We start from the raw sequence: 144,179 nt of genomic DNA on the forward strand, positions 1-144,179 counted from the left end.
AATTTACATTTGTTTCTTATATCAATCGTGATGCACTTGTATAAAAATTTTAACAATATACTTTTGGCTTGTTAACATATAATGATATTTTAGGACGTCTTATGAATATTATATCTTAAGATGATTTTTAAACTATTTCTAAATTACTATTTCAATCTATTTGTACGATAGGTGTTTCAGATACTATAAAAAACAACATTCATTTATTCAATAACAATACACTACGTTATAAATATAAGAGACATTTATACCATTTTATTCCGTTACATACATATAAACAAAAAAAGTAACAATGTATCCAACTGAAGACAAAAAAAAATGATGCATTACTCGTACTCCTTCAGATAAAGTAATTAGTGACACCCGAATAACATGCCTCAAGTTCAAAAGACATGGAACAATAGTCGTAGAGAGGGTATAATTTTTGGGATCAAGCCAATAAAAAAACTTACATTTAGATTCATGCCAAAAATTAAAAAGAAATATTAGGTTAAGAAGACGATATATGATGATATTTACAAAGAATAGATCTATTTATCCTTTTTGGAAAACATTAGATCATATATGTGTTGTGAGTTGTGCATGTTGTTAACGATGGAAGTGCATGAGAGTGAGTGAGAGAGGGAGTGTGTGTGTGTGTGACAGCCTGGAAAATATGTCATTGACTGCCGTTCGTATTTAATAACAGAACACAAAAATGTAATAAGAACAATCCAATATATTTCAATATATTTGAATTTTTGTCTTTAATTATGTAAACATTTAGGTTCAAAAATAAGTGCACAAAAACATGGTTGTCAAAATCGCGATCCTGATAGTAGGATCGTACGATCCTATGATCCTAGGCATGAAAAACGATCCGGATCGTAAAATGATCGTATTTGGGGTAGGATCGTAAGATCGAGATCCGATCTGATCCGATCATACCTTCCTTTGATTTTTTTTTTTTGCAACTAAATTTTTTTTACCATTTTATGTCTTTACCCTTTACCAATTTACCATTTACCATTTTGTATTGTAGCTTATGACTAATATTTTGAAGTTTTTATAACTTTTGGACAAAAAGTTGAATGTTTGAAATATTTTTCATGATTAAAAATTATAAATTAAAATTATATTTTATTTTGTGGGATCTTAGGATCTTAATCCCGATCTTGCAAACCCTAAAACGATTCTAGGTAGGATTCCGATCTTGACAACTTTGCACAAAAGGTCATGTCACTCTAAGAACAATTAACATTTTTAGATAATATAAACTACTGCGATCTCAAAAATCTAAATTTCGCAAAGATCCGACTAAGTATGGGTGAGATATAATTTTCGTAGTAAATAAATATCTACCATATATAAGAGTCTACAACAACGAAAACTATAAAGAAAAGAGTTGACTTTTGGAAAAAGTCACCAAAATGACAATCGTAGTACTACTCAAAGTATGATTTATAAGACAAACAACGCCTAAAACAAAAACCACATGAGAGAGTTACCATTTTTATAAAATCATAATTGTGATAAAAATAGTCGAAAAACAAAAGTCAAAACTAGCTAAAATGAACAAAAGAAAGTTGTATGGAACATCAAGACCTACACAGATATATAAGAGTCGTTGAAAATGGAGTTCGTATGTGAGACAGGGTGACGTGGCACTAGGAGAGGACGAGATGTGGTAAATAGATAACAAGCTGTACCGCTAAACCTTTTTGTATGGTAAAATTAATTTTTTTTAAAGTCTACACCCATAGATCTATGGGGATATAACATTGTTATGCATGATCCGTTGTACTCTATTAAGAAGCTCTATCGTATCCGGCGTGAGAAAACCAATAATATCAAATGCAAATGGTATGAACACGTGTTGATTTTTCATGCATGAGTTCTCATGTATGGTGACTTTGTTTGTAGCAGCTTTTAAAGCAGTCTGTCCCGCCATGAAACCTCCAGCCCTCAAGCCCACGAGAGGGAATACCCATGTAAGGTCCAAACATACGTGTTTCCCTCCGACCCATCTAAAAATCAAAATGTCAGCCGATTTGAGTTTTGACCTTCTTTCTGCCGGATCAGTCAAGAAATAACAGACGCCTCTTTTTTAACGAAAACTTCAACACGCTTAAATATATCAAACAAAAAGTCATTATTATTTAATCAACCTAACTAAATTAATCAAAAACCAAATACGCCAAAACCAAATAACTCAAACATCATTGTATTTAGTTTAGTTATCCGGTTTGGATTTTTTCTCTAGCGCCCTTAATTACATTTATATTCGCAACAATGACCTGGGCATGTGACATATTATGAGTGGGAATTTTTTCTTTTTTCTTTCTTTTTCTTTTTTTTTTTACTTCTTTTTTTAGAAACTATTTTATAGATAATATGTATACAAAAAATATAAATAATACATCAAAAACTTTTGATCTTTTATTTTCCTATAAATAAAGTATTATAATATTGAAGGAAGTTTTTTTAATCGGTGGATTGAATTTTTTTTTTCATTTCTTTCTAAAAAATTAAAAACTAAAATCTCACAAAAATTTAGAAGTTTCGTTTTTGAGGAATTAAATATACTTTTATATTTTCTTTCTAGTGTATCCCTCTATCTATATGAAATGATGATAAGTGTTATATCATGATAAAATTAATATCATTTTAAGACATTTGTAATTATTTTATATGAATAAGAAGATAAGTAAAAGTAAAAATAGAAAGATATTTAATTTCTTGTTTCGTAAACACATCCAAAGTTTAAAACCAACGTTTTTATTTAAAGTTTTCTAATAAAAAATCAGAGATTGAATGAAAAATTAACTAATTCAAATGAAAATTAAAATAAAGTGAATGTCTCAGAAATGTCTAAAGAGACCAACAAAGAACAAAAAACTAAAAAATTAGAATCAATCATGTCCTAAAATACAATTTTTTATTCATTAGAATCAATCATTTAAGAATTCAAGAGGAGCAACCTACAAAACCGATCTTTATCCATCTATACTCGGTTGGGGATTGATATCGACCTCCTGGATTAATTTAACGATAAAAATGACTTCATAATAGTAAAAAGAAAATGCAAAAAAACTTTTTTGGGTTGCCCCAATAAAGTGTGTAATTTAATTTCTTTTTATGTCTCATCCTACTTATAAAGTCCAAACATGTTGTAAAGTATTTGTAATTCGTAAATTTCTTAATGCAGTATTGATTAAAAATTATTTTAATACTTAACTATAGGATAAAGAAATATAAATATTAAATAGGTCAAGGTACGTTGTATATATATTGATATATTCTTTTTAAATTGACATATAGGGTGTCACTATATTCAATCATTAATTAGATATAGCCTTTTATCAAACTCACTAATCGATTTTTAATTATGTTGTTACAAAGTCGAATCTGATCGTTACAAACTCAACTTATTATAAAGTAAAAATTAATTTAAACAAACCTAAAATTTATATTACTTTTTTATATAAAAAAATATATATATATATATAACTCGTTTATTTATATATTTTTCGAATTTTTAGAAGGTGTCGAATTGATTTTGATGAAGCTACCGAATACCGATTGCTTATGTTTTCTGTGAGCCAGAAAATAAGTAGTCTCTATCTTGAGAGGCCAAGTCACTCCACCCCTTCTTCAACACCATTCCACCTGGCCACTTTACCACCATAAACTCACCGGCTTTCTGCCCTTCGTACAAGTGTTCACCTACTTCGGTTCTTTCCAAACAACAACAGAGACCTTTTAACCTTGAAAATAGCCACCAGTTTCTTACCTGAACTTCTACCCCCTGTATCTGTATCTACCCTCAGGAAACCATAACAAAAGGACCAATTATCACCCATCTCCAAACCATAAATACATGACCAAGCATATCGATCTTGCTTACAGGTTATAACACAATTACATGCATGATCGATAATGGATGCTGTAGTATCATCAAACTCAAAAAGCTTCTCCACAAATTCTTTCTTTACTCCTTTATTCATCTCCATATTGGGAATCGGCGCCACTGCGTTAGCCATACTCATGTATCATCTGCTAGTTGTTAGATACTGCATGAGAAGGCAAGCTGCAAGAATGGCGTCGATACAGACCATGGCCGGAGGAGCCGAAATACCCACCGGCGTCGATGAAAAGACGCTTCTTACAATCCCGATAATCACCTACACGACACCTGATTCGTCCATGGATCCGTATGAATGCGCGGTTTGTTTAGGTGATGTGGATAGTGGCGATAAGGTCCGATTGTTGCCAAATTGCAAGCATATGTTTCATGTCAAGTGTATTGACGAATGGTTCGTGGGTCACACGAGTTGTCCGGTTTGTAGGGTTCCGGTGGTTGCACCAGATGATGAGGCTCGTAGTTGCCCCGTTTGTAGATCGGTGGGAGCGTTAACAGATGATCATCATAATACGACGTCGGTGGGTTCTACACCAGAAGGTCATGATCATCAAACCGATTCTGGGATCGACGTTTTAGATGGTGTTAATGATGGTGAATTGACATCTGGGCCAAGAGTTCGATCGGGTGAAATGCTTCGACATTGTAATTCCTTGGTTTTGCCAAGAGAAACGAAGGAAATGTTGTCAGGAATGGAGTTAAAAAGATCGTTATCAATGGGGCAAACTGCATGTGTTACCATTGATATACAGCTAGACAATGTGGACAAAGATTGTCCGTATTATTCTTCAATTAGGGACCAATCCATCAAGGGGTTTCTACGTGTATCCTCGAAGGTGAGGCAGTCGATTTCTCGGATGTGTGTAGGACAAGAGAGTGGCATTCTTCCATACTGAAACTTTTCTATTCTTTTAGGATTACAAGAAATGTTTTCAATGACATGAGAGAGATTGTTTTTTATAAATAATCTAAAGATCTTGGATCCAATCTATATGTCGCATCTCCTAGTGGATTACTAGGGATGCATAAATAAAAAGACGAGAGTTGATTCATACTCTCGGATACGGTTTCTTTAGTTTTCGAGCTTCAGTAAGTTGTTAATTTCCATGGGAGGGTTACAGAGGCTTGGGCTCTAGCAAATATTTTTGGTACCTTAAACCTTAATATCTGACATTGAAAAGGTCTAACGAGGATTGCTTCTGAGTTCCCAAAACGAAAGTCAAACAGGATGCACCAGATTCAAGATGGTTATAGATCACTTTCGTGTGATTATGGCATAGATTGAGACCTTTGGTGGCTATGTGTACAGACCAAGATAAACCAATATCGGAATGTATACATGTCATCTTTAGGTTGTTTGGTGGATTACGTGGACATTGGATTAATACTTGAAACTTGTAAGTGCAAACAACATTGTAACATTGTCCTTGAAATGAACACAATGCGATTGAATCATATCAATGTCCGTTCCAAAAAGATTTTGACTCTTATGTAATTTGTATTTCTTAGTTCAGGTTCATATTGTTAGCATACCTATATTAATCATAGCTTGAAACTATATTATTAGCACAAGTACATTAATAATAGGTTGAAATTATATTATTGAATCATTTATATTGACCACATGTATTTACCATTAATGTTGCAAAAGTCGTTATGCATTTTCAGATCGGTCGAGCAGTGAGTAGCGACTATTCCTTTAAGACAAGGAGTACTCGACAAGTATTCGTTTTAGCATAAAGTTAAATAAATATCAAACATAAAGTGTAACTATAAATAAACTAAACTTCAATATTAAAATAATATCTTTACTTTTACTTATAAAGTTATGACTTTAATTTTTAACAGATTATATTTAATTTATTAAATTTAATATGTTTTATGTAAACCACTATTAATTTAAATCTACAACTTTTTAACAGTTTAGACAAAATACTTAAATTGTTAATTTAAATATAATATTACAATGTCAATTTAAATATAAATTTCAGTTCCACTTAAAAAAACCAATGAATATTTTGTGAATAGTTAAAAGTGATAAATTATAGTGTTAAATGCAAAAACTAAATTGTAATCTCAATTTCACTAAAATATTTCATAAATATATTTTTATAATCGTTAAAAGTTTTCAAATAAGTAGCTTAAAATAACTTATAATAATAATAATTAAAAATAACTCTATATAAATGATTATATTGATACCTTACAAAATCAAAAAACAATGTTTGATGTCTTAAATAATTATAATGATAGAAATTAAAATGTTAAACTAATAAATTTTAAAAAATTAATTAACAATAACAACAACTATAAATAACATTAAACCATATATTATATCTAATTTTATTCATGAGTAACTCGCAGGTAGAATTCATTCAAACGATTGAAATTATGCAGTTATAATATATATATATATATATATATATATATATATATATATATATATATATATATATATATATATATATATATATTATCATATAATTCAAAATAGTTAATATATTATATCAATTTAGTATACAAATTTAACAACAATGTTATTCTTATATTTAAAAAAACATATATTTGTAAAGATTTCAACTATATAGGTCTTTCTGCGCAACGCGCGGGCATTCGCCTAGTATATATATATATATATATATATATATATATATATATATATATATATATATATATATATATATATATATATATATCATTATATACTTATAAAGGAAGCATTTTTCCTTTCACCACATTCATTTGAAACTCCTATGTATTTTTTTTTTACCACATTCATTTGAAACTCCCATGACTTTTCAATTTCTTTCTAATAAAAATTATAATTTGGTTAATTATGTTAAATAAATATCAAACCTAAAATGTAATCATATATAAACTAAATTTCAATATTAAAATAATATCTTTACTTCTACTTATAAAGTTATTTTTTTAACTTTTAACATATTATAATTAATTTATTAGTTTTAATATATTGTTAGATGTAAACTATTATCATTTTAAAGATACAATTTAGGAACAATTTGTATAAAATACTTACATTATTAATTTAAACATAATATTACAGAGTCAACTTAAATATAAATTTTAGTTTAACTCAAACAACCCAAATAATATTTTATAAATAGTTAAAAGGGATAAATTGTAGCATCTTTCTAATAATGATTATAAGTTAGTTAATAAAGTTAAACAAATATCAAACCTAAAGTGTAATCATAAATAAACTAAATTTCAATTTTAAAATAATATATTTACTTCTACTTATATAGTTCTTTATTTAACTTCTAAAATATTATACTTAGTTTATTAGATTTAATATGTCGTTATATGTAAACCATTGTTAGTTTAAAGCTACAATTTTTGAATAGTTTTGATAAAATACTTAAATTGTTAACTTAAATTTAACATTACAATGTTAACTTAAATATAAATTTCAGTTCCCTTTAAAAACCAAATAATATTTTGTAATAGTTAAAATTGATAAATTGTAATGATAAATGCAAAAAACTAAAATGTAATCTCGATTTAACTAAAATATTTCCTAAAGATATTTTTATAATCGTTAAAAGTTTTTAAACAAGTAGTTTAAAATAACTTACAATAACAATAGTTAAAAATAACTCTATAATAAATGATTATATTGTTACCTTTAAAATTAAAAATTAATGTTTGATGTTTAAATAATTATAGTGTTAGAAATTAAAACATTAAACAAATAAATTTTAAAAAACTAATTAATAATAACAACAATGATAAATAGCATTATATCATATATTATATTTAATTTTATTCATGTGTAGAAGTCATTCAAACGATTGAGATTATGAAATTATAATAGATGAATATGTTATCATATAATTCAAAATAATGAATATATTATATCAATTAGTATAAAAATTATTATATCAAATTTAAAAACTATTGTTATATTTAAAAAAAGCATATATGTGTAAAAATTTCAACTATATAGGTGTTTCTACGCAACGCGCGAACATTCGCCTAGTATACTTATAAACGAAACATTTTTTTTCACCACATTCATTTGAAACCTCCATGTATTTTTCCTTCATCACATTCATTTGAAACTCTCATGACTTTTCAATTTCTTTCTAATAATTATTATAAGTTTGTTAAAATAGTATTTTTACTTATATTTATAAAGTTATGTCTTTAACTATTAACATATTATACATAATTTATTAGTTTTAATATGTTATATGTAAATCATTATCATTTTAAAGCTACAACTTTTAATTAGTTTGGATAGATACTTAAATTGTTAATTTAAATATAAGGTGAACTTAAATATAAATTTTAATTCGACTTAAACAACCTAAATAATAGTTTGTAAATAGTTAAAAATGATAAATTGTAATATTTTTCTAATAATGATTATAAATTGGTTAATAAGGTTAAATAAATATTAAACCTAAAATGTAATCATAAATAAACTAAATTTCAGTATTAAAATAATATATCAACTTCTATTTACAAAGCTATGTTTTTAACTTTTAACATATTATATTTATTTATTAGATTTAATATGTTGTTGTATATTAAACATTATCAGTTTAAAGCTACAACTTTTGAATAGTTTTGATAAAATACTTAAATTGTTAATTTAAAACATTACATGATCAACTTAAATATAAATTTCAGTGCTACTTAAAAAACCCAAAGAATGTTTTGTGAATAATTAAAAGTGATAAACTGTATTGCTAAATACAAAAACTAAATTGTAATCTAAATGTAACTATAATATTTCCTGAGATATTTGTATAATCATTAAAGTTTTCCAAATAAGTAGCTTAAAATAACTTACAATAATAATAGTGAAAAATAACTCTATATAAATGATTATATTGTTACCCTTAAAAAACGAAAAACAATATTTGATGTTTTAAATAATTTCAATGATTGAAATTAAAACACTAAGAAATAAAATTTAGAAAAATTAATTAACAATAACAACTATAAATAACATTAAACGATATACTATATTTAATTTTTTTCATAAGTAACCCACAGGTAATAGTCACTTAAACGATTGAGATTATGCATTTTTAATAGATGTATATATTATTATATAATTCAAAATAATAAATATATTATATCAACTTAGTATACGAATTATTATATAAAATTTAACAACAATGTTATTGTTATATTACAGAAAACACATATTTGTAAACATTTCAACTATATAGGTGTTTCTACGCATCGAGCGGGAATTTGCCTATTATATATATATATATATATATATATATATATATATATATATATATATATATATATATATATATATATATATATATATAGGAGTAGAATCAAATGAGATCACCAAAAACGTTGAGAACGCGAGAACAAAGTATATTCATTTGTGATTCCATGTATTCATTAGTGGAGAAATGATAAATTTTTACCCCTTTAATTTCAATTGAAGAGAAAAAGCATATTCATGTTGATTGTGCGTCAAAATTTATCATTTCTCCACAAATGAATACATGGAATCACAAATGAATATACTTGTTCTCGCGTTCTCAACCTTTTAGGTGTTCTCATTTGATCATTTCCCTATATATATATATATATATATATATATATATATATATATATATATATATATATATATATATATATATATATATATATATATATATATATATATAACTACGACGTTTTATCAACAAATAATTTCACAATCTTTCTGACTTTGCCTCTATGATTGCCATGTGTACGGTCGTCCCACATCCCTTGATTTTAATTGGATTTTGTCATTCTCCTTGACCTCTACCTCAATTTCCTGAAAACCTAATCAGTCCGGATAATATTCATCCAAAACAAATTGATTACACATAGTTCTTTGGTTAGAGTTTTAAGAGTTTTGATGCTCATGTCGATGATGGGTTTTGAGCATTCTAACACTCTTATGGTGTACATGCAACCCTAGAAACATTAGATCTATGTTTTCTCTATTATACATGTAAATTTGGTTTTTCAAGGTTCTCAACCTAACTAGGATGTTATGGGGTACTTGTAATATAAAACCTTAGTAGAATAACATACCTTTTCTTGTGGTTGATTGCTTGGAGTCTTGAGAGCCTAGCACCAATAATGTGGATGCCTCAAGTGGAATCACAAATCAGCAAATCAACTTGGAAAGCTTGAGAGAATAGTATGCACTTGTAGAAATCGACATAACCTTTGCTCTCACACACACACTAGTCCCATTTCATGTGCCAAAGACCTCTTTATATAGTATGGAGGATTAGGGTTACATCCATGTAAACCCTAATACTCATGACCTTTCATTTCCATAGGATCAATTGGTTAAAAACTCCATGGACTATCCATGCAAGCTTAGCCCATCCTAAATGAACTTGACCTCGTTATATATATATATATATATATATATATATATATATATATATATATATATATAAGAGTCCATATTTAATTAGTTCATTTTGATCACTAAATTAATTCTAAATTAATTATTGATCAATACTAATTATATAATATGATTTCATATTAATATATTATAACTAATAATATATTAATAAATCATAAATATACTATTCTGAAAAGATTATCCATATAAATTGTTTCGATGAAGTGCAACCCAAATGGACTATGCCGGGTCGGGTCAAGTACATACCAAATATAATTATGGACTTAAACACCTTATCCGACAGTCGACCATGACCCAATGATAGTCAACAATTTCAGCAAGACCGAAGGAGAGAACGACCAACACTTAGAACATGTTTGTTGTTTTATTTCTCAGGTTTACCATCCTAGTTCGTCAATTCAATCGCTTTCTATAAAGTTCCACCATTTTTAAGTTTCTCGGATTGATGTCTAAATCCCAGCAACAATCAAAGATATTTTTTCATATCTTACTAAAGTTTATTGGATTGGTATCCAAATTCGATTCAGATTTTTGGGTTTTCTAGGTCGCGTGCTTTCGATTTACATTTTGGGGTTTCAATTTCACTAACAATTGTAGTATATGCAGCCCACCCACCACGTGTTTGACATAATTCCTAGATAGAGTGGTCTGAAAAAAGGCTGAAAATGATATTTCAGTTAAAGTGGCGGTTGATTTATTTATACGGCAGACACATACAACACCTTGGGAGTGTAATAGATCATTTTTTATCATTAATTATGATCAGAAACTTATTCATCATTTTGATCATCAAAATTAAAAAAATAAATAAATAAATAAAAATAAAAAAAAAAAACTATCGTAATTGGAAAAAAAATTGCTACAAGGAAGATTTCTATCAAAATTGCTAACATATTATGCATATTAAAGTATGTTTTGATGTTCAACACTTCCTATGAAATTAATTTCCTGTAATATAAGAGGTCTCACCAAGACACTTTGCTTCGTCAAAATTGTTAGACAGAAGTACATGTCTAGATTGTTACTTAATTGCATTTAAATTGAACAAATTCCGAATTCCAATCAATCATGTACGGTGACTTGCTCATGTGTCTTTTCTTGGGGATTAGTTGCAAAGCAATGACATAGATTTTGATTAAAAAACACACATATTATTTAGCCAAAATGATTTTATGCCTTACTGGGTATGCATTTTAGAGACCTTATAGGGGTATTTCTATCTTTTGAAGATACGAGATTAAGATTGAGGATCCCAAAAGCAATGTAAGTGATAAAACTTGGTCCAATTATTATGAATTCTTTGATTGCATGGGTTGTCATCTTGTTATTATTTTTTAATTTTATTTGTATTCTTTTGATCTATCTTCGGGACAAAGTTAAAGAAATTTTCTTGTTATATCCCCTCCATCGGTTGCTATTCTACAATTGGGAGTGGGGGTGGATGCCACTGGGAAGGTGGTTTGAGACCAATAGAATTTTCAATATGATGTAATTTTTCTGTAAATGAATTTTTGTAGACATTTTATTTAATATTGGGATGTTATCAATACCAAAGTGAATATATGAGATCGTAAGACAATTGCTTTTGTGATAATAAAGTGTTATCAACTATTGAATAACCAAAAACAAAATCCGAGTGTTATGTTGCATAATAGCATTATGTGAAAATAAGACAATCGTTTTTTCTTATTCTCTTGTTGCAGCAAGAAAGAATGGAGAAGGAAGTAGAGATCAGGACAGTGAGGGAACTGTTGCTACAAGAGAACAAGGAAAAAACGTATGATGCTATTATGTGAAATAAATAATAGTGTGATGTTATTTCAGATAGAAAATGAAAAGCGGGTTGCTATTTATGCTCATATATGTAACTTGTTGGTTATGCTACAAATGAAAAGTACGGTCATACAACTGTTAAAAGTATAAGTGCATTGCTAATTTTGATTAAAAAATGATAAGTATATTGCTATTTCAGATAAATATGAATAATGGGTTGGTATTTCAGCTCAATCCACAAAACAATGCATGGTTTATACGCTTTTTGTCAGCATATACATCGTTTAGTTACTATACAACACCCCAATATTTTCTAGTGTTTCTATAAGTCTTTCAATTCTTCAAGTATTCCCACCGAATCTCGAGCAAAGAAATCCAATTCAAGATGTTGCAGCGAGATGAAGTGTTAAACCATGTTAAACTGCAATTTGTAACGTTCTGGTTACTGTTAGTTTATCTATTTTATGGTTTGTCCGCTTTCAGGTTAGATGATGAAAATCATGATGAATTTCAACAACCTCGCCCCTCCGATGACTTCATAATGGTTCTTGACGACGAGGAATCCAACAACTTACATCATTCTACCTCCAAGCCCAAGCAAAAGAAAAAGAAGAAGTTGGTTGTGTCAAGAAAATAATTCCTTGATCTTCAATCTAAGGTTGATCAAATACTGGTTGCAGTCACGTTAGCCACCCCAAAGACAACCGAAGACTCAACTTAAAAATCACTGGTCGATCGAGTTCAAGCCTTGGAAACAAGAGAGAAATTCTCTGATGATAGAATTCTTTAACGGTTGGAAATGGTCATTCATCAGCTTGACAATCAAAGAACTATTGATCATAGAGAATTCATCTCGAAATCTACAACTCTCATCAAGGAGGTGAAGGATCTTAAGAACAAGCTTTAGAAAACCATGCTTGAACAAGAAAACAAGTCTCAACAACTCATCAGTGAGACTCATACGGCTTATGAAACAGGTTTTTCAGTTCTTCAAGACACTATCAAAGGGTTGAGGCGATCTCTTACAACAAAAGAAAGTGTTGATGAAATCCTTCATTTTACCAAGGGAATTTATCAAACACTTTTCAATCCTGACATGCCGACCAAAAAGGAAGTGAGTGCTAAAATGGCAACCCAGTTCAATACCATCTTTCAAAAGCTTGATGATTTAAAAAACTTGATTTAAGGAGCAGATGGAGCCTACTTCCTCAAAAGGGGGAAGTGATCCAAATCAGGGAATAAGGATTGTAACTATTTCATCCTCAAAATCTTCAAAGTCGAAAACCCCCTCGGTAAACCAATCCAACACTCCTCCTCGACATTAATCTTCTTCAAAGCACATCAAAGACCCAACTCCTCACAATTCTCTTCGGCATTAACACCATATCCTCGGCCTCAAACTCCTCCTTACTTGCAAAATTTACAGGAAGATGTTTCATCAATTCACTCTGATGACTCCCCAGCCACGGCTAAAAGGAAACAAGATTGGAGAGCTGCCGAAATTTACAGATGAGAAATGGAGAGCCCAAGGTTTCGACGCCACTTTTAATGAAACCCTTATCAACTCTTGGGTGAATTCTACCCAAAGACGTTTGGATTTAGACTACATTCCATGTCTCACATATGCAGAACCTCCTCATCATGGGTATTAAGATATTCATATCTTACCCAACTCCAAGTACTTCCCTGTTTTTCAATCCTTTGAACTTATCATTTATGTAGATCGAAGACTTCCCATGGAATTTGAAAGGTTGAATCTTTTTCATGCCAGGCATGATGATAAGTTTGAAAACATTTGGTCAAATGACAAACCATAAGGAGTGAAGACCTACAGGGCCAGAAAGTTCATGAAAAGTGAATTCTTCCAATACACCCTTTCCCACAGAGGGTATGATTACATAAGAACACATGCAAACTTTGTGTTCATGAATTTGGAGGAAATTTTCTTGATTGTCCGAGTATTCCAAGAAAGCTGAGAAGTTCCCTGTGACATCCCCATTTTCACAGCCAGAAAAGACCGATTTTGTTTATCCTTTATAAAAATCAGAGTACCTCTTTTAATAAAAATGTTGCGGAATTTGTTCCCAGTAAAACATGATAAATACGTTATCAAAGCATTTCTGAAGAAAAATATTTTTATTCATTTTAAAACATTTGGGATGTCATCGTCAATACAGAAACATAAGCATAAACATAACTTACATTCATTTACACTAGTGATCTATATCTCTTTTAAATCTCTCAGTGTAATGTGACTTCATATCAACACCTGTAATATAAATAAACTGAGTGGATCAGGTCGGGAAACCTGATGAGTACATAGGGATTTCAATCCCACAATTTTATATCATATATATAATTTAGAACCCATAAAATATACAATTTCACTTTATATGTATAAGCAACTCTTATCCCACCCCGTCGATCCTCACAATGAGACTATCCATACTCTCAAACCTAAGATTAACCATTTTAACTAATCCATACTCCCGGAGCAGAAATGAACGGCTTTACCTAATCCATACTCTCAAATTAATGACGAATGGTTATGCCTAATCCATACTCTCAGACTAGGGACGAATGACTAATCCATATTCTCAGACTAGGGACGAATGGCTATGTCTTAATCCATACTCCCGGACTAAAGACAACTGGCTATGTCTTAATCCATACCCCCGGATTAGTGACAGTTGACAATTTCCAATCCATACTCTCGGACTAGGGACAATGACTGTGTCTAATCCATGCTCCTGGATAGATGACATATTCTAAAGTTCTATTCTCTGAGTATAACTCACTTGTACTCGTAAGAAAATACTACCCAATATTCCTCATAATTAATTTAGGTCTACTCTTTATCCTAAATTATCATATATAATCAGGTATGTTCTTTAACACGTATTTCACGCAACATCAATTAACTCGCACATAAACATATAATTAATACTTCAATCGATACTTGTATTAAAATCATGTTCATGAAAGGGGCTATTCACTCACTTGAAAGGCGGTGACTCAGCACTCGGACAGCGCTTCGATACTCTCAAAACAATTTTCCTTCGATAAAACCTAGTAACATTACCACTAGTGTTTAGTCTAACGATAACCACGACAAGTTAATAGTCTGACTATTATTACTATTATATAAGCATTAAATAACACTCAATATAACTCATAATAATAGCCCAAATAATTATTTTAAGGACCTAATAACATAACTACAATTATTCGAAAGCTATATTAAAAATTGCGTAAGCGTAGCTCACTTACAACAGATTTTAAAGAAAACCGGGCTTTGCTCGGAGCAGCGTTTCGAAACCGAAAAACTCTTTTTCTCGGGACTCTAGGAGACTCGGGGCTTCCTTCGGGTGTTAGGGGGTTTACCTAGGGTTTAGGAGGGGTTTGGAACCCTAGAGAGAGAAAGAAGTTAGAGAGAGAAGTGAAATGGTGTGGAAAGCCAACTGCCTTCGCTGCCTTTTTATAGCCTGCGAGGCCTCGGTATGCTAGGTGTACCTCGAACCTACGTTGGGCGTATTTCTTCGTTCGTATAACACATGTTGCGGCTTCGGTGGGGTGACGTGGCTTCTTCTGGACCGAGGGATACAGCTGTACGCGGGGCGCAACTCCTTCCGACGCGGGGCGTACTTCGCATTCTCAAGGCACCCTTCGAACTATGCGGGCCGTTCTTGGATTACGTTGGGCTAGTCCTCGCACCAGCTGTCACCATCCGAAGCGAGGCGTGGGCAACAAGGAACATACGAGATTTGGCCACGTCATCAATCTCGTATCAGATTTCGCAAATTCACTTTTAGGCTTCTAAAAATCATAACTTTCGCATACAAGCTCCGTTTTTGACGTTCTTTATATCCACGCGTAGGCGGGAACGTACTCTACAACTTTCATTTAGACTCCGTTGGCTAATTTTGACTTTATTTTAAAAGTTATATTATTAACAGGCTGGGACAGGATTGGTCCGTTAAAAATTCATAACTTCTTCATCCGACGTCCGTTTTCGTCTGTCTTTTTATCGTTACGCTACTATTAATGAGATCTTCGATCCTCTTTTAGGTTGTGTCGGCTAAAACTGCTCGATCTAATATTTGAATTCTAGGCTGTACATTGCTAAGCCGAAACTTCGAAAAATCATAACTTCCTCATACGAAGTCAGATTTGGGTGTTCTTTTTATGGACTCTTCGGTTTAACGTATTCTATGACTTTTGTTTAGATCACTAAGGCTGAAAGGCGCTCTATCGTAAATTCACTATTTACGTTTCCCGGTGTCGTGCCGGTTCTGTCCCGAAACTTCAACGAGTCATAACTTCTTCGTTATAACTCGGATTTCGGCATTCTTTATATGTACAGAAACCTTGTGACATATTATACAACTTGATTAAGATTATTTATTCTAAATAGTATTTTGTCGAAAAGTCATTTTTGACACTTATTGCCTCTAAATTTACTAGCCCGGATATGCGGGCGTTACATACCCGAAGATGAAGATTGCATTTGGAAAGGCATGTGAGTTTTTTAAAGCCCTGGTATGCGACTTCGGGAAAATAGATGTTGAAATCCACCCGATACTTGCTCAGAAATTCGACTTCCCTCCATTCGAACCAGTTCCAACAATCACTGAGGGATATCAAGATATGAATCTCGGGGCAACATATTTTCCAGAGCTTGGGATTGTTTACAAGAAGTCCCAGTCTAGTTTAAATTTCTTCATCCCAGTCACGACCATTCATAGCCTTACTAAGAAACAACTGCAGATCACAATGACTGCGGTACAGAGATCCAAACACACCACAGAAGAGGTGATGTTTGAAATAACCAAAAGAATCAAATGGCTCTTTGAAGTTAGGAAATTTTGGTGGATCCTTATCAAATTTCTCAAACTTAACCAAGGAAGAAATTAGTTGCGAGGTCACTTTGGGGGAAATTGTTGATACAAGAAAGTGACCCTCTGCAGCTAAGAAGGACCCGAAGACCCAAATGCTCTTGTGAACCGGAGAGGTGGATGCTGAAGATTGTTTGTCATCTTTTGGAACCCAAAGACATGAAGAAGACCTGAAGACATCTGAGAACATGAAAATCGTGACAAGTTATCTTTACTGACTATGCGTATAAACTTAGTATTATCCGGGGTACCTTACAGAGTCATCGAAGTTAGTCGCTTTGTAATTGTTTATTATTTCCTCATAACTTTTAGACCTCTATAAATAGAGGGTTCCACCTCATGTTTATGTACTAATTATGAACTTATCAATATACGACTTCTTCATCACTATACTATCGAAGGTTATCTGATTGACACTTTATCTGAGTCCCTCTTCACTTATGTTGATCATCATTTACTAACATGGTTTAAGTGCAAACCATGTTACGATTCAACTAAGTGTCTACTTGTTTATGCTTATTGATATAACTTGTTGCTATTTACATTCCTTACGTTTTCGCAATCTAACTTTTATTGTTGAGCTAACAAAGATCCATTGAGATTAGCTTACTATTCTGCAATATATTATCTTGTTATTAAGTTCTTCTCTCAACACTTGTTCCTTTGTATCCCAACACCATCACTTGATCAAATTTCAGTCCGACATCTCAAAATTATAACATTACTAAAACTAGGTGTTACAAATATGATCCATTTTGCTGAAGAGAACAAACATAAAGATGATGTGGTGAAGTCATCTAATATGTTCTTGCAAGCTCTCACAATCAAATGAAGCAACATAAGCTTTATTTTGATATTTTAAAGAATAGTTAATGTTTTTATTGCTAATAGTACACATCTTATCCATAATACAAACGTATTTAAATGTTTGAACACAAAGAGATAGAGAAAGTCCAACTCACCAACTAAGTTTAATGGACAAAGTACAAAAAAAGGTGTACAATTTATTATGTTTAATGATATTTTTGTGCAAGGAAAAAACTATTGCAATTATTAGCCATTGTATTAATTCTACATGAAAGATATTTAATAAGAATAATAATTTTTGTTCTTTTGTATGAAAATATCATTAAACTTAATAATTTTTAATAATATACTTTGTATTTATTGATTGATGATTATGGCTTCGTAACAATTATTGTTTATTTAAGATATAATGTTAAGGTATTTTGAAAAGAAGAGTGAAAACAATAAGAGGTTATGGGCTCAAGTTTCATTAGGAAACATAGGTGGTGTTTAGGATTAGATTAGGACTAGAATAGTTTGTCATTTCAAAAACAAATAAAGTGAAACAAGTTTTGTATTTTATGATTTCGTGAAATATCAAATGAAAACAATGAATAACAAACATATATATATATATATATATATATATATATATATATATATATATATATATATATATATGGGAAAATGAATATACCCTTGAGGGTATATAAGCTTAGGTACCCAATCCACCATAATACGTTGTTTTGTTTAATATATTCATTATAATGCTCTTAAACTTCAACCTCTAACTTGATTTACTTTCAATATTTTTGAAATTTCACTATTATCTTGCTCTTAAATCACATCTTTTTTGCTGAACAACTCTTAGGCTATATATATTATAGTTGAAAATGAAAACTATGTAAGATGAAGATAAATGTGAAATTTATAAAAATCTTAGAAATACTCTAGTTAGAAGTTGAATTATAAGAACATTAAACAATTACAATGTATATATATATGAGACAAAACCATGTAGTATGGTGAGTTTGGGTACCTAATCTTATCCCCTATATATATATATATATATATATATATATATATATATATATATATATATAAAGTTGATTAAATACACATTTAAAAAAAGGCATGGAAGTTTATCATAAAATCAATAAGATGAAATTGAAAGAGTACTTGCAAAAACTAGATTATCAAACTCAAAAAATATTTGTAAGGCATTTAAGAAATTTACTAATTTTTAATAGTATTTGATATTAAATTTTGTATTTTATTTGACATTCTGACTAGGCCTGACAATTAGGTTGGGTTCGGGTTGATGGATCACGGGTTGACGGTTTGACATGTCAGAACACCCATATAATATATGGGTTGACGGGTTGAAAACCTCAACCCAACCCAACCCATATAACCCGTTAAAGTATATGGTTTCATGGGTTTACATGTTAATGGGTCAAACCCAACTCGTATAACCCATTTAATAAATAAGCAACACATTTTCAAAAAATGAGGTTTTTTCAACATAAAATCATAAAGTGATTAAAGTCATTAAAATCAAAAAAGTGGTTTCCAACATAAAGTCATAAAGTCATTAACATCCAAATAAAATAGAAAAATAAGCAACTCAACCCATATAACCCGTTAAAGTATATGGGTTCATGAGTTTACATGTTAATGGGTCAAACCCAACTCGTATAACCCATTTAATAAATAAGCAACACATTTTAAAAAAATGAGGTTTTTTCAACATAAAATCATAAAGTGATTAAAGCCATTAAAATCAAAAAAGTGGTTTCCAACATAAAGTCATAAAGTCATTAACATCCAAATAAAATAGAAAAATAAGCAAGTGAGCGAGAGTGGTCAATTTGTGTGTTTTTCAACTTTTCTCCTATCGGTTGGTGTTGTGTGAGTTGAGTAGTCGACGAGTAGACGACATGTAGTCGAGGGATAGTAGTCAATCAGAGAATCGGCCATGAGTGGTGGTCTGGTGGATGCGTTCTTCGTTTGTGACTCGTGAGTATCTCAAATGATGACATGTGTGTTTTCTTTTTTGATTAGGGCACCGCAAACGCAAACTAGTCACATACGAATACGGAAGAAATACAATGATACATAATATTACAAATACGGAAGGAAATCAGATTTCATTGATAATTAAATATATCTATAGTCTTCTTCACAATCTACATACTTTGGCTAGGAATGTGATACAAGAATTCCCGGCATCTCGTAGAAAAAGAGTTTTTTAAATGTAATATATATATATATATATATATATATATATATATATATATATATATATATATATATATATATATATATATATATATATATATATATATATATATATATATATATATATATATATATATATATATATTGGGTTGGTGGGTTGACCCGCGAACCTAAACAGGTAACTCAACCCAACCCATGAAATAACCAGGTTGGCGGATTACCGGGTTAGTGGGTTGGCGAGTCAAAAATCTCAACCCAAACTTATTTATATTCGGGTTGGATCAGTGTCGGGTTCCGATTGGGTCGAGAATTGTCATCCCTGATTATGACTCTATAACTAAAGCTTTTCACCTATTTATTTTATAACATCGTTCAACTTGGACACCCGTAAATTTTAATTCTAGATTCGGTTACTCTGTAGTATTCACAATAATTTTTTTTTTATTGTTTGCAATATTAGCGTTTAAATCTCATATTGCCAATAATACTAGTGTTTTTCTAATAGTTTAGTAAAATATAACAGTAATATATATAAAATATAAAGTTTAACAATATTTTTTTTATTAAAAACAAAAAAGAGTTGTAACTTGATTTTCGGTTATTAAAATTGTGGAAAAGAAAAGAAATGCAAGTACAAGAAAGGGGCCAGAATTATTTTCAACATAAATGGGCAAAGAGCGAACATGACCGATAGACGGACCACTATCATCCTCACAACATCAACATGGCTTCCGTACATGCACTCTCTCCGCTCGCAGCCACCACAAACCACCACCGTCTCTCCTCCGTAGCACCCAAATTCCCTTTCCGAGTTACAAAGCGCCGATCGCTAACAATCAAATCCTCAATTGAAAACAAACCCAAACCCAAACCCAAACCCGCCTCCACCGCCATAAACGGGTCATGGGTTGGTCCAGGTTGGCTCACCGCCTTGACTCGCTCTCTTTCCCTTATCCAATCCGACGATTCAAACATACCCATTGCAAATGCGAAGCTGGATGACGTATCAGAGCTTCTGGGAGGAGCCCTCTTTCTCCCGTTGTTTAAGTGGATGAACGAGTATGGTCCTATCTATAGACTCGCAGCTGGGCCAAAGAATTTCGTTATTGTTAGCGATCCAGACATTGCTAGACACGTTTTGAGGAATTATGGAACTAAGTATGCTAAAGGTCTTGTTGCTGAAGTCTCTGAGTTCTTGTTTGGTTCTGGTTTCGCCATCGCTGAAGGTTCACTGTGGACGGTAATTCGCTTTCTGATTTGCTGTAAATTCTGTTCATTTGATGCTCATACTAGCCTTGGATGTTGGTTTTTGGATGTGATTTGAACAGATTAGTGAAATTTGAAGGAGCAATAGTTAGGTTTGAGTATTTCCTGAATCTTTTAGATTATTTAGGGTCAAAACAATCACAAGAGATGAATGAAAAAGATTTTCACACTATCCCTTTCTTTAAGCATTTGATTATGGGATTATGATTCTTCAAATCACAATTCACAATAACCTAGTTTGAGCAATTGAAGAATGTCTGTTACTTTATATATGTTTTTATAGGCAAGGCGTAGGGCAGTAGTTCCATCACTTCACAAGAAATACTTATCAGTAATAGTCGATCGTGTATTCTGCAAATGCTCTGATAGATTCGTGGAGAAGCTCAAATCGTATGCACTCAATGACACCAATGTTAACATGGAGGAGCAGTTTTCTCAATTAACCCTTGATGTTATTGGTCTTGCATTATTTAACTATAATTTCGATTCACTCAAAGCTGATAGTCCTGTCATTGAATCCGTTTACACTGCATTAAAAGAAGCTGAAGCTCGTTCAACTGACATTTTACCATATTGGAAGGTAAAAAGAAGAAAAAGACGAAAATACCCTTTTAGTTGTCATCTTTTTTGCTTTGATATTGTTGTCATTCTTGACCTTTTTTCGTGCAGAGTAAAACATTATGTAAGATCATTCCAAGACAAATAAAAGCTGAAAAAGCGGTTACTATAATTAGAGAAACTGTTGAAGAGCTTATTTTAAAATGTAAAGAAATGGTTGAAAAAGAAGGCGAAAAAATCAACGATGAAGATTATGTCAATGATGCAGATCCATCCATCCTTCGATTCTTGCTTGCTAGCAGGGAAGAGGTTTGTAATTGGTAATTACAATTTTAATATTTAAAAAAAAAAAAAAACAATTTTTTATTTCTTATAAATTATAACATTTTTTTTGTAGGTTTCAAGTGAACAATTACGTGACGACCTTTTGTCAATGTTGGTTGCTGGACATGAGACGACTGGTTCAGTGTTGACTTGGACTGTGTATCTTTTAAGCAAGGTACAAGGGCATTATTGTCATTTTAAGATTTTTATGTCTTTTTATAAAGCTAACGTGTTATGTTATGTTAAATTATACAGGATCCATCTTCTTTAAAAAAGGCACAAGAAGAAGTTGATAGAGTTTTACAAGGGAGAAATCCAAGTTATGAAGATATAAAAAACCTTAAATTTATAACAAGATGCATAAATGAATCTATGCGACTCTACCCCCATCCTCCCGTATTGATTTTCATTTTCTTTTTAATTTTATTTACTATAAAAATAATAATATAAATTTTACCTAATTGTAAAGATTCTATAGGTCTTGATTAGAAGAGCTATAGTTACGGATGAGCTTCCAGGAAATTACAAGGTTACCCCTGGTCAAGATATTATGATATCAGTATATAACATCCATCATTCATCTCAGGTATGATTACATCATATATTACAAATAATTTATAATTCTTTTTTTAATTAAATGAAAAAATAATTTAAGACTTTTTCTTTAAAGGTTTGGGAAAGAGCAGAAGAATTCATACCCGAAAGATTCGGCTTGGATGGACCTGTCCCAAATGAAACCAACACCGATTACAAGTAATCTCTTTGACTTTTGTCTTGGTCAAACATTTGACTTTTCAAATTCAAATTTCTTTCGTACTTTTTGGTAAATTTGACATCAACTTCTTTGAATATCGCATTGTTTGGTATAATGTTAAACTTAGATGTCAAACTTGTGTATAAAAATTGAGGAAATTTTGAAGTCAAAATTTAGTTTGTCTGACCTTAAAAGTCAAAATTGTAGGTACATCCCATTCAGTGGGGGCCCACGTAAATGTGTAGGAGATCAATTTGCTATGATGGAAGCAATTGTTGCTCTTTCAATTTTCTTGAAGCATATGGAATTTGAATTGGTTCCTAATCAAAAGATTAACATGACAACGGGTGCCACTATACACACAACAAGCGTAATTTCCTCACAATAATTATTTTATCTCATAAAAAAATATTGGCTAAATGCAAGAAATAAATGTTTTTACATGTTAAAATAAATGTTTATTGGTTTTGCAGGGTTTGTTTATGAAAGTTAGAGAGCGAAAAGTTAACTATATGGCAGTGTCTTCAACATAGATCGAATGCTTCTACAATATCGGAAATTTAAATGTATATCCATTTTTTTGGAATTTTTTTTTCCTTTACATGCAATTTAAATTTTATAGTGAGTAAAATATAAATGTAACATACTACTATATTTTAACCGTTTGTGTTTATTGATACCGAGCTCAAGATATAGTTTACTGAAAAATGTCAATTAAATGAGTGAATATGGGATGATGACTTAGGAGGGTAACACAACTTTTTTTTTTTTTTTTAATATTTAGTCATTTTGCAGTGAACTTGTTTTTTTTTGTTTAAAAAAATATCATTGCGGGTAATAATTGGTTATAAGTGTATTCTTTGAACACCAAAGTCAAATTCACTGATAAATGGTGTAAAAAATATTAAATGTGAACAAAAATTGAAGTTTGTTACCCTTTTTTTTTGGAAGAGACTAGAGTCTCGGCAAAACTAAAGTTTGTTACCCTTATAATTCACTATCCATCTTAATATATGAAATATTTTTATTTTGTTCTTATTAAAAAAAACTCTACAAATTTATACAATAGTAATATTAATATACTTTTATTTCGTGATTTCATTTTAAATCTGCTTCTTATATTAATCAAAAGTAATTAAGGATTAAAATGAATATAATAACCACAATAGTATAAAGTAAAAATTACTATGGTTGGCATTTAAACTTCTAAGGGGTTGTTTGGCAGGATCTGAATTTTTAAAAGGGTATGAATTTTTAAGATCTGAATTTTAACATGCTATTTGGTTGAAACATTAGAATTTTACTGTTGAATGATAAAAATGACAATTTTACCCTTGTATACTAACTTTTGTTGAATTCAACATTTTTGTTTTATAAAATAATTGAACCAACAATTGAATCAATAACTTTTTTTAGATGTAAACAAAGATATAATAATAAAAATAGCAACCATTATTTGTAAATCATCAATACCCACATAAATAGGAAACAATGAACATAAACCAAGATTGCATCTGCATTTGGTCGTTTCAAATAAAACATCTATTGTTGTTTCCCTATGAAGGCAGATCAATCTGGGATCTTTGTGCCATTTCTAGCCGTTATTATTTCCCTGTGAAGATGAGCTTCAAGTTGGGTGAATAGCACCACCCCAGCCTGCAGAAGAGGATTCAACACCTTTCACCTACAAATCCATTCACATTCTATAAGAACTTCATACAACCTTATTAACAACAAAAATAAACAGACTTCATATAAACTTCATACAGATTACAATTTGAACCAAATATTAAAGATGTAAAAATCTACCATGAATTTTAATTTTTTCAAAATTAAATCAGGTATTGTCAAAGAAAGTGAAGATAGTTTGAACAAAATATTGGTTTTGACAGAAAATCAAAGGATTCATCTTACTAACTGAAAACCGAACTGAAGCAAAAATCATCAAATTAAAACTAAACACATACATGAAACCAAGCAGAATATACCTGATGTGATTTGGAGATGGGAAATCGAACTGAAGCCCCGTTTCACTATGGGAAGACGATGGGAAAATCCACAACTTCGCAATCGTTGCTAGAGAAGAATGATATGGGATAGGGAGATTCATGATTTGGATGGAGCCGCCACTAACGGACGGAAGGAGCGACGACACCAGCGGAGGATGGAATCAATTGAAGGAACCTTAATGTTAGAGCAAATATTCGGAGAGAGAGTTGCTGATCAGAAAGGGAGTGAGCGGGAGAAGGGGGCGTACGACGATGTTGTGTGCGATGAGGGGTTGCAGAAGTTCGACATTTGTTAATGAAAGTGAAAAGGGAAAGGAGGTGTACCAGGGCAAATGTGGAATGTGCGTCCCTTTTTTATTTCAGACGCGTCCCAAGATCTGAAAAATTAAGAGGCGTTTTACAAATTAAGAGTGATAAATTCAGATTACCAAACAGTCTGAATCTTAAAAATTAAGAGACTGCCTCTTAATTTTACTTCACTTCAAAACTATAATATATTTTAAGTTTTTACATACGAGAATGTCGAGTGGATAAGAACATTAAACATTTGGACTAGACTAACATTTGAGTGATAAGCATAGTTCTAAGAGAGAAAATGATTTGTTCTTAAAGTATTGAGATTTTAGACAAATTATTAGCATATGGTTTGAGTTTTGGATCTCGTTTGTGTGTGGATACCGTTAGATGATGTTTGAATGCTAATCATAACATTTTTTACTTACTATAATTATCAAGGTTGGTAATTCATTTTAACGCTTAATTACTTTTGATCAAGATAAGAAGGAGATTTAAATTGAATAACGAAATAAAAGTTAAGAATATGTATATTTTATAAATTAGTAGAGTTTTTTTATAAGAACAAAATGAAAACATTTCATATATATTAAAATGAATAATGATTTATGAGGATAACGAACTTTAACTTTTATTCAAATTGATCATTTTCTTTTTTTTGAACATTATTTATAAGTGAACTTGATTTTGGTGTTTAAAAAATTTTCTTATGACCGGTAATAAGCAGTCACAATGATATTTTTTTAGCATAAAAACAATTTAACTGGTAATAATTTATAAAAAGAATATGAAATTCGAGTGAATATTGATATAGTTATAATACTTTTTCCATTTAACATAACCAATTTTTTTATTTGTAGTATATTTAATCATAAATGCAAAAAAACAAGACAAAACACTACATACGGTTTGGATCATTTTTAAGGGTAAACATGAACCCAAACCTACAAGTTTTGTTTTTGACTTTTGAAATCAATTGGGTTCGGTTTTAACCCATGGGTTGATGGGTTTCAGAGTATCGGTTTCAAACACATGAGTTTTTTGGTTTCAACTTAGTAAGATAGTATAGAATAATTGTTAATAATATATTGAATGTACTAAGTCATGCTTAAACACTAACTTATGCTTCTAATTCAAATCACATAATACAATAATTATTAACAATATATTAATGTATTGAACAAATTATATAATGTATGGTCGCCGGTCGGTTTCAGTTTTTGGGTCAGTTTATGGTTCAATTTTACATATTGGATCGACTTTGGTTTTGTGGGTCGGTTACAAACATTCAAACATAACCCACGCGAATCTTTCGGTTTTAAAAAATCCAAATCCAAAACTACGGTTTGAATTTCGTTTCGGTTTTGGTTTTATCGGTTTTTCAGTTTTCGGTTTCAATTTTGTTCGTCCTACTAAATACAAATGTGAAAAATACTAATTATCTTCAGTATTTTATTAATTTAGATTCAGATTTAGTTGGCGTTAAATACATAAATCAAATACAAAATTATCCAAAACTTTATGTATCCCATTTTGAACAATCGGTGACACACTTCCGCTCACTTTTATAAAGCCATTGGATCACTTATTGCGTTATTGGATAGATGCTTTTAAACGAAATGTTCAAGCCTCTATTTGATGCCCCATAAAGCATTTATCCTTTATCGTCCTTTAACGCTGTAGTGTAATTTAGGAATTTTGTGGTATACGTCTACTAGTCAAACACAAAGTAGAAGAAGATGAACTTTTACTTTAAACCATCACAATCATACATTCCAAGTACTTTTGCATGATTACCATACAATCATTTTGCTTTTTGAAACTTATTTAAGATATAACTCATTTTGCTTTTTGAAACTTATTTAAGATATAACTCAATCATTTATTTTGTAAGTATTCTCAATAGTAATGGATATAATAAAGAAGATACCAAGTAATTAAAACAAAAAAAAAAAAAAAACAAGACATACATTCAAAACCATAAGAAACTCATATTAAAAAAGAGTTCGTAGGCCATGTTTGAGAATAATTTAAAAGTTAGTTTATATTTAAAAATATAGTTAATAGCTAAAAATTATGTTTGACGGAATAATTTAAAAATTAGTTGATATTTAGAAATATAGTTAATAACCGAAAAACTAACTGGTAGTTGAAAAAATACATAAATCAATGAAAAATAATTGTTAATTTGGAAAATAAATGTAAAATAACATAAAAAAATACAAAAAAAAAGTTATATATTTTGTCATCTCATATTTTGCCATTGCATCATATTTGTTCTTTAAGCTTTTAAAATGAATATTTTATCAATACATATTGTAAACTGTAAATTAACAGTATTGCATCTATAAAATAAATTATGAAACAATATTTAATAATTTTATACCAAATGATCTTTTAATAGATGGTGTTTATTATAGTTATGATCTAGCATCATACAAATTTATTATGTCTCTTGATAAATAAATAAATAAGTTTGTGAGCATACGTACTTATCGATGAATCTTTTATATTTTTATAAAACATCGAAGTAAAAACAATTATATCTATAACTAAGAATGGGTTTGGCATGGAACTTTTGAAAGTGTTCAAGGCCTTCTAACTTTTAGCGTTTAACAAAATACTCCGTTTCGAACAAAAAACTTTGTTTGTCACTACAAGTTTTTAATGTTTAATTTAAACAAAACGTTTAAAATCTAAAAGTTAACTTTTAACAAAACGCTACCAGCTATCAACTATCAGCTTTCCGCTACCCATTACCCGCTAGTTTTGCCAAATACGCACTAAATAATATAATCACTAACAACGTTAATAATAATAAAAAAAAAATAATAATAATAAAAAAAAAAAAAAACAAAGGGCCTAAAAAGCGGTATCCGGATTTGGCGGAAGGGTGCCCCTCATCCAAATGTTGAGGGTTTAAGTATCGTTGAAGACAAAAATATAGATTTAAAAGTAGACTAATGAGTGTGCGTTAGCCTTTCTAAAAAAAAAATAACCGACATTAAATATTTTATATGTCCAATAATATAATTTTCAATAAATATACAACATAGGGAATGTATTTTATTTATAATCAATAAATGACGTATTTAAGAAATTTTCAAAAAAAAAAACTCCATAAGCTAGTTGAAAAGGTATTTTAAAAGTAGCTTGATAAAAGACTAGTTTATTAAGTATTTATTTGCTTGAAAAACATGACAATTTTTTTTAATTTGCTATTTTTGCATGTTTACTCGTTAAAATCCAACATTTTGTCAAATTTAATGACTTTAACTGTAACATTCCAATTTTCAAGACCAAAAATTTTGTTTTTAATTATGTTACTTATAAAACAGTTTGCTGAAAAATATCATCAATATCATATTAATCCATAAAACCATAATCATATGTCTCAAAAATCATATCATCAATAGTAATAATGTCAGAGTACAATCCCATAGATATTAAAATGCAGAAATCATGTGTGTGTGTGATGCGCTGCTACCGTGTTAGCTCTTTCCCCTTCCACAAAGAGGTACCTGAAACCAAAACTGAAAACCGTAAGCACAAAGCTTAGTGAGTTCCCCCATCATACCACATACCATATACCATATAACAAACATACCTTCAGGCAATTATGTGGTGCCTGACCTACCCATGTCAAGCCGTTATGGGGTGCTTGGATTATCCTGGTCAAGCCATTGTGGGGTGCTTGACTTACCCATGTCAAGCCATTCTGGGGTTTTTGACTTACCCGTCGGTTTATCTTAACCGACTACTGGGGACTATTTCACCCCTACCACTACCACATAATAACATAACATAAATATATTGTTAGGCATGCGTGGGTACTTACTACCCCTTTGGTATCTTTCAACCGGTATCCGGGGACTATTTCACCCCTACTACTACTAACACATATAACAGAGCATCCTAGCACATAAAGCATAACAAATAGTTGCAAACCAGACGATTATCACAAAGACAATCATCTTATACATAATCACCTACTAGTGGACCGACATTGGTGCCTTAGACCCACCTCTACTGGAAGGTAACTCAACTCGTAAAACTGAGTGTCGAATCTCACAGAAAGTGATCTCTAACAGTTGCTTCGATGATCCCGGCTATCATAATCATAATGACACTTAATCAGAATCTATAACACTATTTAGGGTAAAATGACCATTTTACCCCCTTGGCCTAAATTGAACCATTCATAAGGCGCAATGCTAACTTATTAAATCCAATGCACCCATGGCTCATCAAAGGCTCCCTAAGGGCCCACTAATGGCCCAATTTTCTAAATTGGCCCAACCCTTCAAATGGCCTTTTCACAATTCTAATAAGTCCTTAGCCTAAAATGAAATAATCTCGAGTGGCCCAATGTGGCCTAAAAGGCCCAATACTTCAAATTCCAAATTCCCAGGCCCATAACTATACTCCACAGTGGGGCACGAGGCCCAATAGTCCAATAGTCCAGGTCCAGTCCCTTAAGACCCCAAAAGCCCAATATAGCTACTCTGCATGCGCACGCACGGCGTACCTGGCATGTACGCCCAACGTACGTTAGCCTTGACCAAAATGGAGAGTTGACCCAATACGCGCAACGTATTGGCCAGCTTTCTTGGGACTTCATTTGTGACTTAATCCATTAATTCTTTATGCCAAAACGTAGATCCATGTCCTTTAAGACCTCCTAATCCATAAAGTCACAAACTTTATGTGCTTGCAGGAGTGGTTGGGGTCAAAACATGATTTTGGTCCTTTTAACAAGCTTTATGACCATCAAACACTTGCATGGTTGTGGCTTAACCATCAAGGTCCGATTTTTATAACTCTTAGTGCCTCTAAGAGCCTAAAAGGACAGCTCTTATGGTCTGAATTCATTAAGATGCAAGAAGCCTCAACAATGGAGTCCAAAAGTGACCTTAAACACTCCTATAAACACATCTAAGCATGCAATGGTCAAGTTTGGAACTTGATACCTCAAAAGAGTCAGAAATGATGTCAATCTCCTGGATTTACAAGCTCTTTGTGAATCCTCGCTCCGTCTTCAAGCTCCTTTCTCTTCAAAAGCACCAAAACTACACCAAGATACTCTCAAATGGCTTCCAAATCACAACACAAATATATGTTAGGGTTTTTGTGGTGGCTGCATAGAAGTGAGAAGGAGGTTGGACCAAAGGCATAAGGTCCTTTATATAAGGATCAAACCCTAAAAGTTAGGGTTTTAGACTATGCACGTGTACGCTGCACATACCCTTTGGTATGCTGGGCGTATGTGCATGGCCTCCCCACCCTAACCTCTTGAGTACGTTGCGCGTACCTGACATGGTACGACCCACGTAATGCCTTTCTTAGCCCAAATCTTAAAGCCCAACTATCCTGGCCCAAACCAAAAACAGCCCATTGTTCAATAAAATAAATAATATTAATACTGCAAATTCTGACTGTTACATTAATGAACCAGAAATAAAAGACGATAAAACCGAACAATTGTGTCAACCTTAAGGGCATTAATGAACCAAAAATACATAAAAGGGTAAAATTGAAATAAAAGTTGCAAACTTTTAGCTTTAATTGGTTGATGGCCATGAATAGATATGTGGGATGTGTGGATTTTAGTGACCTTGACTCTATTGCTTTTGATTTAGCAACCAGAGAAGACATTCACACCGAGGAGCCTAGTAATGAAGCAACAAATTGGTTGATGACCATGAATAAAGAAATGCAATCATTAGAGAAGAATGAAACATGGGATCTAGTTCCATTACCAAAGGGAGCAAAACCAGTGGGGTGCAAACATATCTTTAAGAAGAAGGAAGGGATACCAGGAGTTGAACCAACTAGGTTCAAAGCAAGGTTGATGACGAAAGGGTTTTCTCAGAAAGAAGGAATTGATTACCACGAGGTGTTTTCACTGGCTTGAAGCATAAGACAATTTGGGTTCTTTTGGCCATGGTGAGTGCATTTGATCTAGAGCTTGAACAACTTGATATGACAATTCATGGGAACTTAGAAGAGAAGATTTATATGTCCCAACCAAAAGGGTTCCTTGATTCTAAGAAGGATTATGTATGTTTTCTAAAAAAATCTCTGCATGGTTTGAAGCAATCTCCAAGATAATGGTACAAGAGATTTGATTCACTCATGATCTCGCATGGCTACACTCGGAACCGGTTTGATAATTATGTATACTCAAAGGAATTGTCACGAGATTCCTACGTATATTTGTTGTTATATGTTGATGATATGCTCATGGTAGCCAAGGACATGGTTGGAATAAATGACTTGAAGGTGATCCTGAAGAATGAGTTTGAGATGAAGGATTTGGAAGCAACAACGAAGATACTGAGGATGGAGATTAAAAGGGATAGAAGAGCAGGGCGATTGTGTATTTCTCAACAAAAGTACATTGAGAAAGTTTTGCAGTCTTTCAACTGTGATTAGTCCAAACCAGTTGGAACTCCTTTGACATCTTACTTTAAACTTGGTCCAAATACTATACCCATAACTAATGAAGAAATGAAGTGCTTGAGTAGGGTTCCTTAATCTAGTGCTATTGGAAGTCTTATGTATACAATGGTCTGTACCATACCTGATTTGGCTCATTCAGTTAGTGTGGTAAACAGGTTTATAAGTAATCCAAGGAAGGCTCATTGAGAAGCTGTCAAGCGGATCATGCAATACTTGAAGGATCGACGGATGTTTGCTTGGTGTATGGAGCTAATACAAAAACTGACTTGGTTGGATATGCTGACTCTAATCATGGAGATGATTTGTTGAATCACAGGTCACGAACATGTTATAGTTTCAATTTGTTCGGATGTGCCATCATTTGGAAGTCAACGTTACAAGATACTATTGCTTTGTCTACAACTGAGTCTGAGCACATGTCTATGATGGAAGGAATAAAGGATGAGATATCGTTATATGAGATTATTCAAAGTCTTGGTCTGAAGGTTGAGAAAATGGTATTGTACTGTGATAGTCAGAGCGCGTTGAAAAACAACTGAATATATATGAATATAAAGTGAACCTAAATGAACATTCATGGAAATAATTGAACAAATGAGACCAATGTTCACGTTCGTTCATTTAACTAAACAAACGAGAATTTGTGGTAATGTTCGTTCATCTATTAATTAAACGAACTTACCATTGAACGGTTCATGAACAGTTCGCTGAACGTTTGGTTCGTTTACAACCATAATTTTTTTTAGAACGACAAATCTACTCTACTCCTAAACTACTCTTAATTCCATCTATGTCTCCAATGAGACTTGGACCCTCAACCTGTAGGAGAAAAGACAACACCCGATACCGTTGGGCATGAAACCTTTTGATTCATTAAAACCTTAATATTTATGGTTCATTAAAGACTTTATGTTCAATATAAATGTTCGATTTTATCTTTTTTTTTGGTTCCTTAAAGTATTTAAATTTGACAGAAATGTTACCATGTAAATCTGTAAAATAATAAATGTGTTTTGTTTTTTTTTTTTTCAAATATCAAACTTTAATGAACTAAAATACACAAAAAGAATAAATGCATAAAACTTAAGACTTTTATGTCGTCTGTCCTGTGTAATTAACTGTATGAAAGAAAAAGAGAAAATTTACATATATTATGAAAAGTCAACGGATCACTTGTTGCTTGACTGCCTAAAATAGAAAGAAAAGTTATAAACGTAATTATTTTATTTTACATTTTGCGATTTAGTTCCGAGATATATAGTGCCCCTGTTTCTGTTTATCGAGAAAATCTAGGGTTCTTTTTGTTCTTAAAATTGCAAGTCATGTAGAGAGCACCGGATCAGATAAACTCAGATACATACCGATGATTTTGTAGCGAAAAAGTCTTCGGTCTTTCAATTGGGTTTCCAACATCCTACATTCTTACAGATTCACCGCTGAATTTCTGTTCATCCCCTTTTTTTGAAACCTAAACTTTGATCATCAGTCGCCATTAAAATCAAGAATGAAGAGAGAACTAGCCTTCGCATTGGAAGCTCGATCTCAGTTCTCTGGCTTCATTGGTCGGACTAGATCTTCGAAAAGTCCACCCCCTCAGTTCACTAAAAGGAAAAGCAAAGAGCGATTGTCCAATGATCGTTCAAAGATTTCGATTGATGAAGTGAATATGAGTAGACGGAGCAAACGGGTTAAAACTTCGATTCCAGATGGCGATTCGATGAATGTCGATAGATCCACAGGCGACGAAGAATCGCTCAAAATGAAAGCAGGTAAGAGCGAAGAAGAATCGGTCGCGGCGGAAGTAGCTATGGTCGAAGAAGCGGCCGATGCTTTAGTAGCCATGGGCGAAAAAGAATCGGCCGCTCCGGAAGTAGTCATGGGCGAAGAAGAATCTGCCGCGCCGGAAGTAGCCATGCGCGAAGAAGAATCTACTGCTGCTGCAGCAGCCAAGGGAGAAGAAGAATCGGCAGCGGTGGAAGCAGACAAGGGTGAAGAACAATCTGCGGCCGTGGAAGCAGATAAGGGTGAAGAAGATGGGACTAGAACAACGAAGAAGGTGTACGTGAAGCGTAAACATAGAAAAGATAAAGTGAATAGCAGTACTCCAAAGAGATTTACGAGATCAGCATTGAAGGAGACGGAGGATAATGTGGAAAAATTGGGGACTCCAACCAGAAAGAATCTAGAATTAAAAATGTCTAAGAAGATTGGATTGAGTAGAGTACCAATTAATATGAGGGAACTTCTTGAGACTGGTCTGCTTGAGGGTTTTCAAGTTTCCTACAATTTCGAGGTATCCTTGCCTACCAATCTATCATAGTTCGTCTTTTGTAGTTTCACTTGTATCTCTTATATGTCTGCATGTGAATTAGAACAAAGTTTTTATATTTCTGTATCTGTTTTGAGCAAATTAAGGTACAAAGGTAGAATATTCAATGAGATTTGATAATCATGCTTTACGAAAGGAATTCATATTAGATTCAGTATAGTTATTTAGGCAGTTAGGGGTCATCCCATCTGTGTAAGTGACCTTTTGGCTTTCTTTAGGAAAGGAATTCATATTAGATTCAGTATAATTATTGGTCCTTACTCCCTCTTTCCAGATATACATGTATACATAGTAGAAATCTGTAAGCTTTAAGCTTAGGGAGTAGTTATGGGTTCATGATTTAGCATCTTTCATAAACATTTAACCAAATTTAATGCAATAATAACATTTAAAACTTTCTTCCTTGTGAAAATCTTTCATGCATAAAAACATTCTTTTGCGAACTCATAGCTACGTGTAAGTAAGCCAAACTACTCAGATATTTGCTAATATGAGGGTCCATGTAAGATTGCCCCATAAGGTCTGATTGCAAGATGTCTTTTTCATTCTGTATCCTTTACTTTATGCTGTGATTCAAAACTTCTAAGCTTCTACTTGTAACTCTTGAGCTATTTCAACTTCTTTAAGAGTATTTATTACTTTGATTTTGTCATATTAATCCTCGTTCGATCAAGCAGTCCATGTATAAATTAATGTGCTTTTCATATTGATAATCTCATAAAAGTTGTCAAGTTTTTAGGTGTGGAAATGATAAATGATTGAACTTTGTCTTTGTTACAGGGAAGTAATCTACAAGGAGTTATCAAAGGTACTGGCATACTGTGTTCTTGCAAGTCATGTAAGGGTACCAAAGTAAGTAATCTTACTTCTAACATAACATGATCATATAAAAGATATAATTTTTTGTAATGGGTTGAAGTTTGACTTTTATTTACTTGTCAAATGGTAGGTTATTGCACCTTCTAAATTTGAGTTTCATGCATGTGACCAATATAGACACGCGATTAAATATATTTGTCTTGAAAACGGGAAAAGCCTCCTTGAACTTCTTGAAATATGTAAATCATCAGCTTTGGAATCTCTAGAAGTAGCTTTTGAGAATGTAATTACTTCATTACCTGTGAAGAAAGTCAAGGAACCTTCCATATGTACAGATTGCAACGGTAAACACTGCCCTAATTGACCTTACTCTCTATACTTTTTTGTGTATTTTTTTTTTCTGAATTTTGGCATTCTTTTTATGATTTACAGGCCCAATTGAATCATCTTCTACTGAAAATATATTAAAATGTGACACTTGCTTAAATCAGAAGATTCAAAATCAGAATCAGAAACAGGAACAAGTGGTGGCCCTTGCTGCAACCAATGTGGAAGTGGAAGATAGGTGTGTATTATTTTGACACGTGTATCTTTACAACATTTTGCTTATACATGCATGTTACTTTTAGTATTTATTGATCTATCTTAATTTTTGACAACTCTAATGTTCATATTTGGACATGTTACTTGGTTTTTAGGAAAATATTAATGTCTAATCTATTTACTTTTAGGCCATCAAGTCCAGTACTGAAGGCCATTACAAATACCGAGTTGCCAGTTTTATCAGAAAAAAAGAGAGGAAGAGGGAGACCAAGGAAGTAAGTATTTGTTTTCTGAATATAACGTTTAACTTGTAGCTATTTATGACAGATATATGATGCGACTTATTTCAGGTCAGATTCAGTTCTCAATTCACCTAAAAGTGCTAAAAGTGGTAAATTATCACGAAGTAAGATAAAAGACAAGATACTAAAAAAGTTCAGGTCACCAAGGTCAACTTCTGTACAAAAGCCACCCGGGAGTGCTTTCTCTTCACAACAGAAGAGTGGAAAAAAGCTAACAATAAAGTTAGATTCTAATCCCAATAAAATTAATTCCTTCCAATTGTTTGTAGTAAAAATGTAAAATAACTTTTGTTGATATGCAGGAATCAGCAGTTGCATTGGCCTGTTTTTGAGGAAGGAGGTTTACCTGATGGAACTGAACTAACTTATGTTTCTCATGGAAAGGTGATAGTTTTCTTTTTTTTTTTTTATATTTGTTAACATCATATCATTTTCTTGAAAAAAAAATCTGACATTCTTTTGTTAACAGAAACTTCTAGATGGTTATAAGTTAGGCCATGGAATATTCTGTTCATGCTGCAAGACTGAGGTATATATATGTATTTTCCATTTTGACCCTGTATGTTTTTTTTTTAAATTTTAAAAATTCAATAACATTTTTACATCCATGAACAGATCAGCGCCTCACAATTTGAAGCCCATGCTGGTTGGCCTACACGCAAAAAACCGTGAGTTTTTTTTTTTTTTTTTTTTTTTACATATGTTTCCTTCTATTTTTGTTGTTAAGAGAGTAAATTACCTTTTTGGATCCATGAATAAGTTTTTTATATAAATGTTGACAGATATGAAAACATTTACATCTCAAATGGAGTATCTCTCCATGAATATGCTGTTTCTTTAAAGAGAGCCGAAAACAAAAAATGTCCTGTGAAGTTTAATGATGACTTGTGTAGAATTTGTTGGGATGGTGGAAATCTGTTGCTTTGTGATGGATGCCCTAGGTCCTTCCATAAAGGTCAGTTTTTAATTTTTATAGAAAAAACAAAGATCAAATATTTACAATGAATTAATCAAATATGTTTTTTTTTGGTTGATACATACAGAATGTACTGATGAAAAGGAGATCCCACAAGGAAAATGGTATTGCAGATTTTGTAAACAGGCAATGAAAGTTGGTGAAGATAGTGAAAATGCTACAGTAGCTGGAAGAGTTGAAGGGATTGATCTTATTGAACAGATAACAAAACGTTGCATTCGTATAGTCAAAACCCCAGAAAACATTGATCTTGTTGCATGTGTTTTATGCAGGTAACATTAACATTTAACAAACACTCTTTGCAAAATAGAAAAAAAATGATTATTCATTTGAGGGACTGTTTTTGTAATTTACTCTTCTCATTATAATGTTATGATGTTATTGTTTGCAGAGGACATGATTTCAGCAAAAACGTATTCAATGAACGAACTGTTATAGTTTGTGATCAGGTAACTAAGTTTGAATTTATGTGTAAATTAGGGTAGGTTTAGGTTTATGATCCACTAATTATTATACATTGTTTTAATGACATTGTCAGTGCGAAAGAGAATACCATATCGGGTGTCTAAGGGAACAAAAAATGGCTGATTTGGAGGTGTGTATATTAATTTTATATATACTTATTTCATTGTAAAAGAAATGGGTTGATATTTTATTATTGTTTATAGGCATTGCCAAAAGGGAAGTGGTTTTGCAGGACAGATTGTGAGAGAATTCATTCTGTTTTGCAAAATTTGTTGACTAAAGAAGCAGAGATTGTTGATGATGACCTGTTGACTTTTGTGAGGGAAAAGCAAAAGGAGAAGGAGGAGAAGGAGAAGGCCGAGAAGGAGAAGGAAAAGGAAAAGGAGGAGGGGGACAAGGATAATAATGTAATTTCTGACGAGGACAAGGAGAAGGACAAGAATGTAATTTTGGACAAGGAGAAGGAGAAGGAGAAGAATGTAATTTCTGGTGAGGACAAGGATGTAATTTCTGAAATGAAATTTGTGCTTTTAAGTGGGAAGAATGCGACCCGTGAAAACAGACCGATGCTTACGCAAACAATAAATATTTTTCATGTGAGTTTGTTACTACTTTGCTATAATCATAACTGCTTACATCTTTTCTTTTTATGATTTACCATTTTTTTATTATATTTATATAATAGGAAGGGTTTGACCCTATTATTGATGCAACAAGTGGGCGGGATTTTATTCCATCGATGGTGTATGGGTAAGCAGTAATCGAACATTTATTAATAAATTTCTCCCTTTTTTATTTAATAATCTAATACACACACTCTCTCTCATCTTAACAGAAGGAAAATTTGGAGTCAAGATTTTGCAGGGATGCTTTGTGCCATATTGACTATAGAGTAAGGCCATTCTTTCTTTTTGTGCTTTTGAATCATTAAAAACGTAGTAATTTACAACAAGTGTACCTAATTTTTGTAATTTTGTTTTTTAATTTTAATTTTGGGATCTAGTTGTATAGTTTCATTTCCGATTTTGGGACTTTTCTCAGACAGTGTTTAAGTTCGGTTAAGCTATCTATACATACGAGGGTAGTTTGGTCATTTGTGTTTATGTTTTTAATTTTATTAAAGAGGTGTTCCCACCACCATGGATCTCCACCTCAATTAATAATATACTATAAAGAGAAATGACCAAGCTTCCCTCTTGTGTGAAGTTGAGAACACGTTCCAAAATTGACTCAGGGACCAATGCAATGCAATGTTAGAATTTACTGAAAGCATAATGGTATGTATGTATAAAAAAAAATATAATTTGATGTTTTAAATGTGCAAACAGCTCAAATGTAGTAAGTGCGGGGACTCTACGAGTTTTTGGACAAGACATTGCTGAACTTCCAATAGTTGCTACAAGTAAATGCAACCAGGGGAAGGTACCCTATCTAAATATAAATATAATTTCACATCACTTGTTACTTACTACTGCTGACGTGGCATTTGATTTTTATTTATTTTGTGTTTTTTGATTGGCAGGGATACTTTCATGTATTGTTTAGCTGCATTGAGAGATTACTTTCATCTTTAAATATAAAGAAGCTTGTGCTTCCAGCTGCAGACGAAGCTAAATCCATATGGACCAAATTAGGCTTCCAAACAATAGAACCAGAAGAGGTAGATTTTATCATAAAAGTCTATTAGTATTTTATTTGGATTAATTTTAAAATATAAATACTTATTTTTTGGGGTGGGGGGTCAACAGCTTGGTGACTTGAGGAGAAGATGCTCGGCTATGATGACATTCAAAGGCACATCCATGCTACAAAAGGATCTTACTGCCAAACCTCAAAATGGTGGCCAGGATAATAAGGTTGATGGTGATGTTCAAAAAGTGGATAATATAGGTGATGTTGATATTCAAAAAGTCGGTGGGGAATAGTGGGGGGAGAAAGGAGGAAACTTTTTTTTTTTTTTTTTTTTTTTTTTTTTTGGTGGAGAAGGAAGGTTGTTGTTGATGATTATAGTTGGTTTTAGACAGAGACTACATATAGAGTAATCTATGGAAGAAGTTATGTGTTTTTTTTTTTTTTTTTGTGTGGGCAAATTGTTCAAAGTGATAAATATATATATTGGCTCATGGTTTATGATGTTTTTAGTGGTTGGTCTTTGTACATTTCCCGTATGTATGTGTGTGTTGTGTTCTTTTGGTACATATGTATTATTTGTTTTGCTTTATTGTCTTATTAGTTTGTTTTGTGTAATCTTTACTTCAAGGAAAGTTGAAAGGTAATTGCTATCAGCGTTTCAAAAGATAACTTCATTTTTTATACTGACGAATCTGAAATATAGACTATATCTAGAATAAACTATGGAAATGGTCCTTATGATATGTCAAAAGGTTTATATTTAGTCAAGCTGTTTCATTTGTTACAAGAATTGTCTGTAAGTTATAGTCTTGTTGCATGTTTGGTCCCTTAACCGTTTAAATTAACATGACATCCGTTAAGTCCATTGCTAAGTGTTCAGTCGTTCCAAAAAGAGTATATCTGCATTTAGTATTTACCCTTGTCTACTCCAATTCCTTATCTCATTCAGCGGTTTATCTTAAGGTTTGGGTAGAGATGGATGCAAACAAGGTCAATATGGTCATTTATAGTAAAATGAATTAACGGGTGTATCCTTAAGTTAGATAGCCAAGTGAACAAACACGCAAAAAAAAAAAAAAAAAAAACCTTTTAAGGACCATCTATGCAACAAATGAAACATTCAGACTACATCCATAACTTTTGAGGAACATTAATGCAAAACATTTAGACGAAATCCATAACTTTTGAGGACCATTTACGCAACAAATGAGAAACGTAGGGTTAATTTAATAAAGAATCAAACACTACGATCTAACCACATAACCATACATGCATGTTCATGTCTAAATATAGGATTGTACATAAACTGAAAATAAATGTTCATGTCTAAACATATATATGTTCATGTAGGTTCAGTTATAAATAATACCCATATTTAGACATAAACATGTGTGATTAGGTCGTATAATTTAGTATATATGTGTTGACCGAACTCTATTACATACGCCATTTCAATAATTTGCTCTTAAATCTATAATACACAAAGGTTTTTGCTATATTTTTTTGTAATTTGCCAAATAGACAAAACTTTCACCCACTCGCTCACCTTTCATCATGGTCTTATAAAACCTCTGGTCTCTTATCTTGGCGTGTGGACCATTCTTCCTCCATTTGCCGCCCTTGTTCCAATTCTTTTTCCATCCCTTAACTCCCAAGCGAATCCTCACTCTTTAAATTAACAAATCATTAATTTAATCGAGACCACTTTTCCATTATGGGCAAAAACATATCCCAATCGAAAATAGTGTTAAAAAGTAACATGTAAATACAATAAATAGTGCATAAAAGATAACACGTAAAATCTTTCACATGATAAGTGGCTACTAATTGGCCGATATATATCTTTTCTTAAACACTATTCACAACCTCTAAACGCTTTCACTTCAATCACATCCATGGTAGATCTTATCTGTCTTGTAATAATTTGAAGGTCATAAGTTCATTTCTTCTAAGGTAATCATATGCTGAATAATGTTTAAGTAACATGCTTTAAACGAGACATAAGTGCTTGAGTGCTGGAAAAAACAAGTCCTCATTAAGCACAACACATTGTAAAGGCATATATGTATAATATCTTAAACAATGCTTTTTCCTCTATGTATATATAACAATACGTACCTTGTATATACCCCCACAACAATTCTTAATCTCACAATCCTTTAATCCAAAAAAATGAACACCAATTCAAGAACCATATTCTTTTGGATATCTGTCACTACCATTGCTCTTCTTTCCATCATACTTTCTTTCTACAACACTAACTCAACCATAACTACTGCCATCTCTTTACCTGGCTTTCAAGTCACTTTTATCAAAAGGGTCGTTGAGAATAGTGGAATTTATGAGTTATTCTCTTTCATAACCCAAATCTCCGGTCATCACCATCATCACCACCACCACCATCATCACCACCATCATCACCAGAAGGCCACCTGTGTCAACAAGTGGAACTCTTGTCTTGTATCAGAATACCGGGTGTCACTTGTTTTGACCGTTGACCAAGAGGGTTGTGGGAACTTCAGCAGTTTACAACAGGCAGTTGATGCTGTTCCTGATTCTAGCGTTGGTGCGACTCTTATCATTCTTGATTCAGGAACATACAGGTAATTAATGTTTATGTTTTCATGATCATGAGATCTTTTGTGAAGTTGTGTACAATCTAAAAAGAAAGAAAATGTACATGTTATTGTTATCGAAGGGAGAAAGTGACAGTGAACCAGAGTAAAAGCAATTTGATAATTCAAGGCCAGGGTTATCTCAACACAGAGATCACATGGAACGACACTGCAAATTCAACTGGAGGCACTGTTTACAGCTCGACAGTTTCCATTTTTGCTCAAAAGTTCACTGCTTACAACATCAGCTTCAAGGTAATTCATGCAAATAAATCATTTTTTTTTTTTTAAATCTTTTTGGAAATCGATCACGTGGTTGAATTGTTATTCGATCATTGGAAAATAAGAACACAGCTCCTCCCCCAAACCAAGGCGCAGTTGGAGGACAAGCATTGGCACTAAGAATTGCAGGTGATCAAGCAGCTTTTTATGGGTGTGGGTTTTATGGAGCTCAAGATACTCTTCATGATGATCGAGGAAGACATTACTTCAAAGAGTGTTTCATTGAAGGATCGATAGATTTTATTTTCGGAAATGGTAGATCACTTTATGAGGTAAGTAATCGTTTCTTCAAGAAAACATAATTAATGAACTTAAATTATGGGTTTTGACGTTTAATAATCGATCGATATATACCTTCTTCTTTCAGGATTCTACACTGAACTCCATAGCCAGTGATGCCACGAATGATGGTGGGATTACCGGAGCAATAACAGCACAAGGGAGGAGCTCCGAGAATGAAAAAACCGGGTTTTCGTTTGTGTCTTGTAGAATAGGAGGAAGTGGTAGGGTTTGGCTTGGAAGGGCGTGGGGTCCTTATGCAACTGTGGTGTTCTTGAAAACCTACATGTCTCAAGTTGTTTCTTCTGATGGATGGAATGACTGGAGAGATTCCTCTAGAGACCAGTTATGTCTAATTTAGTCTTTTCACCCATATACTAAAATGATATGAATTATATAGAGTTAGTCGTAACGTTTAAATGCATTTTCAGGACTGTTTTTTATGGAGAATATGGGTGCTCGGGTCCTGGAGCAAATAGCACATCTAGGGTCTCATATGCAAAACAACTAAGTGCAGAAGAAGCGAATCCATTCATGGATATCTCCTTCATTGATGGAAAGGAATGGTTATCAGAGTCAAAGTTGGTCAACACCATTTAAGACAAGTCGTAAACGTTATTAATATAGTGGTGTTAATACGACATGCAGTAATAAGCGATCGAGGATTACAGAACAAGTGAGAGACATCCATCAATTTATTAATAAAGTAGTTTCATATCATATTGTTCATATCACGTCAGCGTTTTTTTTTTGTTGGGTGAAACAAAATCATTACTTAGATATTGTTGATAATGATATTGCATACCCAAAGATCAGTAACGAATTTGATACATTAACATAATTTATAAAATAATTTCTGCTACTCTCGTTTTTGTCATGACTTAAATTGCATCGGTCAATCTGCCCAGTAACAAAAGTAAAACATTAGGTATCCATAGTATATTAAATTTTATAAAGTTTAATACATTTCTACATTATTATTTTATCTTTTATACAACTATACTATTTTTTCCACCGCAATGCATTTGAATTTTATAAAAATTCAATGGAATATATTTTAAACATAAAAAAGTAATATTTTTCAATTCAAATTCAGTAACCATTAAACTCTTTATGTATTGAATGCAAATATGACATCTCGTTATAATTAAGTTTAATCCATTTAAATAAATAGTCTTTCTTTCTCATTCAACTCTTCCATTTGTGCATCCTTTATAAATAGTCTTTCTTTCTTATTATATAAAAGTTCATAACATGTATTTTATATAGACCAAGATTGTATTCATAAGTAGAAACATTAACCATAATTAATTTTTGTTGATGCAAACCATATAAATTAAGACGAAAATATCTCAATTACAAAAGAAGAAAAAAAAACATTATTATGATTTACGACTAAAGGCTTAAGATCACAAATGGAATATCATAAGGGTAACATGTCTAATTGATGATGAATAGATGAAGTGATGATGCTTTATGAGGCTTTGTACAACTTGCAATACTTGATTTCATATTGAATAGACAAATTTTTCATTTTCGAAACGAGCTTGATGTACCATATTAAATTGGGAAGCACAAATTATCGTATATGAAGAAAAATTGTTGTGTACGGATCAACTCCTATTAAATTAGATAGAGACTAATTAATCACATAAAAAAATAGAGGTGAATTTGATACCGGAACCGGATTGAACCTATTGGTAGCAAAACCGATTGGGGTCAAATGTAAGAAACAAATACCAAACCGATTAAGGGTATACAATACCAAGTTCAAGTTTTCGTTACCAATCCCATGTTATATTCGAATATGCATAATACAACTTTCAAAACAATAAGTACAAACTGGAACATGTTTTCTGAAGCGAACCGGTACGTCATTAACACATGCAAAATTCGTATAACTTCTGGTGAAGTGTTATCTAGTTTCATATAGTTGAGGTTTTGTATATCTAGACTTAAATTTTCTCGCTTTTACATTTCTACCAATAGTTTGGAATACCTTGAAAACCTCTATTCTTCCTCTTTCATCTACACCTCCACACTAAATGCTACACCAAAGGTAACTTTTTGTTATATATTTAAGTATTGATTCTTGTTTCTTGAGCATTGCTTTTGTTTTAATTTTGAATTTTGGGGTTTTTATAATGCCATTGAAGGAGACAAACAAAATGGAGAAGCTACGAAGGAACGTAATGGTCATTTTTATAAATTTAACAACCCCATATTCATAGAAACTCATCAACTAAACGGATTGTCTGTAACTTATAAAATAAAGCAAAAAAGTTTGAAATCAAGAAATTGAAGGATTATTTTGTAAATGTGAAAATATCAACATAGCAAGTATTAACATTAACATTAAAATGATACAGTCTATTAATGCATATGCTGTAAATGTCTTCTAATGTGTTGATAGATTAATTGGTCTGTTGAATTATTGTCAGTGTTTTAAACCCCCCAATTTGAATGGTAATTTGTTTACTTTTCAAGAATCTACATTTTTCCAAATTTTTACATCCGTATGAGACCAAAAGTCTCTTTTCAAAACTGGAAATTTCTTAGAAAACCACTAACAGCAAAGATGCATCAATCAAAACCCAGATCAAGAACCAAGATTCTCCTCTATAAAAATGAAAGAATTTATCACTTCAAACCAATACTTCATCAATCCTCCATCTTCATGAGAATTGGACAATGGCTTCGGAATCCATCAACCAGCTTCACTTCCTCTTGATTCCCTTACTAGCCCCTGGCCACACCATCCCCATGATCGACATCGCCAAACTGCTTGCACAGCGATCCAATGTCAAGGTCACCATTGTCACCACACCCATCAACGCCATTCGATACAGCCCTACCCTTCAAGACCACATCAACTCCGGACTCCCCGTGCGTTTCCTTGAACTCCCATTTCCGGCGGCTGAGGCTGGACTACCGGAGGGATGCGAAAGCGCCGATGCTTTACCTGGTCTACATCTACTCCCAAACTTTTCCGTTGCAGTTGACATGTTACAAGAAAGACTCGAACAACGTTTTGATTCTCTGGAGCCTCGGCCTAGCTGTATTATATCCGATAAATACATGCTCTGGACTGCGGATACCGCGATCAAATATCAAATACCCAGAATCATATTTGATGGTATGAGTTGCTTCAAACAGGTGTGTACTCATTATCTTTACGCCTCCAAGGTGCTCGATGATTTGCCTGACTCAGAACCTTTCGTTCTCCCTGGATTACCTGATCGTATTGAGATAACCAGAGCACAACTCCCGCCCGAATTCAACCCTAGTCCTTTCGCTTCACCTGAGCATCTTGAAAAAGTAAGAGAAATCGAGTCAAAAGCTTCCCTTAATTACGGGATAGTAATCAATAGCTTTGAGGAGTTAGAGCAAGAATACGTCAACGAACTCAAGAAGCTAAAAGGAGGTAAAGTCTGGTGTCTAGGACCTTTATCACTATCAAACAATAACGATTTGAGTAAAACCCTAAGAGGAAATAGCACCTCATCAATCGATGATCATCATTGCTTGAAGTTTCTCGATTCCAAAAAACCCAAATCTGTAATCTACGCCTGCTTCGGTAGCAGCAGTCAGGTTATCCCTGCACAACTGATCGAGCTAGGTTTAGGGCTAGAAGGATCTAATCACCCATTCATATGGGTGATTAGAGCAGGTGATAGAGCTAAAGAACTCGAAGAATGGATGACACAAAATGGATTTGAAGAAAGAATAAAAAACAGGGGGTTAATAATCAGAGACTGGGCTCCACAACTCCTAATCTTATCACACCCTTCAATTGGAGGGTTCTTGACTCACTGTGGATGGAATTCGATTCTTGAAGGAGTTTCTGCTGGAATCCCATTGATAACTTGGCCTCAGTTTGCTGAGCAGTTTCTGAACGAGAAGTTAGTGGTTGAAGTGTTGCGAATTGGTGTGAGTGTTGGAGCTAAAGTTATGGTGCATTGGGGTGAGGAAGATCGGTTTGGGGTTACAGTGAAGAGTGAGGAGGTGAAGAAGGCGATAGAGAAAGTAATGGTTGATGGGATTGAAGGAAATGAGAGAAGAAAGAGAGTTAAAAAACTTGGAATGAAGGCAAATAAAGCAATAGAAGATGGAAGCTCTTCTTACCTCAACTTGTCACTACTTATACATGATGTTACACAACTTGCAAAAATTAAATTGAACTTTTAAATATTTATGGTGCTTTATTTGTCGTGTATTCGATTGTAGCGTACAAAATATCTTAAATAACTTTAGTATTCTTTGCTAATAATTGATGAATAACATCTTGAATCATCAAAGTCATGTTGACATGAGAAGACCCACCTTCTTCCATAGCTCTCTTCGCCATTTCTCCAAATTCTCTAGCTCTCTTTCTTCTTACTTCTCCTTCTCTTTCTTTCTCCATTACCATTTCAACACACAACTTTATGTTTTCCTTCTTCACCAACTTATCTTTCTCTCCAACCTCAATGTTTACACTCACTCCAACTTTCAACACATCTACAATAAATCTTTCATTCAAAAACTGATCCGCAAATTGTGGCCACGTAATCATCGGAATCCCAGCAGAAACACCTTCAAGAGTCGAGTTCCAACCACAATGTGTTACAAAACCACCAACGGCTATATGGGACAATATCAACACTTGTGGGGCCCAACCACGGATAATTAAACCTCTACCTTTTACTCTCTCTTCATATCCTTCTGATAACCATCTTTCCGATTCCTCTGTTGTGTTTCTTATACACCAAATAAAGCTTACTTTTGATAACTCCAATCCTAACCCAATCTCAAACATTTGCTCTGTGGTAATGCTTGACATACTTCCTAAACAAACAAAGATTACAGATCCTTGTTCTTTCGTGTCAAGCCACTTTAAGCAATCGTGTTCATCGATTCCAGCTTTGTTTCCTCTCTCAGCTAAATCAAGGAAGCTTCTGTTATGTAAAGAAACAGGGCCTATACACCATACTTTTTTCTTTTTTGCCTTTGAGAGTTCTTCAACGTAGTTAGGCTCCAACTCCTCGAAACTGTTAACCACAATTCCATCTGCAGCTTCTTCTGCAACTTCCATTCGTTGAAAGAAATCCACCATCTCCTTCGTCTCTCTTTTCCCCCAACTTGAAGCCTGTGCTTTTGTAACTTGAATCCGGTCGGTGATTCCGGGTATGATGAAGTAATCGGAGTCGGATTCGACTTCGTTTAGTATATTGGTATTCATTACAATGTGTAAGCATAAGAACGTGAAGCATCCAGGTCCATGGAAAACGAGTCTTGGAATACCTAACCTTTGAGCTAAATCGGTTGTCCATGGGAATTGGTTGTCGGAGATGATGCAGCTTGGAGCGGGAGTTAGTCGTCGGAGAAGGTTTTCCGTCGGTTGTTCTAGCATGTCCATGGCGGCGTACATTTTGACAAAGAGATCGAATGAAGGAATCATGTCGAAATTTTCGCATCCTTCTGGCAATCCAACTTCAGATAATGAGAGTTGGAGCTCGAGCACTTGGATCTTGAGATTAGCTTCGATTGCCCGGGCGATGGCTGACCGGAAACGATTGGCGTTGACTGGAGTTGTGATAATAGTGACGGTGGCGTGGCGGTGGGCTAGGATTCGAGCAATGTCCACCATGGGTATCATGTGGCCTTGCTGCATTAGAGGAATCAAGACGAAGTGAAGATCTTTGGAAGCCATTGGAGTTGCAGAAGATGAGGAAATGAGTTTCCTGAATCATTGAAGATGGTCTGGATACTTGTAGGAAGTGGTAATGACGTTAGCATTGACATCATATATTTGCGCAACACTGCTTTATGCTTGATCAATACGTTTGGACATTTTAACCCAAGAGTATATATTCAATGTATACAAATATTTAAAATATTTTATTAAAAAACATAAATTATTATTATTATAATGAGCGGCTGATATGCATATGAAACCCAAGTACACGAATTTTGACTCCTGTTAAATTGCAAGAGCATAGATATTTGTATTTTTTTTAAGAAAACATTATATAAAGCCTAGCAAAGTATAACTTCAACAAACTCTTCAAAAACGTGTATACTACATATATATATAAAAAAATAATTTTGTAGAAATTGACTCTTAATTAACTGTATGTTCTATATAACATGGTTATCTATATGAAGAGTCTAATTGTCTAAAAAGATTAATTTGTTAAAAAAATATTTTTACTTAATAATTAGCCTTTTGGAGAATAATATTATATAATGGATATCATTGTCGATTTTTGGAATTATATGTAAGGAGATACCATCCACATGCATAGCAGTGGATCCTGGAAAACATCGCCCACGAAAATCAACTTCCTCGCAATACTTTCACAAAGAACCAGCCAAACTATCTTCCGAAACACCAATGGCTGACCTTCATTTTGTCCTGTTTCCTTTAATGGCTCAAGGCCATATGATACCCATGGTGGATATTGCCCGATTACTAGCCCAACAAGGTGCTACAGTTACCATAATCACTACTCCTGTTAACGCCAACCGTTTCAAACAGGTCGTTGCTCGGGCAATCCAAGATAAACTCAAGATTCAAGTTCATGAATTCCCACTCCCATTAGCTGAAGTTGGATTGCCGGAGGGATGTGAGAGCTTTGACATGATTCCATCTGCTGCCCTCTATGTCAAATTGTTTCAGGCGGCTGATTTTTTAGAGGAACCGGTAGATAATATGCTCCGGCGACTAACTCCGGCTCCAAGTTGCATCATTTCTGATAATCTTTTTCCTTGGACTAATGATATAGCTCGGAGGCTGGGTATTCCCAGGCTTATTTTCCATGGACCTGGATGCTTCACCTTCGTGTGCTTACATATTCTGATGAATACTAATATACTACATGAAATGGACGTCTCCGATTCAGAGTACTTTGTGCTTCCTGGTATATCCGACCGGATTGAGCTTACTAAAGCTCAAGGGTTGAGTTGGGGAAGGAAAGACAACGAACAAAAGGCGAAAATGTTAGAACGAGTACGTGTAGCAGAAGAAGCTGCAAACGGGATTGTTGTTAATAGTTTCCAGGAGTTAGAGCGTCACTATGTTGAAGAACTTGCGAAGGTGAAAGATAAGAAGGTCTGGTGTATTGGCCCGGTTTCACTATGCAACAAAAGTTTCCAAGATATATCTGAGAGAGGAAGTAAGTCTGGAATCAACGAACATGAGTGCTTGAAATGGCTAGATTCGAGGGAGAAAATTTCTGTAATCTTTGTTTGTTTGGGAAGTCTATCACGTACTTGTACTGAACAGAACATTGAGCTTGCTTTAGGATTGGAGTCATCGAACATACCCTTTGTTTGGTGTGTGAGACATGCAACAGAAGAACTCGAGAAATGGTTCTTAGAAGAAGGATATGAAGAAAGAGTGAAAGATAGAGGCCTTATCTTTCGTGGATGGGCTCCACAGGTCTTGATTCTATCACATGGAGCAGTTGGAGGTTTTTTAACACATTGCGGATGGAACTCGACTCTTGAAGGTGTTACTGCGGGGCTTCCTATGGTTACATGGCCTCATTTTGCTGACCAGTTTCTCAATGAAAGATTTATGGTAGATGTCTTGAAGATTGGTGTGAAAATTGGCATGGAGTTTCCGGTTGTAGTTGGAGAGCAAGACAAGTTTGGAGTTTTAATTAATAAAGAAGACATCAAGACAGCAGTAGAAAGTCTAATGGACACAGAAGAGGATGGCGAAGGAAGACGAAAGAGAGCTAGAGAGCTTGGGGAAATGGCGAAGAGAGCGATGGAGGAAGGGGGTTCGTCTCACATCAACATGACGTTGATGATTCAAGATATTATCAAAGAAGTAGTCAATAACACTATGCCGATTCAAGATATCGGGAATGCATTGTAAGGACATCTTTGAGTTGTCACATTATTATTATTTCTTTTTCATACTACTTTGAGACGTTATAAAAAGTTGAAAAGGTTTTATTTTTTTCCCTGAACGTATATTGTTGAACATTACCGTCCAAACCTATCATAAACTCGTTTTTTCATGAACTATGGAAATATATTACCACTAAAAAAAACTAAATTTTAGCGGCGACAACATTCGTTGCAAAAAAGTCTCAAAATGGGGACCATCCGAAATTAATTTCTAATTAAATTCCGGACAGGTATTTATAGGATTTTGATGATTTAAAAATGAAAAGTCTTAAACTAAAAAAATTATTTTTTTATCATAATACTTTAAACGATAGTATATATATATTTGTTACTTATATCATCTATTTTTTTTTTCATATTTTGATTTATCAACTTATTTTTGTATTTATTTTTCTATTTTGAGTAATTATAACTTAGTAGATTTAGCGTTTTAATTTTTAATTTTTTTTTATAATATTTTATTTTAAACGATATTATATATTTGTTATTTATTTAATTAGTTTATTATTATTCTTTTTAAAACATTTTTGACCAATTTTGATTTATGAACTTATTTTTGTTTTTATTTTTCTATTTTGAGTAATTATAACTTAAGAGATTTAGCGTTTTAATTTTTAATTTTTTTTATTATAACATTGTACTTTAAACAATTTTATATATTTGTTATTTATTTAATTAGTTTATTATGATTTATTCTTCTTATTCTTCTTTTTTTTTTCTTTTAAAAACCTTTTTGACCAATGCTTCTTTATTAGCTTATAAAAAAAAATTATCTATTATGATGTATTTATTTTATTTTTTTAATATAGAATAAAATATATTTCTAATAATCATATGAATATTCTTAAATTTTACATACAAATTCATGATAAACATACAATAGTTTCATATATATATATATATATATATATATATATATATATATATATATATATATATATATATATATATATACACACACACACACATCAATTTCACATATAAATTCATCAACTCATACATGATCAACAAGTGAAACATATCAATTTGCATATAAACTCATCAATTCATACATGATCAACAAGTGAAACATAACAATTTACATATAAATTCATCAATTCTTACATGATCAACAAATGAAACACGTCAAACTAATAAAACTTCCATGTTCTTGCATACAATAGTTTCCATAATTTTACAGTTAATAGTTTCAATCAATTTTACATATACATTCACACAAAGTTAACAGTTTCAAACAAGTGAAACAAATCAAAATAATCAATTTCACAATTTCATGAATTTCACAGTCAAAATCAAGTGAAACATACATTCAAACAATTGAAAGAAATAAAAAAATAAAAAAATAGTTTCACAGTGTCCATCAATTGAAAGAAATCAAAATAATCAATTTCACAATTTCACAGTTCACACTTAAAATCAATTTCACAGCTTCATAAACAATTTCACAGTTTCAAAATAATCAATTTCACATCTTCATAAACAATTTCACAGCTTCATAAACAATTTCACAGCTTCAAAATAATCAATTTCATAATTTCACAGTTCACATAAAAAAAAACAATTTCACTGTTTCCATCAAGTGAAACAGATCAAACTAACATGTTCTTGCCCGGAAAACGAAAGCTAGACGGTTGTGAAGATGCAGTCGTGGTGAAGGTGCTGGAACGAAAAAAAACAAACAAATCACTTCAAATAGGAATCGGTGGTGTTAATGTGTGTTAACAGAAGAATGCAAACAAAATTGGGTCCTGAAAACTAACCTCGCCGGAGATATGAGCACGAAATCGAAGGTCCCGTCGGAATTGGAGGCGGCAGGCGCTGTGGACGTTATACCGCCGGTGGGACTCGGTTTTAGAGGCCAATCAGCGATGGGAGAAGAGTTTGGAGCCCAATAAGCGGTGGAGAGCAGTCGGAGTCGCCGGAGAAATTGCAGATCGCCTTGGAGCTGTGTAAAAAAGAAACGGGAGTAAATGGAGTCTGGGGGAGTCGAGCTGGAGCAAAAAGGGCGAACTAATAGCGGCAACAAGGGGCTATTAGCGGCGACAAACTGGAGGGAATCATACGTGCACTTTCTGGCGATTACCAACCGTTGGATTGGGTAGGAATCATAGGGCCAGAATTTGGTCTAAGGTTGATCAACGGATCGACACCTTTAGCAGCGACATGTCGCCGCGAACGCGTCGTCTCTAATGCCTTATTGCAGGAACAAACCCTATCCGTTGTATTATTTGTAGAACCAAGGGTCACGATTGAAAGTAGCGTGTCTCCGACAGATCTCCAATAGTTATCTTTAGCGATGATGCTATTAGCGACGACAATGATGTTTTAGCGGCGACACCAAGTGCGTCTACTTTGGTGTCGCCGCTATTGCTCATGTCGTCGCAAAAAGCGACGTCCCTAATATTCCGAATTCTTGTTGTGTATGTAAGCATGTTTTTTTTAATATTTTTTATATATAATAATCCAAACATTTTTATTTTTTTTCTTTTATCACAACATAAGCTAAGCACTTTTATTGAAAAATATTTATTTGATTAAATAAAGTAATAAATACTTATATAAAAAAAAATATATTTGGTTAAATAAGGAATTCCAAACACCTTTTAGGTGACTTAAAAAAGGAAAAGCAATACGAGCTTTGATATCATAAATAAGAAATAAGAAAATAATAATATATTACTTTATTTAATAGGTTTTATTTAAGGAAAAAAAAAGCCAATCACACACTTCTTCCGTTTTCTTTCTCTTTCTTTTTCCTCAGGCTACCCTGATGGCGAGCCTTGTAGCTTTGATGGGGTGGTCTTGGCGAGCTGCTGGGGAGGGCTACTCCGTCGGGCCTTAGTACAGAGGATCTTTGGTATATTCTTGTTAGGTAGTCAAAGTCAAAACTATCATTGACTTTTGGATTAAAAAGAACACTTACGCACAGTAGCAAAATTCATATTCTTCTTGTTTTGTTGCACATAAAAACAACACAACAAATTGGTATCACGTTCGGGAGAGGAGCTTTTATTGATCGATAGTGGCTGTTTGGGGATATTCCTTGGCTTTTTTATTTAAGGGTTTATTAAAGGTGCGATGCTTTGAAGAAAATTTTGGAGAGATTTATCAATTTCGAATCTAGATAATTACTACAATCAAATTCGTTTTTGTTTTAGTGAATTGTATTGAAAACTTGGTTCACCCATACGGAAATCTTGTGTTTTTGTGGAGTTTGAAAGATTGCACACAAGGCGTTCGATAAAAGTACTCAGTAAGATTACATTATTCTTGAAGTTCAAGAACGTAGATGCATTTTCTGAATTGGGTGTGTAAGAGAAATCGTTTGGTGAAAGTCACCAAGGTTTCAAGAGGTAAAAGGAGAAAACAAAGCATTCAAGTTGCACACTAGCTACACAATATCCTGAATCGGTATAGTCTTCTTAGCTACTTCTTCTGTAATAGCTTGAATCATCGATGTCATGTTGAGATGAGACGAACCCCCTTCTTCCATTGCCCTCTTCGCCATTTCCCCAAGCTTTCTCGCTCTCTTTCTTCTCGCTTCTCCTTCCTCTCCACCATCCATTAAACCTTCAACAGCTGCCCTAATCTCTTCCCTTGTCAACAACAATTTCTCCGCCTTATCTTGCTCATAGAACACAACAGGAACCTCCACACCAATCCTCACACCAATTCTCAACACGTCTATCACAAATCGTTCATTCAAAAACTGTTCTCCAAAATGTGGCCATGTAACCATTGGAACCCCAGCAGAAATCCCTTCAAGAGTCGAATTCCACCCACAATGCGTCACAAAACCCCCAATCGCTGCATGCGACAATATCAACATTTGTGGGGCCCAACCATGAACCATCAATCCTCTATCTTTAACCCTTTCTTTGAATCCTTCTTCTGAAATCCATTTCTTAAGTTCTTCACTTGCGTTCCTAACAAACCAAATAAAAGGCTTATTCGATAACTCCAATGCTAACCCTAGCTCAATCGCTTGTTCTGTAGAAGCATACGATAGACTTCCCAAGCATACGTACACTACAGACTGTGGGTCCCGCAAATCCAACCATTTCAAACAATCCTGTTCGTGAATCGCGGATTTGTTTCCTCTCTCTGATATATCTTGTAAACTTTTGTTACATAATGAAACCGGACCTATACACCAAACTTTCTTACCTTTCACTTTCGCAAACTCTTCAACGTACTTGGGCTCCAATTCCTCAAAAGTATTAACCACAATCCCACTTGAACTTTTCTCAGCTTCCATCAGTCTTTCAAAGTTATCGGTTGTTTCTTTACAATCTCCTTTTCCCCACGTTGAAGCCTGAGGTTTAGTAACTTCAATCCTATCAGGAAGCCCAGGCATTACAAAGTACTCCGAGTTGGAGTCAATTTCGTTTAGTATATTAGTATTTGTCACAATGTGGATACACAAAAACGCGAAACATCCGGGCCCATAGAATACAAACCTAGGAATATTTAACCTTTTTGCAATATCCATAGTCCATGGAAAACCACCATCTGAGATGATGCAATTTGGAGGCGGGTATAACCCACGGAGCATCTTTTCCGCGGGTTGTTCTAGCAACGTCATTGCTGTGAACATGTTGATCGCTTGTGCTGCTGTTGGGAGCAAGTCAAAATTCTCACATCCTTCGGGTAAACCGACTTCCGATAATGGTAGTTGGAGTTCAAGAACTTGGATGTTGAGTTTAGCTTTGATTGCACGATTTGTGATGGATTTAAAACGGTTTGCATTGATTGGAGTTGTGATTATGGTGACCATAGCACCATGTTGGGCTAGTAACCTTGCTATGTCTACCATTGGTATGAGATGACCTTGAGCCATTAACGGAAATAAGACTATGTGAAGGGAAGCCATTGGAGTTTTGGAATTTGATAGATGTAAGTGGCTATATGTGAAACTACTCTAGCTTCATGAACTCTACGAATTAAATAGCATGCGAACATGAACAAGTGGTTACAAATGTGTCTTTTTGTTTTGTAGTTTTCGAAAACCAACATTGAGATGATAAATGAAATTAGATGATAACTATGGTAGCATGAGAGCCAAAAAAACATTGGATTTTACAATATCACATCTTATGTTCGGCAGAATCTACCTCTATTGATGTGACTGAATTAACTTACGTAAGCATCTTTATGTGTTCGGCAGCATCTATATCTATAATTCTATATACCACTTTAGATTTGGTCCATTTGGATGCTATTAATGCATCTTTTTGAGGAATCTTGAAACTAAAACTTTTATCACTTGTTATAGTGATACATTTTTGGGTAGTCGGTTGAATAATAAAATAAAAATAGCATTATAACTCTAGGCATCCAGATCATCAAAGTAATATTTCATTTAATCACTCAAATAAAACACACTTGCACAATGTTTAGTGTTGAAAAATCATGTATGGTGTAGTGCTTAAAATGGCCACACAATATCTTGAATTGGTTTATTGTTCTTTGCTACTTCTTCGGAAATAGCTTGAATCATCAACTTTATGTTAAGGTAAGAAGAACCTCCTTCCTCCATTGCTTTCTTTGCCATTTCCCCGAGCTCTTTAGCTCTCCTTCTTCTTGCTTCTCCTTCCTCTTGTTCATTCATCAAAACTTCCACAGCAGTCTTGATGTCTTCCTTCTTTACCACTTCAAACTTATCTTTCTCTCTATACATAAGTGGAAACTCTGCACCAATTTTGACTCCAATTTTTACAACATCTACAATAAACCTTTCATTTAGAAATTGCTCTGCGAAATGTGGCCATGTAACCATTGGAATCCCAGCACAAATCCCTTCTAGAGTCGAGTTCCAACCACAATGTGTTATGAAACCCCCAATCGCTTGATGTGACAATATCAAGATTTGAGGTGCCCAACCACGAACCATTAAGCCTCTATCTTTTATCCTTTCTTCATATCGTTCTTCTGAAACCCATTTCTCAAACTCTTCACGTGTTTGCCTAATGAACCAAATAAAGGGTATGCCAGATAACTCCAATCCCAAAGCAAGCTCAATGGCTTGTTCTGTGGTAGCATACGATAGACTTCCCAAGCAAACGTAAACCACAGACTGTGGCTCTTGTAAATCCAACCATTTCATGCAATCATGCTCGTTTTTAACTCCTTTGTTTCCTCTTTCGGCTATATCTTGGAAACTTTTGTTGCATACAGAGACAGGGCCTATACACCACACTTTTTTACCTTTTGCCTTTGCGAACTCTTCAACATACTTTGGCTCCAACTCCTCAAAGCTATTAACCACAATCCCATATGCATCTTTCTCGGCTTCTTGTGTTTGTTCAAACGACTCCTTGGTTTCTTTTGTGTTTCCCTTTCCCCAACCTGAAGCCTGAGGTTTGGTAATTTCAATCCGATCAGGAAGCCCGGGTATTTCAAAGTACTCTGAGTTGGAGTCGATTTCGTTTAGTATATTAGTATTGTTCACTATGTGAATGCACAAGAAAGCAAAGCATCCAGGTCCATAGAAAACAAGTCTTGGGATATTCAATCTCTTTGCAAGATTAGTAGACCAAGGAAAACCACCATCTGAGATGATGCAACTTGGAGATGGATATAAAACCTGAAGCATCTTCTCCACTGGTTCTTCTAGCTTCTTCATAGCTGTGAACATGTTGACTATATACGCAGCTGATGGAATTAAGTCAAAACTCTCGCATCCTTCAGGCAAACCGGATTCAACGAATGGGAATTGTACTTTAAGGATTTTGATGTTGAGTTGACCTTCGATTGCTCGATCAATGACTGAATTAAAACGGTTTGCGTTTACAGGAGTTGTGATTATGGTAACAGTTACGCCGGTTTGGGCTAGTATCCTGGCGATGTCCACCATGGGTATCATATGGCCCTGAGCCATCAATGGAAGCAAGACGAAGTGAAGGTCGGTGGAAGGGGAAGCCATTGCTGTTTCGGATGTTGTCTTTGGTGATTCTTTCTGAAATTACTGAAGCATGTGCACCCACTTCTACGAATACCATGACAACATTGGTAATTAAGTGCGTACCATGTGTCGCTTTGTAATATTAAAAAACAAAAAAGAAAAAAAAATCGACTTACGTAAATTAACGAAAACATTACAATATTAGATGATAACTATGGTAGCATGATCTCGTGTGATCAGCCACAGCCTAAAGCTGATAGTTCTAGAAGGTGTGGTCACTACAAATTGCATTTTATGTTTGGCATCATCTAACTACATTGATGCGATTCGAAATTTTGGTTTAAAAAAAGACGCTAGCCAATGTATCAGCATTAGAAAATATATCTTAGCATTAAATATAAAATCATATCTTTTCAATTTTATTGTACCATGTAATCTATATATTTTAACAAACTGCTTTTGTTAATCTCTTCTTTCCTTTATAGACCAGGAAAGACCAAATAATCTAACCTTTTTAAATGTGTATTTGAAAAAAAAACTTAGGTTTTATTTATTTATTTTGCAAAAATAACCATTTTGTCTGGAATGGGTATTTCGAACTAAGATTTTTTAGACTAATTCTAAATTGACATTCTTGATTTTGAACCAACATTCCGGATTCCGGACTAAAATTTTAGATTTCGAAAAAAAAATAAAACTCTGGAATTTCAAGAACAAGTTTCAAATCCAAAAATAATTCCAAAATTTCGAGATAAAAAATTTGTTTTTTTACTTAAATTTAATGAAAAGTTCAAAAAAATATATATATTAGACATGAAATCGAATAACTTTATACGATATTAGTGCATGAAATTAGATATTTTATTTTTAAAAACGATAATATTAAACATTTGGAAATGTAATATTTGGAATCCCAAAATAAATTAAACATTTTTTTTTGAATATATATATATATATATATATATATATATATATATATATATATATATATATATATATATATATATATATAGTACAATTGATAAAAAAAAAGTTGAGATCGAGAGAATGAACCTGGACCACTCATTTTGAATCTACCGTTTAAACGCTCCAGCGTACCGAGCCGATGGAACATATCATATTCATTTTTAAATACATATGAATATGTATATTCATATATGAATAAGTATAGCGGAAGTGATTCATATATGAATATGGCGGCGGCGGGTGGTGGTGGAGGTGGTGGTTGTTGTTGGTGGCGACAGTGGTGGTGGTTGGTGGCGGAGGGGAGGTGGTGTATTCGTTGATGTGAAAAATAAAGAATACATTGAGAACAATTGTGTATTCTAACAAAATGTGGAATGTATTCTAGCAGAATGTGTTCTTCCCGAATATATAAAGCATAAAACGATTCTTAACAATAATATTCTTTTAGAATATATAACTGTTAACCATTTTAAATTTTAAACTTTAAAAATAAATGTAATTGTTAACCATTATTGATTATAATCAGATTCTTTAAAAATTAATGTAATTCGTTTCATATAACATTCGTATTATATCTTGAATATAACCATATTCTGTAAGAATATAATTGAATATATATTTACTAGTCTATGGTTGATCTTTGTGTCATTTTGCCAGAATAAACTCGGATATAATTAAAAATTATGTTAGAATTAAAATTGAATTAATTAAAAAAAATCAGAATTTTTAAATCAAGAGAATTGATTATCACAAAAATTTGGAATTTTCTTTTGAGTAAATTACACAAATGGTCCCTATGGTTTGGTCTAATTTATGTGTTTGTTCCCAAACTTATTTTTTTAATTTGGAAGGTCCATACTATTTGATTTTGTTATGCGTTTGGTCTCTAACGTTTGTTTCCGTTACGCGTTTACTCACCGTTTTATCTAAAAAGACTATTATTTAAATAGGAAAAAATGATGGTGTAGGTACGGTAAGGTGAGGGAGGTGGGATTGGGGGTATGTTTATTTAAATAAATTAAAAAATCAAGGAAAAAAATCTTTTTATGTAAGACACAAACCAAACATGTAACACAAACAAAAAGTAGGAACATTCCGAGTTAAAAAAAAATAGGTTAGGGATCAAATGCACAAATTACCCTAAACCATAGGGACCATTCGTGCAATTTACTCTTTTCTGTTTTTAAATTTATCTCAGATGACTAAAATACTTTTATCGTGAAATTAGATGATATTTTTTAATTATTTTTAATTCAATAATATTTATTATTATCATTTTAAAATAATTAAATTGATTGGTACACAATCAACATTACATCCACACAAAGATCGTTAGAATATAATAATATCGGCATATATATATATATATATATATATATATATATATATATATATATATATATATATATATATATATATATATTATGATGTTCATGTTCAAATGAGAACATTTTTTAGATTGAGAATTTGAGAACATTTTTTTAGCTTATTTGTTAAAAAAGCATGCGTTTTTGTTTTCCTCATTCGGAAATTACATCTTTCTACTTTCTTCTTTGACCAACTTCCTTTTCCTCTCATCTTCCTCCGCCATAAAACCACCTCGTCGGAAACTACTTGTTCAGAAATTACATCTTTCTACTCTCTTTTCTGATCTTTTTTCATCATCGGATCTAACATTTTTGATTTCCTTATCACACACCGACATCTGACGTTTCAAATAACAGTCAATAATGGTGATTTGGAGCCGGCGGTCCCTTTTTCAGACAAACGTCGACGAGTTTTTGATACGGCATGCGCTTCAACGACTACTGTCACCACTGTGAATTTTAAGCTATGTAATCTATACATTCAAGTTAATGTGAATCAAAAACTTTAACCAAATACAAGATACAAGTACTATAGATAGTCATCAAACAATTGGAGACCCTAGAAGTTTTGGTTAAGTCCATTTTGGACTAAGACTTCCTTATTGGATCCAAATGGACCAATAAGCTTCCAATTGGACTATCATGGGTTTAGGACCCTAATTGGGCTCTAATTGGACCCACATTCGTTTATTTCAATATTTTGGGCTAGGTAGAACCTAGAAGGAAATAAAACACAAGTTTTGATCCATAATTAAACCTAACCTAGCTTAATAAAGCACAAAAATCACAATTTTATTTTATAAGTCCAATAAATACCCTAAACTACCTCTAATGTTGGGCTTGGGGGCAAAAGCCCAAATTTTTCCTCTTTCCCTTCATATTCTCGGCCCAAGGCCCAAATCCAAGGGGAATTGACTAGTGTTGCCACCTCACTATTACCTAATGGATTTCTAGGCATATATCACATACCTCCATGCATGTATCACTTCAAGAGTCACTTCTTTCTCTCTTCTCTTCTTGCTCTCGGCCAAGCATCATCACACACACCAAAATATCTCAACTTTCTCTCTAGAACACTCAAAGAACTCTCCTTCCCTCCCCTCTCCAAAAATCTCGAAATTTAGGGACTTTCCAAGAGGATTTTGCAAGTAAATCATCATCTAAGGTAAGATTATGCATAGATCTATGGTTTAAATTCTTTTGTTATCAAAATCTCTTCCTAATCCATGTAAAAACCGTGATCTTGCACTCTAGAAACCCCATAATCTCGAAAAGTTCATCAAGGAGTGCAAGGGCCAAAAATCACTTCATTTCTTCCAATTTTTCTTCAAGAACCGAAACTACCCACTCAAGGTGAGATTCATACCCCTATTTTCTGTTTTTAAGAGTTTTTGTGGGGGGGAATACAAGTGAAAGTGTAGATCTATATGTATTTGTATGCCTTGTATGATTTCCATGCTTATATGTATGCTTATATGTGTTTTAATGTTGGATCTAGCCATTAAACCCCTCAAAACCGAGATATAACTCATGTTTTATGATGTTAGCTTCAAATATGTTCCTACATAGTAAGTGATACTAGATAAATAGCCAAGTGGTTAGCAACAATTTTCTTTAAGCTAAAAACACACATTTTGGGCCAAAAATGTGAAAAATACAAAATTAAGGGCCCCAAATTGACATTTTACAGATTCTGATGGTTGGAATGTGCCAAAACAGTTTTCATAAAACTATTTCTGGAATTCTATTCAATTAATGGATTAAAAACATAAATTTCAAGCCTATTGGGCTAAAAATGAAAATTTCGGCCCAATAAGGCCCATTATGCGAATTTTTCTGTTTTGAAGGGCCAAAACTGTGAAATTCTGTAAAACAGTGGACTATAAGTGTCCCAAACCCTTTTCAAAGGTTTAAAATGCTTTTTAAATTTAAAAAGGACCAAAGTTGCAAAAATTTTCCATTTTGGGCCAAAATTGTCAAAATTGCGAAAAGATGGGCTAAAACCGAGAAAAACTGCATTTTCAGGGACTTAAACTGTTTCTTTGAAAAATATGCTGGAAAATATTAATTTCAATAATTTTTGGTGTTAAAATGTCAAGAAAAATAGTTTAAGGACCAAACCGGGAAATATTTAAATAAAAGGGTTGAAAATGTAAATTTTACAAATAATGAGGGGCTGAAAACAGAAATATTTCAAGGCTGATCCAATGTGTACAATTTGATCAAATAATGACACCTCGACTATCAACGAAATACAACTCATTACAATACCAAAAGTCGTTGCTAAACGAATTGGCTCGGTCTCGAGCCAATGGAAATCTACAACTACTAACTCTTTGATACATACAAATAACGATTGGTAATGCATATACATACGAGTGTGCACAGACGTCTACGCACCATCTTCGGGCCCCAAAAGTGTAAAATCTTGTTTGTTGGGCCTAGCTAGCCCAATGACCTGATCTTAAGGCCCGAAGACATTTTTTTTCTACGAAGTGTTGAGTTTTACCGACTTGGCACAACGTAGGGTGACTTTCAATGGCTTGTACCACTGGTCCCCAAGGGTCCATGGTATTGCTAGAAAAGTCTACACATTTTACGAGGCGGGTCGGGGACCCCTCGCACGCATATTTTCCCCAGCCGGTTAATAGAGTTACCGGGGTCTTCGTGACCTCTTTCTCTTCGGATGTGGGACTACACATAGTCCGGGCGATTGGATAACGTGATTAGTACGGACGACGCCTTCGGGTTCGTTAGTATAACTACAAACTGGGCGTTTGTGTAATGCGGGTTTGTAGTAAATAATCAATGCTCGAGAACCTTCCAACGTCGCTTGGGACCGATACTGCTATTTTCATAATGTTTTCAACGCAACTCAAGGGATTTCAAAAGAACTAGGGGAACATCGGGTTTCCCTAGGGTTTTCATTACATACAGATTTGAAACGCATACATCTTCAACGAACATTTTTTTTACAAGTATAGAAACAAACAAGCATACCTATGGATCTTCACAAACGTTTTTGAAAGCTTTTCTTTTCAGAAAATATCGGATTTTCTGGTGGTTTTTCAAACAATATAAACATTCGATTTCAAACACTACTTATGAACTCACCAACATTTCATATGTTGACGTTTTTTCAAAATACTTGTATTCTCAGGGAACCAGTGAATCAAGGGAAATCATGCTCAGTAACGGTTGCAGTTTATTTTTGAATGAACCAAACAATATTAATTTTTGGAAATGTAATATCTTAAGCAATGTATGTCATGTAAACACTACTGGTTGTACTATGTTGATGAATGGTGACGAATATTGTTTTGTTTCATATATATACAATGTTGTGGTATTCAATTGAGTCACGACAGCCCCCGGACGATTCCGCCGTCTGGTTCGGGGGTGTGACAACTACCGTCGTCTCTCCTACCTCATCTGCTGACGTGACAAATCCCGTATCTAGCAACTTGGGGAATAGAGGAGCTCCACTGTGGTCGGCGAGCATGCGTCGGATTGCGTCGATGTGGTAGTGGAAGACGTGATCAAATCTAGGTCGGTTTATTGCGATCATTGTAGAGTTAAGTGTTGGTGAGTTATCTCAACTCGACTATATCGATTCAATATGATTAGGTCTATATTTAGCATGCTTTTTTCTTTTGGTTGGTGGTTGATAGCTTATTTTATTTCCTTATTTTTATTAGTTTATTTTAGATTTTTAGCTCTTTTTATTAGTATTGCATTGTATATTCTTTATTTTCTTTATTATGGATCGTACCGGGTGCTTTTTATTTTGCATAAGGTATTTTGCAGGTTTTCAGTGTTCGTTGCGGTTGCGGGTTGATTGGAGACGGTTTTAGTGGGCTCTCGAGGCATTGTTGGGCTTGGCGGATCCATAAAAGAAGATTCGGGCCTTAAGAGTTAAGGACTTGGATATTTTGGGCTTGTGAAGATGGGTCATAAACTTCTATTTTTGGGCTTGGAGCATCCATATTTGAAGCTAAATGATGATTGGTTGGTTTAAATCACATGGATATGGAGGGACCAAAGGAATCTTTGGTAGTGGAAGGGTGGAGTGGAGGAATGAAGGACCAATAACATTACAACAACATTTGCGCGGGTGGAATTTTCGTCGCGCGGGTACTCATGCAACTGCCTAGTTTGGGCATTTTGGTCATTTGGCTTGCCATAACCTTGGGGGATCAGATCCATCAGCTACATTCTCGATTTTTCACCATTGGAGACCTGGGGGAGGCGATTTTGAAGCTCAAGACTCATTTCTTTTCATCTTTCCAAGAGATTGGTAGTTTTTTTTATGCAATTAGACTTTTGTGATTGTTTTTCTATTGCCATGAGTGGCTAAACTCTCTATATTGGTTAACTTTGGTTAAAACCTTTGAATGTTTGTGGGTTTTTGAAGGATTCATGCTAGATTATCAATTATCTTATGTTTATGGTTCTAGATCATATTTCTTATGCTTGTTTAATGCTTTGATCATGAGCTTGGCACTTGAATGAGCTATTGTTAATATATTTCTTTGGTTTTGCATTGAATCATTGAATTAACTTAGAACAAAGGTTTTATGATGGTAAAAATCATCTCTAGTTTATGAATCATAGCTCCTTTATGGATGTGTAAGCATTGGCATCCTCTAGGAATTAGGGATTCCTTCTTTCTTAAGGCTAATTAACTTCTTGGGTTCAATTGCTTCAATTAAACCCTTGATCTTGATTAAGAAGGTGTGTTGTGGGCTTCCCCAACCTCCATACTACCTAAGAGGAATCTTGACATATCATGCTTCATGATTGTTATAACCAATTTGGGATGAATGATAAGCTTCATGTTGAATCCTAATGATAAACACACAAATGTTCATTGTGTTGAATTGCCTTAGTTAACCAACTCTCTCCAATATTTGAGCATATCACTATCTTGCTTAATTGCAAGTTTTTAGTTATTCAAGTCTTTTAGTTTTCAAGTAATCAAACACCACCCCTTTTTAGTTTAATTGTAGTTAATTAGTTTATTTACAATAGTTCTTTTAGATTGCATTGGTGATTGAATACAATCGTTTCCCCGAGGATCGATATCCCTTTTTACCATTATATTACGTTTTATTTGCAAACAAAGGGTGTAATTTGCTTGGTGGACTTGACATCCCACCAGTGGTTGCGGTCTCGATATATTCAAAATGAAATTAGATCTTAAACTCTTATATTCTCGACGCATAGTTAATATTAGATATTCAAAATGAAATTAGATCTGATGCATATTTAATATTGACAATAATAATTCATAGCCGAATTGGGGACTAATTAATGATAATAATTTTTATTTCTATGGCTGTTAAAAGTTAATTTGTGTTAATCTTTAATTTGCCAAAGATAAATTGATAAAAAAAAAACAAAGATAATAATTTGGAAGTTATGGGTCATGTGGGGGCTTGTCCTATGTAAAGATTCATTTTAATTATTTAATAAGAATTGTTGAATGTAAAAAAGAGTATAATTTAAAAAAATAAATAAATAATAATTTCATTAGTATTCTTATGTGAATAAGATAATTGGATTAATAAATTACACGAAAATAACTATTTAATCGAAATTATATATTTTACCCTTCATCTTGAGTTATATCTTTGTATAGATTTTTTATGAACACCAAGTGCTCGATGAAATGCCTTAATGAAAAGGTAGCATTTTATGTGAAAATCCTTTACTTTGAACCCTCATTAAGCCAAACATTAAGGCCCTTAGGTTATATTGAATTTCACATTTTAATAGCCTGATAAGTAACCGACAATCATATAAAAAGTGATAAACTTAAGGCTTAACCATTAAGTCCTTAATAGAACACCAAAAGTGATTTAAAAGCTATTATGATCAACTTTCCCAAATCTGTCCTCCAACTTCTAAAATTCTTGCAGGTCAATAAGAACATCTAAAAATCATGAGACTTAGTTTTCTGGAAATCTTAGTTTGTCTAGTTTCTTCAAACTTTGAATCACATTTCGAAATTCCAACTCCTTGAGGGGTAAAATTGGCAATCTTCCCAGGCTGGTCCATGCTCTCACAAATTTCATGCATTGTCTTCAAAAAATCATAATAAATTCATTAGAACTCTAAATGCCAAAATTCAAAATCCTATAATTAGATACGGATGTATAGATTCCCACATATAAAGGGACTGATGTAATTCTTAGTAGATCTGTACAGTTTATTCCAAGAGTGTTGAGTGGTCCAGAAAGTGACAGCCTAAAGTTACTAACTTGTAAATTTAATATAAAATCAACCAAAAATCATTAGAATAAGATCTTTATATTTCTGAAAAGATAAAATGAGGAACTTTACCAATATTATTTTATCGAATTTTAAGAATGTGCTGAAAGGTAGGAAAACAGATCCCCAAAAGTGCACTACAATCAAAGAGAAAATAAGAAAATATATAGTAAACCAAAGCACAAGATAAATAATGTTATAACTGTTGTGTAGGTTCCCGGAAAGAAAATGATCCATCTTATTCATGCTAGCTGATTTTCAAGTTCAAGGAGGTGAGTTACATTAACTCTCATATTAAGGAGGTGAGTTACATTAGATACGTGTAATCACATGTGATTAAATACACGATAACAACTATTGAATCGAGAACGGGAAAATGATTATTGTCCACATAAATCATATGTGATTAGATACATATAATAACATGTGGTTATGTGTATCTAATGACATATGATTTATGTGGCTAAGATTCATTTTCGCATTATCGATTCAATAATTGTTATTTTTCCACTCAAATGATATGTGATTAAATACATTTAATCACATGTGATTATATGTATCTAATCACATATGATTTATTTGGACAATAAACATTTTTGCTTTTTTGATTCAATAATTTTTCTCTTGGGTTTATTCATATGTGAATGTATTTAATCATAAACAAATTTTGTCTATAGATTATATGTGATTATATATATATATATATATATATATATATATATATATATATATATATATATAATCACATATAATCACATATGATTAGATACACGAGACCAACTATTGAATCGAAAATGAGTAATAAATATTATCCACATAAATCATATGTGATTAAATAGATATAATCACATGTGATTATATATATTTAATCACATATGATTTATATAAACAAGATTCATTAAAAACAAATATTTTCCAAATAAATCACATATGATTGTATACATATAATCATATGCGATTAAATTATTTGTGATTAGATACATATAATCACACGTGATTATATGTATTTAATCACATATAAAAAAGTATATATAATCACACATGATTTATGCCATTATATGTATTCAATCACATACAATGTTAGTGGCTATAGGTAATGGGTGGTGTGGGTTGTGGTGGCGAGTGGTAGTGGTGGTGGTTTTGGTGGGTGATGGGTGGTGGTCGTGGTGACGAGCAGTGGTAATGAGTGGTGGAGATGGGTGGTGGTGATGGATGGTGGTGGTATTGATGGGTGGTGGTTGGTGGTAGTGTTGCGTGTTGGTAATGGTGGTGGGTACATATAATCAAATAAATGTTGTCCACATAAATCATATTTTATTAAATACATATAATCACATGTGATTAAATATATTAAAATAATTATTGAATCGACGGAAGAATAAATATTTTCCATACGAATCATATGTGATTAAATATATATAATCACATGTGATTAAATACACAAGAACAACTATTGAATCAACACGTGATAACAAATATTGTCCATGTAAATCATATGTGATTAAATACATATAATCACATATGATTTAATACATGATGCCAATTATTAAATCGAAAACACAAAAATAAATACAGCTCATGTAAATAATATTTTATTAAATACATATAAGCACATGTAGTTATATGTATCTAATCACATATGTTTTACGTGGACAATAATCATTTTTGCATTCTCGATTCACTAGTTTTTCACGTGTATTTAATCACATGTGATTATATGTATTTAATAACATATAAATCATATATGATTTGATATATATATATATATATATATATATATATATATATATATATAATCACATGTGACTCGATACATATAATCACATGTGATTATATACAAGAGGAAACCTAATGAATTAAAAACACAAAAACAAATCTTTATAGGTTGGGGTGGTGTTGGTTGGTGGTGGTGATGGTTGTGGTGGGTGGGTGTTGGGTGGTGGTGGTGATGGGTGGTAGTGGGTGGTGGATAGTGATGGGTGGTGGTGGCGGGTGGTGGTAGGGGTTATGGTGGCGGTGGCGGGTGGTGGTGAGTGGTGATGGGTGGTGGGTAGTGATGAGTGGTGGTGGTGGTTGGGTAGTGATGGTGGTTAGGTGGTGATGGTGGTTGGTGGTGATGGTGGTGGCGAGTGGTGGTTGGTAGTGGTGGGTAGTGATGGATAGTGGGTCTTGGTTGGTGGTGGCGGTTAGTGATGGGTGGTAGGTAGTGGTTGTGGGTGGTGGTGGCACGCGATGGTGATGGGTGATGGAGGTTAGTAGTGTTGGCAGGTGGTGGTGGCGAGTGGTGGTTACTGGTAGTAGTGGTGCATAGTGATGGGTGGTGGTTGGTGGTGATGGTGGTGGTGGGTGGTGGTGGGTGGTAGGTGGTGGTGGGTGATGGTGGCAGGTGATGGGAGATGGTGACAGGTGGTCGGTAGTGATGGGTGGTGGGTGGTGATTGGTGGCGGTGGGTAGTGATGGGTGGTGGTGGCGGGTGCTGGTTGGTGGTGGTGGTGATGGTTGTGGTGGGTGGGTGGTGGTGATGGGTGGTAGGTAGTGGTTGTTGGTGGTGGTGGTGATGAGTGGTGGAGGTGGGTGGTGGTAGCGGAGGTGGTTGGTGGTTGTGGTGGTGGTGGGTGGGTAGTGATGGGTGGTGAGTGGTGGTTGGTGGTGGTTAGTGATGGGTGGTGGTGGCGGGTGGTGGTGATGGGTGGTAGGTAGTGGTTCTTGGTGGTGGTGGCAGGCGGTGGTGATGGGTGGTGGAGGTGGGTGGTGGTGGCAAGTGGTGATGGTTGGGTGGTGATGGTGGTGGTGGGTGGTTGTGGTGGTGAGTGGTGGGTAGTGATGGGTGGTGGGTGGTAGTTGGTGGTGGTGGTTAGTGATGGGTGTTGGTGGCGCGTGGTGGTGGTGGGTGGTGTTGGTTGGGTGGTTAGTGCTATGAGTTAGTTAGTGGGTTTTTAATTGTTTGTACTTATTTTTTGATTTATATGAATATTATTTTTAAATTTTAATTAAAAAAAATTATGTTTTCCAAATTTGTTCTCAAATGTTATCGATTGAACGCTCCCATATATATATATATATATATATATATATATATATATATATATATATATAAACTCCCGGATATGAACAATATTCTAGAGTTAGGCATTCAAGAGAAAATGATTATTTTTCAAAAACTATTTTTTTTCTTTTGAAAACCTTATTTATAACGGTTAGTTTACTCAAGTTCCCTTGAATCTCCCCTCCCACTTTCCAACATTATCTCTGAACGAATCAAAACGAACACGAACAAATGCTTGTTTATGTTCATTTGTTTAAGTTAGCCGGAAAAACGAACAAACATGAACAGATAAATGAATGATTTTTTTTTTTTTTATGTTCGTTCGTTTAACAATTACATTGTTCATGTTTTTTTGTTTATGTTCGTGAACATGCTAAACGAACATAAACAAACAAACAAAGATAAACAAACATAATTGAACATATATGAACATGAATAAATATATTATATAACAATTTAATAAAAAATTAAACATATTTGAACATAAATAAACTTAAACGAACGAATATAAACAAACAACATAAACGAAAATTCATGAATATAAATGAACGAACGAAATCATTGTTCATGTTTGTTCGTTAACTAATCGAACGATAATTTATATTCATGTTTACTCATTTATTAAATAAACGACTATAAACGAATTTTCCGCCGAACAGTTCACAAACGGTTCACGGAACGTTCCGTTCATTTACAACATTAAACTTTACTCCTCAAACTATGTACCGTTGAAAGGCCACCCTAGTCTCCTTGTAACTTACGACTTCAACTTCACTCACGACGTATAAATGATAATTTAGTCATTTAAATTTGGAAAGGGACCAAATTTACACTCAAACATGGTAAAAAGATCACAAAGCCAAAAAAAATGAAGGTTTTTATTAAACCTCGGAAATAATATATACCATACGAACTATTTTTGCAATTTTGTAAAAAAAAAACTACTACACTCTCATTTATCTCATTTAAATGCATAAAGTCAAAGATCTTTTTGACTTTTATTTATTTCTTATTTGGCTCTTTGACTTAGCTGCAAGTGACACAAAAATACGGCACAACAATTTATATAAATAGTCCTAATTGCGACATAACATTAAATCAAATACCCTATCTTGAATTCTATGTAATTTAAAACATTACACACAAAATAAAGCATACCTGCACACTAACGTGAAAGGAAAGTTTTGTATGTTTTGTCTTTAAAAATCATGCATGATGTACAAGTTACAATGGCTACACAATATCTTCAATAGGTTTATTTTTCTTGGCTACTTCTTCGGCAATAGCTTGAATCATCAACTTTATGTTAAGGTAAGAAGAACCCCCTTCCTCCATTGCTTTCTTTGCCATTTCCCCTACCTCTCTAGCTCTCATTCTTCTTGCTTCTCCTTCCTCTTGCTCGTTCATCAAAACTTCCACAGCAGTCCTGATGTCTTTCCTCTTCACCATCACTTCAAGTGTATCTTTCTCTATGAATGTGATTGGAACCTCTGCACCAATTTTGACTCCAATTTTCAATACATCTATGATAAATCGTTCATTTAGAAATTGCTCTGCGAAATGTGGCCATGTGACCATTGGAATCCCAGCACAAATCCCTTCTAGAGTCGAGTTCCAACCACAATGTGTTATGAAACCCCCAATCGCTTGATGTGACAATATCAAGATTTGAGGTGCCCAACCACGAACCATTAAGCCTCTATCTTTTATCCTTTCTTCATATCGTTCTTCTAAGAGCCACTTCTCAAAGTCTTCACGTGTTTGCCTAATGAACCAAATAAAGGGTATGCCAGATAACTCCAATCCCAAAGCGAGCTCAATGGCTTGTTCTGTTGATGCATGCGATAGACTTCCCAAGCAAACATAGACTACCGACTTTACTTCCCTTGAATCCAACCATTTCATGCAATCATGCTCAGCCTTGTTTCCTCTCTCCGCTAGATCTTGAAAACTTTTGTTGCATAAAGAAACCGGGCCTATACACCACACCTTTGTATCTTTTGCCTTTGCAAACGCTTCAACATATATTGGCTCCAACTCCTCAAAGCTATTAACCACAATTCCGAATGTAGCTTTCTCAGCTTCTTGTGTTTGTTCAAACACCTCTTTGGTTTCTTTTCTGTTTCCCTTTCCCCAGCCCGAAGCCTGAGGTTTGGTAACTTCAATATGGTCGGGCAGGTCGGGCAGCGCAAAGTACTCTGAGTTGGATTTAATTTCGTCTAGTATATTAGTTTTGTTCAATATGTGAATGCACAGGAAGGGAAAGCATCCGGGCCCATAGAACACAAGTCTCGGGATATTTAGTCTCTTTGCCACATCGGCAGTCCAAGGAAAAGCACCATCGGAGATGATGCAACTTGGGGGAGGACATAGAACCTGAAGCATCCTCTCAAATGGTTCTTCGAACATCTTCATAGCTTTCAACATATTGACTACATGCGCAGCTGATGGAAGCAAGTCAAAAGTCTCGCATCCTTCGGGCAAACCAGATTCAGCGAATGGGAATTGGAGTTCAAGCATTTGGATATTGAGCTCAGCTTCGATTGCCCGATCAATGACTGATTTGAAACGGTTTGCGTTTACAGGAGTTGTGATTATGGTAACAGTTGTTCCGGTTTGGGCTAGAATCCTGGCGATGTCCACCATGGGTATCATATGGCCTTGAGCCATCAGTGGAAGCAAGACGAAGTGAAGGTCGGTGGAAGGGGAAGCCATTGCTGTTTCGGATGTTGCCTTTGGTGATTCTTTCTGAAACTACTGAAGCATGCATATGCACCACTTCTACGACAAATACGTACCATGAGAACATCGGTAAGTGCGTACGCCATATGTCTTTTTGCTTTGAAGTTTTCGAAAAAGAAAATAGAAAAAAGACAAGTTACGTAAAACAAAAACGTATGAAAACATTAGATGATAACTATGGTAGCATGATCTCATGTGGCCCAGCCGCCCAGCCTAAAGCTGATAGTTCTAGAATGTGTGGTCACTACGAAGTGTATTTTATGTTTGGCATCATCTAATTTATAACTACATTGATGTTACTGGAAAATTTGGTTTGAAAAAGACGGTAACCAAAGTATTAGACTATTATATTTTTAGCATTAGCTATAAAATCATACTAATTATTATTGTAATTATCGTTTTCGATTTTATTGTACAATGTAATCAATATTATGTCGATGCAATATTATTCATCGGGGTGTTTTTTTCTCTTGAAAAAAAGATTGAAGTACAACAAAAATTATTAATATAAAGAATAAGAAAATACAAGGTCCCAATGCGTGATCCAACTAAAGCTAAGGGAGAGACTATAGAGAAACAAAGCAAATACAAGATATTAAATCTAAACTAGATCCAAGTAGAGGCGTATTGATCATCCCTAGCCTACCAGAGTAATCCGGTTCCGAAATTGATGCTAAAAGAAACTTCCTCAGTTTTAAGACTTTAAAGGAAAAGAGGATAACATTTTATTCAATTGTATCAACGTTTCTTTTAGTTGGATTTCAAATAGGTGTAGAAGTCAGAACAAAAAAAAAGGTGGAATTCTTAGATTTCTAGTCTTTCATGGATGCTATTAATGCATCTTTTTGAGGAATCTTCAAACTAAAACTTTTATCACTTGTTAGGTGATACATTTTTTGAATAGTCGGTTGAATGATAAATAAATAAATAAAGCATTATAACTATACGCATCCAAATCATCAAAGTAATTTTCAACTTAATCACAAAAATGATAAAATAAATAGATATGGTGGACATAAATGCTTAAGCATATTCACCGTCGGTTCTTCTAAAATCTTCATAGCTTTGAACATATTGGCTATGGAAACGCATCTGATTGAAGCAAGTCAAAACTCTTGCATCCTTCGGGCTACTCAAATTCAGCAAATAGGAATTGGAGTTCAAGAATTTGAATTTTGAGCTTAGCTTCGATTTCCCAATAGATAACTGATGTAAAACATTTTTAGTTCACAAGAGTTGTCATTAGTAACAGTTACACACTTTCATCTCCACAATATTTACAAAATTTTGAATCTATGGTCACTCCACGATTGGATAGCGCCTCCGCCGAAGGGATGCTACCCATTTTCGCTTGCCAGATGAAACAGACAAATTTAATGGGGAAATCTTTAACCCAAGTAAACTTGCTTGAGTCAACAGGTTGATGGTTCGTTAATTTGTTCCTGAGAGCACATGTTGCATAACGCCCGTCTGAAGTTAGTTCACATATCCATGAAGACCCGTAGGGTGTCGATTTTCTGGTGGGGACTTGATTTAGTGAAATGTTGTGCTTTATTAACTCTTTACTCACGTTTGCAATGTTGTTCCAAACCCCGGGTAATGCTTTATTAGAAAGACAATTTTCAGCTCTCGCACTTAACTTGTGAATTCCAGTAATCGTTTTAACCCAATATGAGGTAGGGCTCTGCCTTAAACGCCACCACCATTTCACTATTAGAGAGATGTTGAACGATTTGAGAGTGATCACTCCCAGTCCACCTAATTCTTTAGGTGTTGTAACTTTCTCCCATAAAGTCCAATGGATTTTCCTGTTCGATTCCTCCCATCCTCCCCACAAGAAGTGTCTTCTAATTTTTTCCATTGCTTCTATGACGCTCAAAGGTGCCACAAATAAACAGAGATAGTAAGTGGGGAGATTCTCTAAAACCGATTTCAGCAATGTTAGCCTCCTGCCAAACGAGAGAGATTTGGACTTCCATTCTGTGAGTTTGGATATGAATTTATCTATAACAGGCTTCCAGTTCTTCACTAGTTTCATATTAGCACCAATGAGGACGCCAATATAGTTAAACGAAAGGGAAGAAGGTTCACATCCAAAAGGTTCGGCCCATCTGGAAATCTCTCGTTGAGTTACTCCCACACCGATTACTTTAGATTTTAATAAAATTAACTTTAAGGCCCGATGAGACGTAAAAACATCGAAGAATTCTTGCTAAATTTTAAATATTCCGTTTTGATCATTCTTCAACGAACAAAGCATCATTTGCATATAGTTGATGCGAGATCAAAGGGCCTCAGCGTGGTAATTGAAGACCATGGAATAATCCTATTTCACATAGCTACACTTATTCCATAGCGATAATGAATAAAAACGGGGAAAGAAGGTCACCATATCGTACACCTTTGGATATTGGAAACTCTTTCGTGGGATTCCCGTTAACAAGGACTAAAGCTTTTGAGGACTCGAGACAACGTTTGATCCGTATGCACCATTTTTCACCAAAACTCATCTGCGTAAGGTTTAATTCAAAAAATTCCCAGTTTACGAAGTCAGAGGCTTTGTCAAAGTTAGATTTAAACAACAAAACTTTTTTTTTTTTGACTTTTTTGCCCATGAATAGATTTCATTTATCATTAAGGGGTCGTCCAAAATGTTCCCCCCCTCCACATACGCGGATTACGCTTCATCAATTAGGGATGAGCATGGTGCAGTTTGGTGTGGTTTTTTGCCAAAACCGAACCGAAAACCGCAACTTCGGTTTTTTGAAATTTAGAAACCGCACCGTTCGGTTTTATGTGGTTCATTTTGTTTGTGGTTCATTTTTTTTTTGTGGTTTTTTTTTCCTTTTTACTAAAACTCAAGTAACTCAGCGAGTTACTTTGACTCAAATGAGGAGCGCTAATCATTTATTGGAGATAAACCGATACCACCACCTCTAGGTTTGAAATCAAATTACATAACCACTCATCCAACATGTTTCTAATGCTTGATATAATAAAAAATTAATATAATATTGGTTTCACAAGTACATACGATAATATAAATTAATGTATTTAGAAAAAATGATATTATATCACTAATATTCTTCATATTTAAATGTTAAAAAATGTCATAAACATTATTTGTTATTATAAATACCACTGAATGTATGCTTAAAAATAAATAGATAAGATAGATATTTATATTTATAGAAATTTTAATTGTCATAAGTTCTTGATTTTTACGAATATCAACATTTAATATATATATATATATATATATATATATATATATATATATACACACACACACACACACATATATATATATATATATATATATATATATATATATATATATATATATATATATTAAACTTGTAAAAAATTCAAAATTATTAATCATTTATTTATATAAAATTTTAAATAAGTTATTAATTAAAATATATTTTTATTAATTATATAGAATTATAATCATTGATTCAAATAAATATGTGGAGTTAATTTTACATATATATTAAACAAATATAATCATATTAATTAGGAGGTTTAATCAATTTAAAATAGAGAATCATATCATACATACTTATAAAGCTAGCATTTTTTCTTGAATCTTATGCATTTGAAACCCTCATTCTTTTTTCCTTTCACCACATTCATTTGAAACTCCCATGACTTTTCAATTTCTTTATAATAATAATAATTATAATTTGGTAATTAGGTTAAATAAATATCAAATCTAAAGTGTATTCATATATAAACTAAATTTCAATATTAAAATAATATCTTTAATCTACTTATAAAATTATGCTTTTTAACTTTTAACATGTTATACTTAATTTATTAGTTTTAATATATTGTTGGATGTAAACCTTTATCATTTTAAAGGTATAATTTTTGAACAATTTGTATAAAATACTTAAATTATTAATTAAAATATAACATTATAGGCTCAACTTAAATATAAATTTTATTTAACTTAAACAACTCAAAGATTATTTTATAAATAGTTAAAAGTGATAAATTGTAGTGTCTTTCTAATAATGATTGTAAGTTGGTTAATAAGGTTAAATAAATATCAAACCTAAAGTGTAATCATAAATATACTAAATTTCAATTTTAAAATAATATCTTTACTTCTATTTATAAAGTTATGTCTTTAAATTTTAACATATTATACTTAATTTATTAGATTTAAAATGTTGTTGCATTTAAACCGTTATCAGTTTAAAACTACAATTTTTGAACAGTTTAGACAAAATACTTAAATTGTTAATTTAAATATAACATTACAGTGTTAACTTAAATATAAATTTTAGTTCCACCAAAAAAACCAAATAATATTGTGTAAATAGTTAAAAGTGACAAATTATAGTGATAAATGCAAAAAAATAAATTGTAATATTAGTTTAACTAAAATATTTCCTAAATATATTCATATAATCATTAAAAAAATTTCAAATAAGTAGCTTAAAATAACTTATAATAACACAGTTAAAAATAACTCTATATAAATGATTATATTGTTACCTTTAAAATCAAAAAATAATGTTTGATGTTTTAAATAATTATAATAATAGAAATTAAAACATTAAAAAATTAGTTAAAAATAACAACTATAAATAATATTAAACCATATATAATATTTAATTTTATTAATATGTAACTCGCGAGTAGAACTCATTCAAACGATTGAGATTATGAAGTTATAATATATTTATATATTATCATATAATTCAAAATAATCAATATATTATATCAAATTAATATACGAATTATTATATCAAATTTAACAACAACGTTAGTGTTATATTTTTAAAAATATATATTTGTAAAGATTTCAACTATATAGGTGTTTCTGCGCATTACAATGTCAACTCAAATATAAATTTCAGTTCCAATTAAAAAAACTAAAGAATATTTTGTAAATAGTTAAAAGTGATAAATTGTAGTGATAAAAGAAAAAACTAAATTGTAATTTTAATTTAACTAAAGTATTTCTTAAATATATTTTTATAATCGTTAAAAGTTTCCAAATAAGTAGCTTAAAATAACTTACAATAACAATAGTAAAAAAAACAACTCTATATAAATGATTATATTGTTAGCTTTAAAATAAAAAAAAAACAATGTTTGATGTTTTAAATAATTATAATGATAGAAATTAAAACATTAAGCAAATAAGTTTTAAAAAATTAATTAACAATAAAAACAACTATAAATAACATCAAATCATATATTATATTTAATTTTATTCATGTGTAATTCGCGAGTAGAAGTCATTCAAACGATTGAGATTATGAAGTTATAATAAATGTATATATTATCATATAATTCAAAATAATCAATATATTATAACAATTTCATATATACAAATTATTATATCAAATTTAACAACAATGTTATTGTTATATTTAAAAAATCATATATTTGTAAAGACTTCAACTATATAGGTGTTTTTGCGCAACGCGCGTGCATTCGTCTAGTTAATACAATGACAAGTGACATCATATTAATTAGGAGGTCTAATATTATGACACTTGACAAAAGAACTATTCTTTTATTAGCATAAGATATATATATATATATATATATATATATATATATATATATATATATATATATATATATATATATATATATATATATATATATATATATATATATATATATATATATATATATGCGCGGTGCGGTTCGGTTTTTTGCGGTTTTTGCGAGACTAGAAACCGCACCGCACCGAGTATTTTTGGTTTTTGCAAAACTAAACACCGCACCATCGGTTTTCATTTCGGTTTCGGTTTATGCAGTTTTTTCGGTTTTTTTTGTTTGCGGTTCGATTTTTTCTCACCCCTATCATCAATGCAGTAACCCATAACTTTTTTGATTCTCAGGGCAAGGATCTTGGCAATGAACTTATAGATGCACCCAATCATACTAATTTGGCAATAATCACCTAACTTTAAGGGATCTTTGAACTTGAATGTGAACACATCTGGTCCATGGGTCTTTTCATTCCCGCAAGCCCAAATTGTTGTTTTGATTTCTTCAAGAGAGATGGGAGATTCTAATATGCGAGCGTCATTTGGGTGGATTTTTTTTTTAAAATGTGGGTTACATAATTTTGGACGGTCGTCCATTAGAGGAAAACATCGGTGGCGGAAAAGGGTAAATCCAATTCTAAGGGTAAGTTGCAAAAATCTTGAAAAATGATTACAAAATGATCATATCTCAAACATCAATAGTGATGATTTAGTTGTCGACCAATTGAACATAATACAACTAATTGAATATTGTATTTATTAAAAAGGATATGGTTATCCAATTTTTTGTCGAGCATACATAATATTGTTGACTGTTCACATTACATTACAGTTGCGTCGGTAAGTAGAAAAAAAATAGGGATGAATATTTGACTCGGTGAAACAAGACCAGATAGGAAAAAAACAGGAACTGGAATCGTACCAGGATATTCAGTGTGATTCCCGATTCTTCAGTGTTCACAAAATCACTTCCTTGTTCTTCGGTTCTTTGTCTAGTTTCGAAATCAAACACATTCCTAAAGAGCACACTAGCTTCTTTGTACAACCAAACCGAACTGGAATCGGGGTATTCAGGTTCCCAATTCTATATTTTCCACTAAATCGGTCATCGGTTCTTAGTCAGAAAAAAAGTTTTTCAAAACTAAAACCGTTGATAATCTTTTCTACAATCTATCATGTCTCACAAAAGATTAAATATTTTTTCTCTAATTGCCATTGAGAATTATTTTTTGAAAATATAATAAGTCGATCTTTATAACATAATAATTAATTAGTACTTTACACTTTCTAAATATAATAAGTCGATCTTTATGAATTTGCTTTTTTTTTTTATGCTTTCTAAATATAATAAGTCGATTTTTATAAAATAAAAATTCATTAGTTGTTTATGTAACTTTAAAAAAAATTGTAACAATTTCAATTTAGTAACCATCTACAACCAAGACCATATACGATGTTTAAGAATCTACAAAATGCATGGTCTCAATTTTACCTTTGCAATATAATAATACGAGATTTAGTTAATGATATTTTTATGATACGAGATTTAGTTAATGATATTTTTATAAGACCATACCTACTAGGTATGTATGAAAAAAATTATTTACTTTTTGAATGTTTTATTTCTCTTATCCAAAAGACAAGAAATTATATATTTCACAATCTTTCGCTACATTTATTTTATTTTTTTTTAAAATATATTTTATATTAATATTATACTTATTTTATAGAGAATTAAAAACCATAAAGTTTAATATATTTTTTTAATAGATATACAATTTAAGATATATTAAAAACAACTGACCAATCACATAAATATAGAAAATATGGGATAGGCTCCCTTCATTTTTTTTTTACAGAAAATATCTTCATTTTTTTTTAGAAAAAATATGGGATAGGCTCCCTTCATTTTTTTATGCACTCATTTTCCCTCAGCCTCTATATGATCTTATGAGATAAGGGAAATCTTCCCTCTTCTTTCCTCCTCGTTATCCACTGATCTAAAAGAATAGTTTTTCATGGGCCTAGATTTCCGTTAAGATCCGGCTGTTATTATGATTTTAAAATGAAAAACATTAATTAATAAAGTCGTTGCACAATCAATGAGTGATCGATTGTGACAGCAAATATCCGTCGCTAACTTGACTATGAGAAAGTGGTTTAAAAAAAAACATTTACCAATATCATTTTAAAAATATTTATCAAATAGATATCGTTATAAATTTTAATATTTTTAAAAAGAGGAAGTTGTTTATGGTTTTTGTTCTCTCTTAACGTCAAAAGTAAAGAAAAAATATATATGTTTTTTTGATTCCTTCACATCAAACGGAAGAAGAGAAAAACAAACAAAAAAAACATTTTGGTTTGTACAAAAACAAATAAGTTGTTTTTTTAATGTTAGATTGAAAATTAATCTAGGAGGGCGTGCACCCCTCAAATAATCAAGTAAGGGACAGCCACGATTAATTAAAAATATTATATAAATAATAAATCCGTGAGCTTCTACAATTTTTTATATTTTTATATTTTTGATTTTATTTATGAAATGTATTATAAAAGAACTTTATGTATATAATTATTTTAGTAATGATGTGAAAATACCGATATAATAAATCTTTGCTACTTTTTTTTCCAGAAAATACAAACGGATAAAACGTCCATAAACGAAGATGTAAACTTGCACCTAGTGACCTAACATCAGTCTAGATCTTCAAATGCCAATAAATTCATAACCATAGTGTTCCTCCCCTTGAATCAACAGGTAGTAATTTATTTTATTACCCATTAAATAATTAAATAATAACCCAAAAAAAACATGGTGTAAAAGCTATTATGGCTACATAATACCTTGAACCGGTTTATTGTTCTTGGCTACTTCTTCAGTAATTGCTTGAATCATCGACGTCATGTTGTTGTGAGACGAACCCCCTTCCTCCATTGCTCTCTTCGCCATTTCCCCAAGCTCTTTAGCTCTCTTTCTTCTTGCCATTCCTTCATCATCATCATTCATTAAACCTTCCACAGCTATCTTCACATCTTCCCTCTTAACCATCACTTTCAAGTTATCTCTCTCCCCAAAAGAAACAGGAACCTCCGCACCAATTCTCACTCCAATCTTCAACACATCTGTGATAAATCGTTCATTTAGGAATTGGTCAGCAAAATGAGGCCATGTAACCATTGGAATCCCAGCAGAAATCCCTTCTAGAGTCGAGTTCCACCCACAATGCGTTATGAAACCCCCAACCGCTGCATGTGAGAGTATCAAGATTTGTGGTGCCCAACCAAACACCATTAAACCTCTATCTTTGATCCTTTCTTCATATGCTTCTTCCAAGAGCCATCTCTTTAGTTCCTCGTTTGTCTCTCTAATGAACCAAATAAACGGTTTGTTCGATAACTCCAATCCCAATCCAAGCTCAATGACTTGTTCTGTGCAAGCATACGATAGACTCCCTAAGCAAACGTAGACTACAGAACCTGGTTCTCTTAAATCCAGCCACTTCAAGCAATCATGTTCGTTAATGGAAGCCTTGCTACCTCTTTCGGCTACATCTAGGAAACTTCTGTTACATAATGAAACCGGTCCAATACACCACACCTTTTTATCTTTAGCCTTTGCGAATTCTTCAACATACTTGGGCTCTAACTCATCGAAGCTATTCACGACAATCCCATATGCAGCTTTTCCAGCTTCTTCTATACGTTCAAACATCTCCAATCTATCTTTTGAGTCTCTTTTTGGCCAATCAGAAGCCTGGGGTTTGGTGACTTCGATCCGGTCAGGCAAACCGGGCAGCACAAAGTACTCAGAGTCGGATTTGATTTCGTCAAGTATTCTAGTATTCGCTACTATGTGTATGCATAGATACGTGTAGCATCCTGGTCCATAGAAAACAAGCCTAGGAATATTTAACCTCTTAGCGAGACCTGTCGTCCATGGTAAACCACTATCTGAGATGATGCAACTTGGAGCAGGAGTTAAACGGCGGAGCATGCTTTCAGTTGGTTCTTCTAACATGGCAATGGCGTCAAAAAACTTGACCACTAGTGCAGTTGATGGAATCAAGTCAAAACTCTCGCATCCTTCAGGCAACCCAACTTCAGCTAAAGGGAGTTTGAGTTCAAGAACTTGAATCTTGAGGTTAGATTTGATTGCACGATCTGTGACTGATTTATAACGGTTGGCGTTAAGTGGAGTTGTGATTATAGTGACATGAACATCGCGTTGGGCTAGCATTCGGGCAATGTCCACCATGGGTATCATATGGCCTTGGGCCATTAGAGGGAACAAGATAAAGTGAAGGTCGGAAGAAGGGGAAGCCATTGGAGTACAAGAATGTGGTTTTGGATGGTTGTTTGTAGAACTACTTGAGGGATCTATTCACTTGGCTCAAATAACATGTGAAGTGCTGTAAGTGTTTGCCACGTGTCTTAATCTGTGTGATTTGCAAAAACCAAGACCCTTCAAGATTGACGTTATGTTCTAGATTGCAACTAGCAAATAACTTCATGTAAAGAAAATTATGTTAAAAATTGGGTATGAAAACAATCATCTGGGTTTTTGGTTTTTTGATGGATTGTGTAACTTTAGTATTCCCCGTGATTGATATTTCTATCATATGTTTGAGGTGTAGGAAATCCAATCATCTGTTAAAGTCACTTTCTGGAGAGAAGTATTCTCCGTGATTGATATTTCTATTCTGAGTAAATTGCACCATCTAACTTATATTAAATCACAATTTAAATGTAATTAAATAATAAATACTCATATTAATTCCACTTATAGTAATTATACATGTGATACTATTATCACCAACAAAATTTGTGGGAAAAAAATCTAATTTCTAAGAAACCTAACCTTTAATCTGTACCAAGTCATGTTTGTGGATAGACATCGAAAACGTCTTGGCTAGTTAGTATGAAAAACGGAAGTGAGTTAACAAGTATTTTGTTAGAAAGAAAATAGGGAGATGTTGATGATCATACATTTCATAGTTGTAGGATTGTAATTACTTTGCCTGAAATCTATTTGATTCATATCTCTAGGCACAAGAAATTAAACGTGTACTAGATTAGTATGTTAATTGTTCGTACTCTTAGGAATGTCAAAAAATATACTAGTACTACAGAACCTACTTTTTGGAGCAATTTTTATTTATTTATTAATTTATTTATTTATTTTGTGTGTGTGGTGTGTGGTAGCCTATAAAAATCATACCTTTAAAGCAATTTCTATCAATAAGCCAATAAATCGCACCATTTAAAACATTTGTTGGTACAATTTCCCTATAACCACATTAAATACATTAAAAACGCATTTATTGGTGCGTTGGTTCAAAACCGCACTTAAATCAATAAACTACATCAAAAAATCATGTGGAATCGAATCATTTAATCTTCCTTCAAAAAAAAATTCAAAATTTTAGGACATGTTCCGCAAAAACTAGCCGGTAGCGAGTAGCAGTTAGCGGGTAACTTTTGATTTTGGAGCGTTTTGTTGAAAGCTACTTCATATAGCTTTTGATTTTGGAGCCTTTTGTTTAGGCTAAAAGCTAAATGCTCCCATTGCCGAATGAAACTTTTTCTTTTTATTAGTTTTTTCTTAAAAGCTAGAAGCCAGAAGCTCCCAAAAGCTACGTGTGACTCCAAATTTACAAATATCTCTCCCAAATCTTCCTTCTTCCTTCTAATTTTTCATTCACGTTTACACAGAGAAACCCAAAGTTACCAGGACCTCTTGTTTATCACTATTTGAAGCATCATCACTAAGACCCTCATCACCATCTTCTGTCTAGTTCCTATTGTTAGTTAATCAATCGGTTCTTACTCTTTGGTTAAATGCAAGCAGGAACTATTTTAGCATCTTTCGAGTTCTTTGGAAACCCAACATTAATGTTAATGATAAATGATTCATAAGAGGAGGAACCAGGTGAAAGGCTTTATTATGTCTATCTTTTAATTACTAGTTTTTTTTTTTTTTTTTTTTTTTTTTTTTTTTTTTTTTTTTTTTTTTTTTTTTCTGTTTTGTGGCTAAAATCTTATAATTAATATATATGAATTGAAGTTGTGTAGGTGAAAACGATGGATCTGAGTGTAGGAACATATTCAAAGAGAAAAGATTCACTGCGCCTATTAGTAATGTACATCCTTTTTCATTTGAGTGGTAAAAATAAAACACCAATAAAACTTGAAACATATTCAAGTAGATAGCTAAAGAAAAGAAAGTATATTGCAAAACAATTTAATCAAAATAGCTCTTTGATTAATGAGAAACTTGCTCAAAACTCAATTGTTTACAATTACTATCTCATACCCTAACACGGCTAAGACAATGTTTATATAGGATCTAATAACCGACTTGCTATTACATTGGAATTAGGAAACATGACCAACTTGCCATATTATGATTGCTTGGTCTCCAAGGTCCTACGTGACTTAGGATTTCAACAATCACCCCCGAATCTCTAAGTCCTTCTAGAGAATTCTTCAACCCCGATCAAGCTCCGCATTTCCTTGAACTTGGTTCGAGCTAGAGGTTTTGTAAGAATATCTGCCCTTTGTTCTTCACCGGGAATATACTCCACCTCCACTTGTTCCTTTTAAACACAATTACGAATGAAGTGAAACCTCGTGTGAATGTGTTTACTTCTTCCATGAAAGACGAGATTCTTTGTTAGTTCGATAACCGATTTGTTATCAACTTTAAGAATCACTTTCTCTTGCGCTTTCTTCATGATTTCTCCAAGAAAATCTTGAAGCCATATTGCTTTACATGTGGTCGTTGTGGCTGCCATGAACTCCGCCTCGCAAGATGATAAAGCAACGGTATCTTGCTTTTGCGAACACCATGTAATTGGAGATGACCCATAGTAGAAAATGTGACCGGTTGTGCTTCTTCCGTCATCCGGGTCAACATTGTGACTACTATCACTATAACCAATAAGTTGCCTTTGTCCTATCCTCTCATACTTGATTCTGTATCCAGTTGTTCCTCGTAAGTACCTTAGAATGTGTTTGATTGCACCACCATGTGATTCTCTTGGACTTTGCATGTATCGGCTAACAACTCCAACCGCATATGTCATATCGGGTCTTGTTTGCAAGAGATATCTAAGACATCCTACCACCTTTCGATATTGTGTTGGGTCGATTTCGGGTTCATCTTCGGCCTTTGACAATTTATTTCCTGGTTCCATTGGTATATGGGTCGGATTGTAATCATGTAAACCGGCTTCTTTTAAAATGCGTTAAGCATATGCTTCTTGGTTTATAGTAATCCCCGATTCTTCTTGCTTAACTTCAATACCAAGGTAATAAGTCAATCTTCCAAGATCCGACATCTCAAAGTTTTTGGACATCTCTAATTTGAACCTCTTGATCATGATCAAATTTGTACCTGTGACAAATAAATCATCAACATAAATTGCTAAAATTAGCAAGTTAGATCCTTCACTTTTTCGGTACACCGATGGTTCTTTTATGCACTTTTGAAATTTCATACTTTTCAAAATCCCATCAAGCTTCGTGTTCCATGCTCGAGGTGCTTGTCTTAGACCATATGGTGCTTTTGTAAGGCGATATACTTTATTCTTGTTGCCTTTCTTTATATAGTCTTCCGGTTGTGACACGTAAACAGTTTCTTTTAATTCTTCATGTAAGAATGTGATTTTAACATCTAAGTGGTGAAGCTCCCACCCATGAGTAGCTGCTAAGGCTATAAGAAATCGAATGGTTTCAATTCGAGCTACTGGGGCAAATACTTCTTGAAAATCAATACTGGGTTATTGCACGTAACCTTTAGCAGCCAACCTTGCCTTTATTTAATAATGGTACCATCTGCATTTTTCTTCAATTTGAACACCCACTTGAGTCCAATTGGCTTCACCCCCATAGGTTTGGTCACAAGTGTCCAAGTATTATTTTTGTTTATCGACTTGATTTCCGCATCCATGGCCTTGACCCACTCTAGTTCTTTCTTCGCTTCTTCAACCGATATCGGCTCGTCATTGGTTGTTAGAAGGAGCTATTCTAGATTATCAAGATCAAGCTCATAATCTTGAAATCGTCTTGGAGGTACTCTTGTTCTTGAGAGTCTTTTATTTGCAGCTCCTTGTTGAACATTATTATTTACCAGACTTGGTTGTTCATTATCTTGTACTTCTGCTCCGTCTCCAATCTCATGATCCGATTCAATTGGTTCAATTGGATCATTGTTTATATCGTTTCCTTGGTTGTTGTTCACATCGTCTCTTGGATAGTCTCATGGTATTATGAATGAGCCCGGTTCTTCATTGTTGGTTCCTGCTTCTTTAGCCCAATCTCACCCTTTGGTTTCATCAAAAATAACATCTCGACTCACAATTAATTTTTGTGTTACCGGGTTAAACAACCGATAAGCTTTCGTACCCGGTTCGGAACCAACATGCACTAGTGATCTTGATCTTGCATCCAACTTCTTTAGATTAACCGGTTCAACTTTTGCATGTGCTAGACACCCAAATATACGAACATTTTCTAAATTCGGTTTTCTTTAATACAACTTTTCGTATGGAGTTGTATCACCAAGGACTCTTGTGTAAACGCGATTAATTAGATTTGTAGAGTGATTTACCGCTTCTCCGCATAAGTAGTTTGGAACATGCATTGCCTTCATTATACTTCATGTCATGTCTATTAGTGTTCGGTTTATTCGTTCCACAATTCCGTTTTGTTGTGGAGAGTATGGGGCAATAAGGTGGCGTTTGACTCCGTTTTGTTCACAAAAAGAATTAAACTCGAGAGAAGTAAACTCACCTCCTCGATCACTTCTAAACACTTTCAAAGGCTTTCCAATTTCATTCTCCACCAAAGCTTTGAATTTTTTGAAGTGTGTAAACGCCTCACTCTTTTCTTTCATAAGATAAATCATGAAAAATCATCGATAAGTGTAAAAATATACCGATTTTGACCCTTGGTTGCCGGCATGATCAGACCGCATAAATCACCGTGAACTAGCTCTAATGGTTGTTTTGCTTTGTATGTCGTCATAGTCAGGAATGACTTTCTTGTTTGCTTGCCGACCAAGCACGATTCACATAATTGATTCTCATGATCAAATTGAGGTAACCCTTTGACTAAACCCTTCTTGGACATCTTTTTCATTGACTCGAAATTGATGTGCCCAAGTCTTGCATGCCATCACCACACATCTTCACTTAGTCTCGAATGAAGGCAAATAGGAACTCCAATTTGTAATGTTATTTTATAAAGGCGGTTTGGAGTTCTTTGTACTTTCATTAATAAGCAATTATCGGCATCATGCATGGTCAAATAGTTATCTTTCATTCGGATATCACACCCGACTTTGGTTGCTTGTCCGAGACTTATAATGTTGTTCTTGAGATTTGGTATGTAATAAATCTCCGTCATCAGCCTATGTTTACCCTTCTTGCCTTGGAAAAGTATAGCACCTTTTCCCTTGATTTTTACACACGAATTATCTCCGAATTTAACCCTCCCGGTTATACCTTCATCAAGCTTGGAGAAAAATGACCGGTTTCCCGTCATGTGATTACTCGCCCCATTATCCAAATACCACACATCGTTGTCTTGTGATTCGTATCGAGAGGGTATCACCTTCTCTTCATTCAAAAACACGGTCTCATGTAAAAATACGGACTCGTCGGTATCGTCATATTCGGCAAAATTACTTTCTTGTAATTTTTTGATTCGGTGCGGACATTGAGACGCAAAGTGGCCCGGATTATCACACCGGTAACAAATAATTTTGGATTGGTCCTTTTTCGATTTATGATTCGGATCTGAATTTGAATTGGGTCTGCTGTTGGACTGGTTATTATTGGATCGAGTGTTATTAGGCCTTCCACCTTGGGCCTATTTTGGTTTAAACCTGTTTGGACCTGATCCACTTGACCCACCATTCGACCCGGTTCCTTGGTTAAACCCACTTGACCCATCATTCCCTTTCCAGTTCCCTTTTCTTTTTCCATCTTGCTGATGCCCCGATGATCCACCATAGCCAGACGACGCTGATTTCATGAACATCACTCTCGCCTGACCTCCTCCGTCGTCCTCTTCTTCTTTTATTCTTTCTTCGTACGCCTTGAGTCGTCCCACTACATCTTCAAAGCCAACAGATTTCAAATCCAACACCTGTTCTAATGAGGCGACAATATGGATGAATTTTTCCTTGGGTAGCGATTTCAAGAATTTCTTCACCATCCTTGGTTTATCGATCGATTCACCGAGTGCGGCCGCCTTGGATGCGATTCCTGATAGTTTTCCCGTGAAAAGTCGATCGACTCCGACTCAGTCATCTTCAATCGATCAAAATCATACATTAAAGTCTGCAATCGTGCCTCCTTCACACGGTTAGCCCCCGTATGTCTTGATTTGATTGCTTCCCAAAGTCTCTTGGAAGATTCTTGTTCACCAATTTGGATTATGAGTTCTTCAGGTATCGAATGATAAATTAAACCTATTGCTAAATCATCTTTGTCTTGATTTTTTGTAGTTCCAGGTTCAGTTATCTCCCAAGCCTTATGAATCTTTAATACCACTTTCATTCTCATTGACCACACCGTGTAATTCGTTGATGTGAGCATAGGACATTGCACTGAAGTTGCTCCAGTCTCCTTCTCCCTCCCGGAGCACCGCCTGAAGTCCCTTCATCTCTTGCCATGTCGACCTCTTTCTTCAACAGGTTAAGAAATGGATCTCAAAGCCTTCTCTTCTTGGCTCTGATACCAATTAAAGAAACTAAAGTAAATTGCAAAACAGTGATAGATTATTTTATTTCCTTATTTTATTAGTTTATTTTAGATTTTTATATTTTTTTAATTATTATTGCATTGTATTTTCTTTATTTTCTTTATTATGGATCATATCGGGTGCTTGTTATGTTGCATGAGATATTTTATAGGTTTTTCGGTGCTTGTTGCGGTTGTGGGTTGATTGGAGACGGGTTAGTGGGCTCCCGAGGCATTATTGGGCTTGGCGGAATCAAAGAAGAAGAATTGGGCTTTGAAAGTTATTAGCTTGGATTATTTGGGCTTGTGAAGATGGATCATAAATTTCTAATTTTGGGCTTGGAGCATCCATTTGGTGGCTAAATGATGATTGGTGGATTCAAATTACATGGACAAGGGGGGGGGGACCAAAGGAATCTTTGGTAGTGGAAGGGTGAAGTGGTGGAATGAAGGACCAATATCATTACAGCAACATTTGCGCGGGTGGAATTTTCGTTGCACGGGTACCCGCGCAACTACCCAGTTTGGGCATTTTGGTCATTTGGCACACCATAATCTTTAGGGATCAGATCTAGAGGCTTATTCACAATTTTCCACCATTGAAGACCTGCAAGAGGCGATTTTGGGAGCTAGAAACCATTTCCTTTCATCTTTCCAAATCTTAGGTAGTTTCTTTATGCAATTAGATTATTGTTCTTGTTACTTTGTTGCCATGAGTGGCTAATACTCTTATTTGGTTGACTTTGGCTGAAAACCAATGAATGTTTGTGGGTTTTGAAGGATTTATGTTGATTATCAATTTATTCCATGTTTATGATTCTAGTTTACAATTCTTATGCTTATTTGATGCTTTGATCATGAGCTTAGTATTTGATTGAGCAATGGTTGATTTGTTTCATTGATTTTGCATTGGATTATTGAATTTATCTAGAACAAAGGCTTTATGATGGTAGAAATCATCTCTAGCTTATGAATCATATCTCCTTTATGGATGTGTAAGCATTTGACATCCTCTAGGAATTGGGGATTCCTTCATTCTTAAGGCTAATTGATTTCTTGGAATTAATTGCTTCAATTGACCCTTGATCTTAATTAAGAAGGTGTGTTGTGGGCTTCCCCAACCTCCATACTACCTATGAGGAATCTTAGCATATCATGCTTCATGATTGCTATAACCAATTTGGGATGAAGGATAAACTTTGTATTAGATCCTAATGATAAACACACAAATGTTCATTGTGTTGAATTGCCTTAGTTAACCAATTATTCCCAACCTTTGAGCATCTCATCAACTTGCTTAATTGCAAGGTTTTTAGTTATTCAAGTAATCAACCCCCCCCCCCCCCCCCATTTTAGTTTAATTGTAGTTAGTTAGTTTAATTTCACTAGTTCTATTGAATTGCATTGGTGATTGAATACAACCATTTCCCCGAGGATCGATACCCCTTTTTACCATTATATTACGTTTATTTAGCAATCAAATGGTGTAATTTGCTTGGTGGACTTGACATCCCATCAAACATTTTAATCAAAATAGCTCTTTGATTAATGAGAAACTTGCTCAAAACTCAATTGTTTACAATTACTATCTCATACCCTAACACGGCTAAGACAATGTTTATATAGGATCTAATAACCGACTTGCTATTACATTGGAATTAGGAAACATGACCAACTTGCCATATTATGATTGCTTGGTCTCCAAGGTCCTACGTGACTTAGGATTTCAACAATCACCCCCGAATCTCTAAGTCCTTCTAGAGAATTCTTCAACCCCGATCAAGCTCCGCATTTCCTTGAACTTGGTTCGAGCTAGAGGTTTTGTAAGAATATCTGCCCTTTGTTCTTCACCGGGAATATACTCCACCTCCACTTGTTCCTTTTAAACACAATTACGAATGAAGTGAAACCTCGTGTGAATGTGTTTACTTCTTCCATGAAAGACGAGATTCTTTGTTAGTTCGATAACCGATTTGTTATCAACTTTAAGAATCACTTTCTCTTGCGCTTTCTTCATGATTTCTCCAAGAAAATCTTGAAGCCATATTGCTTTACATGTGGTCGTTGTGGCTGCCATGAACTCCGCCTCGCAAGATGATAAAGCAACGGTATCTTGCTTTTGCGAACACCATGTAATTGGAGATGACCCATAGTAGAAAATGTGACCGGTTGTGCTTCTTCCGTCATCCGGGTCAACATTGTGACTACTATCACTATAACCAATAAGTTGCCTTTGTCCTATCCTCTCATACTTGATTCTGTATCCAGTTGTTCCTCGTAAGTACCTTAGAATGTGTTTGATTGCACCACCATGTGATTCTCTTGGACTTTGCATGTATCGGCTAACAACTCCAACCGCATATGTCATATCGGGTCTTGTTTGCAAGAGATATCTAAGACATCCTACCACCTTTCGATATTGTGTCGGGTCGATTTCGGGTTCATCTTCGGCCTTTGACAATTTATTTCCTGGTTCCATTGGTATATGGTTCGGATTGTAATCATGTAAACCGGCTTCTTTTAAAATGCGTTAAGCATATGCTTCTTGGTTTATAGTAATCCCCGATTCTTCTTGCTTAACTTCAATACCAAGGTAATAAGTCAATCTTCCAAGATCCGACATCTCAAAGTTTTTGGACATCTCTAATTTGAACCTCTTGATCATGATCAAATTTGTACCTGTGACAAATAAATCATCAACATAAATTGCTAAAATTAGCAAGTTAGATCCTTCACTTTTTCGGTACACCGATGGTTCTTTTATGCACTTTTGAAATTTCATACTTTTCAAAATCCCATCAAGCTTCGTGTTCCATGCTCGAGGTGCTTGTCTTAGACCATATGGTGCTTTTGTAAGGCGATATACTTTATGCTTGTCGCCTTTCTTTATATAGTCTTCCGGTTGTGACACGTAAACAGTTTCTTTTAATTCTTCATGTAAGAATGTGATTTTAACATCTAAGTGGTGAAGCTCCCACCCATGAGTAGCTGCTAAGGCTATAAGAAATCGAATGGTTTCAATTCGAGCTACTGGGGCAAATACTTCTTGAAAATCAATACTGGGTTATTGCACGTAACCTTTAGCAGCCAACCTTGCCTTTATTTAATAATGGTACCATCTGCATTTTTCTTCAATTTGAACACCCACTTGAGTCCAATTGGCTTCACCCCCATAGGTTTGGTCACAAGTGTCCAAGTATTATTTTTGTTTATCGACTTGATTTCCGCATCCATGGCCTTGACCCACTCTAGTTCTTTCTTCGCTTCTTCAACCGATATCGGCTCGTCATTGGTTGTTAGAAGGAGCTATTCTAGATTATCAAGATCAAGCTCATAATCTTGAAATCGTCTTGGAGGTACTCTTGTTCTTGAGAGTCTTTTATTTGCAGCTCCTTGTTGAACATTATTATTTACCAGACTTGGTTGTTCATTATCTTGTACTTCTGCTCCGTCTCCAATCTCATGATCCGATTCAATTGGTTCAATTGGATCATTGTTTATATCGTTTCCTTGGTTGTTGTTCACATCGTCTCTTGGATAGTCCCATGGTATTATGAATGAGCCCGGTTCTTCATTGTTGGTTCCTGCTTCTTTAGCCCAATCTCACCCTTTGGTTTCATCAAAAATAACATCTCGACTCACAATTAATTTTTGTGTTACCGGGTTAAACAACCGATAAGCTTTCGTACCCGGTTCGGAACCAACATGCACTAGTGATCTTGATCTTGCATCCAACTTCTTTAGATTAACCGGTTCAACTTTTGCATGTGCTAGACACCCAAATATACGAACATTTTCTAAATTCGGTTTTCTTTAATACAACTTTTCGTATGGAGTTGTATCACCAAGGACTCTTGTGTAAACGCGATTAATTAGATTTGTAGAGTGATTTACCGCTTCTCCGCATAAGTAGTTTGGAACATGCATTGCCTTCATTATACTTCATGTCATGTCTATTAGTGTTCGGTTTATTCGTTCCACAATTCCGTTTTGTTGTGGAGAGTATGGGGCAATAAGGTGGCGTTTGACTCCGTTTTGTTCACAAAAAGAATTAAACTCGAGAGAAGTAAACTCACCTCCTCGATCACTTCTAAACACTTTCAAAGGCTTTCCAATTTCATTCTCCACCAAAGCTTTGAATTTTTTGAAGTGTGTAAACGCCTCACTCTTTTCTTTCATAAGATAAATCATGAAAAATCATCGATAAGTGTAAAAATATACCGATTTTGACCCTTGGTTGCCGGCATGATCGGACCGCATAAATCACCGTGAACTAGCTCTAATGGTTGTTTTGCTTTGTATGTCGTCATAGTCAGGAATGACTTTCTTGTTTGCTTGCCGACCAAGCACGATTCACATAATTGATTCTCATGATCAAATTGAGGTAACCCTTTGACTAAACCGTTCTTGGACATCTTTTTCATTGACTCGAAATTGATGTGCCCAAGTCTTGCATGCCATCACCACACATCTTCACTTAGTCTCGAATGAAGGCAAATAGGAACTCCAATTTGTAATGTTATTTTATAAAGGCGGTTTGGAGTTCTTTGTACTTTCATTAATAAGCAATTATCGGCATCATGCATGGTCAAATAGTTATCTTTCATTCGGATATCACACCCGACTTTGGTTGCTTGTCCGAGACTTATAATGTTGTTCTTGAGATTTGGTATGTAATAAATCTCCGTCATCAGCCTATGTTTACCCTTCTTGCCTTGGAAAAGTATAACACCTTTTCCCTTGATTTTTACACACGAATTATCTCCGAATTTAACCCTCCCGGTTATACCTTCATCAAGCTTGGAGAAAAATGACCGGTTTCCCGTCATGTGATTACTCGCCCCATTATCCAAATACCACACATCGTTGTCTTGTGATTCGTATCGAGAGGGTATCACCTTCTCTTCATTCAAAAACACGGTCTCATGTAAAAATACGGACTCGTCGGTATCGTCATATTCGGCAAAATTACTTTCTTGTAATTTTTTGATTCGGTGCGGACATTGAGACGCAAAGTGGCCCGGATTATCACACCGGTAACAAATAATTTTGGATTGGTCCTTTTTCGATTTATGATTCGGATCTGAATTTGAATTGGGTCTGCTGTTGGACTGGTTATTATTGGATCGAGTGTTATTAGGCCTTCCACCTTGGGCCTATTTTGGTTTAAACCTGTTTGGACCTGATCCACTTGACCCACCATTCGACCCGGTTCCTTGGTTAAACCCACTTGACCCATCATTCCCTTTCCAGTTCCCTTTTCTTTTTCCATCTTGCTGATGCCCCGATGATCCACCATAGCCAGACGACGCTGATTTCATGAACATCACTCTCGCCTGACCTCCTCCGTCGTCCTCTTCTTCTTTTATTCTTTCTTCGTACGCCTTGAGTCGTCCCACTACATCTTCAAAGCCAACAGATTTCAAATCCAACACCTGTTCTAATGAGGCGACAATATGGATGAATTTTTCCTTGGGTAGCGATTTCAAGAATTTCTTCACCATCCTTGGTTTATCGATCGATTCACCGAGTGCGGCCGCCTTGGATGCGATTCCTGATAGTTTTCCCGTGAAAAGTCGATCGACTCCGACTCAGTCATCTTCAATCGATCAAAATCATACATTAAAGTCTGCAATCGTGCCTCCTTCACACGGTTAGCCCCCGTATGTCTTGATTTGATTGCTTCCCAAAGTCTCTTGGAAGATTCTTGTTCACCAATTTGGATTATGAGTTCTTCAGGTATCGACTGATAAATTAAACCTATTGCTAAATCATCTTTGTCTTGATTTTTTGTAGTTCCAGGTTCAGTTATCTCCCAAGCCTTATGAATCTTTAATACCACTTTCATTCTCATTGACCACACCGTGTAATTCGTTGATGTGAGCATAGGACATTGCACTGAAGTTGCTCCAGTCTCCTTCTCCCTCCCGGAGCACCGCCTGAAGTCCCTTCATCTCTTGCCATGTCGACCTCTTTCTTCAACAGGTTAAGAAATGGATCTCAAAGCCTTCTCTTCTTGGCTCTGATACCAATTAAAGAAACTAAAGTAAATTGCAAAACAGTGATAGATTATTTTATTTCCTTATTTTATTAGTTTATTTTAGATTTTTATATTTTTTTAATTATTATTGCATTGTATTTTCTTTATTTTCTTTATTATGGATCATATCGGGTGCTTGTTATGTTGCATGAGATATTTTATAGGTTTTTCAGTGCTTGTTGCGGTTGTGGGTTGATTGGAGACGGGCTTAGTGGGCTCCCGAGGTATTATTGGGCTTGGCGGAATCAAAGAAGAAGAATTGGGCTTTGAAAGTTATTAGCTTGGATTATTTGGGCTTGTGAAGATGGATCATAAATTTCTAATTTTGGGCTTGGAGCATCCATTTGGTGGCTAAATGATGATTGGTGGATTCAAATTACATGGACAAGGGGGGGGGGGACCAAAGGAATCTTTGGTAGTGGAAGGGTGAAGTGGTGGAATGAAGGACCAATATCATTACAGCAACATTTGCGCGGGTGGAATTTTCGTTGCACGGGTACCCGCGGAACTACCCAGTTTGGGCATTTTGGTCATTTGGCACACCATAATCTTTGGGGATCAGATCTAGAGGCTTATTCACAATTTTCCACCATTGAAGACCTGCAAGAGGCGATTTTGGGAGCTAGAAACCATTTCCTTTCATCTTTCCAAATCTTAGGTAGTTTCTTTATGCAATTAGATTATTGTTCTTGTTACTTTGTTGCCATGAGTGGCTAATACTCTTATTTGGTTGACTTTGGCTGAAAACCAATGAATGTTTGTGGGTTTTGAAGGATTTATGTTGATTATCAATTTATTCCATGTTTATGATTCTAGTTTACAATTCTTATGCTTATTTGATGCTTTGATCATGAGCTTAGTATTTGATTGAGCAATGGTTGATTTGTTTCATTGATTTTGCATTGGATTATTGAATTTATCTAGAACAAAGGCTTTATGATGGTAGAAATCATCTCTAGCTTATGAATCATATCTCCTTTATGGATGTGTAAGCATTTGACATCCTCTAGGAATTGGGGATTCCTTCATTCTTAAGGCTAATTGATTTCTTGGAATTAATTGCTTCAATTGACCCTTGATCTTAATTAAGAAGGTGTGTTGTGGGCTTCCCCAACCTCCATACTACCTATGAGGAATCTTAGCATATCATGCTTCATGATTGCTATAACCAATTTGGGATGAAGGATAAACTTTGTATTAGATCCTAATGATAAACACACAAATGTTCATTGTATTGAATTGCCTTAGTTAACCAATTATTCCCAACCTTTGAGCATCTCATCAACTTGCTTAATTGCAAGGTTTTTAGTTATTCAAGTAATCAACCCCCCCCCCCCCCCCATTTTAGTTTAATTGTAGTTAGTTAGTTTAATTTCACTAGTTCTATTGAATTGCATTGGTGATTGAATACAACCATTTCCCCGAGGATCGATACCCCTTTTTACCATTATATTACGTTTATTTAGCAATCAAATGGTGTAATTTGCTTGGTGGACTTGACATCCCATCAAACATTTTAATCAAAATAGCTCTTTGATTAATGAGAAACTTGCTCAAAACTCAATTGTTTACAATTACTATCTCATACCCTAACACGGATAAGACAATGTTTATATAGGATCTAATAACCGACTTGCTATTAGATTGGAATTAGGAAACATGACCAACTTGCCATATTATGATTGTTTGGTCTCCAAGGTCCTACGTGGCTTAGGATTCCAACAATAGCCACCTCTCCTGCATTAATCTGAGGTGATCAAACACAAAAACAAAGTTCAAAATCTTTTGAGATCCTGAAGAGCATCGTCTATGGAGGTTTAATGGAGGTGGTTGCAAGTTTAATTGGTGTTGTTATAATCATTTTTTTGGTACGGTTCTAAGATATTTTTTGGTGCGGTTCTTGTAACAACACCATTAAATAGGGATATTTTTTGATGTGGTTTCATATACATACCAATAATCATTTTAATCGCATCAGAGAATGATTTCTATACCAACGTATAATCTGATTTTATATTCACATTTACTCGACGTCATCAAACTTGCATTAGATTACAATGTTGGTCTATCTAAAGTTTTATACACTATCCAACCTCGATATCTAAGTTATCTATTATCACTACTATGTTATGCGGATGATTCCCCAATAATCTTTTTAAAAGACGATCCTACAATACATATATTTTAAAATATTTTATACCGTCATAAGTAAGAATGTGAAAATCAAGAAAATTATAATTATTTTAGTGCATACCTAAAAAGGATTTGTGGTGACAGTGCATAATTGGATAAGAAATCTTTAATCCTCAACCAACCTTGGGAATAAATGATATTAGAAACATAGGAGCAACTACAATTGCAATATAATCTTGACAAAACTTCAAAAATGGTCCCTATGGTTTCCGAAAATATCAAGTTTAGTCCCTAAGTTCAAAAAACCTCACATATGGTCCCTGTGGTTTCAAAACTTTTAACAAATGGTCCTTTTCGTTAACTCCGTTAGCTTTTGGCCGTTAAGAGATATTTTTGTCATTTCACTACCCAGGGACCATTTATGAGGTTTTATATTAATTTTTTTTAAAATAAATAAATAATAAATAAAATTTAATATGGGTCCCACCTCCTTCTCTCTCTCTCTCTCTCTCTCTCTCTGCTCTTCAAAACTCAAGAACACACATAGTTATGAAAAAAAACACACACTTTAACAAAAATCGAAATCATTCAATTCATTCTTAGAGAACTGTATGCGTGTTGAAGAACAAAATATGTTTGAATCAATGATTATATCCAAAAACACACTCAAATCGGTGCAATCAACTTTCCTTCTCAAATGGACCATGGGCGGATCTCAAGTCCGGTTTACCCACACAAATGGAGCAGCGAATCTACCAACACCCCCAACACCATCACTACTTCTTCATTTCCGGTCATGTCTCAGCTTCAAGCTCAGGTCATGACTTCTCGAGCAACTAACATTGACGCCGACAACAGCTTCAAGCTCAGGTCATGAATTCTCGAGCAACTGACATTGAAGCCGACAATGATGACCTTGACTTCCGATTTGCTCATCCCTCTATAAACAGGAGGCCTCCTGTTAATGTTTACATCATCGCAGATAAACAACCTTATCCTTCAAAATAAGAACCGATGCTTGAACCTCTCTTTCCCTTTCACACAATTTCAAGAACAAAAGTACTTCTCCAACCGCCACCGCCTAGCAATCAACCGTCGTCTTCATTCCGATGAATGCTAGGGTTTTAAACGATAAGGTCGTCGGAGAGTGAGAGAGACGAATTGATTGGTTTCTTGTTCGTCGAGGTGTGGTTTGCAGAGGCGAAGTGGGGTGATTTCTGATCTTTGGTTGAAGTTCGCTTAGGGGTTTGTTTCTTTGAGCTCTATGGTTGAGGTAACAGTGCAGTTGATTTTAGGAGGGTGGAAGCGTTGGATCGATAATACAAGAAAGATCAAATATAAATACACACATTAAATCACACACATAAACCTAGAAAAGACATTCCTCACTTGAATGGGTATTCACATCTCTTTCTGATTCTCAAATAGAGTTGAGTTTACTCAATGTTTACAGGAGCTCTTTCTGATTCTCAAATGGAGTTTAGTTTACTTGATGTTTACAGGAGAGAGAGAGAGAGAGAGAGAGAGAGAGAGAGAGAGAGAGAGAGAAGGAGGTGGGACCCATATTAAATTTTATTATTTATTTATTTATTTTAAAAAAATTAATATAAAACCTCATAAATGGTCCCTGGGTAGTGAAATGACAAAAATACTCATTACTTAACGGCCAAAAGCTAACGGAGTTAGCGAAAAGGACCATTTGTTAAAAGTTTTGAAACCACAGGGACCATCTGTGAGGTTTTTTGAACTTAGGGACTAAACTTGATATTTTCGGAAACCACATGGACCATTTTTGAAGTTTTGTCTATAATCTTTGTATGTATGGTCCTTGTTTATATATACCTAGCTCATTATTATCAATCCTTACTACATCCAAAATGCATGAAAGTTGAATTAATTTAACCACGTGAATGTCCATGTCAGCAATACATTCAAACGAAAAAGAAATTTAACCACGTGAATGTCCATGTCAGCAATAAAATGAACCTGTCACATATCAACAGCAGTACAGAAAGGAGGACACTCATTTCAATTATGGTTGCTTTTAGCCTAATCAAAGATTTAATTCAGACATAATTACAAAAATCATTTTTCTTGTTTACAAAAAAGACCACAAACATTTTTTATGGGAATTTTGTTAGAAGATGATGGTCCTTACATTTGAAAAAACTTATATGGATGGTCCTTATGGCTCATACCAATTGATTTGCACCGTTAAGCTTTGAATATTAACCACTCCTATAAAAAACAAAAATAAAGTACATAGTTGTGAATTATAATATCTAAAACTTCTAAGAAAAATATATTAAAATTTAATAGTTTATAAATAAAAAACTATTTAGAATTTTTCTTAATTCCATGGTATGTTGATTTTGACCATTTTTTTTGCAAATAGTTTTTTTATTCTTTACAAGTTGACACCAAATTTGGAAGATGAGTTTGCAGTTATTAAAGAGGAGGTTTCATGTCATTGCGTGTAACACAAAAGGACTCTGTTATTATTATTAGTAGTAGTAGTATAACCAACTGTTATAAATATGGACACTATTTCCAACAATTAAAATCATTATGATTTATGTATTTTCCTCACCTGATATAATGTAGTTGATATTGTTATTGAATAAAATTTGCATCGGTATTAAAAGTTAGTTGGTATTGTACGATCATAGTTACTAAACAAAGACAAGTAACCCATGATTTCAGTGTTCAGACGAGCCACATATGAAAACACATCATTAATTATTGTCACGTGTAAGATGTCACGTGAGCAAAACCTGAAGAAACTCATCACAAAGACTAAATAGATACAAAAACAATGACTTATTTTGTAATTTAAAAAAAAAAGTACTAAATGTCTACAAACTGAAAACTTAACATTTAATAGTCGGTCATAAATACTAAATGTGAACCAAAACAATAAGTTTAAGGGTTTAATTTACACACACAAAAAAATGAGGACTAAACGTATACAAAATGAGAACTGTTACCTTTTTTATGAGTTGGACCTTTTTTTTTCTTTATACATATAGTACAAATTTTGATCAAAAGTAATATTTTGTAATTGATCAAGTAGGCCCATTTTAGTGATGACATTTTGTAAAACAATTTGGTTTTAATGTAAGTTTGGTAATGATTAATTTATCTTTCGATTATTAATTGTTACTTTGAAAAATACAGTCATAGCTTTTGACCAATTATATAGTGTAGTTGTTTTAAGGACCATATATAATGATAAAGTCATAAAACTCGAACCAAGTTCTCTATAAATAGACCAAATTTATAGTCTTTAATGACAAAATTCAAACTACTTTGACATTTCAAACCAACTACCCTTTGCATAATATCACAATCCTTACTCCCTAATATACTCTACACATGTTATGACATGCTTAGCATCTATTAGTTTGGATTTAAGGACCACACATGTTGTTTAACAAAGTATCTGAATATGCTGGGTGTTGTTTTGATACAGTGTAAATTTGATTATTCCTTTTCACTTTTATATAGTTTGATAAAATCTAATTCTAGTTCTTATTTCTTGATCTTTTAAGGAGAAATATAACCAAATTTAACTTTTTCAACTACTCAGGACACAATCCAGTGCATATGATCGAACAAAAAAAAAATCCTTTGTTTTTTTGTTTCCTAAATACAATATAGCAACCAAATAACAAAAACCATGGTGGGATGCATAAAGTATGTGATTACTAATATTCTCAAAATCATGACCATATTAGTCATTTCACAGACCGCTCATTGAGGTGGTGGTGGTGGTGGATGCCCTTGAAAACCTTGTGGTGGTGGCGGCGGCATCCCCGGCCTACCACCAGGTGTGAAGTTTTGCATACCACCACCGCCATAAGATGGAGGAGGTGGTGCAGGGAGGTTGCCACCAGGCGGCATAGGCCGTGGTCCATTTCCCATTGGAGGAGGCGGAGGTGGTGGCAAAGATCCTTGTGATGAAGGCGGTGGCGGTGGTGGAGCTTGTGGTGGTGGAGCTAGAGGCCGAGGTGGTGGGACTCCAGGAGCTGATGTTCCATTCGTTGTTCCACCTGATTGAGGCTTATTTGTCTCCGGTGGCTTTGTTTTGAAATATAACTGCAACTGTATAATAATAATAATCAATAAAAAAAAATGTCACAACTCATAACACTATTGATTGATAAATTGTATTCAAGGGTAAAAATATTACAGTAAACATTTTGGAATCTGGGTCCCAATGAGAGAAGAACTTAGGGGTAGATTTGTCAATTTCTGTACTGGGAACCTACAACAGAAAATGCCATGTCAGCAGTAGTAGAGTTGAAAGTAATAAAAAAAGATCGAATATAAATACCTTAAATCCGATGATTTCATATGGTTCAGCAGCAAATAAAAGAAACTGATAATTCTTGTCAAAAGATTGCACTCTCTGCATATATATATATATATACATATATGGTAATGTTATATGCAAGATTTAAAAAAAAAATGATTTTAAGAAATTGAGGAATAATAAAAACACAGAATACCTGCTCAAATGATGACATAAACCGATGTCTTGGTTTTGTAAGATCTTCAATTTCAGGATATTCAATCTGCATTAGCAGAAAATGAAATAAGAAAAATGCATATAACTTGTTATAATCACCAAAGATTAAATAACTACATTGAAAGGTGTTAAAAAAGTCCATAGATATTGATGATAAACAATTCAAATCATTTAAAGACAGGAACTCTATATTTCTAATTGATATGTGTTTAACAAAATTCCCATTCCCACATGGCCACATCTGTTCATTCTTGTTGAATACCATGATCTAAGTTCTTGATACAGTTTCACAATTATCTAAATCTGTAATGTTTTTTGTTAATAGAGCACAGAGAAGAAAAAAAGGCATACCTGGAAGAGCAAAGACCTTTGCTTTGTTTCTGGATCAAACTGTTTTGTCACTCTGTAACCAGGGCGTCCAATTTTAACTACAGAACCATTAAAACGAGTTTAAAACATGAATCACAAGAAATGTGAAGGAAATTATTGAAGGTGTAAAACTGGAAAGTTATTCGACTGAAAAAAACTATGTTCCTCTTCAAGGAATTAGCAAAAGTGAGGTTGAATTGAGCTCAAAACATCTATGGTGTTGTTCATCACCTGTCTTTCGGAGATTAACTGCACGCTTATGAGGCTGAGGCTGTGCAGGAGCATCTTTCGCCTCGCGAGCAGCTCTCTTCGCCAAATTGGTCTGATGCCTTTTCCCCTGTGTGTGCGCCAAGTAATTCCCCTCATTGTTATGCAGTGTTAAGCATAGCTTGCACTCGTAACTACGAAGGATTGAATTTAAAGACACAAGTACAAATTAGCTTCGTTCGTCATTATCAGTTGATCACAAATGTCGCCATGTTTCAAGAGAGATTAGGGTTTACCTTCCAAGGTGATTGCGCATGAAATATGGATCTTTGGCAAGATCGATGGTCTCAAGGGCGAGCCTCCGCAGCCTCTCACGGCGGTCGATGGCTTCGTTTTGGGCTGAGGCGGCGCCACCGCTCCCAGGCTTCGAACCCCATTCTCTATCCATCTTCCTTTGTTTCCGCCTTTGCTTCGTCTACTGTCTGTCTATACTTCTCCTAACGGACGGTAGGAATGTAAATTATATATGGTCAAATTTATGAATGTTATGAATTTTGAAATCTTATAATAGTTTTGTGACAAAATGCAATATGGAATTAAGTGAATTTAATAATGAAATTTTATATTTAGAGTAAAAGGTAAAATGAGAAATTTTATATTTAAATGCCAACTTCATTACTTAATAGATTAAGACCCATAAATATATAGTCAAAAGTGTCTTAATGAAATTGTTAAGCACGTTTCCATCTTCGTGTGTCTTTAAAGTACATGAATTTGGAAGTAAGAACAAAAAAAATATGATAATGAAAATTGCGAAGATAGAAGAAAATAGTGAAAACTTGGAGTTTGAAACAAGAATGGAAATCAATTGAAATGCAGGTTATACGATGCAAACTAATGGATGTATGTGAATAGGGCCGGCCTAAGGAGTGTTCAAGACGTGCTTATGAATAGCCCCCCTTGGAATCTAGGGCTCAAAATATTATTCAGATTTTGTATTAGGTTTTGTTCATTAGGTTAAAGAACATATGATGGGGAGAAAGTAAACGGCGTACAACGGGAAACAAAAATCAAATGAGCGGGAATCAAAAATTCCTTGGGAAAAGGAATCATCACTTCGGTTCTTGCTGATAGTTATTATGATTTTGGCATGGGAAACAAATCATAATTCTCCAAAATCATAAGGTAATCACCCAATCAGAAGGTTCAATTCATACTTCTTTCTTCTTACTTCTTACTTCATGAATCTTAAAAATCATTAGATCATAAAACAGTGACTGAGGCTTCAAAATTCTGAAGAAAATTGAAATTAGAAGTGAGGTTTCGAAAATCAGATGCCGGGATGGGGTATAGGGACGAAAATCAGAAGGTATTATTCATTTTTTTAATCTATATGATATATTTCTGATGTTGTTTAGAAGTAATCCGTTTTTTTCATTCTTTTTGGTTTGTATCTTCTCGAATTCTGAAGCATTGAAGCACAAATTTGTCGACTTCCAATCCAGATTATCTTGAATTGGCGAAAATTAAAAGGTATTATACATATGATATATTCATGATATTATTTAGAAGTAAATCCGTTTTTTTCATTCTTTTTGATTTATATTTTCTTGAATTCAGAAATGTTGAAGCAACAATCTGTTGACTTTTCATCCAGCTTTGAGGTTTAGAAGTTTTTGACTTTCAAATTTTTTTGAATTGTCAAAAACTAAAAGGTATCTTTTTGATTTTTGATTTTTATTTAGAAGCAAATTAGAGTTTTTACATCTATTTTATATAGAGTAATGTTGATTGTTCCTATTAGTTTTGTATTTGAGGTAGGGATGAGCATGGGACGGAACCGGTACCGACACGTACCGTTCCCGATTTCCCGAAAACCGAATTTTATTGAAAGTCAATCCCGAGTACCGAACCAAATTAACATCACCGGTACTGGTACCGGTACCGGGAATGGTACAGGTTTTCGGTACTAGTACCGGTACCAATGGTACTGAATCCCGAATTTCATATATTTGGAGTATCGAGTATTGTCCCATATTTTTAAATTCGGTATGGTTCGGTACCGTTTCCGGTACGGTACCAGTACGGGATCGGGATTTGGGACAAACTGCTCATCCCTAATTTGAGGATAGAAAGTGAGAAGAGTTATATGTGTTGATTGTTTTTACATTTATTACATATAGAGTAACGTTGACTATTCCTATTATTTTTGTATTTGTAGAAAGGAGGTTTTCCAATTAGAAGATATTGAAGTCTATTTAGGGCCTAATTTTTATTAAATTGCACAGGGTCTTCCAAATCTTGCGGCCGGCCCCGTATGCGACATGTGGAGCCAATTTTGACGTAGAATGGTGATGTACATTGCCATTTTTGATTTCGGCAACGTATACTGAGAACATGTCACGTATGAGTAGGTAATACGTGAGACAATGAAAGTAAGATGTTGGAATAGCCTATGTATGAACATGACACGTAAGGTAGGTAGTAAATGGCTTGTAAGACTAATTTCACATAACACGGTGAAGTATATTGCTATTGTTGGAGTAGGTAATATATTATGCTTACACGATGCGTACCAAAGTGGGTTGCCTAGTTGGTAACAAGTTAAACGCAATGTATGCACATTTAATGACGGACGTGACACATACAAGTCATGTAGGCGACATGTAACATGCAATTCAAATAACAAGAAATGAGGTAAGGGTCTGTCTTTTAACACTTAATCACACTCCAGCGATTTGGAAGAAGAGAAAGGTGACATCTGGAAGAGAATCCATGGTTAAAGATTCCTTTAAAGGGTTTTGAAAGGGATCAATCCACTTATCTTCAACAAGTGGAATCAAGGTATACTCCTTATCCTTCTCAAGCTCATGTGTTCTTCGATGGTGAACTTGGAAGGAGTTTTGATAGAACTTGTGATGAATGTCTTGAAATGTTATTATAGAGTAATATTAAGTGTTTTAATCACAATTTCAAGCTTATTCTAAAAATCTATGGTGGAATTCATTAATTTCAAGATGGTGAGCTCAAAACCTAATTAGGTGATTTTAGATGTAGCACCTGGTTCCTGGTACGTAAAATTTATCCTAGTAATTGTCATTTTAGCCTTGGACTCGGCGAGTTGTAGGTCCGACTCGCCGAGTAGGGACGCGGTCCGGGGGCACGTTTAAGTTGGGGACTCGGCGAGTCACCGCTGTCTGTTGAAACCCTAAATTTCAAGGGTTTGCACCCTATTTAAACACTCATTTCCGCCCCAACCTCGCCCCCATTCACCCTCAGAGCTCCCAACATCGTCTTTGCCCTTTTCCTTGTGAGATTGAAGTGTTTTGGGTGTGTTCTTGAAGTTTTTTTTAGGAGAAAGAGGAGTAGATCAAGAAGAGGAGAAGGAGGCCAAGCATTTTTGTGACATCTCAACGTTTTCCTTGAGGTATAGCTCGTTTCCCCTCTGTTTTCAAGCTTGTAGTCCCTAATAGCTTCATGAAAGTCCTTTTTGAGCCATTCTTCAAGCTTGTTTGTGCTTGGTGGGTTGTAATAAGTTGTTAGCCTTTAGATCTAGGCATGATTTAGTCCATGGAGCTTGGATCTACTGCCTTTATGGAGTCATATTGCATGAAAGTCCTAGATCTACCCCTTTTGGTGCACTTTGAGCCCTAAAACCTTCATTGGTGATTATCTACACGTAAAGTTGGAAACTTTACGTGTAAACCAGGCCCTAGGAACCCAGATCTACTAATGGCATGGAGTGGATTCAAGCAAAATCGCGTGTATAGTTTTTGCATGAGGCAGACTCGGCGAGTCGGGTCGCGAGTCCCCAGGTTGTTCCCCTTTTTGTGTTGCGAGTTGGAGTGGTGAGTCATAGGGAATGACTCAGTGGGTTGGAAGCCAGACTCACTCATGAAGTCACTCGGCGAGTCATTGCAACGACTCGGCGAGTTCACGACAATCTCCTTGTCTCAAGAACAACTCGGCGAGTTGTTCATACAACTCGGCAAGTCACAGCTTAGAGTGTTCTTCGGATGAAGATGAACTCGGCGAGTTGTTCATACAACTCGGCGAGTAGGATGAAGGACTATTTGCCTTGGGTATAGAAGGAAGACTCGTCGTGTAACGACCCGTTCCCGGTATGTTAATTTATTGGTAATTGTTGTGAGTTTTGCAAGAGGAACTCGGCGAGTTCATAGCCTGACTCGCCGAGTAGGGTTGCGGCTGCGAGCACGCGTGAGCCGGGGACTCGGCGAGTCCATATTCTGGACTCGGCGAGTCCATCCGTCTGGGTGAAACCCTAAATCCCCGGGTTGCCCACTATTTAAACCACCTTATAGCCCCATTCTTGCCTCCCTCACCCTGAGAACTCAGTGAGAAAACCCTAATCCTCCCTTGAGAGCTTATAAGTGATTTGGTGCCATTTTGTGAAGGTGTGAAGAAGGAGAAGAAGAAAGAAGCAAGGAAACGAGTTGTATTGCAAAGATCCAAGGGCAAATCTGAGTTTATTGAGGTATTTTCGGAGTTCCCTTCTTGTTTTATGCTTTAAACTTCCATTAGAGCTCTTCTAAGAGCTATTTGATGTTTGTTCCAAGTCTTATGTTTGCATGAATGTCTTAATAAGTCGAAATACCTTTGGATCTGAATGTTGGGGTGTTGTAGAGCCCATATCTTCTGTCTTTTTGGAGTTACTTTGCATATTAATCATAGATCTACCCATTTTATGCATCTTTTAGCCTTATTTCCCTTATTCATGAGGTTGTGCACGTAAAGTTGGAAACTTTACGTGGTAAATCAGCTTATTGGACTCAGATCTATCAATTGTATGCGTTGGATTCAAACAAAATCGAGTAAAAATCAGTTGCATGGCGGCAACTCGGCGAGTCGGGAAGAACGACTCGGCGAGTTGGGTCGCGAGTTCCCGAGTCCTTCATTTTGATCAGTGTCGAGTGAATCCAGTGAGTTAGAGAGTGGACTCAGCGAGTTGAGGGTAGACTCAGTGATGGAGGGACTCGGCGAGTTGTTCATACAACTCGGCGAGTCCAAGACAATCTTCTTAGGATCATGAACAACTCGTCGAGTTTGTTCATACGGCTCGGCGAGTCGGATGAAGATTGTCTGAGTTCTTGGATCAAGAGGGTACTCGTCGAGTCGATGCCACACTCGACGAGTAGCAGCGGGTAGAACTGAGAAGTGAGAGTAGGACTCGGCGAGTTGGGTGACCCAACTCGGCGAGTCAGCCCCAAAAGTAAGTTGACTTTGACCAAGGGTAAAAGAGTCATTTTACCCCAAGTGCAGTGTTTAGTATTTGATTGAGTGTGTTCATGGGCTTGTAGCCGAGGAGATTCAGGAGCAGCAGCCGGTAGCTTTCAGAGACACACACTCAGCCGCCAGTTTACGATGTGAGTTTCCTTCAAGTAGGGACGGGTCTAAGGCCGCAATGCCGGCCCGTCCAGTTAGCAGTAGTTTCCGGACTTCGGTCCGATGTAGCAGCTAGAATGTTTGATGCCTTCGTGGCTCAGACAGGATTTATGTGCTATGTTTTATGTGTTACGTGTTATGTGTTCCGGGCTACGGCTCGATATAGTATGCAGTATATGGGTTCATGCTAGTTGATATGCTATGATATGTTCAGTCAGTTAGTTCCGGACTCCGGTCCGATGCAGGGGACAAGGTCCCAGTTAGTTCCGGACTTCGGTCCGATGCAGTTAGTTCCGGACTTTGGTCCGATGCAGGGGACAAGGTCCCAGTCAGTTCCGGATTTCGGTCCGATGCAGTTTCCGGGTTTCGGCCCGATGCAGTGGGCAAGGCCCAATATGTGTTATATGCTATTGTATGGTATGTGGTATTTTGGGGGAGCTCACTAAGCTTCGTGCTTACAGTTTCAGTTTTGGTTTCAGGTACTTCCGCAAGCAAAGGGAAGAGCTCGGGATGATGGCATCGCACACACCACCGCCTCAGCTTTAGCCTGGGATTGATTTAGATGTTTTGATCTGATGTAGTATGATATAGTTTTCCGCACAGTATTTTATTATGTTTTGGAATACATCACGCATGGTTTTATTATATGATGCTCTGATTACAGTTTTGATCATATTAAAAACAAAATTTTTGGGTCGTATTTTTGGGTCGTTTCACGTCGAGTCTACGCTTAACTCGACGAGTAGAGACGGACTTATGGTCAGACTAAAGGAAAGGGACTCGGAGAGTTGGCTAGCCAACTCGGCGAGTCTAGTCAACTGGCAGTTGACTGTGACTTGACTCATGACTTGTTAAGGGTAAATGGACAATTTACCCTGAGGGCGGTTAGCAGTAATTGATTAAGTGTTTAGTGGGAATTACAGTCGGAGGATTTCCGAAGCAGCAGCAGACAGACCTTTCCCACACAGATCATCAGCTACTTCGAGGTGAGTTACCTTCCAGTAGCGGTGGGTCTAAGGCCACAATGCCGGCCCACCAATAGGAAATGTATGATAGATGATTGTCTTTGTGATATCATCCAGGTTTGCTACTACCTGATATGTTATATGCTAGCATGATATGTTACATGTGATAGTAATAGAGTTCGGTTGTTAGGACCGAAGGGTAGTCAGACACCCCATATACGTCTGACAGTATATGATGATATGTTTGCATGCTGGCTTTTTACGTTATATGCGATAGAGGTAGTAGGAGGGGACTAGTCCCCGAGTTCGGTCGTTAGGACCGAAGGGTAGTTCAGGCACCCCGGATATGTCTGATAATATGTTATGTTATGATATATGTGATAGTAGCAGTAGGGGGTGAAATAGTCCCCGAGGTTCGGTCGTCAGGACCGAAGGGTAGTCAGCACCCCAGAACGGCGTGACATGGGTAGTCAACACCCCAAAATGGCTTGACACGGGTAGGTCGGCACCCCAGAATGGTCGTACCGGGTAGGTCGGGCACTCCAGAAATGCCCGACAATATGTATTATATGTGATTGTATGATATGCGGTACGATGGGGGAACTCACTAAGCTTTGTGCTTAAAGTTTTTAGTTTTGGGTTCAGGTACCTCTTCTTCGAAGGGGAAGGAGCTGGCGCGGTAGCAGCCCATCACACACATGTTTCGTATTCCGCATCATGAGACCTTCCTGGGGATTTGTACTCTGACATTTTCATGTTATTGAAATGTTTTTCCAGACATGCGATATCTTTATAAAATGTTATGACCAATAAACGTTTTATTCGAATGTTTTGCTAAATATATGTTTTCAAAAATGAAATTTTTGGCTCGTATTTTGGGGTGTTACAAGTTGGTATCAGAGCCCTGGTTTGACGGATTCGGACACACCTTCGGGGGTGTTTGAACTCAAATCGAGGGATTAAAAGATTTTGGAAAGAGAAAATGTTTTCTAAAAAGGCTAAGTAAAAGGGTTTTAAGAAAGAACAAAGTGTGTGATGTGCGCGACCGGTCGAGCTCAAGTAAGTATTCCCCAATGTACCCATACGAGTTTATATATGTTTATCAGTTTCTGTAGAACAACATGCTAGAATAGGACTAAGGATCTAGGAGTGATGCCTTATGTGCCTGCTTTCTGTGCTTCAGTATATGAAAAGTTGCATGCTAGAATTGAGTAGACAACAGTAGGGTAGCCTGTTTAGGTTATTCCTGATAGTACGAGTTTATCATTGTATGCTAGTCCAGTTTTTCTCTACAAGGATAGAGCTGCTTGAAATTGTTTCCTTTATGTCCAAATGTTGTTGCTTTGTGCCATGTGGGCTTTGAAGTGATGGGAGTTAACTGTTAGGTGAATACGTTAAAGTCACATGTGACCAGGGTTGAATAATCTCAGAGTGTTGGATTTGCCCCTATTGCGTAGCTCTTGTTTGAGTCCTAACCGTGGTAAGGATGAGTCCCTCACTCGACGGATTATCCGAGCCTCGTCACATGTGATTGTATTCAGGTGGTAGCTAATTGGCATCACCAAGAGGCCTTCAGCAGTTGAGGACTGGTTTGGGTGGAGTTAGAGGTTTCCTAGGGTAAGCCTAGGATAAGAGTAGCAGAGATCAGCGGTAGTGAAAGGGACCTGGTGGAGTCACGGCAGTCCTTGGAGAAGGTACAGATAGATGTGGAAGGTAGTATGGGCCCGTACTACTAAAAGCAGAGAATCCGTACCCGAATCGAGGAATGCCAAGATAAGACCAGGGAACTTGTAGTAGGTGTGATCCCTCCAGAGGTAGCAGTATCACTAACAGTTGTTATTTCTTTTGTATTTCAGAATGGTGGTACTACGTTTGAGGCCAACAGTTGGCAGTGCAGGAGAGGGATCGGGTTCGGGATCAGGTTCCGAGCCAGTAGATGAGGGGCTACGCGAGTTCATCGCGTCAGAGATCACCAGAGGCATCCTTGAGTCGACCCCCATTATCTTCGGGTCGATCAAGGAAGGGATATTGGAGATGATGAAGGATCGCCTCTGGGCATTTAGGAGTGACATGGCATCTGGCCAGTCAGGATCCCGCACACTGTCCTTCAAGGACTTTCGGGGCAGTGGTGCGCCGGATTTTCATGGGGCGAAGGACCCCATAGCTGCCAGACGATGGATTGCAGACATTGAGTCTGCACAGACGATTAGCTTCTGCCCTGAGGGGTCGAAGGTGAGATTTGCAACAGGATGTTTGAGAGATCGAGCTAGGGATTGGTGGGAGTCCGTCGGTGACTCGTTGGGAGCCTCGGATGTCGAGGCTATGACCAGGTTCAGGACAGAGTTTGCGCCGGCTGTCGAGCTTCAGCAGCTGGCCAGGGAGTTCCTGGATATGAGACAGACGACGGAGACTGTGGCGGAGATCACCGCCAAGTTCCGGGAGAGGGCATTATTAGTGCCCCAGTATGCGGGTGATGAGGACATGAGGAGGACCCGCTACCATGACATGCTCCGAGCTGATATTCGAGAGCATGTCAGTTTTTCAGCTTGCCCTACCTTAGACTCTATGATTGCCAGGGCGAGGGAGAGAGAGATAGATCTGGAGCACGTCTGGAAGAGGAAGACTGAGGAGGGACAGACAGGAGGGGCTTTGGGGAAGAAGCCCAAGGGATCGGATGGTAGGCCGAAAGGCCAGTCAGGACCGAACTGCTGCAGAAAATGCGGCAGGCCTCATGAGGGGGCATGTAGATTGGGATCGTCGGGCTACTATAAGTGCGGCAAGACGGGGCATTTCAGCAGGGATTGTACCGCCCCTGCACCTGTGATTCAAACATCAGAGTTGCTGTGTTTTCATTGCAACCAGAGGGGCCACAAGAAGGCCAATTGCCCCCATTTGACATCATCAACGCCGGTTAAGGCGCCGGCTCCAGCTACCCTGCAGATTACGGATGGCCGGCAGGGCAAGGCAGAGGCTCCAGTGGTGAGGAGTCGGGCGTTTCAGCTGACAGCAGAAGAGGCACGCGCCGCACCCGATGTGGTGACGGGTATGATTCTTTCTCTCTATTTTATTTTATGATGTCATGTTATTAATTTGTGCTCTGTGTATATGCATTAGGATCGTTTCACGTGAACGATATTCCAGTTCAGGTGTTGTTCGACTCGGGTGCCACCCGATCATTTGTTTCCCTTGCGCTTAGCAAGAGGTTTACTGAGTCCTCGGGCATGTTGGATTGCCCTTTAGAGGTAGAGATTGCCGATGATCGATCAGTGCAAGCATCAATAGTGTTCAGGGATAGGTTATTTGAGGAGCGTTATTTGGTGGATTTGGTTCCCATACCGTTGCGGGGGAACAAGGTGATTATAGGCATGGATTGGTTGAGCCCTAATTAATGGGGCGGTGATAGATTGCACACAGCAGCTAGTGCAGGTCAGGACCCCAAGCGGGGGAGAGTTGGTGATCCACGGCGAGAGGCCACAGCGTGGACCTATAGTATGTTCAACAGCGAGAGCTAGGTGCTACCTTCAGCAGGGATGCGTAGGGTATGTCGCATATGTTATGGATACCCGGGAGACGGGTAAGGAGACGGTGAGCGAGATTCCAGTGGTACGAGACTACGATGATGTGTTCCCGGAGGAGCTTCCTGGAATACCTCCGGAGCGCCAGGTAGAGTTCAGGATCGACCCAGTTCCTGGTGCAGCTCCGATAGCCAAGGCACCCTATCGGTTGGCTCCTCCCGAGATGCAGGAGTTGTCTACGCAGCTGCAAGAGCTGCTGGACAAGGGATTTATTCGTCTGAGCAGTTCGACCTGGGGAGCCCCGATCCTGTTTGTGAAGAAGAAGGATGGTTCGCATCGGATGTGTATAGATTATCGGGAGCTGAATAAGGTCACGGTGAAGAACCGTTACCCACTCCCGAGGATTGATGATCTCTTTGATCAGTTGCAGGGAGCATCTTGGTTCTCCAAGATCGATTTGCGTTCAGGCTATCATCAGCTGAGGGTTAGAGAGGAGGACATATAGAAGACCGCGTTTCGAATGCGTTATGGCCATTATGAGTTCGTGGTGATGCCGTATGGGCTCACCAACGCTCCTGCCACGTTCATGGACCTCATGAACCGCGTGTGCAGACCGATGTTGGATCGGTCTGTGATAGTTTTCATTGATGACATCTTGGTTTATTCCAAGACTCAGGAGGAGCATGAGGAGCATCTGAGAGAGGTATTGGAGACCCTGAGGAGGGAGAGCTTGTACGCCAAGTTCTCTAAATGTGAGTTTTGGTTGCGCGAGGTGCAGTTTCTTGGGCACCTTGTCAATCAAAACGGGATTTCAGTAGACCCGGCCAAGGTGGAGGCCGTGATGAGGTGGGAGGTTCCGAAGTCTCCATCCGAGATTCGGAGTTTCCTAGGATTGGCAGGCTACTATCGGAGGTTCATTCAGGATTTCTCCAAGATAGTCGTACTCCTGACACAGTTGACTAGGAAAGCCGTGGTCTTTCGGTGGGGGCCTGAGCAGCAGGCAACGTTCGAGACTCTGAGGCAGAGATTGTGCGAGGCGCCGATCTTAGCCCTGCCCGAGGGCGTGGAGGATTTTGTGGTATATTGCGATGCGTCGATCTCAGGTTTAGGTGCAATATTGATGCAGAGGGGGCATGTCATTGCTTATGCCTCGAGGCAGCTGAAGCCTCACGAGGCGAACTACCCGACACACGATTTAGAGTTGGGGGCGGTGGTCTTCGCCCTCAAGATTTGGCGGCATTACCTTTACGGGGTTCGTTGTACCATTTACACGGACCACAAGAGTTTGAGGTACCTCATGGATCAGCCGAATCTGAACATGAGGCAGCGTCGGTAGTTGGACGTGGTGAAGGATTATGATTGCGAGATCCTTTACCACCCAGGGAAGGCCAATGTGGTGGCCGATGCGCTTAGCCGCAAGGCAGTGCCGACTAGGGATGTTTGCATGAGGATGAATGTGGTGACTCCCCTGTTGGAGCAGATTCGGGAGGCTCAACAGGAGGCTATGAAGGAGGAGCATCGGAAGAGTGAGCGAATAGTAGGTCAAGTCACCTCCTTTGATTATGATAGCCAGGGTTGTTGACACTACACTGTAGGGTGTGGGTGCCGTATCATGGAGGCGTGCGCTAGATCTTGATGGGGGAGGCGCACAAATCCCGATTGTCTATTCATCCAGGGGCAACGAAGATGTATCGGGATCTTCGCCTGCAGGAAGGTCAAGGCCGAGTATCAGAGACCGCACGGCAAGATGCAGCCGTTGGATATCCCGCTGTGGAAATGGGAGGATATTACGATGGATTTTATCACGAAGCTTCCACGAACGGCGCGAGGAGTAGATTCGATTTGGGTCCTCGTGGATCGGTTGACCAAGAGCGCCCATTTTATTCCGATTCCGGAGAGTATCTCGGCCGAAAAGTTGGCAGATATCTATATCAGGGAGATAGTGGCGCGGCACGGGGTGCCAGTGTCAGTGATATCAGATTGAGATGTGCGGTTCACTTCCAGGTTTTGGAAGAGGTTTCATGATGAGTTGGGCACTCGTCTGCATTTTAGCACCGCTTTTCACCCGCAGACGGATGGTCAGAGTGAGCGGACCATCCAGACCTTGGAGGATATGTTGCGGGCGTGTGTGTTAGATTTCGGTGGTAGCTGGGATACCTATCTTCCTTTGGCTGAGTTCTCGTACAACAACAGCTATCACGCGAGTATTGATCGTCCCCCATTCGAGATGTTGTATGGTCGGAGGTGCAGGACCCCGATATGCTGGGGTGAAGTTGGCCAAAGGGTCATGGGGAACACCGAGGTGGTGCTCAAGACGACTGAGAGAATCCAGCAGGTTCGGAGCAGGCTTCAGACTGCGCAGATTCGGCAGAAAAGTTACGCCGACAAGCGTCGATCAGACATGGAGTTCCAGGTCGGGGATATGGTTCTCCTGAAGGTGTTGCCTTGGAAAGGCGTCATTCGATTCAAGAAGCGGGGCAAGTTGGGCTCGAGATTCATTGGACCGTTCAGGGTTGTAGCCCGGGTGGGCAAGGTGGCATATAGGCTGGATCTGCCAACCAAGCTCAGCCAGATCCACAGCACCTTCCATGTCTCCCAGTTGCAGAAGTGTCTCGTGGATGATTCAGCGGTGGTGCCATTAGAGGATATACAGGTTAATGACAGCCTGAATTACATTGAGCGCCCAGTCACAATTCTCGACCGGAAGTCGAAGTGTAACGTCCCAAAATTCAAGACTAAAAATTTCATTTAATAAAACATTACGTTAAGAAAATTCATCGTTTTCAAACATAAACAAAGTATTAGTTTCCAAAATACATATTCGTTATCAGAGTAAACATTCCCAGGCTGTCTAAGCTATGGTGTGTGCCATGCGATCATCCCAAGCTCCATCATCCGCTACCGGAAGTACCTGAAACCAAAACTAAAAACCGTAAGCACGAAGCTTAGTGAGTTCCCCACCCTACCACATACCATGCATAACCACATACTGCACATACTGGGCCGCACCCGCTATCTTGGGCCTCGCCCCTACCTCGGGCCTCGCCCGCTACAACGGCCCCGCCGCTCCAGGCCCCGCCTGGCTTCGAGCCCCGCTCGGATACAGATCTGTTTCACGTAGGCCTCGCCTATCACAGGGCCTCGCCCACTAACATATAATAGCACATAAACATCTCACATAAGCTAAACACATACTAACGGATCTTGTCCTAAGGCCTCGCCTATCTCTGGGCCCCGCCCCTGACCTGCTACTGATGAGTCACGGAACCCCGTCCATGTTCCTACTAGTAGTGAGATACGGGCCCAGACCACACTCACTCCTTTCCTGACTTGGGCCTCGCCCCTGCTCTGCTGCTACTGAGATGTGGAACACCATCCACACTCTGCTATTGGTGAGATACGGGACCTCGCCCACACTCACCTCCCTACCAGGCACATACAAGTATCACACAGACAACAAGTATAAACTATCACATAAACCATTCCTTGGGCACCCGCCCTCTATCATTGGACCTTGTCCCGAATATCATACTAGCATACTGGGCCTAGGGCTAACCCCTGGGTCTTCTACTCATAACTACATGGGCCGGCATTGTGGCCGTAGACCCATTCATACAAAGGGAAACTCACCTGATACTGCTGAACTGTTGCTGCTAATTCCTTTGACCGCTACCTGACCACTGACTCTGGACTGCTGCTCCACTAGCTCCCCGAGCTACCAATATCAACATAACACTTAGTCTAACTGACCTTCAAAGGTCAACTAAGTCAACTCTTGTCAAAGTCAAAGTCATGGTCAAAGTCAACCTTCTAGGTCAACCCTGCTCGCCGAGTCCACTTACTGACTCGCCGAGTTCTTATGCTCAAAGTCCTTCCAATCGCGACCTGACTCGCCGAGTCTACAGATTCCCGAATCCTGTCCTGACCAACTCACCGAGTCCTTGCTCGACTCGTTGACTTGAGTCTTAACTCGAAGGGTTTGGGACTACGCGACCTGACTCGCCGAGTCTAAGAACAGACTCGCCGAGCACACGACAATCTTCATCCAACTCGCCGAGTTGTTCATCCAACTCGCCGAGTTCATGCCTATCTTCATCCGACTCGACGAGCTGTTCATCCCACTCGTCGAGTTCCTCCTCATCTTTAAGCTACTCGCCGAGTCCACTCGAAGGACTCGCCGAGTCCATTCAGATCTACATACATGCAGAGGACTTTCGAGTCATGCATGGACTCCAAACTGTAGATCTACCCTTCCCAAGCCTATCCCCCCACATAAAGTTGCAAACTTTACGTGTAGAGAGGGAGATCTAGGCAAAAAGCACCATAAACTAGGGTTTAAGGCCAAGGGGCTTCAAAATCGACTCAAGGGCTGATACTTTATGCTTCCCCAGCTCATAACACACTTGGATTTGAAGTAGCAACTCCAGATCCGACTCCTAACTCAACATAATATCATTATGGCTAAAGAGCCCCAACAACCACACATAAATCTAGATGCAAAAAGGGTCCAGGAACTAGTTTATACCTCCAAAAGCTCATAAATGTCTTCCCAATCCCGGATCTACAGCCCCCTTCTTGCACTCTCAAGATTCTTCTTCTTCCTCCAAGCTAAATGCATTCTTGAAGGCAATAAATGGTTCAAATAGAGGATATGGCGGCTAGGGTTTGATATCCAGGGCTTAAGAGGCAGTAAGGAGCCCTAGGAAGAGGATTAAGACGTTTATATAGGCTCCAAGTCCCGAATTTAGGGTTTTCCACGCACAGACCAAACTCGCCGAGTCCACTTGGCCGACTCGCCGAGTCGGTCACTTACTCCTCGACTCAGATCCCGCTCGGACTCACCGAGTCCCTCCTTGGACTCGTCGAGTCGACCCCTAAACTTAGGGTTTTCTTTCCTTTCTTGGCCTTCAAAACTTTGGGTGTTACAACTAATATTGTGATACGTGCCAAAGGGGGATGTTACACGAAGGATCTAAGGAACAAGAGGGTGGAGCTAGTGAAAGTGCAATGGCAGCACCGCAAGGGTTCGGAAAGGACTTGGGAGCCGGTGGAAGAAATGATGGAGCATTACCCCGAGCTGTTTCAGGATCGAGCGGCAGACTTCGAGGACGAAGTCTAAAATAAGTGGGGGAGATTTTTAGCACCTGGTTCCTGGTACGTAAAATTTATCCTAGTAATTGTCATTTTATCCTTGGACTCGGCGAGTTGTAGGTCCGACTCGCCGAGTAGGGACGCGTTCTGGGGGCACATTTAAGTTGGGGACTCGGCGAGTCACCGCTGTCTGTTGAAACCCTAAATTTCAAGGGTTTGCACCCTATTTAAACACTCATTTCCGCCCCAACCTCGCCCCCATTCACCCTCAGAGCTCCCAACATCGTCTTTGCCCTTTTCCTTGTGAGATTGAAGTGTTTTGGGTGTGTTCTTGAAGGTTTTTTAGGAGAAAGAGGAGTAGATCAAGAAGAGGAGAAGGAGGCCAAGCATTTTTGTGACATCTCAACGTTTTCCTTGAGGTATAGCTCGTTTCCCCTCTGTTTTCAAGCTTGTAGTCCCTAATAGCTTCATGAAAGTCCTTTTTGAGCCATTCTTCAAGCTTGTTTGTGCTTGGTGGGTTGTAATAAGTTGTTAGCCTTTAGATCTAGGCATGATTTAGTCCCTGGAGCTTGGATCTACTGCCTTTATGGAGTCATATTGCATGAAAGTCCTAGATCTACCCCTTTTGGTGCACTTTGAGCCCTAAAACCTTCATTGGTGATTATCTTCACGTAAAGTTGGAAACTTTATGTGTAAACCAGGCCCTAGGAACCCAAATCTATGAATGGCATGGACTGGATTCAAGCAAAATCGCGTGTATAGTTTTTGCATGAGGCAGACTCGGCGAGTCGTTCATCTGACTCGGCGAGTCGGGTCGCGAGTCCCCGGGTTGTTCCCCTTTTTGTGTTGCGAGTTGGAGTGGTGAGTCATAGGGAATGACTCAGTGGGTTGGAAGCCAGACTCACTCATGAAGTCACTCGGCGAGTTCACGTCAATCTCCTTGTCTCAAGAACAACTCGGCGAGTTATTCATACAACTCGGCGAGTCACAGCTTAGAGTGTTCTTCGGATGAAGATGAACTCGACGAGTTGTTCATACAACTCGGCGAGTAGGATGAAGGACTATTGGCCTTGGGTATAGAAGGAAGACTCGTCGAGTCTACGCTTAACTCGACGAGTAGAGACAGACTTATGGTCAGACTAAAGGAAAGGGACTCGGCGAGTTGGCTAGCCAACTCGGCGAGTCTAGTCAACTGGCAGTTGACTGTGACTTGACTCATGACTTGTTAAGGGTAAATGGAAAATTTACCCTGAGGGCGGTTAGCAGTAACTGATTAAGTGTTTAGTGGGAATTACAGTCGGAGGATTTCCGAAGCAGCAGCAGACAGACCTTTCCCACACAGATCATCAGCTACTTCGAGGTGAGTTACCTTCCAGTAGCGGTGGGTCTAAGGCCACAATGCCGGCCCACCAATAGGAAATGTATGATAGATGATTGTCTTTGTGATATCATCCAGGTTTGCTACTACCTGATATGTTATATGCTAGCATGATATGTTACATGTGATAGTAATAGAGTTCGGTTGTTAGGACCGAAGGGTAGTCAGACACCCCATATACGTCTGACAGTATATGATGATATGTTTGCATGCTGGCTTTTTACGTTATATGCGATAGAGGTAGTAGGAGGGGACTAGTCCCCGAGTTCGGTCGTTAGGACCGAAGGGTAGTTCAGGCACCCCGGATATGTCTGATAATATGTTATGTTATGATATATGTGATAGTAGCAGTAGGGGGTGAAATAGTCCCCGAGGTTCGGTCGTCAGGACCGAAGGGTAGTCAGCACCCCAGAACGGCGTGACATGGGTAGTCAGCACCCCATAATGGCTTGACACGGGTAGGTCAGGCACCCCAGAAATGCCCGGCAATATGTATGATATGTGATTGTATGATATGCGGTACGATGGGGGAACTCACTAAGCTTCGTGCTTACAGTTTTCAGAATTTGGTTTCAGGTACCTCTTCTTCGAAGGGGAAGGAGCTGGCGCGGTAGCAGCCCATCACACACATGTTTCATATTCCACATCATGAGACCTTCTTGGGGATTTGTACTCTGACATTTTCATGTTATTGAAATGTTTTTCCAGACATGCGATATCTTTATAAAATGTTATGACCAGTAAACGTTTTATTCGAATGTTTTGCTAAATATATGTTTTCAAAAATGAAATTTTTGGCTCGTATTTTGGGGTGTTACATTAGAGTTAATGGGAATTGAGCTTGTGTCTTGATGATTTAATACCTCCAGATGAAGTATTCATGGAGCTTAATTTATTTTGTCACAAAAAGTTGAGATAAGAACTTTATATGATCAAATGAATGATTCTGATGAAGATGGATTAAAATTAATTTCTTAACGTAAATAGATTATTGATGGGTTTTGATCATTCTAACACCCATATGATGTACATGCAACCCTATAAACCTTGGATCTATGTTTTCTCTATTATACATGCAAATATTCAATATTCCAAGGTTTTATCCTAATTAGCATAATATGAAGCAACTATACTACAAAAGCCTAGTTAGATAACATACCTTTTGATGAAGCTTAAAGTCTTGAACTTTAAGAGCTTAGCCCCAATAGTGTGGAAGCCTTAAGTGGAATCACTGTCACACCCCCAAACCAGAACGGCGGAAACATTCGGGGGCGGAGGACGTCATGAACAGTATCATAACAAATGTAAAATAGTAATCAAAGCAACAACAACCATTGTATTGATAATAAAGTGTTTACATTGAATACATAAAGTAGATAGTGTGATTTCAAAAGTAGATGACCAAAACAAAGACTTGAAACTATTATGCTCCATCTTCTTGACACTTGTATGAGTACCTGCTTATTTGTTTCCTGAGAATACAAGTAATTTGAAAAGTGTATCAACATTTAAGTTGGTGAGTTCATAAGTATTTGATTTAGAAGGTAAGTTTATTGTTTCTTGAAAATGTTCATATGATATTACAGAAAATCCTATATTTTCTTAATAGCTTGAAGTGTAGCCCTTAGCATTGATGACAAAAGATATTTGATTTTTACGTTTAAAGAGTGATGTATGATACTTTGAATTTGTATATGAAAATTGACCAATGTTGGTTCCTACCATGATTACTTAGTGCATATAAGTTATATAAAATCAAATATTGAACTGACAGTCGAATGAGTAAATCTGCCCTAAGCCCACAACCAAACAAGGAACATGAAATGAGGCAGAAACCACACATTCCACTATCTATCGAATCTTCATTTTATATAACCCAAACATACCCACTAAGTGATCACATCAATATGAAAGTGCTTGTATATGTCTCCAGAAAATTCGATATTTTCAAATGAAAAGAGTTATGATTCGTTGTGTTGAGAATGAATGTATTAGACCCAGAAAATCCCATATTTTCCTTAATAGATGAGAGGCAGTCTTAAATGACCAAGACTGTGACATGTAAGTAACTATGACATACTTAGCTTTATAACTTGGTAGTTTTATTATTAAGTAAAACTAGTTAAAGTTGCGTTTACTGAATTCTGAATAGGCTGATAATACCCTATCATGATTACTTAGTCCCTACAAGTTATATATGACTAAGACTGGAACCAACGATTGATTGGGTGATTCTGTCCTAAATCCACAACCAAATAAGGAATAGGAAATGAAGCTAAAATCATACATCCCACTGTTTATCGAATGAAAACCATATATAACCCTGATGTAAATACTAAGTGATCATATAGTTATTATCCCCCTAACTTGATTGAGTTGAGTATTACTACGTGTATGAGTCGTTGTTTCCGCGATGCGAGTTCCTATAACCATGCTAATATGACAGATATCCTTAATATAGTTGATTTAGAGAATCTTGATGTTTTTGAGAATTATTAAATAATTCTTTTAGAATGGACTTGTACCCGATTCGGGAAGAACAAAATGGTTTTTATTCCTTAAGAATTCTTTCATAATGGATTAGACATATACTTGGGGAAGAACAAAATGTATTTTTATTCTTTAAGAATTCTTTCAGAATCGATTAGACATATACTCGTCTATAGAAGAACACAATGTTTTTCATTTTTTAAGAATGTTATCTATTCTTCAAGAATGTTACTAGTTCCATTCTCAGAATGTTTGTTATTTTTAAAGAATGTCAAGATATAAATTATCTAGTATCCAAGTATTTTAACCTATATTCTGAAAGAATTCAAACACACATAGCTAGAAATTACATAATTTTCTCATGAGAAGTTGTTACAAAATATTTAATAAGCAACATATTCTTAAATTATTTAATTTAATTGCAAACTAAAAGAATGATAGAATGAATAATAATAATAATAATGGGTAATTAAAAAAATAAAAATAAAACAATTTCTATTACAATCCCTAGAAATTGTTCATGGATAATCCAATCCCAAGAAAATCTAACATCTCCTTAATATATGCATTTTCTATGTTTGATGGTAAACAATTTGACTAATTTACCCTTATGGTTGTTTAAAAATTAAAATAATTATTTTTTTCCAGATTAATTACCATCATGCCATCCTCTATCTTCACCATTCAATCTTTAAATCTAATGGACATACATTGGTCATACAATCACACTATATTTAGAGTTCATATTTAACCCTAACTATATATATATATATATATATATATATATATATATATATATATATATATATATATATATATATATATATATATATATATATAGGATAGTTCCGCTGAGATTCTAAAAAGAAATAGAAATCTTGAGATTCAACATCAGCCACATATTTCTCATTCTCCGCTCTAACGCTCTAGCTGTAGCACCTGATTCCTGGTATGTATTCGTAATTATTAAGTCTCTTTATTTTGCATAATTAGCCTTGGACTCGACGAGTTGAGGGACTGACTCGCCGAGTAGAAGCGGGACTATACGCGGGATCTACTCGGTCTACTCGGCGAGTAGGTCCGATGGACTCGACGAGTAGACCCTGTTTGGACTTAAACCCTAACCCGGGTGTTTGCACCCTATTTAATCGATCTAACCCACCCTCCACTTCCCTTAGCACTCCCAGAGACCTGTAGAACAAAGCCCTAGCCTCCTTGTGTCCTTGTGGGTGATTGTTAACATTTTGAAGGTGATTTGGGGCTTGGGAGAAGAAGGAGAAGATTGAAGAGTGCAAGAAGGGAAGAAGATCCAGAATCTACTCTGTGAAAGGCTTCTATTCAGGTAGAAAAGACCCTAACTTGATCTTTAGCTCGTTAGTCCCCTTTTTGTCCCTAAGAAAAGAGGTTTTAAGCCCTAAAACCTAAATCTCTATGTGTTTATGGCTAATGTTCTGCAAGAACTTCGGATGTGGACCTTTTGGACTTCATAGTAGCATAAAGTCTCTGTGGTTGAGGTAGTGGGAGTCCCCAATGAGCATAGGACATCTTGTATAGCTTGGAAGTGCATGTTTGAGCTCATAGGGCCATGCATGCACGTAAAGTTTACAAATTTACGTGGTAAATGAACCCTAGGACCAAGGATCTGTGGTCTGGAAGTGTTGCATGTCCTAGATCTGGCCTACTCAGGAAGTGGGTCGAAGGACTCGGCGAGTCCCAAGGTGGAACTCGGCGAGTTCTATGAAGATGGTCGTCGACTCGGCGAGTTGGATGAACAAACTCGACGAGTCCTATGAAGATTGCCTGGAACTCGCCGAGTAGTTCTTCAAACTCGGCGAGTAATATGAACATCCTCAGAACACGAGGGGTTTAAGCGTCAAAGGCTCAGCCCTTCGTACCCGTGCACGGAATTAACCGTATAACGTAGTCCCGAAACCCCCAAACCCTCGAATGGGGTGTTTTGGTGTGGATTGGAAGCAAGCAGAGGTCCTGCTCGAGGAACTCGGCGAGTTGCTCGCAGGACTCGGCGAGTTGGTACTCGAGTCGGCCCCAAAGTCCCGGATAGCGAGTCAGGGGTGACTCAGTGAGTGAAAGAGGGACCGGATCAGTGAGGGGTGGACTCGGCGAGTTGCTCTCTGGACTCGGCGAGTCCAGTCAACTGGAAGTTGACTTTGACCTGGTCTTTGACTTGGTGAGGGGTAAAAGGGTCATTTTACCCTAAGAACATCTAGCGTGTTTGACTGATCGTATTGTGGGAATTGCAGCCGGAGGGTTTCCGGAGCAGCAACAGCAGTAGTAGGTGATCAATTCCCACACAGACCGGCAACTATTTCGAAGTGAGTTTCCTTTTCAGTAGGAACGGGTCTAAGGCACCAAGGCCGACCCGTGTAGACGAGATGCTAGTACTAGAGTGTGGGCCGAGCCCGTATCTCTGGGTTTAGTCAAGTATGATATATGTGTTAATATGATAGAGTTGCTTATACTTGTTGTCTGCATGATACTTGTATGTTATGGGTTAGCGGTTGAGTGTGGGCAAGGCCCATATCTCTCCGAGGTCGGAGTGTGGGCTAGGCCCGTATCTCCCAGATAGTGAAGTGTGGGCAGGGCCCGTATCTCCACAAGTGTGGGCGAGGCCCGTATCTCCCGGCTAGTGAAGTGCGGGTAGGGCCCGTAACTTCCCGAGTGTGGGCAAGGACCGTAACTCCTAGCTGAACATTGGTTGTTATATGTTTGCATGGTATGGGGTATTATGGGGGAACTCACTAAGCTTTGTGCTTACAGTTTGTAGTTTTGGTTTCAGGTACCTCTTCGTCTAAGGGGAAGGAGCCGGAGCGGTAGCGGCACATCATGCACACACACAGATTCCGCACTTACGAGATTCTCTGGGATTTATACTCTGATATTATGATAATTGTATGATTTGATTTTTAGACATGGCTTACGTTTTGTTATGGTTGATCAAACAATGTTTTTAACAATTAATGTTTTTCTAAAAGTAATGATTTTAAACGAAATTTTTGGACGTGAAATTTGGGTTGTTACACTAGCGTACGGGTGCATCAGAAAAATGCCAAATTATAAATGATTATATGGCAGAAAGGTATAATCATATATGATTATACATGTGTTAGTCATATATGTCTAATCATCAATGATTATACATATATGTCTGCTTACAATATGATTAATTATATATGATCATTGTGGATGGTAGTAGAGGTAGTGGTGGTGGTAGAGGTTATGCAGGTGGTAGGGGGGGGGTCGGTTGGTGGTGGTTATGGCGGCGGTGGTTGTAGGGAAGGTGGCATTCATTATCATCTAAAAAAAATCTTGAAGCAATTCATAGAGTAGGACCAGAACCAACTTGCTATACAAGATTTTTTGAAGCAATTATCAGCTAAAGAAAAAAAACTTTCTGATTTCATACATCATATAAGGAAAAAAACTTCATACAACAAACATACATCATATAGGGAAAAAACTTCATATAACAAAAATCGACACCAATATGGTGTTACACAGTTACACTAAAAAAATCGATACAAAAAAACTCACGAAGAAGATGGGAAGCAACAAATATCATGTGGTCGGAAGTATTTTGCTCTAATTGCTTCGTTGGGGGGAGAAATCGACTAGAAGATAACTGTGGAAGTGAACGGCTTCAAGTTGTCTTGGGTTTCTCTAGTTCTTCAGTGGAGGCGTGCAAAAAAATAGTAGGGCAAAGTAGGAAGTATCGGCTTTTGTTCCCAGTCCGTTGATTGAGTCCTTCATTTTCTAATCCTTATCAAACATGTCAATTGGCTTTTTTTTGGACTCAATCCCCTTTGGACCTAGTTAGACCCTATATCAAACAGGCCCTAACTTTTTCTGATGAAAATCTCAAAAAGACTAACAAATTAGAAGAATGTTTACCATGATAAGTTGTTCTTAAGACTCCTAAAACAATCGATCTTCCCCCGGATTGCCTAAATTTTCATATTCTTCTAAATTTCCATTGTTGTGGCAATCGTTGGAATGGATGATGGTTACAAAAGCAAAAGTTGACGAGTGTGCCAACAAGTAAAGATTGAGGCTGAGAATTTAGTGTGTGGTGGTGACTGGTCGATTTAGTGTGTGGTAAGAAGGGCGATGATGAGAAGGGTGATGATGAGTTTAGGGTTGTGATGAACAGTTACATAATTTTTGTAACAAATCCATAGACATAGGTACTAGTTTTGGTTATTCATTTAATTAACAATAAATTATCGGTATTTTAATTTAATTAATAAATTAATATATATTGTAAATATTTTAAATTATCATTATCAAATGATTGGTTGAAAATTAGTCATACATTCACACAATATATAATGTTAATATATGAACCTAACTCTCTCTCTCTCTCTCTCTCTTTATATATATATATATATATATATATATATATATATATATATATATATATATATATATATATATATATATATATATACTAGCCGTTTACCCGTGCCAATCGACAGGTACAAATAGTTTTTTAAAAATTAGTTTCTACAGGCTATTAGATCTTTTGTACAAATAATTTAAAAAAAGAAAATGTTGTTATGAATTAAAAATAAATATACATTGTTCTTTTTTATATAAATTTACAATGTGGATTACAAACAAGATTAAATCTTTGTTTTTTCGGTTTTATTTGTCATTTGAAAATGTCCCTATTTATTTGATGTTTTGGATAAAAAATAAAAGTCTGTTGATGTTTTTTTGTTAAAATAGAAAGTGTTGTTCTTGATTACAAATAAATATACATAGTGTTTTTATATAAATGTGTGTTGTTGATTAGAAACCCGATTAGATCTTCATATTTTCAGTATAATTATGATTATGTTTTGTCATAGCATAAATATAACTGATAAATCGATGTCCAATCGATGCCTTGGTGAGGCAGTGGCGAGGTCAAACGACTAATCGGCGCTTAAACGAAGATCCTCAATTGTATTGAAATTTTTTTTTTTTTTAAATTAAATAGTAACTATCTCCTAACAAAATTAATAAAGATTAACAAAATTAATAAAGATGACCATTTTTTTATTGTTTTTTACTTATTTGGTTAAAATATAAATAATATATTAAAAGATTATTCAAATATTTATATATCTTACAAATTTTGAAAATTTGAAATTTTTGATGTAATATTTGAAAATTTAAAATTTTAATAATTTTAAAAACTAAATATTCAAACCGCATAGATTCTTGTTGACCGACTTTATTGTTTGCTTAAATTTGAAGTCATGTTTATTTGGAAAATTTATGTAGAATAACTTATCATTTATTTTTTTGAAAAAAAAAAGATAACTTAATAATTTCCTACTAAAAAAAGAATTTATTTTTAATGTTTATTTTCTGATAAGAACCTAATTGATATGCTACAATTTCTACCTTAAAGCTTAGTTTAATAAAACAACCGAAACTAATCAGACAAACTATTCAAATTTTCATCCAAAGTCAACTCAAAAAAACTTGATATAACATAAACCCATGAAACAAGCCTTTCATAAACGTATGTATATATGTACCCATGTCACAACCTTCTTCCCTTTTTGTCACTCATTCACACAGAAATAACATCGAATGCAACCACAAACAAAAAAAAAATAAGATAACCAATTGCTGGTATATTGTAATAATATGTTGCTATTATGGTGGAAACTATGATGTTATAAAACGAAAAAACAGTATAAAAACTATTTTCTTGAAACCAAAAAACAATACAAAATGTCAGCCACACACATCTAAATAGCCATGCAAATATTTTTTTGTCAAGGGGAAAGTTTTACTTTTGATGAGGAAAGTTAGATCAGAAAATGTGTAGTTACTCACATACTGCTCAATAAATGATCCTTAAAAAAAGCTACTCCATCAGAATTTGTATAATTGGAATTTATAGAGAAAGTCACTTTATTTTTTTTTTCCAAACCTTAGAACATTTGTTTGTAAAAAGGGCAAACTTAATGAGAGGAAGTTGCTATAAAATCAATTTTTATGTTGGTAACTTACCTTTTCACAAATCCACCAAATCTTCCAGGTGCATATGTTCCATCATCTTGGGGGAAAACTTACCCAACCCTTAATTTAAAAAGATGATTAGTTCGTTCTCGGATTATGGATCCAATCTTCATCTGTTTCAACAAAAACCCAAATCAAGAGCTTGGAAAACCCCACAAAATTAAGAAAACTAATAAATAAACCTGGTGCTCAAACAAATCCTTGTCAAAGAGAAGAAGAAATGCAATCCTCATGAAATCCTTGACAACAAATCAAATGAATCTTGGTGGGTAGTGATGTATACATCTTATAATTGATCTAGACCTTCATACTTACAAGAACCAAGATAAATCACAATTTGAATGCTTTCTGTAATATTCAAAGAGAAGAAGAAATACATCACTCGATATGAAGTTCACTTTTATACTTTCCAGCAATGGTTACTTGTTACTAAATCATTGTATTAGAAAAACAGAAACAAAGGCTTTGCTTCTATGGAAAGTGGGTAAAGAAGTTGGAACACAAATAAAAGACCAAGGAACTCCAAGTGTGGTCGAAAGAAGTCAAACACAAATTAATTAAAAATGAAAGAAATAAGTTGAACAAAAATTAAAAACCAAGAAAAACCAAGTTGCACCAGGGAATCTGGAATCTTGGAATTTTTATGCAAATAACTTCCGATAACCTGTGGAATGAAACATGGATTAAGTGAAATGCACTCTTGAGTTTTACCTATGTTAGTAGTCCCTTGGTACACCCTTCAAGTAATGCAGTTTTATAGGAAAAATACTTGAGGTTGAATTGACAATGTGAATTACATTTCGATTTAAAATGTTAGGATGGTCATAAAGAGATTACTTTCCTTATTTTATTAAGACACTTATCATAGGACCTACATCCAAATGATATACAAACTTAAAGTTAAAGGAATATAAACACAATCCACCATTAGTAGAAACATTTTTTTTAGCAATATATAAAGCTAATAGGACCTGAATTGCATCATATTATAGGCATACGGTAAACCTACACGTTTGCAAACAATACAAAGTATAATCTTGTTAACTTGAACCAAAACTGAATGAAAACAAATGCAAATATAATAAATAAGATTCAATCAAAATACATTAAAGTTCAAATATTGGACGTACGTGGGATTCCAACTTAGAATATAACAAAATGAGAAAGAAACACCACAAAACAAACCAAAAAATCAGACTTACCAGGGATTCCAACTCAAAAATCAAATTCAAACATGCTTCTGTTGCAAAATATACCAAAAAAAGATCAAAGTGAGCATATGTTAAGAAATAAGATTCAGTAGTTGACATTTTTGTTGAAAAATAGATTCATCAGAATCGATTTTATAGAAGAAATCACTTAACAAATCAATTTCAAATAATAATCTATTTCAGAAATGGAGAAGAGAAGCAAGCATATCGATTTCAGAGAAGAAAGAAAACAATTTCAGCGACATATAAGAGAAGCTTACCGGCGGTGCCGCTTGTGGAGGAACGTTTTTCACTGGCGGATGAGGCCGGTTAATGAGGCAAATGGTGGAGAAGAAGGTTTTTCTAATGTCGATACAGGAACCATAAATCGAATAGGATGGATATGGTGCAGTGGTGGCTGAACGTTGAAATATGGATTCAACACTAGAAACATTGGTCATGATGGTGGCGCTATATATCTAGGATTTGTAAATAGAAACTACGAGATATACGGAGATGTCTAGATAAGTAATAGCCAGGTCAAAACAACTACTCCTTATGCTTGACTTTTTCAATGGTCGATTAAATCAGTTTAATGCATAAAATGGTTGTAAATGTTGTTTTAAGGGGTGTACCTCTTAAAATTCAGCATTTGAGGCTAAATGCTTATTAAAGTATATATATATATATATATATATATATATATATATATATATATATATATATATATATATATATATATATATATATATATATATATATATATATATATATATATATATATATGCCAAAATACTTAAACCTTATGCTTTTGAAACTTTAATAACCTTTGGATTGTCTTTTTGTAATTATTGTAATTATAAGTCATAAATACTATATATGAGAAAGTATGATATTATGACATGACCTATAGTAGTTTATTCTATGTACTTATAACTTTTTCAAATTATCATCTTTATTATCTAATTACTACATATCAAAAAGACTTTTATAATTATATTAAATATTACTTTAATGTTAAACTTCTTAGCTTCCAACTAATTAACTATTGTTACTCAAGAGGTTTTGTAACTTATGTTATATTAATCGGTTGATTTAGAATATATGTCTATATATCTATTTTAATAGAGGTCAAAATACTTGAACCTCATGCATTTTGAAACTCTAAAAACCTTTTAATTGCCAACTAATAATGATTGTAATCATAACTGATAAATACTCTAATAAGGTTTGATACTATGAGATGATTTATAATAGTTTATTCTATACTTACAACTTTTCAAATTATTATTTTTATCATCTAGCTAATTATATTAAATATTACTTTAATGTTAAAACTCTTTTAGTTTTCAATTAATTAGCTATAAAATCTTAAGAGGTTTTATAACTTATGGTATATTACAATTAATTAGCTATAAAATCTTAAGAGGTTTTATAACTTATGGTATATTAATCGGCTGATTTAGAATATATATATATATATATATATATATATATATATATATATATATATATATATATATATATATATATATTTCATGGATGTAAACTAGATTGTTGGGATTTCATGAATAAGATTAGTGGAAAATGTGCTAATCCGACATAAAGTTCTACTTTATGGTTTAATGCATGAGCAATAACATGGTTGTTTGATAAGAATTTTCATAGAATTAATTATTAGATTAAATTACTGAAATCGTCCCTATAGTTTGATTAAAATTGCATGTTTGGTCCCTAATTTTTATTTTGCACTCAAATCATTCCTATGGTATGATTTCATTGTCTTTTTCATCCTTATAGTTTGGTCAAAATTACACGTTTGGTCCCTAACTTTATGCATACAAGGGACGGAAAACACAACAAAATCAAACCATAGGGATGATCCTAATGCAAAAGAAAAGTTAGGGATCAATGTGCAATTTTAACCAAACCATATGGACAATTGCAGTAATTTACTCTAATTATTATTATGTCTTTTGTTCTATTTCTTTTTTCATGTTAAACTTCTCTTGTCTTTTACATATTGTTTTGTATAATTTTTTGATTTCTAATTGAAACTTATCGTTGTTGTTGTTATTATTAAATTTTATTATTTTATTTTTGTAATTTGCATATTGTTTTTAAATTTTTTTAATTTCCACTTGAAACTTATCTTTTGTCGTTGTTTTATAAATTATCAACAAAAGTATCATCCAAAATAATTAAAATGTTTGTTAGGAAATGATGGATGTCATTAAAAACATATAAACAATAACTAAATATTAGTAAGAAACAACTTAATGAAATGATTGGTATAAAAAAATATTAACTCTAAACTAATAACAAGGATACAAATAATTTGGTGAAATTTGCAAATTTGGCAAAAGCTATGGCGACGACGTTGGCATACCCCTACTTGTAGCAACGACATTTCTCATCGGGATAGTTTTGCTGTCATATGTAGTTATTCTTGGAGTAAATTACACGAATGGTCCCTATGGCTTGGGGTAATTTGCACGTTTGGTCCCTAATCTTTTGTTAATTCGGAAGGTCCCTACTTTTTGTTTTTGTTACGCGTTTGGTCCCTTCTATTTGTTTTTGTTACGCGCTTGGTCCTTGTCTTACCTAAAAAGACTATTATTTGAATAATGAAAAATGATGGGATAGGTAGGTAAGGTGAGGTGAGTGGGGTTGAGAGTGTGTTTATTTAAATAAATTAAAAATCAAGGGCAAAATAATCTTTTTTAGGTAAGACAAGAACCAAACGTGTAACAAAAACAAACAGTAAGGACCTTCTGATTTAAAAAAATAAGTTAGAGACCAAACGCGCAAATTATCCTAAACCATAAGGACAATTCGTGTAATTTACTCTTATTCTTGTAGTGTAATAACATATACGTGTCAATTATATAATGATATTATTGTAAACAACACATTTTTCATTATTTTAATCATTACAGTTATTTGCAACGCGTGTGTTTTGTCTAGTTTGAGCATAAAAATAGGGTTGTACGTACATGGTAATATGTAGAGGTATCATATTAAAAAGGGTATAACTATATATATCCGAAAATAGTTCTTTACTCAAAATACCACAACCCTTTAATCCAAAGCCATGAACACCAAAAGATTATTATTTTGGTCGTCAGCAACTGCCATGGCTATCCTTTTCATCAAACTCGCCTTCTACACCAAATCAACCAATATTATCTTTTCAACGGGAAGTGAAGTCTTTTCTATTTTCAAAAGAGTTTATGAGCAAACTGGAATTCCTGAGATCTTTTATTTCGTAAGCCAGATTCTTGGCCCAACAATGAGTGATAAGGCCACTTGTGATGAAAATAAATGGAAGTCTCCACTCATATCGAAGTACAAGGTCGAGCTAGTTCTGACCGTTGATCATTTGGGTTGTGGGAAATTCAAAAGTTTACAAAAGGCAGTGGACGCTGTTCCAGAAGAAAGCCAGAAAACATCATTAATCATTCTTGATTCAGGCACATACAAGTAATGTCTCCTGATCATGCAATCTTTGCCTTTATAAGCGGTGTTCAATGTGTATTTAAAATCCAAGAACATGCTATATATTAATTGTTGTGGCAGGGAGAAAGTGTTGGTGAGCAAGAAGAAGACTAATTTGATAATTCAAGGCCAGGGTCGTCTCAAGACAATGATCGTGTGGAATGACACTGCTGCTTCAAGCAACGGCACTATCTACAGCTACACAGTTTGCATTTATGGTAAAAATTTCATTGCTTACGACATCGGCTTCAAGGTAATGCAATTAAATTAAACATATATAATGGAAGTTTAAAACATAGGTTCTTTTTCTTTTTCTTTTTCTTTTTAAAATTAATATGCTTGCTTTGTTCTCTGATGGCAAAGAACACAGCTCCTCGTCCACAGCCAGGTGTAATCGGAGCACAAGCTTTGGCACTGAGAATTGCAGGTGACCAAGCGGCTTTCTATAACTGCGGGTTTCATGGATTTCAAGACACTCTTAATGATGCTGAAGGAAGACATTATTTCAAACAATGTTATATCGAAGGAACAGTTGACTTTATCTTTGGGAATGCTAGATCAGTTTATGAGGTAATTATATATCACTTCTTCAAGAAAACCTGGATGAAAAGATTTACCTGTTTTTAACTAGTTTTTTTTATTTATTTATTTTATAGAATTGTACAATTATCTCGTTAGTCACTAGTAAGATTGTTGGAGCTATAGCAGCACAAAAGAGGGAGTCGACTAAAGAGAAAACCGGGTTTTCGTTTGTGAATTGTAAGATAGAAGGAAAAGGTAAGGTGTGGCTTGGTAGAGCTTGGGGTTTATATTCAACTATCGTCTTCTCAAAAACTTTCATGTCTGAAGTTGTTTCTCCTGATGGATGGAATGACTGGAAAGACTCCAAAAGAGATCAGTTATGGCTATTTTAATTTAGTCTTTCTACACCTTTTGTTTCATATGTTTATCAATGTTACTAACATTTCTTGTTTAATGTTCAAATGTATTTTCAGGACAGTTTTCTTTGGGGAGTATGGGTGCTCGGGTCCAGGAGCATCAAGCCATTCTAGGGTTAAATACGCAAAGCAACTGACCCTAGCAGATGCATCTCCTTTCATGAATATCTCCTACGTTGATGGAAATGAATGGATTAAACTGTAAGAACATTTAGACTTCATGTCATTCCTTGACACGTATTCTAGGACTGGTCAATATGATCTGCGAGAAGCTTGCAAGAAGTGAAAATATAACATGGTTGGTTTTAAAAACGACATCTTCTAGCAGTAAGTGATGAACTAGTATGAGAAGTACTTTACATTTCATAAGATCCGAGTTTTTTCTTTGATGTAACATAATGAAACAGGGTTATACAGTTAATAGCACTAGAACAGTAGAATTATTGAAATAATTAAAAAGTTGCTTTTAACACATATAATAATAGATATATGAAAACTATTCAAATATGATTGTCTTTTTATTAGAATCATAATTAATGTCATGTTAAATGTCAATCTATTGATTATTTATTTCAAATTTCAAATTTTAAATTTTCCATCCTAATTACATTAAATTAAATAACATTAACATAAAATTAATACAAATTATAAGGTTACGTACTTATTTAAATCAACGATTATAATATTATATAACTAAAAAAATATCTTTTAATTAATAATTTATTTAAAACAATTGATTAATAATTTTGAATTTTTACTATAAGTTTAATTAATTTTGTAACCGTAGTTGTCACGGACTATAAACTAGTATATAATAGATATATGAAAACTATTCAAATATGATAAATGATGTATATAAGAAACGCTTGTACAATAAAAAACACTTGTACAAGAACTAACTAATGATATGAATGATAATCATGCAAGGGTGCTCGCAACTTCACTTAAAATCACTCATTAATGGCTTGAAAATGTAACATACATAACACATGCACTTATAGTTACGTGGAGAAACAACGATAAACTTTCCTTCTAATCTTGAAAATGCTAAATAAAAGGTAAAACACCAAAGGCATGGACTTATTTTTTAGACGGCATTCAATAAAAGCATGATAATGGTGATACAGTTGAATAAAATGTGATCCCTGCTTCCTTTAAAGTCTTTAAAAATGAGGCCATTTATGAACTTCTAGATTTCCCATATCACCATGATGGCTTCACCTTCTAGCATCAGTTACTATTGAATTACCTTTGTAGTCCATTTGCGAACTTCCAAATTTCCCATGAAGACATGGACTTATTGTTTGGTCTATATAACACTTTATATGTATTGTTACATCAAATATTTCAATTCTCATCCAATTTTAACATTCAACTCTATAATTTATTAAACTCTATTAAATTCAATGTAACATACCTTAAATAAATTTAAAAAGTTGGAATTTTTCTATTGAAAAATTCAAAGGTCATGGAACTTCAAATCTTATTAGAAAAAAAAAAATCTTTAGAGACATAGACATTGTCTACCGTAAATGACATAGATGCCAAAAAATGTATGTCATTGAAAGTTTTGTCATAAAAATAGACAACAAGCATCTATCGTAATAAACTTCACACATATATACGACGAACCATTTGCATGTCATAATTTTTGGCACATTATTTTTAAAAAAAAATTTCCTGATCTTTTAATACATTCGTTGTTTGCATCATGATGTTTATGTTTTTATAAAATATATATTTTCTAAATATATTAATATTAAAATTCAAGCATAGTCAATGTCTCATAACACAAAAAGTATCATAGATACAAATAAAGATAATCCATTACATAAAAAATATAATTTGTCACATACAAAGCATGCATAATACATATCCCATAATACATAAAAAGTACTACAGATACAAATAAAAATAACCGATTACATAAAAAAAATATAATTTTCAAATTAAAAGTAATGTATATGTATGATGACATTACTAATATTTTCCAAAGTTAATGAAATAAATTATTAAATAAATTTGACCCTTCATTTTCCTTCTCGGTAGCCACTATTGCTGGTGGTGTAGCAATGGCTAGAAGTTGTGTGACAATAGTTGGAACTTGTAGAGCAGCTACGAAAGTTTGTTGATGATTAATGTTGCTTTAGGGGATGAAGATTCGGATGCATAGGTATTCGTTATAAGGTCAGACGGTATGGAGTGCGGGGAGACGGTGCGGGACGTTTCCCGCACGAGGGAACACCGCACCATGGGTGCGGGAAGGTAGGCGCGGGAAGAGGGTGGGGGGTGGGGATCCCGCATTCTCACTCCTCACATGATTGGTCCGTTTATTTTTTTATTTTTTTTATTGCAACGGGTTTGATTCCATTCCAATGGGCAACGACTATATAATTGTTAATATATATATATATATATATATATATATATATATATATATATATATATATATATATATATATATATATATATATATATATATATATAAATTGTTTTTTTTCTTAAACTATAAATACCACAGCATCCAACCATTTTTTAACCCATACCATATACTTCTCTCCTAAAAATATTATTCAAAATGTCATCATCTTCATTATCCGATTCGACGACTGTAGAGGAGGCTAAGTTCATCGGTTTCGTCATGGCGTAAACGGTTGCATACTATCAAAACCGACTAGGCAAAACATCACGTGCACGATCTAAGCCAAGAAAGTCGCGGTTGCGTAGAAATCACGAAGCCGTATACGATCTCCTTATAGAATATTATTTTGCAGATGACGTCATCTACGCTATAAAGTTTCGACGTTGGTTCCGGATGAGGAACGAACTATTTTTATGTCTTGTTGGCGATTTGGAAGGCCGCTTTCCATATTTCCAATGGAAAATGGATGCAAGGCGGATAAAAGGTTTCTCTCCCGTTCAAAAATACACGGCTACAATTCGTTAGCTAGCATATGGCATGAGCGTAGATAAATGGGACGAGTATTTTAGGATGTCAGAGCGTATCGTGCGGGTGTGTGTGTACAAGTTCTGCAAAGCGATTTGTTTGGTTTATGGGCAACGATATTTGTGCAAACCAACTATCAACGATATCCACCAATTGTACACGGTGCATGAAGGCAAGCATGGATTCCCTGGAATGCTAGGTAGTATCGATGACATGCATTGGAGTTGGTCATTATGCCCCAACGCATGGTGTGGTCAGTACATGAGAGACAACCACAAAGAGCCGAAGATCATTCTAGAGGCTATCGCATCACATGATCTTTGGATATGACATGCATTCTTTGGTCTAGCTGGTGCAAACAATGACATCAATGTGCTAGACCAGTCGCCGGTATTCAACGATATCTACCTTGGAAAGGCGAACCTATAGGCCTGTTTAGCGCCTTCCAAAGTAAACCTAAAAAAAACCTTTGCTTCGCACGATGTACCTTTTCAAGCAAATGGGTAGCATATAAGCGTGGATACTATCTTACAGACGGTATATATCATCCATTGTCTGTTTTTGTGAAATCGTTTACATGTCCTAACGACCTAAAAAGGAAAAAGTTTAAAGAGGCGCAAGAGTCAGCTAGGAAGGATGTGGAGCAAACATTTAGTGTACTTACGAGACGTTGGCAAGTAATAATGGTCGGGGCAAGGTCATATGAGGTGAAAAGGTTACAACACGTAATGTATGCATGTATCATATTGCATAATATGATTCTTGAAGACGAAGGAAGAGCGATATGTCAGTAAAACGAAAATGAAGTTTTGCCAAATATCGAAGGAGTAGTTGTTGGTACACAAGAGTATAGGGTGAATAGAAGAGAAGTACACAATCGCGACATTCATCACGCCCTTCGTGCTGATTTGGTGGAGCACATTTATAGGGCTCATATTCAGCCCTCGTTAGAGTTTCCTCACGATGATTTGTTTGATAAATCAGACGAGGATTCTGATATGTTCGTCGAGAGTGAAGATTCAGACGATGAGAGTGACGCTGGGGAAAATGAGGAAGACGATCAAGGCGATGACGAAGATGATGATTCCGAGTGACGTATTTTGGTTTATATAAAATTAGGATATTAATTATTTTTCTACTTATTTAAATATTAGGTTTAATGTAATCTTTATTTTAATTAATGAAATGCTTTTTATTTTCAATTAAAATTTATGTTTAGTATTAATATAAAATTATAAATCATAAACAAATTAATTTTATTTAATAAAAAAAAGGTGAGGGAAGGGCTTCCTACCAATTCATTGGGTTTTAGGTGAGGAAAAGAAAAGTGAGGGAAATGGGGGTATGACCCACAAAAAGTGAGGGAAGTTTCCTTCCCATACCCTCCGGGCTAAGAGGTATACCAAGAAAAAAAATATGAAAATTAACTGGAAACATAAAAAAAACTACTTGTGGAAAATGTAAAATCATAGAATATCAAAAGAAAATTACGCACAATCTTTGTAACTCTTGCCACTTCCTTCGCCCGGTGCATATGAAACATAAATTGTTCATTTAATAGTCCCGAAAAAACAAGAAATATTTACTTTAGGGACGACACCATTAGCGATGACAGGTAGTTTTAGAGACGACATTAGACAACACGGGTTTTGGTCGTCACTAAATGGTTCGGTCGCCGCTAATACTGACATCGCTAAAGGGTGTTATCGTCGATCTGTGTGAATGCCTCCAGACTTGATCTGATATGGACCTACGATTTCATCCGTATCCAACGACAACGATTAGTTATAGTTCATATCAATTGCGGCAACTCCAGTTGCGAAGATAGTGTCGCCGCTCTAACTAACAAAAAAAAATGCGCGTAATTTTCTCTCCAACTCGACGCCGCTAAAGGCTCAAAAGACGCCGCTTAAGGCGTCATCACTGAAGGGTACGACCTTTTGTTCCCCAACAGGTCGCAGAAACTAATACATCCTCCATTTCTCTCTGAATTTTCTGTTGACGATCACAATGTTTTTCTTGTGAACTTTGGCGATTTCATATTTTCCATCGATTTTTAACCACGGGCACACCTCACTTCTACCGTCGGAGTGATTTCCAGCTCCTTACCGACAATCGATCTGTTGTACCGACGACAATCCGATTCTCTGACGAACTTCTGCACAGACAAAGGTACATTTATCTTTCTCATTTGCATAGTATGTTCTTTTTATCTTTCTATTTCTCTTCTTTCTTTTCTAATTTTGCTTATTTTGGTGGTTTTAAGGAGAAGCTGTATCTAAAATTATCCAAGTGTGACTTTTGGATTTGGGAGATACACTTTTTGGGTCACATGGTTAGCCAGAAGGGCATAATGGTTGACCCAACAAAGATATATGCTGTTTTGAAATGGGAGACGCCAAAAGAATTCCAGTGAAATTCATAGCTTTTTGGGATTGGCAGGTTACTAACAAAGATTCATCCAAAAAACTTCTTCTATTGTAGCTCCACTAAAATCCTTGACAAAAAAAGGGAGTTGCCTCCACTTTGAGAGAGAAACAAGAAAAATCGTTTAGTGAATTAAATAAGTGGTTATGTGAAGCACCAATCCTCATCCTACCAGAAGGAACTCGTCCTACCAGAAGGAACTAATGATTTTGCAGTTTTCAGTGATGCTTCTAGAGTTGGATTGGGATGCATCCTTACCCAAAGAGACAAAGTAGTAATTTACGTCTGGAGACAATTAAAGCCCCACGAGCAAAACTGCCCAACACTTGATCTACATCTTTGAATAATAGTTTTTGCGCTAAAGATATGAAGACATTATCTTTACAAAACCAAATACAAATTGTTTACAAATATTAAAAGCCTTCAATATCTCCTTACAAAAAAGGAATTGAATATGAGGCAGAGACGATGGTTGGAGCTACTCAAGGACTACGATTATGAGGTACTTTACCACCCTGGTAAAGCAAATATTGTAGTTGATGGCTTGAGTAGGAAGGTAAATCCAGAACAGAAAATAGCTAGATTGTTGAAGATTGAGATGATTTCAACGATTGTAGAAAAGATCAAAGAATCTTAGACTAGAGCCTTAGCTGAAGATGCAAAGAAGGAAGAAAGTCTAGGCAAGACGTTAGTGTTCGAAGAAAACTATCAAGGGTTAAAGACATTTAAAAATCGTATTTGGGTGCCAAATATGGGTGGAATACAAGATGTTCTTACGGAAGAATCCCATAAGACTATGTATTCTATACTCCGAGAAAGCACCAAAATGTATTTTGATTTAAAACCCTATTACTGGTGGCCAACTATGAAGGTCGATGTAGCAACTTATGTGGCTAAATGTGTGACTTGTGCAAGAGTAAAAGCACAACATCAGAAGCCATATGGAGACTTGGAACCTCTACCAGCACCCATGGATAAGTAGGATGACATTACCAGTATTTCATAACTAAGTTGCCAATGAAAAAGAAGGGTCATGAGATGATTTGGGTTATAGTAGAGGATTTAAAAAGATTGTGCAATTCATAGCCGCACGAGAAAACTGGTCAATGGAGAAGTTGGCAGAAACCTACGTGAAAGAGATTGTCAACATTCATGGAGTACCTTTATTGATCGTGTCAAGCAGATACAATTGATTTACCTCAGGACTTTGGAAAAAAGTTTGCAAAAAGAAATGGGCATGAAGTTGTGTTTGAGTACTACATATCATCCTCAAATGGATGGACAGAGTGAAAGAACTATCCAAAATTTGGAGGATATGTTGCGGGCATGTGCGTTAGAATTCACTAGAAGTTGGGATGATCACCTACCATTAGCGAAATTCGCCTACAACAATAGTTATCAATCAAGCATCAAGATGCCTCCTTACGAAGCATTGTATGGAAGGAACTGTCGTTAGAACCACCATCTAGGTGGTTAGAAGCAGAAGAGAAACAATTTGTTAGTCTTGAGCTGGTTCAACGGACAACTGATAAAGTAAAGATCATTCGAGAAAGAATGTTAGCTTCACAAAGTCGTCAGAATAACTATGCATATAAGAAGTGACGAACTTTAAATTTGAAGTCATAGATCAATTCTTACTTAAATCCTCTCTATGGAAGGGAATTATTCGATTCGGTAAAAGTGGGAAATCGAGTCTGTGTTTCAGTGGACCATTCAAAGTACTTCAGAAGATAAGGAAACAGACTTACAAGATTAAATTATTGCCTGAAATGGAAGGTATTCATAAAACCTTTCATGTTTGTTCTTTATGGAAGTGCGAGGGATGAGAACCTAATATGATACCACTTTCAGAATTAAGGATTGATGAGGATAAAAGGTTGATCGAAGAGCCTGATGAAATCGTTGACTATAAGACAATGAAGTTAGGGCACAAGATGATTGACTTAGTGCTAATGCGATGGAAACATTCGATAAGGCCAAACCTCACCTAGGAGACAAAGAGCGATATGAAGAGTCACTATCCACATTTGTTTGTTGATGCATGATTCCAGGACGGAATCATCCTAAAGGGAAGAAAATTGCAACGTCCGTGTTTCCTGCTAGGCTTAGTTATCAAATTTGTAACCTTGTCAGTTAACTATTGTAAATTTTTTAGAATAAATAAAAGTAAATTATTCATATGTGTGTGTGTGTGTATATATATATATATATATATATATATATATATATATATATATATATATATGTTTGTGTGAATTCTACAGATATTAGGAGTACATGATATTTATGTAAAATCTTACGTTAAAAATGTAATAAATAGGGCTAAAATATACATTAAAAATAAAAGATTAAAATAATCTAAATAAAAGTCATAGTAATTGGAAAAAAAGGAAAATAGTGCATATATAAAACGCCCAAATCTGACTTCGTGAGAGGAAGTTATGATTTTTCTAAGTTTCAGCGCAACACTATACAACTCAGAATCCGAAATTGAAATCGGTTAATTGTTAGGAAAAACTATGTAAACGAGAGTTGAAAATCTCGTCAATACCTATTCGCCGATATAAAGACAGTTGATAATGGATAACATATGAGATAGTTATGATTTTTATAAAGAGTTTAACAATTTAAGCCTGTTAAAAAATTAGCTTTAAAAATAAAGTGAGAATTAGCCGACATATTCTAAATAAAAGTTGTGGAATTCGTCGATAGGCATGTATATATAAAATCCGTATAAAACAGAGCTTGTACGAAAAGATATGCATTTTTAAAGAAATCAGAAATTTCCACGCACAGTATGACACACTTCTGACCCACCACAAGAATGTAACACGTGTTACCACTCAACAATCACCATGTCACCCTGCCAACCACTTGCATGGCGTAACCAGACAGGTTGTGCGGTGTGCTTTCACTTTTTGGGCCTATATAGTCTCCAATTTCCAACATCATTTCTTACCCAATTCCGTCAGATCATCTCTAAAATTTTTCTCGTATCTCTAGTCTTTTCGGGTCAGAGTTCTGCCTGCTTAATTCCCGATTTTCATCAAAATACTTTGTAAGTTGAGCTACACTTACTCTACTTTAAGTGTAACTTATAATTATAGTCATAGTCATTATTATGAACCTACAACTAAGATTTATCAATGATTCCAAAGTGACTATATTGATTGATCTTCTTACGGGAGTGATGTCTAGGTAGAATTAGTGAGGATTTTAAAGTGGGATTTCCAAACAGTAAACTCTATATACCAAACGGATCCTACCACCGATATGATCCTACTTGGTTATTCCTTACTTGATAGATCTTGATGTAGAAATTGGGATTATTTAGGAATCTAGACTATCAGTATATAGTCACTAGGATTATGAAACTAGACTAAGATTTAGTGCTTTATACGCTTAGGTCTTTGAGAAATCTTAAGGCAAAGCATTGCCCTAACCTTGAGTCACATACTTTTGTTAGGTGAGTGCGTGGTTACTATCAAGTACACAATTTTAATAAAAGTATTTATACTTAGGAAAATTATTTGTTACTTGAATTATCTATATATTGTGTTATTTATATAACTATGATGGTACTGCCTGTTAGGAACTATATGGGACATAGATTTGGCTTTAGTATAAGTCTGGATTAGTTATAATAAGACTTGTAAAAGTTGTTTAGTTCCCAATAAGCTGGATATTGATTAGGTCTCATTTTGGGGTAGAGTGTGAGATCCGAGCGAAGTGTCATATTCCTCCTCTTTCTTGGATGACCAAAAATGGTGGGTCTAGACCAGACAATTGACAAGTATGTTTGGGTCATTGACCAGAGTAGATGCCAATAATTGACTATTCTAGGCGGTCTAGTGAATTACATTACTAGTGTGGACTTATAACCCACAAAAGTAGATAAAACGGGATACCATATATCAATAACTCTGAACATTGGTTGCCTTTATATGGCTTACACTGGCCATGGACTCCCCTAGCTGTGTAATCGACCAGATACTCAAATAGTTTATTAGGTAGGGTGATTCCTCTAGATAATCATTGGTTAGGATTTATGATAATCGATTGGGCAAGGTAGGTGGTCTTTTGTCAGATTATACGTATAATGTTTATTAGATGAATGTTGTTATATATTATCATTAATATATTATGGGCTTGAAAACCATATGCATCTCACCAGGTTTCCCAAACCTGACCCATTCATTTTATGTGCATCACAAGAAACGTATGTAAGGATGCCAAAGTCTAATTAGGATGTCGAGTGAAATAAAGTGATGTGCCTGCTATAGTATTTTAGGACCCTTTAGTATTTATGTTGTAACGTATGTTTGGATATTAATGGTGACTGTGACATCCCCAAAATCACGGCCAGAAAAGACTGATTTTTGTTTATGCTTTATAAAAATCAGAGTACTTCATTTTATAAAAATGTTGCAGAATTTGTTCCCAGAAAAACATGGTAAATACGTTATTAAAACATTTTCGAAGAAACGTATTTATTTAATTTTAAAATGTTTGGGATGTCATCGTTAATACAGAAACATAAGCATAAACATAACTTACATTTGTTTACACTAGTGATCTACATCTCTTTAAATCTCTCAGTGTAAAGTGACTTCATATCAACACCTGTGATATAAATAAACTGAGTGGGTCAGGTTGGGAAACCTGGTGAGTACATAAGGTTTTCAACCCACAATAATATAAATATTATGTTAAACAATCAAACAATCCACCCAATTACCCATCCCCGTTATCTTCTTCACTCTTAAGGATTTAACCTAAGAGCCATCTATCCTGCATTCGTTTATTTCGAAGTCCCTTACTTCCAGGGTTATAGGACTGGCACTAAATCCATAGCTGCCGATGTTCGTTTGTAAAGCACTAAATCCATAGCTGCTATATCCTACTCATCGGGTACTAAATCCATAGCTACCAGTGTTTAATAGGTACTAAGTCCATAGCTACCAATTCCTAACAGGTACTAAATCCATAGCTACCAACGTCTAACAGGTACTAAGTCCATAGCTACCAATTCCTAATAGGTACTAAATCCATAGCTACCGGCGTCTAACAGGTACTAAGTCCATAGCTACCGGTGTTCGTCCCATAGGCACTAAGTCTATAGCTGCCAATGTATACTCACATCATCTTCTATCTCTCATCATTCATCTACCCATCTCATACCCAACATATTTGTATATATAAAATACGTATACAGTTTAAATCCTTCAAAACATGTATAAAACGTTCATCCAGCATAGACAGCAAGTATTCAGATAATATGCACACATTGCACGTAGTTTATATAAAATACTTCATATCTATGTGTAAGATGAAAGGGACTATGCACTCACTTGAAAGATGGTGACTCAGCACTCGGACCGCGCTTCGATACTCTCAAAACAATTATCCCTTGACGACACCTAGTATCAATACCACTAGGGTTTAGTCTAACGATAATCGCGACAAATTAATAGTCTAGCTATTATTATTATTATTATTATTATATAAGTGTTAAATAACACTCAATATAACTCATAATAATAGCCCAAATACTCATTATAAGTTCCTAATAACGTTACTATATTAAAACATAAGCTATACTAAAGATAGGGTAGGTACAACTCACTTACAGCGGGTTTTTCGCAAAACCGGGCTTCGCTGGAGCATCGTTCCAGAGCCGAAAGGCTCTTTTCTCGAGGCTTCCTTCCGGTGCTAGGGGGTTTACCCTAGGCTTTAGGGGGGTTAGGGAGGCTTAGAGAGAGATTCTAGAGAGAGAAAGAGAAGTTGGAAGGTGTGAGAAATGAGGATGCCGCGACACCCTTTTTATAGGCTGGAAAAGACAAAAACTCGTCGAGTTGGCCTCAAACTCGTCGAGTTCCAGGCCAGGTGTCACCATCTGGTGGCTAGCCTTGGGGAGGAAGCAACGGCCAGGATTGCGCCACGTCACCCGATTTCGCACAACAGCCTCCCGACTTAGAAAAATCACAACTCTCGCATACGAGCTCCGTTTTTGACGTTCTTTTTTTCCACGCGTAGGTAAAAACAATATCTACAACTTTCATTTAGACTCCGTCAGCTAATTCTTTACCGATCTTAAATTTAACAGTAGGAGGAGATTAGACTGCTAAATGACCGCGAAAAATTCGTAACTCCTTCATACGGACTCCGTTTTCGTCCATCTTTTTACCGTTGAGTTCCTATTAATGAGATATTCAACTCTCATTTAGGTCGCGTAAGCCAAAAACCGCTCGAACTAAAATTCGAGTTTCGAGTCGTACACTGCTAAGCCGAATCTTAGAAAAATCATAACTTCCTCATATGAAGTCAGATTTGGGCGTTCTTTTTATCGAAGCTCTTAGTTTAACATATTCTACAACTTTTGTTTAGATTGCTAAGGCTAAATCTCGCTCTATCATAAATTTACTATTTACGCTTCCCGGTGCCGTGCCGGTTTTGCCGTAAAACTTCGACGGGCCATAACTTCTTCGTTATAACTCGGATTTCAGTGTTCTTTATATGTACGGAAACCTTGAGACATCTTTTGTCGAAAAGTCGTTTTCGACCCCTATTTCTTCTAAATTGACTAGCCCGGATTTGCGGGCGTTACAGTGGCATCCATGGTGTTTTAATAAAAGAAATAACTTACGTTATCTGAAATTGTTTTAATTAAACTTGGACTTTCAGAAACACAATAACCTAAAGCATAAAGAAAAGGTTTTAATCAGTTCTAAGAATTGGGGGATGTAACATTTCTTGTTTTATGTTATGGATGATGTTATTAAGGGCTTATTAGATAATTTATGGATGGGATCGACTAATATTTATTGTTTATTAGATCATTTATGTAATGTGGTATATTACATGTTTAATGTAGTGTGATATTATATATATATATATATATATATATATATATATATATATATATATATATATATATATATATAATGTTATTTGATGTTTTATGTAACGTATATTTGTAGACTATGATTTATGTATTTTTGTAAATATTGCATTTTATAATATATAAATTAATATCATATATAAATTGTATTACAGAAAAGAGTTAGCGACGATGGCTTTTGCGATGACCCACACCAATTGTGAAGACGCATGCCTCCGGGAAGCTTGGTCGGAAAAAACTTTGACTGGTGACTGGAACATTAATAGAGACGAGACTAATAGTGAATATGAGGGCTTTTAGTGATGCCAACTATTAGAGAGGACACTAATTGCGATGATTTTTGAGTATTAGCTACGAGTTAATAGCAACGATCCTTTTGTGAAGACTTGTCCTCGCTAAATGTATTAGCGACGATTTGAGGCATCAATTGCAACGTTATTTGTCGTCACTAAAGGTAACTATTTTTGTTGTGCAATCATGGTTGTTAAGATCGCGATTTTGATCTCATTATCTTATAATTTTAAGATCCTATAAGTGAAAAACGATCTCGATCACATTGCGATCCGATCTCACCTTTGTAGTTTTATTATATACTCGAGTCTTAGAAATGTTTTCTATTTAACTTGAAATCGAGCATCACAAGTTGCACGAAGTCTCATAGAACATCGTTATTTCATTAATTATTCTTAAATTAGGAAAACAGACTCATAATAATCCATTTGTGATCTTA

The 144,179-nt window shown here is 35.2% G+C and overlaps 15 protein-coding genes across 15 annotated transcripts; 7 read left to right on the forward strand and 8 right to left on the reverse strand.

Moving 5' to 3' along the window:
- Positions 1 to 3,539: 3,539 nt before the first annotated feature.
- On the forward strand, positions 3,540 to 5,377 carry LOC111913168 (RING-H2 finger protein ATL8). Its single transcript, XM_023908897.2, has one exon. It carries the CDS (start codon positions 3,919 to 3,921, stop codon positions 4,795 to 4,797), a length of 879 nt encoding a protein of 292 aa, XP_023764665.1. The 5' UTR covers positions 3,540 to 3,918; the 3' UTR covers positions 4,798 to 5,377.
- A 15,280-nt stretch (positions 5,378 to 20,657) lies between these two features.
- On the forward strand, positions 20,658 to 23,587 carry LOC111913167 (carotene epsilon-monooxygenase, chloroplastic). Its single transcript, XM_023908896.3, has 9 exons — positions 20,658 to 21,248; positions 21,558 to 21,854; positions 21,944 to 22,141; positions 22,230 to 22,331; positions 22,412 to 22,552; positions 22,635 to 22,742; positions 22,827 to 22,909; positions 23,118 to 23,280; positions 23,384 to 23,587. The coding sequence occupies exons 1-9, from the start codon at positions 20,733 to 20,735 to the stop codon at positions 23,441 to 23,443; spliced, it is 1,668 nt and encodes a 555-aa protein (XP_023764664.1). The 5' UTR covers positions 20,658 to 20,732; the 3' UTR covers positions 23,444 to 23,587.
- Positions 23,588 to 32,915: 9,328 nt separating this feature from the next.
- LOC111913166 (uncharacterized) lies at positions 32,916 to 39,356 on the forward strand. Its single transcript, XM_023908895.3, has 19 exons — positions 32,916 to 33,968; positions 34,785 to 34,856; positions 34,954 to 35,167; positions 35,256 to 35,388; positions 35,555 to 35,641; positions 35,717 to 35,890; positions 35,971 to 36,052; positions 36,138 to 36,197; positions 36,284 to 36,336; positions 36,451 to 36,623; positions 36,712 to 36,916; positions 37,036 to 37,093; positions 37,183 to 37,239; positions 37,313 to 37,705; positions 37,795 to 37,859; positions 37,945 to 38,001; positions 38,438 to 38,531; positions 38,632 to 38,769; positions 38,858 to 39,356. The coding sequence occupies exons 1-19, from the start codon at positions 33,180 to 33,182 to the stop codon at positions 39,032 to 39,034; spliced, it is 3,081 nt and encodes a 1,026-aa protein (XP_023764663.1). The 5' UTR covers positions 32,916 to 33,179; the 3' UTR covers positions 39,035 to 39,356.
- A 1,280-nt stretch (positions 39,357 to 40,636) lies between these two features.
- Positions 40,637 to 42,780, forward strand: LOC111913165 (probable pectinesterase 15). Its single transcript, XM_023908894.3, has 5 exons — positions 40,637 to 41,344; positions 41,440 to 41,611; positions 41,704 to 41,910; positions 42,006 to 42,262; positions 42,349 to 42,780. Exons 1-5 carry the CDS (start codon positions 40,914 to 40,916, stop codon positions 42,515 to 42,517), a joined length of 1,236 nt encoding a protein of 411 aa, XP_023764662.1. The 5' UTR covers positions 40,637 to 40,913; the 3' UTR covers positions 42,518 to 42,780.
- A 1,595-nt stretch (positions 42,781 to 44,375) lies between these two features.
- On the reverse strand, positions 44,376 to 47,757 carry LOC111913164 (UDP-glycosyltransferase 73E1). Its single transcript, XM_023908893.3, has 2 exons — positions 46,241 to 47,757; positions 44,376 to 45,226 (listed from the first exon to the last, which is right to left on the reverse strand). The coding sequence occupies exons 1-2, from the start codon at positions 47,607 to 47,609 to the stop codon at positions 45,201 to 45,203; spliced, it is 1,395 nt and encodes a 464-aa protein (XP_023764661.2). The 5' UTR covers positions 47,610 to 47,757; the 3' UTR covers positions 44,376 to 45,200.
- On the forward strand, positions 44,609 to 46,233 carry LOC111913162 (UDP-glycosyltransferase 73C6-like). Its single transcript, XM_023908891.2, has one exon. The coding sequence runs from the start codon at positions 44,609 to 44,611 to the stop codon at positions 46,103 to 46,105; it is 1,497 nt and encodes a 498-aa protein (XP_023764659.1). The 3' UTR covers positions 46,106 to 46,233.
- Positions 47,758 to 48,141: 384 nt separating the features above from the next.
- LOC111913163 (UDP-glycosyltransferase 73E1-like) lies at positions 48,142 to 49,878 on the forward strand. The gene has a single exon (XM_023908892.2). The coding sequence runs from the start codon at positions 48,294 to 48,296 to the stop codon at positions 49,782 to 49,784; it is 1,491 nt and encodes a 496-aa protein (XP_023764660.1). The 5' UTR covers positions 48,142 to 48,293; the 3' UTR covers positions 49,785 to 49,878.
- A 3,205-nt stretch (positions 49,879 to 53,083) lies between these two features.
- On the reverse strand, positions 53,084 to 54,714 carry LOC111913160 (UDP-glycosyltransferase 73E1). The gene has a single exon (XM_023908890.3). It carries the CDS (start codon positions 54,690 to 54,692, stop codon positions 53,211 to 53,213), a length of 1,482 nt encoding a protein of 493 aa, XP_023764658.1. The 5' UTR covers positions 54,693 to 54,714; the 3' UTR covers positions 53,084 to 53,210.
- Positions 54,715 to 55,161: 447 nt separating this feature from the next.
- LOC111913159 (UDP-glycosyltransferase 73E1) lies at positions 55,162 to 56,875 on the reverse strand. The gene has a single exon (XM_023908889.3). The coding sequence runs from the start codon at positions 56,742 to 56,744 to the stop codon at positions 55,248 to 55,250; it is 1,497 nt and encodes a 498-aa protein (XP_023764657.1). The 5' UTR covers positions 56,745 to 56,875; the 3' UTR covers positions 55,162 to 55,247.
- A 12,732-nt stretch (positions 56,876 to 69,607) lies between these two features.
- On the reverse strand, positions 69,608 to 71,317 carry LOC111913151 (UDP-glycosyltransferase 73E1). The gene has a single exon (XM_023908880.3). It carries the CDS (start codon positions 71,088 to 71,090, stop codon positions 69,609 to 69,611), a length of 1,482 nt encoding a protein of 493 aa, XP_023764648.1. The 5' UTR covers positions 71,091 to 71,317; the 3' UTR covers position 69,608.
- An 8,071-nt stretch (positions 71,318 to 79,388) lies between these two features.
- On the reverse strand, positions 79,389 to 81,070 carry LOC111913158 (UDP-glycosyltransferase 73E1). Its single transcript, XM_023908888.3, has one exon. The coding sequence runs from the start codon at positions 80,964 to 80,966 to the stop codon at positions 79,476 to 79,478; it is 1,491 nt and encodes a 496-aa protein (XP_023764656.1). The 5' UTR covers positions 80,967 to 81,070; the 3' UTR covers positions 79,389 to 79,475.
- A 2,036-nt stretch (positions 81,071 to 83,106) lies between these two features.
- On the reverse strand, positions 83,107 to 83,838 carry LOC122195128 (secreted RxLR effector protein 161-like). Its single transcript, XM_042896650.2, has 2 exons — positions 83,329 to 83,838; positions 83,107 to 83,238 (listed from the first exon to the last, which is right to left on the reverse strand). Exons 1-2 carry the CDS (start codon positions 83,836 to 83,838, stop codon positions 83,107 to 83,109), a joined length of 642 nt encoding a protein of 213 aa, XP_042752584.1.
- A 5,299-nt stretch (positions 83,839 to 89,137) lies between these two features.
- LOC128127399 (secreted RxLR effector protein 161-like) lies at positions 89,138 to 89,869 on the reverse strand. The gene is made up of 2 exons (XM_052765882.1): positions 89,360 to 89,869; positions 89,138 to 89,269 (listed from the first exon to the last, which is right to left on the reverse strand). The coding sequence occupies exons 1-2, from the start codon at positions 89,867 to 89,869 to the stop codon at positions 89,138 to 89,140; spliced, it is 642 nt and encodes a 213-aa protein (XP_052621842.1).
- A 9,253-nt stretch (positions 89,870 to 99,122) lies between these two features.
- LOC111913157 (uncharacterized) lies at positions 99,123 to 101,169 on the reverse strand. Its single transcript, XM_023908887.3, has 7 exons — positions 100,967 to 101,169; positions 100,695 to 100,864; positions 100,446 to 100,522; positions 100,075 to 100,140; positions 99,900 to 99,974; positions 99,756 to 99,830; positions 99,123 to 99,667 (listed from the first exon to the last, which is right to left on the reverse strand). The coding sequence occupies exons 1-7, from the start codon at positions 101,116 to 101,118 to the stop codon at positions 99,317 to 99,319; spliced, it is 966 nt and encodes a 321-aa protein (XP_023764655.1). The 5' UTR covers positions 101,119 to 101,169; the 3' UTR covers positions 99,123 to 99,316.
- Positions 101,170 to 129,813: 28,644 nt separating this feature from the next.
- LOC111913149 (putative pectinesterase 14) lies at positions 129,814 to 135,215 on the forward strand. Its single transcript, XM_023908879.3, has 6 exons — positions 129,814 to 130,221; positions 130,318 to 130,489; positions 130,600 to 130,806; positions 130,893 to 131,134; positions 131,232 to 131,375; positions 134,975 to 135,215. The coding sequence occupies exons 1-6, from the start codon at positions 129,833 to 129,835 to the stop codon at positions 135,213 to 135,215; spliced, it is 1,395 nt and encodes a 464-aa protein (XP_023764647.2). The 5' UTR covers positions 129,814 to 129,832.
- Positions 135,216 to 144,179: the final 8,964 nt, after the last annotated feature.

This window comes from Lactuca sativa, chromosome 1 (assembly GCF_002870075.4).
Source record: "Lactuca sativa cultivar Salinas chromosome 1, Lsat_Salinas_v11, whole genome shotgun sequence".
NCBI lineage: Eukaryota > Viridiplantae > Streptophyta > Magnoliopsida > Asterales > Asteraceae > Lactuca > Lactuca sativa.

What these genes read in the sequence shown, in the direction of transcription:
- LOC111913168 (XM_023908897.2), top strand. Translation starts at nt 3,919, where the DNA reads ATGGATGCTGTAGTATCATCAAACTCAAAAAGCTTCTCCACAAATTCT.
- LOC111913167 (XM_023908896.3), top strand. Translation starts at nt 20,733, where the DNA reads ATGGCTTCCGTACATGCACTCTCTCCGCTCGCAGCCACCACAAACCAC. An exon ending in GACTCTACCCCCATCCTCCC is followed by an intron (nt 22,553 to 22,634) that starts GTATTGATTTTC and finishes AAGATTCTATAG; the next exon opens with GTCTTGATTAGAAGAGCTAT. An exon ending in CCACTATACACACAACAAGC is followed by an intron (nt 23,281 to 23,383) that starts GTAATTTCCTCA and finishes TTGGTTTTGCAG; the next exon opens with GGTTTGTTTATGAAAGTTAG.
- LOC111913166 (XM_023908895.3), top strand. Translation starts at nt 33,180, where the DNA reads ATGAAGAGAGAACTAGCCTTCGCATTGGAAGCTCGATCTCAGTTCTCT. An exon ending in TGGCCTACACGCAAAAAACC is followed by an intron (nt 36,337 to 36,450) that starts GTGAGTTTTTTT and finishes AAATGTTGACAG; the next exon opens with ATATGAAAACATTTACATCT. An exon ending in TGTGCCATATTGACTATAGA is followed by an intron (nt 38,002 to 38,437) that starts GTAAGGCCATTC and finishes ATGTGCAAACAG; the next exon opens with CTCAAATGTAGTAAGTGCGG.
- LOC111913165 (XM_023908894.3), top strand. Translation starts at nt 40,914, where the DNA reads ATGAACACCAATTCAAGAACCATATTCTTTTGGATATCTGTCACTACC. An exon ending in CTTACAACATCAGCTTCAAG is followed by an intron (nt 41,612 to 41,703) that starts GTAATTCATGCA and finishes TTGGAAAATAAG; the next exon opens with AACACAGCTCCTCCCCCAAA. An exon ending in AGAGATTCCTCTAGAGACCA is followed by an intron (nt 42,263 to 42,348) that starts GTTATGTCTAAT and finishes ATGCATTTTCAG; the next exon opens with GACTGTTTTTTATGGAGAAT.
- LOC111913162 (XM_023908891.2), top strand. Translation starts at nt 44,609, where the DNA reads ATGGCTTCGGAATCCATCAACCAGCTTCACTTCCTCTTGATTCCCTTA.
- LOC111913164 (XM_023908893.3), bottom strand. Translation starts at nt 47,609, where the DNA reads ATGGCTTCCAAAGATCTTCACTTCGTCTTGATTCCTCTAATGCAGCAA. An exon ending in GAAGAGAGCTATGGAAGAAG is followed by an intron (nt 45,227 to 46,240) that starts GTGGGTCTTCTC and finishes TACTTTTTCAAG; the next exon opens with ATGCTCAGGTGAAGCGAAAG.
- LOC111913163 (XM_023908892.2), top strand. Translation starts at nt 48,294, where the DNA reads ATGGCTGACCTTCATTTTGTCCTGTTTCCTTTAATGGCTCAAGGCCAT.
- LOC111913160 (XM_023908890.3), bottom strand. Translation starts at nt 54,692, where the DNA reads ATGGCTTCCCTTCACATAGTCTTATTTCCGTTAATGGCTCAAGGTCAT.
- LOC111913159 (XM_023908889.3), bottom strand. Translation starts at nt 56,744, where the DNA reads ATGGCTTCCCCTTCCACCGACCTTCACTTCGTCTTGCTTCCATTGATG.
- LOC111913151 (XM_023908880.3), bottom strand. Translation starts at nt 71,090, where the DNA reads ATGGCTTCCCCTTCCACCGACCTTCACTTCGTCTTGCTTCCACTGATG.
- LOC111913158 (XM_023908888.3), bottom strand. Translation starts at nt 80,966, where the DNA reads ATGGCTTCCCCTTCTTCCGACCTTCACTTTATCTTGTTCCCTCTAATG.
- LOC122195128 (XM_042896650.2), bottom strand. Translation starts at nt 83,838, where the DNA reads ATGGAACCAGGAAATAAATTGTCAAAGGCCGAAGATGAACCCGAAATC. An exon ending in TTAAAGTTGATAACAAATCG is followed by an intron (nt 83,239 to 83,328) that starts GTTATCGAACTA and finishes TGTGTTTAAAAG; the next exon opens with GAACAAGTGGAGGTGGAGTA.
- LOC128127399 (XM_052765882.1), bottom strand. Translation starts at nt 89,869, where the DNA reads ATGGAACCAGGAAATAAATTGTCAAAGGCCGAAGATGAACCCGAAATC. An exon ending in TTAAAGTTGATAACAAATCG is followed by an intron (nt 89,270 to 89,359) that starts GTTATCGAACTA and finishes TGTGTTTAAAAG; the next exon opens with GAACAAGTGGAGGTGGAGTA.
- LOC111913157 (XM_023908887.3), bottom strand. Translation starts at nt 101,118, where the DNA reads ATGGATAGAGAATGGGGTTCGAAGCCTGGGAGCGGTGGCGCCGCCTCA. An exon ending in AGTTAATCTCCGAAAGACAG is followed by an intron (nt 100,523 to 100,694) that starts GTGATGAACAAC and finishes ATGGTTCTGTAG; the next exon opens with TTAAAATTGGACGCCCTGGT. An exon ending in AAAGGTCTTTGCTCTTCCAG is followed by an intron (nt 100,141 to 100,445) that starts GTATGCCTTTTT and finishes CTGCTAATGCAG; the next exon opens with ATTGAATATCCTGAAATTGA.
- LOC111913149 (XM_023908879.3), top strand. Translation starts at nt 129,833, where the DNA reads ATGAACACCAAAAGATTATTATTTTGGTCGTCAGCAACTGCCATGGCT. An exon ending in AAAGACTCCAAAAGAGATCA is followed by an intron (nt 131,135 to 131,231) that starts GTTATGGCTATT and finishes ATGTATTTTCAG; the next exon opens with GACAGTTTTCTTTGGGGAGT. An exon ending in GGAAATGAATGGATTAAACT is followed by an intron (nt 131,376 to 134,974) that starts GTAAGAACATTT and finishes ACAAGAGTATAG; the next exon opens with GGTGAATAGAAGAGAAGTAC.